The sequence below is a fragment of the Arvicola amphibius genome, chromosome 8 (assembly GCF_903992535.2).
Source record: "Arvicola amphibius chromosome 8, mArvAmp1.2, whole genome shotgun sequence".
NCBI lineage: Eukaryota > Metazoa > Chordata > Mammalia > Rodentia > Cricetidae > Arvicola > Arvicola amphibius.
Window position 1 is genome coordinate 104315570 of NC_052054.1, and position 143833 is coordinate 104459402.

The following is a 143833-nucleotide window of genomic DNA, read 5'->3' on the forward strand; positions in this document are numbered from 1 at the left end:
ATGCCATTGTGCAGAGCAGAGCAGAGGTTTTCCCAGAATGGGACCTTGGGGGGTAAATGTGAGGGCGAGACCAGATATTTGCATCATAAAGGGTCTCTCTGTTGGAGTAAAGGCTGCCGGTGAGCTAGCTGCCTCTTAGAAAGCTTCTGGCTCTTTCCAAAGCTAGGTCTCCATGGAAATTAGTTTGCTGAAAGGAGCTATTTTAAGGACAAGCAAAGACAGACCTGGTAGGCTGGGGTTAGGGAAGGTATCTGTGGGAGAGAGCTTTTCTCAGTGACTCACCCGTTTCCCTCTTGTCGCTGGTAAGAAAGCCACAGTAAAGCCACAGAAATGCCGCACAGAGGGATTTCTATACCACTAGAAGTGGCTGCCCATCTAGTCTCACAGGAGGCCTGGCAGAGCAGCGGCCACCCTCGGAATCCGGTGCATGTTGGTTAGAGGCGGATACATTCATGCCAGAGACCATTATTATGGTAACAGGAAATCTGGGCTTTGGCCAACTCCATATAGCCATGCGAAGAAGAGCAGATTTGCTTCTTGAAAGACAAACTGAGTATTGATCTACGATTTTAGGGGTGATGGGTCATCTTAGGGGTGGGGCAGTTTGTGAGCAAAGCTTGTTGACTTCTTATGGAGCTCAGTGAAGAAAACCGAGGAGACGGGGGGGGGGGGGAGGGATGGATACGATGACAACATCTGGCTTTCCATTCCTCTGCTATAGAAGGTAGAACCAAGCGAGCGTTGGAGGGTGGGGGTAGGGCAGAATTGCTAGCAAATGAAGCAGCTCCAGTGGGTTCTGGGAGACGGTGGTGGCCCAGAGCCCGTAGAAGGTGGACAGGGGTGTGCACAGGGTTGAGGAGGGCTGGGAGAACAAGAGTAAAAATTCAGTTGCTGTGTTTCCAGTTTTGAGCATCAGGGGGCCCCAACTGACCATCCACATGCAAAGCTAGGTTCTTAAGACAGCTGTGCTGGACAGTGGCGGAAGAGGAAGAGAGGGCTAGAGTCTGCACAGGTGACTAGAGCTCAGGGTGAAGGGACAGGAAGCAGATATAAATCCTACCTTGCTACTTCTCCTTGAGCCCGCAGAAATGATAGGGGAGGCCTGGACATCTACAGGAAGAAGCTATTTGCTACTGCATGGGTGGGCAGCTGCAGGCATCCCACATAGCAAGCCAAGCCCACTATAGTAACAGAAGGCGTCCCATGGGCCAAAGGCAATAGGGTCCTGGCCCTCAGCTCTGGGGTCACAAGGGAGTATGACCCAGGGTGGATTCCTAGGAAAAGTGAGCTGGGTGGAGCATGCCTGCACTTCCTGTGTCCTCCCTCTAGAATATCAAGGTATCTCCAGTCATGTCTCTTGGTCTACTGGGTCAGAATGCTGGGGTGAGGAGCTTGGTTTACTCATCTACTGGGTCCGAATGCTGGAACCTGGAGATGGGGGTAAAGTTCTTTGTGGGGACCAAGTATGAATCTGTAGCGAGACATTTATCTAAGTAGAGGTAAGGAGCTGTTCTGGAATATTCTCAGCCTTGGATCTACCAGTTCACCAGGACCATGAAAGCAGGCAATGAGTGGTTTGCTCAGTGCCTCCCAAGGATGCTGCTCCATGGAGCTCTATGGAGAGATGCTGAATATCTCAAGATGAAAGGAATGGTGACATGGGTCATGCCACCTTGCAAGTGGCACCAAGCAGTATCCATTCTGGTTCTCTGGCCAGAGGCTATTCCCTAATCTGTGAACCCACGTCCTAGGGATGGTTTGAATGGGCCTATTGTCCCTGAAATAATCAACACTGCTAACAGTTGGGAAGAACTTGTGAGCTGATGGTCAGCCAGTGTCAAAGGACACTTGTGGAAGTTGGGCGGCTGCAGCTATATGTATGAAAGCAGTTCTGATGTCTACCCTAGTTCATGTCCACGTCCAACTTCAGACTGTCTCCATGGTGAGGATACTATCTTTCCGGCCATCAGGAACCCTCAATTGCCTCCTCCTGCTCCAAAGTCTCTCTGCCGTAGTTACAGCACAGGCAAGAATTGTGGCCTTGGGTATCAGGAAGATGCCACACAGTCAAGAACCTAGTTAGAAAGGCACAATTTATTGGTCACGCAGACTGGGAAACATAGGGGACATACTTGCTTTTCTGCACACTCTGGATCTGGTTTCTTACATGAATCCTGATATATTAAAAAGCAAGACAAGAAAAGACATCACCGACCTATTCTCCTGATGTAACCAAGGAGAGTCACACAACTTGGGAAGAGGCTGAACGGTTAGGAGAGCCTGGGACCAAGGCTCACTTTCCCTGACAGCAGGCTGAAGAGCTCAGCCACTGGGCACAGTGGTAGAGATTCTTCCTCAGTACATCAGAAGTGCTGTGGGGTTATGGGGAGGGGTGTGCTTGGCTCAACCCAGGGTATGGCGGTAGCTGCCCACCTATAGTGGCAGAGGCGGGAATTGAGCCATAGACTCAGCAAGAGTCTGACATGGCTGTCTTAGGTTGAGGCCGGATCTCTTCATTGACGAGTTGGAGCCGACCTCCGACTCTGGCAGACTAAAAAACTAACAGAAACCAGGCAGATCTGGTCTGTGACTAACAGAACCCCAGCCTTAGCTAAAGCAGCTTGCATCTCTGAAGTTGGACAGGGCCGGGCTCCTTGTACCCTTAGTTAGCTATACAGACTCTTCAGGTCCCCACGGTGGAGTCTGGCTACTTCTAGGGGTTGTTGGCTTTCTTAATGCTTTGTTTAAACTTCTCAGGACCGACCATTTGGGTCTGGGCCCAGGGTTCAGGGTGACTGGAACCTCGGCTCTGGAGGTCAGCCTGACAAATGTCCGTAGAGCACTTAACATAGCACGTGGCACCTGACCATTATTATTATTAATATTATTATTATTTATATCTTCACCCAGACGAGGATCTCAGTTCCTTTCTTTAAAACAGCGACTGGAAGAAGGCCCTGGAGCCCAGGTTCTGAGACCCTGGTGCGGCTGACTGTCTGCTGTCCATATGGTTAAGTGTTTGCCATCCTGCTTCAGCATCTGTGCCCAGCGTGGCAGCCAGCACACTCTTGGGACCACAGAAAAGTGAGGCCCTTTCCTGAAAAATACACAGCCTTGGACTCGAAGCTGGGCAAGAGGAGCTAGCAGGAGGTCCTGGGAGAGGCATCCTGAGAGAGGCTTCGACCTGCTCTGTGCTGATCCTCCAGGCTCCCATCAGCAGCAGCTCGCCAAGACTTCACTGTAGGATGAGAACAGAAGAGCTATCAGGGCCTTGCTATCTCCAGGCCACATTTGACCCCTAGTGCTGTAAGCTAGATCAGGCTGACATGAAAGTATACTTAGGACAGTGTCCTCAGTGTCTGAGACGCTAATTCACATGCCATATGCATAGACTATATATGAAAGAGATACATGTTATATATAATACATGAAACATGAGTGATAACTATAAAGATGAAAACATAAAGTAACAGCGTATGGCATAATCTATTTCTTCCCCATAAATCTGTACAGTAGATACCATTAGTATCCCCTTTTGACAGATTAAGAAGGCATAGAGCTGGGCGGTGGTGGCGCACGCCTTTAATCCCAGCACTCGGGAGGCAGAGGCAGGCGGATCTCTGTGAGTTCGAGGCCAGCCTGGTCTACAAGAGCTAGGTCCAGGACAGGCTCTAAAAAAGCTGCAGAGAAACCCTGTCTTGAAAAACCAAAAAAAAAAAAAGAAGGCATAGAGCTGGGCAGTGGAGACTTAGGATTTAAAGTGGATACAGGGCTGCAGTACAGCATTTGTCTAATGGATAAGACCCTGAGCTTGGCCCTCAGTACTGCAATAAAATACAATAATAGGCCAGGTGTGTTGGTAAAAGCCATTAATACCGGCATTCAGGAGGCAAGGCGAGTGGATCTTGTTCAAGGCCAGCCAGGTCTACACAGAAAGTTCTAGGACAGGTAGGACCACACAGAGAAATCCTGTCTCAAACAACAACAAAAACAACAACAATTATTATTATTATTATTATTATTATTATTATTATTATTATACAATAACAGAACAGCCAGCAGTCTGGCTGTAGGGTCTGTTCCTTTCTCCTGTGGTACTGGGGATTCAGGTGAAAGCTTCAGGGAGGTTTCACGTGTATGCTGCTACTGAGCTACAACCTATGCTCCCAGACTGCTGCTGTGTGTTCTTCTTAAGATAGTGTCTTGCCATATAGCCCAGGCTGACCTTGGACACCCGATCCTCGTGCCTTAGACTTTCAGGGTGCTGGGATTATAGGGGTGTATGACCATGTCCAGTCTCAACTGTGTTTTTAATCACTTTTTAGTTTTGTTCTAGAATAAATACACTCTATTGGAAGGGGATAGCTATTTAAGTTTCTAAAATACCAGGAATGTTTTAAGTGCATATATTAAGGATGATAAAACTAAAAACAGAAATGACCCAGATTCCCTTACTTTACAGGGCTAGGGGTTTAGCCACAGCTCCTTCTCTGTCCCTCTCAAGGATTATTTGCAGGGAGGTGGTGGTGGTGGGATGTGCCTTTAATCCCAGTATTTGGGAGGCAGAGACAGGAGGATCTCTGTGAGTTCGAGGCCAGTCTGGTCTACAGAGCAAGTTCCAGGACAGGCTTCGGAGCTACAGAGAAACTGTCTCGGAAAACAAAAACAAAAAAAGAAAAAAAAAAAGAAAAAGAATTATTTAGGACCTATCAGGGACACCCACAGAGGTGCCAGGTTCAAACCCCAAGTTCAGCCCTTTTTCATAGAGCACTTCTCAGGACACACACACACACACACACGAATACATGCATGCACACATGTACATATGGCTCAACACACCTGCATGGCAGTCCTGCCAAGCAGCCCCTCCTCGTGGCGGTGCTTGCCATGGTGGGGGAGTTCCGTGTTGTCGCGGTAGTCTCGGCCTTTGGAATGCTGTAGCTGCAGGACCGCAGGGCTCTTGGCTGGCAGGGGTGGCCGTGGAGCTGGGATGGGAGTCGTCTGTTGGCTCATTTCAGACCTGGAAGGCTTGATAGGCCTCTTGGCTGGCACCGGGGCTTGGGTACTGGCTAAGGTCTTGGGCTTCCCTTGGTTCTTGTCCCCACTGGGCATTCTTCCCTCAGCAGAAGAGGAACAGGTAAAGGATCGCATCCGGGGTGTGGGGCCAAAGACAGGCACGGGGACCTGTTTGCTTGTCCCCTTGACACCCTCCACCTCTTGGACTTTGGGGAGCAGGATGCTGGGTGATGAAATTCCTGTGTCTGGACAGGGTGGGGGCTCCTTCCGCAGCATCTTGGGGGACTCCTGTTCTTTCCTGGGCACCACCTTAGGGAAGGAACTCACGGACCCGTACAGCGGGTTCTCAAACATCTCTGGCTTCGTCAGCTGGAGGTCTTCCTGTAACAGAGCCTCCACTTTCCCCAGGTCACCAGGTCTAGAACCATGGGGAAGAGAAGAGGAGAATGGGGCGGAAACACGATCAGTCAGGACCTGGGGAGTAGATGCTTCATGCCTCTGGGCTTTCATTTAGAGGATATAAACATGTTCTGGAACTAAATATAGTAGTTGTGGTATAATATGTACTATACCAAATGCAACCAAATTGTTCATTTTCCAGGGAATAATTTTACTTGAACTTAACCTTAATTAAAAAAAAAAAAAAAAACAGAAACCACAGAGTCTCATTATGTATCCCTGGCTGATACATAGTGATCTACCTGCTTCTTTATCTGCCAAACATTGAGATTGCAGACATGTAATACCGTGCTAGACTAAAAGTATAGTCCAGGGTAGCCTCATGGTCCTCCTGCCTCCACCCCTTCAGCATATTTTACCTGCATGTGTCACCACAACTGGTGACAACTTTTTAAAATTTGTACATAAACAAGAGATGGGTGGAGCTGGGTGTGGTGGTGGCACATGCCTCTAACCCCAGCACTTGGGAGGCAGAAACAGGTGGATCTCTGTGAGTTTGAGGCCAGCCTGGTCTACACGGTGAGTTCTAACACATCTAGAGCTACATAATAGAGAGACCCTATCAGAGAGAGAGAGAGAGAGAGAGAGAGAGAGAGAGAGAGAGAGAGAGAGAGAGAGAGAGAGAGAGAGAGAGAGGGAGGGAGGGAGGGAGGGAGGGAGGGAGGGAGGGAGGGAGAGAAGTGTGTGTGTTGGGGAGAATGGAACAGGGAGAGAGGACGGTACTATGGTATTTCAAGTTTTCCCATGTTCTCAGAGGCATCCTTAATTCCGTTTGAACCCCAGCATCCATGAACAAGTGGGATATCCCTGGAGATATTTTGAAGAAAGGGTGACATGTAAGAAGCCACCACACATGTGTGAGACACTGCTGTGACAAAGCAGAGCTGCCGCACCCCACAAAACAAACCCTGGGCCCAGGGAATAGTCATAGTATTCTTTCCAGGGGCATAAGCTTTCTCACTGAGAGGCTCTGGGAAGCCTGGTTTCTGTGACAATCTCAGTTGTCTAGAAGGACCTGGGGGACAGCCTCCAGGAGATTATCTTGATAATTATGGGGGGGGAAACTTGACCATTGTGGGCAGCACCATTCCACAGGTTGGAGTTCTAGACAGGAAACAAAAACAAAAAACAAAAAACAAAACAAAACAAAACAACAACAAACAAAAAGGAGAAAGCCAGGCACATGTGTGGTGGTCAGAGGACAGCGTATAGTGGACAACTCTCCTCTCCCACTCCATCCATCCCAGGGATTGAACTCAGGCTGTCAGGCTTGGTGGCAAGCACCTTACCCACTGAGCCAACTCAGCAGCCCACATTTTACTTTTTGGAAAAACTAGAAATCACTACATTACATACCCAGAAACGTTGAGACCTTGACAGAAGCCAAAAGCCATCCCTTGTCTCTAACCCACTTTTGAACCAGTCCGGACCCTTTAAGTAAGACCTCTACTATGGGTAGGTCTCAGAAGAGGTGGGAGAGGGGTAACTTGCTCACAGATGAAACAGAATGCTGGATACAAAGCGAGAACACAAGGCCAGGGGCTGGAGAGATGGTTCAGTGGTTAAGAACCCAGGTTCGAATCCTAGCCTCTACATAGTGGCTCACAACTGTATGTAACTGCAGTTTTCAGATATTCAGTGTCCTCTTCTGGCTTCTGAAGGCACTACATGTGGTAGAGAGAAGCAGGCAAAACACCTATACACAATGTGTGTGTGTGTGTGTGTGTGTGTGTGTGTGTGTGTATTAAGAAAAACCCCACAAGGTTTGGTACCTGATTATTCAGCTATAGACACTGAGGGGGCAGGAGAGGGGACAGAACCAATGAGGTGGAGCTTAAAACGTGTTCCCTCCAGCAGGGTGTTCAGGGTACTTCTGCCATCCTTAGGGAGAGGTTAGGAAGAATAGATTAGATTTAAGAGTTTTAGTCTCCTGAGTACAGGTAACAGAGAACCAGGGGACAGTCTGTTCTCATGCAGCAGACTCTGGATGTCGGCCAGGGTCCCAGCAGAGGCTTCTTTCTCATCACACAGCCTTGACCTTGGACAGCAGCCAGCCTCGCTTGCAAGGATTGAAGTGTTTCCCAGGAGATGGGACTTAAGTGCTAAAATTGGGGAAGCCTGTGTCTACCTGGGATGGGTGGCTATTGTCCCCTAGCCTTGCAGGAGTGGTGGGAGGACCCTGAAGTACTGGGATACCCCACTGCCTTTATTCAGGCTGAGCTGGGTACTTGGAGCAGCAGGTATGGGGCCTTCAAGGGTTTTTTGCTTTTAATTCTCTCCTTGGTGAGAGGTGAGCTTAGAACCTCATCCTATGGAGCCCTGAAGGATGCTGCCACCCAGGGTTGGAGGGAACATGTTCTCACCAAACTCAGTTCATGGTGTGAAGCATGGAGTGACCTCTACCTTGGGAGCCTCGGAGGATTACACCATGAACTTCTGTTTTCTTTGTGACTGTTTCTCTAGGGTGACTAAAGAGACTTCCTTTGTCAAACTGGGCATTTCAGTACCTACTGGATGGAGACCTTGGTCCTCATCCCCAGGGAGGGATACTGAGGCTCGCTTTAGAGTTGGCTAGGTTCAAGGACCTGCCCCCACCCCCCACCCCCAATCACTTTCAGCTAGTTCGAGGCAACAGCTAAGGCATGGGAGTATCAGTGCCTCTCCAGATACTATCCTGGGCAGGCCTGGCATGGGCATTTGACTTGGAGGGCTTGGAGGAGAACCACACTGTGAATGATGCCCCAGCATTGGCTCCTGATTACTGTCAGTGAGCTCCACTCAGGAACTGAAGTCCTGAGGAGGAAAGAAAAGAAAATAGCACCCAGGAAAGAGGCCGCACAAGGCAGCCTGTGTCATCACAAAGAGTTTAAGGCAGCTGTGAGGGGAGATGCGTCTACGTCACTGTTCCTGAGTTCGGATGACTCTTGGCTATCTGTTATCCTGTAGGAATGAGATACCCCACCTAGTGTTTCCCTCGGCTGCTAAATGACTTCATCCCTGGGCTGTGTGGTTCTTCCTCCTAAGCCAGTTTTGGCCAATCTCTTGGTAGGGTGACAGTTCTGCCTTCATTTTGGATTTCTAGTTCCAATTTATTTTTTTAAAAATTGCCATGGAAGCCGGGTAGTGGTGGTGTACGCCTTTAATCCCAGCACTTGGGAGGCAGAGGCAGGCAGATCTCTGTGAGTTTGAGGCCAGCCTGGTCTACAAGAGTTAGTCCCAGGATAGGCTCCAAAGCCACAGAGAAACCCTGTCTTGAAAAACCAAAAAAAAAAAAAAAAGGAAAGGAAACTATTAAAATTAAAAAAATGCCATCAATGGCAAAATCTAGAGACTTGTTTACGAAAACATGGATGCTCGTTTTTTTTGAAATTTTTTAATATTTATTTATTTATTTATTTATTTATTTATTATGTATACAAGGTTCTGTCTGTATGCCTGCAGGCCAGAAGAGGGCACCAGACCTCATTACAGATGGTTGTGAGCCACCATGTGGTTGTGGGAATTGAACTCAGGACCTTTGGAAGAGCAGGCAATGCTCTTAACCACTGAGCCATCTCTCCAGCCCTGGATGCTCGTTTTTAAGAAAAGAGAGAGATTTTGGGTAGGTGAAGGCTTCTACTCAGACCTCCCCACCTTTTCCCCCACAGAGACCTCCAGGGAGTGGAGGATGCCAGGGGATGTCATTGGTTTCAGAAATGTCTCCGGCAGTAAATGCAGGTCTTTGTTCGTTTTTTCAGACAGGGTTTCCCTGTGTAGCTTGGCTGTTCTAGAACTCACTATGTAGACCAGGCTAGCCCTGAACTCACAGAGATCTGCCTGCCTCTGCCTCTCGAGTGCTGGAATTAAAGGTGTGTGCCATCACCACTGCCCACCAATAGTAAATGCAGTTTTATAAGATGCTCTTCTTGGCACCCCACCCCTGGGTTTAAAATCAAGTTTCACCAATTGTCTAGACAAGCAGAAGCCATAGTAGGGGGCAGAACCTACTACATACAGTTCTGCCCTCTCTAGGCCGCTATCCTTGGGAGCCCCCAGCAGGCATTTGTGAGCAGGAAAACACAATTCAGAGGGCACTAACCTTGCCTCTTGCATCCTGGGGCAAAGGCCTCTGTTTGCTGTGGAGGATGAAAACTTCTTTGGGGACAGAGGTGGCTGGGAAGGAGGGGTGGGAGGACCCTCTCCCCTCCCGGGTCCCAGGGAGGAGTCCTTGGGTGGCTGGTCGTAACTCCAGGCTGTGAGTTGCTGGTCTGGGGATAGGCTTGATTTCCCATGCAGGGGCTGTCCAAAAGGCCCCACACCAATGTAGTTTGGATTGATGATCTCATTGAGACTGGAGACACCACATGCAGGGACCCTGTAAGAAGATGTGATGGTACATCTGAGGCCTCTTCCCTTCTAGGTTGGCACCAGCCTGAAGAAAATGTTCCCTGGCTTTTCAGCCTCTTGGTACCTTCACTTCTGGGGCACACTAACTCCTTCACTCATTTATGCATGCATGTGATGGAGTGAAGAGAATCGAGAGATCAGGGGGAGACGAGCAAGAAGGTTGAGACCCAGCAGGCAGAAGGTGGCTGGAGAGGAGCTACTCAGGGTTGCCTTTGAATTGAAATGAGGTGAAATGCAGAAGAAAGAAAAAGACGAACGCTTCGGGCAGTGGCAAAGCTCCAGGCTAAGACTCAGAGGTCAGGGAGAGAGAGATTGGCCTGTTGCAAGGTTCTCCGAAGACCAGTGAGCATGTGGGGAGAGGAGAATGAGAACGTGAGAGAGCTCTCTCTCTCTCTCTCTCTCTCTCTCTCTCTCTGTGTGTGTGTGTGTGTGTGTGTGTGTGTGTTCGGGGGAGGGGAGAGTCCACGTGGGACATGTGGGTTTGCACATCCTGTGTAAGGCACCAGAATGACAAGCTGAAAGCGCAGTTACGGAGGCCGAGGCTAGAGGAGTTAAGAAAGGCAGCGGTCAAAACTGGGTTTAAAATAGGTAGCCAGACCTAGCTGAGGCTACACCACACCATGCTCCCCGCCGGACTCCATCTCAGGGAGGACTAACAAGACCACATTAGGAAACAGAGGTGATTCTGGTTATTAGGAAATGCTGTCCTTTAATAATAGAGGCCGGAACGTCCAAGTTATTCTCAATTTAGTGTTTCCTGTTAGTCACCATGTTGGTAGGTTGTTTTGTTTTTGTTTTTTTTTCTCTGGAGACAGGTTTTCATAACCTAGCTCTGTCTATCCTGGAACTCACCGTGTAGAAAAGGTTAGCCTTGAACTCACAGAGATAGGCATTGCTTCTACCTCTGGAGGGCTGAAGAATTAAAGGCGGGTGTCACCGCAGCTCTCTGTGTTGGTTAGTTTTAGTGTCCTCTTGACACAATCCAGAATCCCGTGGGAGACGTCTGAATGAGGAACTATCTAGACCAGTTTGGTCTATGTCTATGGGGACTTGTTTTCATTGTTAATGTAGAACCCAGCCTACTGTGGACAGTGCCATTTTCTAGGCTGGGCTGGGAGCAAGCAAGGGTGCGCATATTTATTCTCTCTGCTCTTGACCGTCACTGTAATACTTTAAGTTCCTGCCTTGACTTCTCCACAACAATGGACTATAATGTGGGCTTGAAGGTCAAATAAACCCTTTGGTCCTCTTGCTGCTTTTTATCAGGGTATGTGTCACAGTGGCAGAAATGAAACTAGGAAGTCACAGATGGGGAATCTTTGACACTTGTGTTCCTGGCCCTCCCCGGGGCCAGGTTTTTGCCCTGGAATTATTTAGTCATCTATAATTCCTTCTTCCTGGACTCCACATCCTTCCACTGTCTGGTGGTGTACCTAGGTCATGGCCTATACTGTATTTACTTCTTTTTTGTTTTTTGTTTTTTTTTGGTTTTTTGAGACAGGGTTTCTCTGTAGCTTTGGAGCCTATCCTGGAACTAGCTCTTGTAGACCAGGCTGGTCTCAAACTCACAGAGATCTGCCCGCCTCTGCCTCCCGAGTGCTGGGATTAAAGGCATGCACCATCGCCCGACAAAGATTTATTTATTTTGTTTACAGTGTTCTGTCTGCGTGTATGCCTGCAGGCCAGAAGAGGCCACCGGATTTTATTATAGATGGTTGTGAGCCACCATTTGGTTGATGGGAATTGAACTCAGGACCTCTGGAAGAACAATCAGTGCTCTTAACCTCTGAGCCATCTCTCTAGCTACATTGATTTATTAAGGGACACTTGAACTGAACTGTTTCAACATGGAAGAGCCTCTACGCCTTTGCCATAGCCATGCTGATCTCCCCAAAGACAGGGACTTGAACTCAGGAACTGAAGTAAGCGAGCAGAGAGCGGCTGGACCGCAGCATCCCTTCTCCTCTGACCTTGGCTTTCCTGTGTCCCACTTCACCCTCTCCCGGACTCTGGTTCACATAAACCGCCAGGCTGTAGCGGGATTTGGCGAGTGTCATCTACCTGCCGGCAGGCTCCCACTGCTTCACGGGGTCATGGCTGGTGAGGTTCTTCAGGCACTTCATTCCACTGGCCTCATCCCGCTCTGTCTTCACAAAATCTGGAGGAGAAGGTTCAGGAAAGGAAAACATGTGAGTGCCAGGCCAGCACATGGGTTAGACATGGCAAAGTGGCATCCATTTGCAGACCAAATCTGCAAAGTAAATACAGGCAGAGGAATTTCAAGCAAGGTTTTTAGGCTTCAAAATCTTTATGCTTGGTGACTGGTTAATGACGTCTGCCATGCGTCCTGAAGGAGAACAGGTACTTATGACTCTTGTTACTTCATGGAATATTTCTAACTTGTCAGCTTAGCCAGGGATAAAGCAGACATTTCTTGTCAGATGAGAACAAAATGAACACTACTAGGTCACTCCGTAAGAGTACCTCACATGCAGCGCTAATCTGTTTAAGGGGCTTAAAGGGACCCCCGACTTTATTTCTGAATCTGGCATATGACTGCTAGGTGATGACCACCATCTCTTCAACCCACTGTCCTGCTAGAGGAAAGATCTCTCTCAGGGCACAGGGGAGTCACAAGGACAGAAGCAGTGGCCCTTGGTGCACTAGGGCCATCCCTGGCATGGGGAGCCTCGCTTTCCTGTGCTGTGAGTTCTATTCTCACTATTTCCATAACAGGCAAACAACCACTGTGCCTACCAACTCCTGCTTGGCCCTGGGTGAACCTTATCTTAGCCACTTCCTGAGTTCGTAACCTTCTGCCAGTCACCTAGCCTAACTATGCCTCAGTTTCCCTGTCTGCCAAGTCAAGGCGACCACACTTAGCTCCCAGGGCTGCTGTGAGAGATACATAAGAAGCCATTTTTGTTCTCGTCAAAGACATCATCTCACTCTGTCACCCAGGCTAGCCTTGAACTCACTATCCTCCTGCCTCAGCCTCCCAAGTGTCAGGATAACAAGTGTGTACCACCGCGCTACCCTCGAGGCTTTCCAACCATGTTCTATGCTGAGGGTGTGGATCACAGAACACTTGATAGCCTTGCTGAGAGAGAGCGCATGCCTGTCCCTAGTGCAGTAGCCCCTGGAAGGTTGGGAAGGGGCTGGCCTACCGTAGAGCTTCTCCCTCATCTTGCCCTGTGAGGTCTGCAGCTTAATCTCCCCCCTGAAGTGGCCAGTCATCTCCCCGTGGTGGGTGAGAGGGGTGTAGATGGGAAGCTGAGTCTCTGTGGTCTCCAGATGAAGGGCAATGCAGCCTTCACCTGGGGAGAGGACAGACAACATGAACATGAAAACCACGGCATGAGACAGACATGGAACATGCCTAGAGATGTAGCTGTAGCCCTGGGAGCCAATCCTTGAAGCAATCGACCAGGCAGGATTAACTGACAAACCCATTCCATCAATGCCTTAGCAACGAGGGGAAAGTGTCTCAAGCCTCATAGGAGAAAGAACTCTATACAGATCAATATGGAAAGAAAAATTAGATCCTAGAAAATCCATCTAAGAAACAGCATTAAATGCTAATCTGATTGCTGGAGGGAAAGCTTACTTCCCAAGGTTTGCAACAGCACAGGAAATAAAACTAGATGAGCGGGTAAGAGCATAGGTCAGTCTAAAGCATCTATACAAGGGAAAGTCTGAAATGAGAGGGAGACAGACTAGAGAGTCACCTTGGCAGCAGGGAGGGGCTGCTATTCTGTACCTAGGTCTGAGGAGATGGCTGGGGACACAAGAGAGGTGTGGTGGCCCAGGAAGACTCAGGTTCACGTCACAGCTTAGATGATGACTGACCGTGTGATCCGGACAAGTCACCTGACCTTTATGAGCCTCATACAGTAAACAGTTTACCTGTTTGCTCATTGGGGAATAGAACCTGCCTCTGAAGGTCTTGTCAAGATTAAATTATATAGTGCCTGCAGCTCATCCAGCAAGGCTAAAAGGGAGGTTGCTGGCTGTGAAGTCACAAGGAGCAGGGATGATAACCCATTCTGAAAATATCTTCCGGCAGCCAAGGGACAGAATAAGAGGCAGCATGGTGGTATGATGGGAAATGGCAGACGGGCTTTCTTGGAAGACTGAGTCACTATCACTAATAACTGAGTCACTTTAGAGGTTGAGGCTAACGGCCAGGGAAGGTCCCTGGCCTGGGATGCTTACCATAGGATTCATCGCTGTCAGAGGACTTAATGCTGATTAGGATGTGTTGGTCCAGTAGGTACTCAGGATCAGAGATAATAGGCTTTAGCTGCAGAGGAGGCACCAGATTAGAGTCCACAGGTGGGAACAGGTAGGGACAGGTGGATGTGGCCCACCAGTCTCGATGTTAGAATACACAAGAAGATGGAACTGAAGATGTTCTTTCAACCAAACTCAAGTCTTGACTTTCCCTGCCCGAGAGAGCAGGAGGAGCCCATTGCTCATGTAAGTGGGGAATAACTTTCTCCCCCACCCCCAACCGGGTTGAGCTTCCAGGCCCCTTGTCCACGGTCTCCATTCTTCCTGCCCTTCTTTGTTTATTCTAGGGGCCAAGGGAAGAAGCCTGCAGTTCCATCCTTCCTCTCCAGCCCCTCCAAGGTCTGCAGCTGCATATAAAGAGGTTACTACGGGACTGCTCCTCATCTGGAGAAATGTGTTTCCTTGCCAAAGACCTTCATTTGGGCTTAAAGTATCCTGTGGCTTGCTAATGGTGTGGCTTGGTAAGTGACAGACTCCTGAATGCCAGCATTGCCCCAACTTCCTGCGGCTAAAGATTGTTCAGAGATATCAGGGACATAGCACAATGGTTGAGTGTTTGCCTGGCACATGCTTAGATTCGATCTCAGGTACTACAAGCACCCAGTCAGTAGTAAGAACTGAAGGGGGAATGGGCGTACTAGGGGCTGAAAATCACTTAGGAATACTACAGTAGCTTATCCATGCTGAAAAGTATGCCTTAAATCACCTGAGAACAAAGTCTCTATGCTGGCCTCTTTGGCCTTGGTTTGGGATGACTACCATCTCGGCAGGCCTGCTGCTATGGCGGCATGCTGGCCTCCATTGCTGTGCCCCCACCCCCAAAGGCACCTTCTCTTCCGGTATTACCTTTGGAAGAGTCTCTCCAAACCGCACCACCAGCTCTCCTTCGCTTCCCTCTTCGTTTTCTCCTTCCTGACTCTTGACAAAACCTGTTGGAGGATCATAAGCTGGGTTTGCAGACCACAGAGCAAGGACCAGACAGACAAGACTCCAAGGGTCACCTTCCTTGGACCACAGAAGATTGTTTCTTTCTTTGGAAGTCTCTAGGGCTTCAGTACCATTTAGGAATCAGGTTCCTTGGGGATTCTGTTTTTGTTCAAGGGATGGTCATTTGCCAACAGTTGAATTCTATTTTTAGGAAAATCAGAGAGATTCCCCCTCCTTTCTGACTCTTCTTTGCAGCATATACCAGGCAACAAAGAAGTCATCACACCACAGGCAAGAAGATTGGGAAGCATGACAGCTCATCCCACGCCACTCAAGATAGCAGCCTTTTGAAATTCTAATTTAAGCTTCCTAATATGCTGTTTCCATAGAAATCTATGCAAATGTCTCGAGAGTTTATTTAAAACACCCGCACAAAACCCCTCATCCCTGTTGGAACTGTTTTGACCCTGCCTGCTGAACTGAGGCTTCAGGATGTTCTGGTGAAGGTGGCATTATCCCTGGGAAGGGCTGGGATGGATGGAAGCAGGAAGGCACAGAAAGGTATGAGGGGGCAGAATTCTGGCTGGCAGCCCCTGGGCTTTAGAAGTAAGGAGTCCATGCCTATTTACAGAATTGGTTCATACCCTTCCCCCACCACTCCTGAGACCACCCCAGGGAGAACTAGAAAGCGTGTCGTGTAGTTCTCTTGCACGGGAGTCTCAGGCAATATGCCTGGAGATGCTGTAGAGAAAGGATTCCTTGTAAGCACACCAGGTGCTCAACATGACCACCTGAAATGGAACCGTGCTACCTTGCTTCCGGCTACAGTGAGTCCCACAATGAAAGCGCCACGATATAGAAAGGGCGAGGGGGCCCAGGGTTACATCAGGAAGGCAGCAGCAACTGTTAAGACCCCATCTGATCTTCAGAGCTCTGGAGCTTTGCCCAGGACAAAACTGAGTAGAAGAGCCCAGCTTGGTGGAAATTCAAGTGGGTCTGCCTAGAGAATAGCGATAGAGAAGCCAGGGGACAGAGGGGTCAGTATACTAGTGGCTGCCCCATCTCCAGGGCTGGGGCAGTGAAGCATGGACCACAGGGGTGGAGAAGGGGCCTCACAGGTACCAGGTTGTCCCTTAGGTAACCCACCTGTAGCCTACTTCGCTGGACCCACTGAGGCCCATCTGTGAATCTTCATCAGAGAGAGAAGAAACTGAGTGGGGGAATCAATCATTAACGAAGAAGACACTTGTGTGAAAGAATCACCCCTCAGGGTGGTTTACAAGGCCACTTACTCTCTAGGCAGCTGGAGTGGAACTCCAGGTAGAACTTCGTCTGGGATTTGGTCTTCAGTGTGGCGTAGCACGCAAGGAACTCGATCTGCCCTTGGCTGTCCACAGTACCAGGACCTGGAGTAGGGAGACCAGGCATTTATCTGCACCCTGTTCCTGGAGATGGAGGTTCCTCCCAGCTTCTCTCCAGGGCTTCTTTTCTCTGTGTCCACCCACCATGCTGGGCTCCCTCTGAGGGCCCAAGGATGGGGAATGTCCAAGTGGAGGAGAGATTTTCCTTAAAGCTTCATGACTCACCATGCAAGCTCAGCATCCCTGGTGGCCACAGCCTCTCTAATCTGTCGCAGGCTGGCCATGAAGGATGTAGAGCAGAAGGAGTTAAGACAGCAAGAACCCAAATTTTAACGCCAGTTTTGCGAACAAATCCGTATAGCCTAAGGCAACCCCCTCAATCTCACCTACTAACTAATACTCTTTCTTTTCCTTCCTTCTTTCCTTCCTCCCTCCCTTTCTTTTGCTAGCTAGAACTCACTACGTAGCCAAGGCTGGCCTCAAACTTGTGATCCTCCTGCATCAAGTTCTCAATTGCTAGGGTTAAAGGTATGAGCCAGCACACCCAGATTTCCCCATTAGTTCTGACAGAGAGCTCATACAGCTATTTAAATAGCTATTTAACTGTTTAGGTTCAACATTCAAACCTGCTGTCTTGAGTCCACAGCTAGGGAGATCTACCCTCACCATTGGCATAGTTATACCCAGTCTTTTTACTCTGTGCTCTAGGACTTGTTGGTCTCAGCTAACATGCTCATCACTGCGTTAATTTACACACCTCCACTGGTTTCTATCACTGCTATTGTTTTGTAAGACAGAGTCTTATATGTACCCCAAACTGGTCTCAGACTAACCATGTAGCTAAGAATGACACTGAACTTCTGGGCCTGTTGCCTCTGGCTCCTAAGTGCTGGGACAAAAAGGTGTGTGCCACTACGCTTCATTTTGAACTGGTTTTAAGCAAATGTTCTGTCTTCCCATATAAATTTCTAGGCCACGTGAGAGTAACCGCCACCACACCTGTCAACCTTCCTTCTTTCCTTTCTTCTAAACCCCACAGCATCTTGGCCAGGTTCTGCTTAGGCAAATGTTCCGTGCAGGAACACTGGTGGATATTATCGATATTATCAAGCGTCTGCTATGTACTGAACCCCCAGCAGAAGCAAACCCAGCCCGAAAATGAAGATGCTTTACCCGGTGACAGAGGAGAGGCGACTACTCCACCAATACTGTAGAACTCAGAGAAAGGGGAGACGGGTGTGAGCGGGGAAGAGGTGGAGCCCACAGGCTAGCAAGGTGGTGGAACAAAGATGGCCAGATGTAGGAAGGAGATAGGACAGGGAGAAGACATGGGTGGCGAAGGTGGGTCACATCAGACCCACAGATGTTTGATCCAATGGTAGGGAGAAGGGTATCCTAGGAAGACAATGATTTCGCTTCGTCTATGTGTCTCAGCACAGAGGGAACAGAGGAACACAGTTGTTCTCTGCCTGTATTTGGTGCCTCACCCTCAGGATCCCAAATTCAGTTATCTGTCAAGAGTGGGCAGAGGGGATGACAACATGGCTTCCTGATGACCGAAGATCAGGGCTGGATGGACTTGTTAAGAGGCCACAGCCCCGCCTGGTACAAGGGTAGCCTGGCAACCAGGGCTGGGCTGGGCAGTTTGAAAACATAACTGCATCTCTAAGCATCAGTTTATTCTTCCAGTCTCCCGGGACTCATTCATCTGCATCCCACCTCCATACTTTTCACCATCTCCACCTACTATGCAGCCACACTAACGCTGGCTTAATATTTTCTTTAATTAGAGCCAGTGTTTAAACTTAGATGTAATTAAATAAAATATGCCACGATTGGAGGAAACTGACGTACTTGCTTATCCAGAAGAGACATATTTAAAACACACTAAAGTCTATATACCATGAATGACCATTCACCCATGTATCCCCGGCCCAGAACCTTCTTTGGGGTTAGGTAGCCCATACCTTGGTAGACACCGATTTACAACCACCCGCTTTTAACTACGCCAAAATGAGTTTCAAAAGTAGGTTTTCTGGAATGAGATTGTGACATGGCCTGCCTGGACATGAAGAGACCAGGCAGGCAGCCTGTGGTCCTGTGGAAAGGATGGACCTATTTCTAACATGGACAAGTGGTAGTCGCAACCGGAGAATAAATGCGCTAGGGCCCTTGTCTGTGAGGAAAACAAGAAAAGCCAATGCTGCCCACTGCTTACCATTCTTGGAGACAAACTGCGATGTGACTCCTGCTTCAAATGTGGCAAAGACAGGGCTGTGGTCGCTCGTCATGATGTCACTGGTGCTGCCTGCAAAGGAGGGATGGTATTTCTAAGCAGGGATGGGGACGGCCTTCTGACCAAGGCATGGATGGCAAGCCCACAGCAGGGACAGACCGGGACCTTGTCAGGAGTTATCACCATCACCCTTACTGACAGCCAGTCGACCCTCTAGTTCTGACTAACTACCTCAGTGTGGCCAGCTGACACCAAACAGCAGCAATGAGCTATCCAAGTTCAACCCAGCCCAGAGGATGGTGAGCAAAGGATTTGGTGTTTGGAGAACTGGGACTCAGTTATGCAGGAATAGATTGCTGGTACACCTAATTATGTTAGAGCTGCAAGAAAACCCGGGCTCCCAGTCCTCCCTTACATCCTAGACATAAATTTTCTTTTTTTTTTTTTTGGCCCCTTCTTGACCTCCTCCACCTCCAACTCCTTAAACCCTTCTACTGTGTCCTCTGGTACTCAACAGAATATTAGCAAAATATTATGTCTTCAGCCTCCCATGGAAGACAATACAGCCTTACATGTGAGCTGGTTTTCCTTTTTGCCCATCACACACTGGGTAATGTGTAGGATGTATGCTCTCCTCAACCCCAGCTGCCACTTCCAGACCCATCTCCTTCCCCTTTCCTAAAACCTGCACTATGGAGCAGGTCTGAAGGCTAAGGTTAGGGTCCAAAGAGACAGTGGTAATTCTATGAGCCTCCACCATCATTTGGACCTCTGCAGAGGCAGCAGACTGATGGAGATAGCTGACCGATCTTCTGAGACAGAAAGTGAGAGGACCCTTAGGGCTGCAGGATTTGGGGCGTAGGTATCCATGTGATTGACTCTGTGTTATAGGCAGTCAGTGTAGTAAGAGTTAACGTGTATAATGCAGAGCTCAGGTATGGGTGGGGGAGCGCAAACAGGAAATACTCAGGGAGTCTGGGTAAAGGATGAGAAATGGGTACTTTCTGTCTTTGTTTATTTTTTCCGCTGGTTTGGGCAGTAGTGGGGATTGAAGCCAGGGCCTCATGCAAGGCAGGAAAATACTCTACCCCTGAGCTATACATAGCTCCTGTCCCATTTTCAGGTTCTGAAGGCAGAATAGTGCCTTGGCTGAAGCTATGAGTATAGAAGTGTCAGAGAGGTAAGAGTGTAAGCTGAGTGTGTAAGAGACGCGGCTGTGCCACACATCTAAAGATGCTGCATGAAGTCTTCTGGGAGCCAGAGCTCAAGAGAAGGGGGTGGGGAGGGGGGCTGTAATGCATATGCTAAACTATCCCAGTGGGACAGTAGACACGAACAGATCAAGAGAACAGGAGCCAACTTCATTTGTGGGATCAGAGTTTAAGTCTCCAGGGAGGGTGGAACCAGACAGTGGCAAAACTCCCTCAACCTATTTCCTTACTCTGAAGATGGGTAGGTATGAGGGCTCAGCTGAACAAGTATGGGTCATGAACTGCCTATCAGGGGTCTCTGGCTTGTGGATTGCTCATTTGTGGTGCATTGTGGGATGAGGGTTGAGTGCCAGTGACTAGGAACTAGTGATGTCTTTTAAAGTGTGTGTATGTGTGTGTGTGTATGTGTGTGTGTGTGTGTGTGTGTGTGTGTACACAGATGCCTCTGGAGGCTAGAAGAGGGAATTGCATCTCTTGGAGCTGGAGTTATAGTTAGTTGTGAGCCATCTAGTAAGTATGCTGGGAACCAAACTCAGGTCCTCTGGAAGATCAGTAAGTGCTCTTAACCGCTGAGCCATATCTCTATCCCCATAGTGAAACAATCTTAGGCCCCCCAAATCCACATGAACACATTTAATGATATGTATTAGGCTGAACCATGAGACTCCCTGGTGGTTGCCTGCTTTATGCCTGCAAAAATATCACTTTTATATGGCTCAAACTCAGTATGGTTCTTTAAAAAAGAATAGTACCAGAAGCTCCTATCTATGCTATTAGGGGAGAAAAATATTCAGCAGTCTTAGCCATCTGTGAACCTTGTGAGTCACAGTGACAACTGGCTTGGAAAGATATACCCATTGGTGCAATAGTGGCATAAATGTCATGGGAGTAACCAACCACTTTCTGATTGAATTTGATGCCCCCAACCCCAGACAGAGCGCATGTCTGTTACTGTTAGCTGGGCCAAAAACCTGTGACTGGTTGGGCCACATGCTCTAAGGGAGAATCTGCTACTATTATTCTTATAAATTAACATAGTACTATATTGTTCTTTAAGTTATTCTCTTTATATCCCTAAATTAGTACATTTCTTAGCCCACATCAGAGAAGCCTCTTTTTGCAGTAGATGGCGATTAACACAGAGACCCACAAGTAGTCAATATGCAGAGCAAAAGACTACAGAGTGTTCAGTTCTAAGTGGGACATATCACACCTACTCCTTCCAAGGCTAAGGGATCATTGCCGACGAGGGGACGGAAAGATTGTAAGAGCCCAGGGGAGTGGACATAGGCAGTGAAACATTTGTTAAATATGAGAGCAAACCAAAACAGCTTTGGCTGCATGTACAAGACCCACACAAGATCAAGCCACCCGAAATCCCAGCATGGATGGGCGAGGGACTCATGAAGTCTCACCCTAGCTGAGGAGTCACTGGTAATTGATGGCTACTGAGGGAGAGACAGAATATTTTCTTCAGGAATTTGGTTCTCCAAAAGGCTACCCATGTTCCAGTAGGTTCTCCACCCACCCACAGACAGACAGCACTAAGTGGAATGAGTGGGTTTTAAAAAAGAGAGAAAGTCCATGAAATTGGGAGGGTAGAATGCTATGAGGGATTGGAAAGGAACTGGAGGGGAGGAGGTGGGGGTGGATTTGATCAGAACACACACAACTATATAAAATTCTCAATTGAAAGAAAGAAAGCTGCTGTTGAAAGCGCTTTAATGCCTCTCTGAGTAGGGCTACTTATTGCATTGCAGCCCAGGGAGGCCAAGGATGCACCAACTCCATCCGGATCCCTGATTAGGACTCCAAGCAAACTGAAGCCCTTTGGTTTGCCGCTGTCCTCAAGAGCCCAAACCCTAGTCTACATTCCCCCAGTGATCCACTCACCATAGGACTGACAAACCACATGAACCAGGGGGTAAGACTTCCAGAGGACTCGGTCGCACCAGGACGGCAGGTTGTACTTCATCTGCAAAGCAACATCACAGTTTTACAGCATGCACGCTACTTCCATTGTTATCAGTAAAGACAAAACACACACTATTAACTGGGGAGATCTGCCATCCTCGAGTTCATTGCTGCTGGCTCGTTAGGGAATTTCCCTGCAGGTAGCTTTAAACTATCTAAAATACACTCCATTTATTTTATGTGCGTGTTTTGTCTGCATATATGTATTGCACCACATGTGTGCAGTGCCCACAGAGGTCAGAAAAGGGTGTTGGATCCCCTGGCACTGGAGTTATAGTCAGTGGTGAACAGTCATGTAGGTGCTGGGAACTGAACCCGGGCTCTCTGCAAGATCATCCAGTACTCTAATGACCGAGCATCTCAGCCCTTTACACTATTTCTTGAGTGTTTCTTCTTAGGGTAGCATATATAACAATGGGTTTCATTGTGACATCTTCAAATATGCACCATCGTACTTTGCCCATTTTCATCCCTCAGTACCTCTCTTGTTCTTCCTCCCCATCTCTTCTGGTCCCCTTCTTTCCCTCACATAGCCCCCTTTCTGCTTTGATGGCATATATATTGCATGTATGTGTTATATGCAAATAATACAAAAGAATTTTTATGATTATAAGTAGAAATTAGTATATTTAAACCTAAATTCTGTAAAGGAGAGAAATCTGCACTTCTCAGTCTGTTATTTCACTTAAGTGTTAAGCTCTCCAACTCTTTCTTTTTTTAAATATTTATCTATTTATTTATTTATTATGTATACAATATTCTGTCTTGTGTGTCTGCCTGCAGGCCAGAAGAGGGCATCAGATCTCATTTAGATGGTTGTGAGCCACCATGTGGTTGCTGGAATTGAACTCAGGACCTTTGGAAGAGCAGACAATGCTCTTAACCGCTGAGCCATCTCTCCAGTCCTCTCCAACTCTTTCAACTCTTCTTTGGGCTCTACACTTTCGGATGTCCTGGTGTCCTGCTGTGAATGAGGTTAATTCGCCTTGCACCTGGACCCCTTCTTCCTTCCTGCTAGACCTCCCAGCAGTCCATCTCGCATTCCCCTTCCATTTTGCTGTCTTTGGCCCCCGGGACCAGGCAGTGTCAAGATCTCATCTACACAGGGTTCTGAGCCTTCCCTCTGCATCCTTAGCCGAAGCAACTCTCAGTGCCCGTCATCTCGTACTGCTTATTCCTGGACTTGTCTAGGTTGACAGCCTTGGGTTGGACCCCAGAAAAGGGACTGACATCCAGAACTTGTTGCTTGGCTGGGCTCTCTCTAGTGGCTCCTTGAACTTGAAATGTGTCATCTCCCTCCCTTCATACCTCCAGGTCCAAACTCCCGCTGCCCTTCCAGACACCTCAGATGGCATCTTTAAGAAGCCACCCCATCCTTCCTGACCAATGGTCGTCTCCTCCTCTGCCCGCTCCTCATGACATCATGTTCTATTGGGGTACTCAATGGCAAGCTTGTCTTCTCTCTCTCTTCCTATAAATAGCCTGGGGCCAATGTTCATTCGGTTCTGACCTCTCTTCACTTAGGAGAGTTCCTCACCCATCAGAAACTCTTTGAATACATGAGTATGTTATTGCATCTTTCCCCAAACGCTGTCCTTTCAATAGGAGTGGCCTTGTTAATATATTAGTAGTTATCCTGTGATCAGTTTAGTTTTACCTATGGAGAACTATAATGTTCAGAAGCTCTTATAGGCTCTGATTAGCCCTTTAGCAAAGAAACCAGTTTTGCTGGTGTTGTTTTGGAGTCTAGCGGTATAGTCCAAGCTGGCCTTGAACCCATAATTCTCCCACTTAAGCTTCTCAGGTATTGAGATTTCAAGCATGCGCCATCACACTAAGATGCGCTGGAACTTGTTCAACCCTGGCTAACAGATTTTGGGTGGAGGGCTTTGTTTGTTTTAGAATCAGCTTTACAGGGCTGCAGTCAATGCTCAGTGGTAAGAGCTCTGGTTGGTCTTGTGGAAGGCTCTGGGTTTGGTTCCCAGTGTCTTCATGGCATTTTACAACCATTCTTTAAGTCCCGTTCCAGGGGATCTGACACCACATTCTGGCTTCTGTGGGCCTTGCATTCATGTTGTTCACAGACATTCATGCAGGCAAAAACACCCACAATATAAAATAAAAATAATTAAATCTTTAAAATTAGCTTTTCGGTACAGTTAAGAACCGATGCTTTAAAATTCTCTCAGCATCCTAGACTGGGGCCATTATTAGTTTAGCTTTTTGCATGTGCAAGTTGGTGGCAGTTTTTACATGTGAAAATTTTGGTTTTGGAGACAGTCTCATGAAGTCCAGACTGGCCTCAAACTCACTGTGTAGTCAAGGATGACCTTGAACTCCTGAGGTGGGGTTAGAGATGCAGGGTCCCAGCCTGGCTTGAGGCTGGAGATGGAATCCAGGGCTTTGTGCACCTAGACAAGCACTCTCCCGACTGACTTACATCCCCAGCCCCTGCATGTGTATTCTAATTTTTGTTTTTGTTGTTGCCTTGTGATAGAGGATGCTTCCCACTTTCTAGGAACCGCCATGGAATGGTAGGGTGGGCAAAGGAAGTGGGACGGGGCAGGAGAGTGGCTTCTAGGAGGACTCACCCCTGTGGCTTTCTGTTTCGTGTAGGCATACTTGTCCCGGGTCAGTCTTTCGAATCGGTAGGTGGGGGCGAAGGTGATCTCCTCCTCCTCTGAAACAGACACAGGGCCCTCAGTTTGGCTTCCCTGATGCCTCCAACCCAGCTTCCCTCCTCTGCAGATGTAGCTCTTCCCTTGGTTAGGATATTCAGGCAGAGAGAAGATGGCGGGAAAGGGTATGACGGACAGACAGTGTGCTCTCACCAAAGTGCAGAAAGACCTTCTGTTCCTTCCTCTCCTGGAGCAGCTGGTCATGGGCCAGCAGATCTGAATACTGCTGCTGTTTAATCTTCTGGATGATGGTTTCTGCCTCCTAGAATGAGAATATGCCAGGTCAGATCCCATTCCTCACCAGACTTCTCCCTGACCATACCAAGGCCCGGGCCCCAGCCGTCTGGGTTGCTGCAAGGTTAAGGAAAGTCTGGAAGGGCTGTGACATCACCAGAACTAGCTCCAGGCTCACCCAAATCTGCATGTGGGATTTGTTGTTTTTGTGTACTGGCTTTTAAATACCACTGTTATTAATACTTCATGAGATAGGTAGCATATTTCCTTTGCTTTCTCTGGATCTTTCTGTGAGAACAAGGATATCCAGCTGAAAATCCACAAGTGGCCCAGGAGTTCCTGGCTCTGAGCATCACCCTCTTGGACACCCACCCAGGAAAAATTGGTGCCACCCTGGGGGGTAGGGGGTTGCTGGCTTTGGTGTCTAGCACCCTGGCGGTGGGAGTAGAGAGTGTGCTGGCCTTGATGTCTAGTACACTGGGGGTGGGGGTGTGTGTGCTAGCCTTGGTGTCTAGCACACTGGGGGTGGATGGGGGGTGTGCTAGCCTTGGTGTCTAGCACATTGGGGGTGGATGGGGGTGTGTGCTGGCCTTGGTGTCCTGCAGTCCTCCCTCCTGTCTACTTCTCTGTGACTTTGAACCAGGTTCCTGCCCAGGTGAGGGAGGAGATGTGGCAACTCTTCCCCAGGAGGGTCAGGACGTGAACTCTTCCCACGTTCCTACCTGCGTGTTCATTCCCAGGGAGGAATCACCTGGGGATCTCTAGTGAGGAAGGTATGCTGAGCTGGCTGCAGATGCTCACAGTCTACAGAGCTGTGATGGTGGCTGAAGGCCCAGAGATGGCTCAGAGACATGGGGTCACATGGAGAAATGCTTGGGATAAAGGGACACCAGAGGTTCAACCACAACTATAAATGATGTGCGCTCTGCTCTCAGCAGTCTTCCTAGCCTCTCTGTGTACTTGACTGTAAAACAGGGTTAGCTCCTGCTGTGTCCCCTTTGTCCCTCACAGGACTAGAAGTGTGGGGATGCATTCAAGTCCCTCAGTGGGAGGGAAACAGGCTGCTAACCCCGACTTCTAGACAGAAGTTCTGACACTCATTGTTCCACCCCACGCTGTCTCCTGCTTCAACTCTTATGAGCATGAAAAACAGCTGCGTGGGTTCTAGATTCATCCTGTGGTCACATCGATCGGTCCCCTTTCTGCAGGAAGGCAAACAATGCTTTAGATCCACTAATGATCCCCATAATTTGTTGAAATAAGTGAGCTGGCCCCCCAAGTTGCCTGTGCTTCCTGACCAAGCCCAGCTACCGCTGGCTGGCTGACAGGAATGACAGTGGCAGTGATGAGGGGTGGCCCCTGAAATCCGGGGGCAAAATAGACATAACCAGGAAGGAACTGTAAAGAAAGACAAAGGCTTCGAGACAGGAGCTGAATGGAGTCCCAGAGAGGAGCTGCTGCCTTAGCCTGTTTCTGAGTGTTCCTGTGTCTCTCTGCTCTTCTGTCTGGAGCAGACTCCTGGGCGGCTCCACAGTTCCTCCCAAGGCGGGTTCTCCTTACCCAGGTGGGCAGCTCCACACGGTAGTTGAGATCCCCAAGCCAGAAGAGGTGGGTGAACCGGTGAGTGATGTTAAACGGACTCAGCTTCTTGTCTCCCAGGGCCAGGAACCGCAGGATGTTCATATAGTTCTGATTTCGCCTAATGCAGGGAAACAAGGGCCATCTGGCACGTCTCGCATGGATCACTGTCCTCACTCTGCCATGACTGGAGGTCAGGGGTGGCAGGTGGGAAATGGAGACTTACACTCTAGTTCTGTCTTAGTGGGCTCCTGAGCGCACCTGGGAGACCCCACTGGGATCACAGAGTCTAGGTCCCAAGCAGGAAGCTACCCATCAGGAAACAGGATCAGTAAATGTACCAGATGGTTATGGTCATGACAGGGTTACTTGAAACAGAACAAACTTCAAGGTATAGGATGCTCCTGAGGGGTGTTTTCCTTTAGAAATGGACCAGGTTTAAGGGGCCTATTGGGTTAATGACATAAGTATCTTTTCTGTCCTCCAGATAAGAGTCACATATACCTAGATCTATACTAGGATACAGTTGTCTTTGTTTAAACAACAGAGGCCCAGAAGGTCTGAGGCTAAGGCTGAGCAAAACGTCTGGGTGTGCAGAGGGCTTGGGCCATTAGAGGGGACAAATGTCATTACCTGAGTTTTTTTTCACTTCCAGAAGTTAAGTGGCTGTTGACAAACCCCAAGGAGGTTCCATTGAACATGAAGGATACCCCCACAGCTCCCTTGTTTCCTGAGGAAGGGAAGAAAGAGAAGAAGCAGAATGTCAGCCAGGCAGACTGGTCAAGGGGTCAGAAGCTGAGGTAAAGGGCACAAACACTGTTAACAAAGAGTAAGGGAAGCAGGCTGAGGAAAGAGAGGAAAGAAGACAGGTCACAAGGGGCAGGATATGCCAGTGACAGGCAGATGGTACCAGCTTTGTGATTTTCTATATAGAATTGAGGAAGGAGGGAGGAGGTTGCTGTCATCCATTTCTGGGTATGGGGATGTTGGGGGTCACTTGTACTGAACAGATACAAGACAGGGAGGACCAAAGCAGCTTGGGATTTGGGGGTGCCCCCCAGGTGAGTAAACTGACTATCCACCAGGGTCTCGAGTGGGATCAAAAACCTTTACACACCCCCTCTAGCTCACACACACACACACACTTTGCTGCTGATGTTTTAATATTTTTTACATTAGTGATTCTTAAAGTATGTTCCTGAGGGCAGCACTATAGCCCCAGGGAGTCCACTGAAGACGCCTGAATCGGAGATTCTAGGGCTTAAAAATATATGCTTGGCAAACCCTAGAAGGCAAAGAGTTGGTAGACCGGGGCCCACCACCAACCAAAACAGCATATATATTTTGGCGGGTGGGAGATTACCTGTTTAATTTTCTTTTGGTGCTGGGGACCCAACCCAGAACCTTGCATATACTAAGCAAGCACTCTCTACCACTGGGTTCTGAAGGGAGTATCAGAATCTATGACCAATGGCACTTTGGAAACCACCTGAGACTTACTAAATCAAAATCCACATTTTAACCAGCTCTCTAGAGCTGGTAAAGACCCTGGATGAGTTTTTGCAGGGGAAACCATCTGGATTTGCTAAAAAAGACTAAGGGATCCCAGGGCAGGACTCTCAGGGTTTAATCTGGGGACACTGCCAAGAGAAGGAAGAGATTCAGCATTCACAGGAAAGGGACTCCCCTCTAGGCTCACCTAGGGTGTTGGCGATGCCTGTCTTCACATTGTCAGTGCAGATGTGGCTGATCCGATTCTCATGCTCTGGCTTGGCAAGCACCACTATGCGAATGTTCCAGAGTGTGTGGATAGCGACCTGGTGGTGGTGGTGGGAAATGATGCGTAGTGTTGGAACCCTGAGCGTTCCAAAGGGACTCACCCCAGCTCTCACCCTGGGAGTAAAACACTCCGTCTTGTAATCCCTAGCTTAAGAATGAGACACAGCGCCTTACAGATGAGACCTGGGGCTGAAGATACTTCCAGGAGGTAAATATTATCCTTTTACGCAGGAGTGGGGAAGGTGGAGGACTCAGGAGGACCCTATCAACTTCTAAGGATGGCCCCTGGATGCATATCTTTAGCTCTGAAAATGGGGGAACCACTGAGCTCCTTCCTATGCATCTTTGGTGCTTGGAAAAGCATGTTGTCTTCCCCTCCCCAGCCTGGGCCAGCTGCTCACTGTTTTAAATGTCATGCTGGTGACTTCTTGCAGGGAGTGCCTGAGTATCTCCAGCCACTCCTTCTCTCCAAGAGGGTCCTCCTGGGTGCCAATCACGTAGATATCATGGGGGATATAATCAGCAGAGTCATCCCGTGTCTTTCCCTGTCCCTTGGAGAGAAACCAGGACGTGATCTTCTTGGGAGGGGGTGCGTTACCTTCAACAGCAAAACCCAACACCAAGTGAGTTAAAGGCAGGTCAGGTCAAGGGCATCAGGGGGATTCAAAACGGGGAGGAAGATCATATCATTACAAAAATTACTGAGGCAAATGCCCTAGATGAAGAACGCCCACCTTACATATCAGCAATGGTCAAAGTTCAGTGAGATCTTGTTGCAAAGATAATATCACATTTCCAAGAATGGGAACACTGGGGGATCCTCTATGGAGCCCCGATCTAGCTGAACAGGTTGACAAACATGTCCTAGGCTCTAGGGCAGCAAAAACACATGAGATGTGGCTCTGTCACACAGGAGTTTAAAGTTCCAATCTGAGTGACATGTTCAGGATGGAGACTTCTATGCCACTGCCAGGAAACACCAAAGGCTTCCTGGGAGGAAGTGACATTCAGCTAAGAACTGAGACAAAGAGGTGCTCAACAGGGGAACAGGAAGAGCATGCCATGTTCCTCGGCTTCCATTTGGAAAAATGAGTGGGAGCAGCTCCTTCAAGGAATGATGGGAGATCTACTTCTGGAGACGCCCTAAGGATGAGTAGTTGTTCTTTCTCCCCACACTCCAAAGAGGTGTACGTCTCTTGGCCAGCAGAGAGACAGGAAGCCAGGACCCGAATAACAGTCACTGCCAAACTCTGCTCCCCAGGACTGTCAGTGACCACATAGGAAGACTTTCCCATCCTTATGTCACATGCATGATCCCCTGGGCGTGAGAGCCTAGGGGTTAATAGTAGACTAAGATACCTGTTAAATTTGAATTTCTGATAGATGGGTGATTTAGAATAAGTATTCCCTATGCAATAGTTGTCTGTCTGAGAGTCAGATTTAACTGGACATCTTCTGACTACTTATTTCTAGCTCAATATTTATACCAAAACATTATCCAGTATAATTGACAGTTAGTATAATGCATATATTTAGTATAATAATATATGGTTATATAACTATATATAAATATATAGTATATATATTTAAACACACACACACATACACATATTGTTCCTTAGCTTTTATTTCTAGCTGAGTACTTCTACTAAATAACTATTTATTTTACTTATATATTTATCATATGAAATATGTTACCATATATTTAGCACATATTATATATACACACACACACACACACACACACACACACACACACATATATATATATATATAATGCTTCTATCCATACACCTATGCTAAAAACATACATTATTTATATGGAATTTAAACTTAGGACCATTTATCCATCCATCCATCCATCCATCCATCCACCCACTGATCTCTCTCTCTCTCCCCTCACCTCCTCCCTACATAATACCTCATACCCTCCCAGGGTCAGACTTCTTTCTTCAAGACCTGTGGCCCTTTGTCAAGTTATAGAGTAATCTACTGTGACTGTTCTTGGGGTGCACGAGTCCTAAAGCCCGTTTTTCTTATTCACCATCATTGGACAGAGGTAGAACTCTTTAGAAAAGAGGTTGTACAGATGGGATAGAGACCAGGACTCTGAGTGAGAGATGGAGGTGCCCCCTTGTGCCATTTGCGGATGCTGAGGCAGGAAGGTGGATCCAAGCAAAACTGGTAGGAGGGCGGGGGGCAAAGGGACCCACCCATGTTCCAAGTGCCAATGAAGATGGTGATCATGTCGGGCTCTGGCTGCTCTGAATGCTTGTTCTTCATCTGTTGCAGTAGTTGGCAGAAGCCTTCTCTCTTCTGAAGGAGGAAGGGAAGACACACTGAGAAGGACCTCCACCTCCCTGCACAGTGGCCTCTACAACGGATGTGCCAGTTTAAACATACTGAGGGGTGTTTTATATAATACATATATATATATATATACATATATATATATATATCACATCACAGATGGAGATCTATATCACTATAAATGAGAAGAACAACCATCTGGAGAGCAGTGTTTGAAGCCATGAGCATGTGGCTTCTTGGACCCAGCCATTCCATTGCCATTCCTTGTGATTTGAAGCCAAAATGTAGGAGCTACACCAAGATCCAACCACATCAGGGCACTGCAGTGTGTCCATAGGTAGAGGACCCACAAGTAACTATGTTGTGCACCATCCCTAAGCTAGAACTCCATGGAGTTTTAAAATTATGGTACAGAAGTACTTGAGCCACAGAGACGTGGCCATGGTCTGAGTGCTACCACGACACTTCCATCTTAAAAAAAAAACATGTGGGGCATGGGAATTCGTGCCTTGAACCCCAATACACGGAAGGTTGAAGTTAGAAGACTGCCACAAGTTCAAGGTCAGCCTGTGCCACATAGTGAGTATCAGGCTAGACACGGCTACACTGCAAAATCCTGTCTCAAAAAAGCCCAAGCCAAACCAGAACATAAGAATAGAGGAAAAAAAAACCCTAAAGACACCTGGAAGGGGATATATCGTTCAGAGTTAACAGTGAGTGCTGTTTTTGCTTAAACTCTTGATTATTTGTATAAGCTATTCCTTTTTTTTAAACCAATGATATTGAATTGCTTATTCAATGATGGAAAATTTAAAGAAACTAGGGCCAATGCAATGGCTCAGTGGGTGAAGGCGTTTGCTGTGGAGCTGAGTTTAACCCTTGGGACTCACACGGTAGATAAACAGGACTGACTCCTGAGAGCTGTCCTCTGACCTCCCCACATGCGCTGTGGCATATGCAAGCCCCACCTCCAAATACGTAAACCCAATCTTCTTTAAAAAGAAAATTTAACGAAACTAAGCAAAGGCAAAAGAATGCATTGAGAAAGGAGCCTCCCTAATCTTTTACGCTTATTTTTCCCTGTGTTCACAGTGGGGCATGAAGCCAATTTGTCCTTCTTAGTCAAGAGGGCTGTTGGCAATAGGGCAGCAGGTTTTAGATGAAGGCACACGAAATTCCCAGTAGTGCAATATGAAAGGCCGGATTCCTGGTGCCCCTGGTTACAAAGCCAACAATTTTATATGATTCAGCCTCGTTGTTGTAAGGCTCACAACTGCCCACTCCAAAAACACCAGCTTATCAGGACTTACCAATGGCTTCTTTATTGAAACCTGCCTTTAGCTGGGGATGGCTTAAGAGTCGGTGTCTCAACCCTTTAAATGGGGCAGAAACAGGGTAGCAATAACTAGTTTTGGACCTGTGCTCCTGAAGCCCAGAACACTGCCCAGTCGTGTGACCTCATATTGCTTTTTCCATCAGTCTGGATTGGGTCACCGTTGTCCCTGTCAGCCCATGCCTGGAGCTATACCCTCATAATCACTCCCAGGACAGGTGAAAATAGACACCTAGGGGACTTGGCGGGGATTACCTCTGTCAGACTGAACTGGGAGCCCCCCCGATCCCCACCCCGCTCCATTAGCTTGTCTCCAGTATCTGACAGGCAGGGGCAGCCATACACGCCAGGATACACATCCTATATGCTCTGCCATGCATTTTTTACTGCCTCAAATAAATGGTACTGATGAGCATGGTCAGCAAGGCCTCTAGGTGGGACTCAGCCCATTTGAGGTGATTTCTGTGGTGAGCAATCAAGGGACAGGGAACCCACATCTGGCTGGGATGAGGCACATCCAGGGGTTTTCCTCGTGGCCCATAGTGCCTCTTCCTCTGTCAGCCAGTGATGGTGGAGGCATCTTACTTCCACAGGGTGGGGGCAGTTTTAAAACAGAAGTCATCACAAGGAAGCACTCATCTTTCAAACCAAAGCTGACCCAAAGGGGTCCTAAATCTAGCCAAGAGACACCGGTAATAGAAGCCTCCTGGCCAGCTCGGCACCAGGCATGAGGCAAGGGATGCCTTCTCTCCGCTGGGAGACAGCGCTCACAATCCTGGGGCAGAGGAACCAGAACTCGGCAAATCACAGCCAGCCCAGGTCCTGACCACCTAAGTTCAGCTTCCCAGGTGTGAAAAGGGTGTTTTACAACCCAGGGAGCTTATGACTGCAACCCCCTGACACATCCCAGCCCTCAAGACACATGTCCCTTCTTGTCCTACAGTAGATACTTATTGTCACTTACTTTAGAGTCAGCAAAAACATATTCCTTCCTCAGGATTTTCTCCTTCTCTGTCTCCACCAAAATCACCAGCTTGTTCAGAAACTTCTGGGACTTGATGAGCTGCAGGACTTCAGAAAGCCAGAAGTTTGTAGAGTTATCATCTGTTCTTTCAATCACTGTGCCCAAGGTCCACTGCATTCTAGGTGCCCAACCCTCAAGCTGACCCTTGCCTTCCTGGACTAAGCTCCAGGGGCTCACTCTTGAGAAGCGTGGAACCCAGGACCATCTAGAAGTGGCTTCAGTACACAGACCATGCAACTCACCCACCCATCCTGTGATCTCCCTCCTTCCAGGCCACTCTGCTTCCCCCCTCCCGTCTTGCTTAATTTGTGGAAAAACTCACATAAAACTTGTAGTTTCCAAAACCAAAACAGAACAGAACAAAACAAAACAAAGCTTAGTGGTGGTGGCACAGGCCTTTAATCCCAACACTAGGGAGGCAGAGGCAGGCGGATCTCTGTGAGTTCGAAGCCAGCCTGGTCTATGAGAGCTAGCTCCAGGATAGACTCCAAAGTTACAGAAAAACCCTGTCTTAAAAAACAAAACACAAAACAAAAACAACAAAACCCCCCAAATTTGTAGTTTCCTTTTTTTTTTTTTTTTTTTTTTTTTTTTTTTTTTTTTTTTTGAGACAGGGTTTCTCTGTGTAGCTTTGGAACCTGTCTTGGACTTCACGCTGTAGCTCAAACGCACAGAGACCTGTCTACCTCTGCCTCCTGAATGCGGGGATTAAATGCATGCACCACGACCACCCAGGTTAGTTTTCATTTTTATAAAAAGTTGAAAGGCTGCGTACCATGCTCAGCAGGTAAGAGCATGAACTGTTCTTTCAGAGGACCTGAGTTCAAATCCCAGCATCCACATCAGGCAATTTGCAACCACCTGTAAACTCCAGTTCCAGAGGGATGTGACTCCTCTGTCCTCTTGGGGACACCTGCACTCACATACACAGACACATACTCACAACTGAAAATAATAAAGATAAAACTAAAAATGAGCAGCAGGGTGGTGGTGGTGGTGCACGCCTTTAATCTCAGCATTTGGGAGGCAGAGACTGATGGATCTCTGAATTTGAGGCCAGCTCGGCCTATAGAGCGAGTTCCAGGATAGTCAAGGCTATACAGAGAAACCCTATCTCAAAAAACCAAAAAAAAAAAAAAAAAAAAAAAGAAAGAAAGAAACAAATCATCAAATCATTCCACAAGGCTTTTCCCCTTTAGTTAATAGGACCCTTCCCAATGAACTCTTTTGAAATTTATCCCATGTTTCTTGTTCCTTTTTTATTTTAATTTTTAAAAATTTATTCATTATGTATACAGTACTCTGTCTGCATGCCAGAAGAGAGAACCTGATCAAATTACAGATGGCTGTGAGCCACCATATGGTTGCTGGGAATTGAACTCAGGACCTCTGGAAGAGCAGCCAATGCTTTTAACCTCTGAGTCTTCTCTCCAGCCCCTATATTTTTTTATATTATGTGCATGGTTGTTTTGCCTACATGTGTCTGTGAACCACATACATGCAGTACCCTTGAAGGTCAGAAGGGGGCATTAGATTCCTCCAGGTTGACTGGAGCTACAGATAAAGGTTGTTAGCCACCATGTGGGTTATGGGAATAGAAACTAGGTCCTCTGCAAGCACAAGTACCCTTAACACCCGAGCCAACTCTCCATATGTTTCTAAAAACATATCTCATATGTTTCTAAAAAAGGCCAGGTGGGGTGGCGCACGCCTTTAATCCCAGCCCTGGGGAGGCGAAGGCAAGCAGATCTCTGTGAGTTCGAGGCCAGCCTGGTCTATAGGAGCAAGTTCCAGGACTGACTCCAAAAGCTACAGAGAAACCCTGTCAGGAAAAACAAAACAAACAAAATCCTCTGCTTGCTTCCAGTTTCCTGAGGTTTCATTTGAAAAATGTTTTCTGGGGTCAGGAGGCGGCTCAGTGAGTAAAATGTAATATCATTTGCCTCAGTGACCTGAATTCGAATCTCCAGAACTTTAATAAAAATCTAGATTCAGTTGCATGCTGTGTTCCTACAGGGGTGGAGACAGAATTACCTGGAAACTCCTGAGCCGGCCAGCCAGGAGAATGTACAAGTGGCAGAAAAGACCAGAAATGACGTAGAAAACAAGATTGACTCCCGGAAGTTGTCCTCTGAGCTCCACACAGCACACAGCCACAGCTCATGCCCACTCAGGCACAACACACGCACACGCACACACGCACACACACACACAACCTCCATACACACATACACAACACAGGAAAAAGTTCCTATTACACATTAGCTTTCTACCATAGAAGTGAAGGTTTAGGTTTTGTTGCTGTTGTTCACACATACAACCTTGTACCCCCCTGATTCCTTATCAAACATAATTTCGTTTTCCCCACCATCTTTCCAACATCCCATTTTTGCTGGATAAACACCCAATGTTATATCACCATGACGATGATGAGGCTCCTGACAGACTGGTACTTGTCTTTTTCTTTGCTCTTCTTTCCCTAAATAACAGGTTTTCCTGAGTTGGGGCTCAAGAACGGACCCTCAGCTGAGGGGCTACTGACAGCCAGCTGCTGGGGAAGAGAAATACAGCTTTCTTTAAGGTACGGCCACTGGTAGGTACCAAGATCCTGGGGATGGTCTCACTCCCACAAACATAGGGGCAGCACAAATTGGACTCAGAGTACACAAAGTTGGGGGGTGGATCTAAGAGGACTTAGGGGAGGAATGTGAGGGTGAAGATGATCAAAACACATTGTGAATGTGTATGAAATTCTCAAGGAATAAAAATATTAAATGTTTCCTGGGTTTCTGTAATTGTACAATTGCCCTGCTCTCTTCTGTTCCGCTGGTGCTGTGGGTCACCCTGCACTCTGAGCCTCTGCCCTAACTCTGTGCTATGGGCTTTCCTTGATGGGAACTCTTCCCCTGCCCCCCCCCCCCAGTTTGTAACACTCATTCTCACGTGACTAAGCACTTCCCTGTGGGCCGTGTCCAGTGATCAGCACTTTCCCAGAACCTCTAGGGCAGGTGGCCTTCCTTCTTCAACACCCTGAAATCGACTCCCCTGCCCCTCTCTCCGGACCTTCTTTCTCACCTCCCTTCCTCTTTCTTTGTTTACACCTTCAGTTTGGACACAGTAGTATCTCACTTAGTTTCTAAAACTCACCTGACCTTTAAATTGGCATAATTAACAGACCCATTTATTGTGCCGTCTTCCCTCACGCACGTGACGTGCCCGGATCAGTCCACAGTTACTCTGTGCTGCCCTCCTTCTCTCCCCCATCTTGGTCATCTTTTCCCAGCAGTCCTTCCTCTCGGTCTCTCTTTTGTCCTCCTTCCCTTTTTCTCGTCCCCAGTTCCACCCGTTTTCCTGTAAATGGTATCTCCTTGTCTAGTCCACTGCCTACAGGAACATTTTCTTCATTCGCCGATGGGCACTAAGGCCAATTCCCTAACTTGGCTATAATGGATGTGGCTATGATCAACATGGCTGTGCGGATAGCACCATGATATTAATCCCCTGCCAGATGAACGGCTGCCTATTTACCCTGTTAACTGTTTTCCCTTGCTGGTCAGAAGCTTTTTAGTGTTATAGACTCCTATTTGTCAAGCTCTGCTATAGTTCCTGAGTTCTATTAGAGTTCTTTTTCGGAGTCCTTATCTGCAGCTAAGCCTAGCGGCAGACACCATATGGGGTCCCATGCTGAGTCCTGGGAGTACTCAGCACCCACAGAAGCTGAGGAATGCCTAACATAGTCTGTATTCTGTCTCACTCCGGAAGTCTGGGGCCTTTCCACAGAACCCAGTGTAGTGGGCGTCCCCTCTGTCGGAGGTATCTGCTATTCTGAACACTGGGGACATTCTCAACCTGGACACACGTGCTATTCGGCGACATGCTTTTCTGGGTTCTTTTACTAACACTTGTTACGGGTATGAATTCCCTGGGCTAGTGCATCAGTTTAGAAAAGCATGCTCTGCACCATGGTGTGTGTCCGGAGACTGAGCGAGGAACACCACTATCGGGTCAAGTCTGAGGCTAGCCTGAACAATACAGTGAGTTGCAGGCTAGCCCAGGTCATTAGACTCTGCCTCAAAAGACAAAAACAAACCCTCCTCCTGAGGGCTTCCTTTGAATTTTTACCTATTAACTCTTTTGCTGTGTTTATTCTATTTTTGGCAGCACTGGGGGCCTCACACGATAGACAAGCACTTTGCAACTGAGAGCTACCTCCAGCTCTTTCAATTTCAATCTTAAAATTTTCAGTTTTAAAAATCGATTTATTTGTTTTTGGATTATTATTATTTGGTTTTTCAAGATAGGGCTCCTCTGTAGCTTTTGGAGCCTGTCCTGGAACTAGTTCTTGTAGACCAGGCTGGCCCTGAACTCAGAGATCTGCCTGTCTCTGCCTCCTGACTGCTGGGATCAAAGGTGTGCACTACTACCGCCTAACTTCTTTTTGGATTTTTGAAACAAGGTTCTGTATAGTCAAGGCTGGCTTGAATTCCTGATCCCCCTGCCTCTGTGCAGAGTAGTTTTTCCTTTTTCTTTCCTCTTCTGACAGTTCTTGAACTCTCTACATAGACTAGCCTGTCCTCAAACTCACAGAAATCCACCCGCCTCTGCCTCCCAAATGCTGGGATTAAAGGCATGTGCCACCACTCCTGGCTTTAATTAATATTATTTTTTTTTGTTTTTTGTTTTTTGTTTTGGTTTTTCGAGACAGGGTTTCCCTGTAGTTTCTAGAGCCTGTCCTGGAACTAGCTCTTGTAGATCAGGCTGGCCTCGAACTCAGAGATCCGCCTGCCTCTGCCTAATTAATATTATTTATTATTATTATTTTTAATTTTTGAGACAGGGTCTCTGTGGCCCTGGCTGTCCTCGAACTTGTTCTGTAGACCAGGCTGGCCCTGAACTCAGAGATCCACCTGCTTCTGGTTCCCAAGTGATTAAAGGCATGCACTACCACACCCAGCTATGGATGTTCTGCCTGCACGTATCTGTGCACCAAATGTATGTGCACCAAATGTATGTGCACCAAATGTGTATCTGTGCACCAAACGTATGCAGAACCCATGGAGGTTCGAAGAGGGCAGCTGGTTCCTCAGAACTGGGGACGCAGATGGTTGAGAGCTGTCGTGTCTGGGCTGGAGTAAAACCTGGGTCTCCAGAAAGAAGGGCCAGTGCTCTTAGTGCGGAGCCAGCTCTCCAGCCTATTTCGCAGTCTTATGTTCTTATCTCATAGTCCATCTTCTCTTTATCCACAGGACTCATTCCCCCGTGGGTTCTGTCTTTTCATTCATTGTTGCCATCTTGTCCCAATGCTCCCTTCATTGCTGCAAGCTCGGAAGAATAAAGACATAGAACTAAGCAAGACACCTAACCTTGAGCCATTTCCAATTAAAAATAGGTTTCAGTACGGACGCCACTATTACATCTTTGTAAGCTGAAGTGGGGACAACGGAGGCTTGCAGTTATGAGGTTGAATCATGAAATTTCTGGGTTTTGGTGGGGGTCTGAGATCGTCAGTGTTGGCCCTTTTGTATGATGCAGGATGAAATGTTTGTGCCCTCATTTAAAGTGCAGGCTGGAGAGGCTCAGTGGTTAAGAGAATATGTATCTCCTGCAGAGGACACGAGCTAGGCTGCCAGGACCCATGTCAAGCAGTTTACAACAGTCTGTGACTCCACTCTAGGGAATCCAAAGCCTCTTCTGGTCATCTGCGCTCATGCACACACACGCACATGTGCACACACGCATGCATGCACACATGCACAACACACACACACACACACACATGCGTGTGCACAAATTTATAAAAAGGAAAGGACAAAGTCCCCAAGTGCTGAGATTGTAGATGGGTACCGCAATGCACAGCTTGCACTATTGTTGCTAATTTTTTTTTTTTTTTTTTGAGACAGGGTCTCATTATGCAGCCCTGGCTGGCCCAAGGCTCACCGTGTAGATGACACTGGCATTGAATTCGTGAAGAGCTGCCTGTTCCGCCTTCTAAGTGCTGGAATTAAAAGGCCGCACCACCACACAGAGCCTAGCACTATTTGAAAAGCAAGCATCTGGGAGGGGAGGAAGTCCAAGGTCATCTGGCAACATAGGATTTTGCTTTAAACATCTGCTTATTTGTATTTTCTGCTTTCTTGAAACCAGTGAGAAATAGAATGGAATGCAATACAGAGCTGGTGTCAGGAGCACTGGGAATTCTAAACCTCAGCGACACAGTGAATTCAAAACTAGCTCAGAAAACAGCCTCTGTTTTAAAAAAAAAGAAAAGAGAAACAAAAAACTAACCAACCAAATAAAACAAAACATCCACAGAAAGGAATCCCCTCTCTCTCCCTCGTCTCTCTCAATATTTTCTTTTTATTTATTTATTTTGATTGATAGAGAAATCTACATGAAGGCACACATGAGGCTCTAGAACATGGGTACAGTGTGGAACAGGCGAATCTGTCTAAGCAGCATGGGCGGTAAATCACATAGCTGTCACAGTGACCACAGCACCCAGCACCGAAACTCAGTTCTTGACACTTCTCAGGAGCCCAGTGTGACCTCATTAGCTGTCACCAGTGACCCTGCTGCAATGGCTCTCTTGACCTACTCTCCCTGCGCAAGTGGTGTACACTTGTCTAAGCTAGCCGCTTCCGGCACAGGCTTCCTGCTCAAACCATCTGCCGCCCCCCAACTGGACGCAGTAAGGCGGAGCCCTGCCCTGATGCTGTGAGCCCGGAGGCTCTTTTTCCTAGTCCATCTCCCCACCCCACCCCACCCCCATTCCGTTCTGTCCTTACAGCAACATGGGAAGGGTAATTCTAACAGTGACACCGCTGACAGTGTCACCAAGTGTCATCAAGCAATCCTCTCCATGCCAGGCTGAACGTATTTTGGTATTCATCCTTTTAACCCTTGCAGCAGCTTTGCAAGATGCAACTGAGGACCAGAGAGAAGGCGCCAAACCAAGTCACGATGGCTGAGTTGGAACTCAGTTCTGGACTTCTAATACTCCTCGTGGTATTTATTGATGGGTTTGAGGACCCAGCACCCCAATACATAGCACCTTGGCAGAAGGGATGGGGAGGCAGAAAGGACTTTCTGGTTTGTCTTTAAGCTGGTGATGAAACCCTCACGTGACAGGTATGCTGTCAGTACTTGGAGGGAAGAATGCCCTACTGCCAAGGACAAAGGAGGCTGAGAGGAATCTGAGCTCCAGGCCTGGCTAAGCTCCTCCCACTGCCCAGTCTCAGTGCCCCGCCCCCCCCCAAACCTGGCTGTGAGACCCTGCTCAGCCATCCTCCCAATCCTAGTTTCCCTGTGGGGGCTTCCACGTCACATGAGACTGACATGTGATCAATCCATTCTCTTTCCTCTTGGCAATTTGTCCTGGCTTCTGCCAAGAACTCAAGATGCAAGAGGGGAAAGGAGATCTTTTTCTTCCCCATACTATCCTGACCCCTCCCTGGCTCTACTCTACCCCTGACAGGGCCAGTGCCCAGGAGGGACTCAGGAGTGCAAGTGCAGGTCAGCAGGCCCCACCCCATCCCTAGTCCCTGCCTGGACATTCTCCCACTCAACCCAGAGCTCTCATCGGCATGAATGCATGGCTTCTCATGCTGTCTCCACGTGATGTCTGTTGTCATCATTCCCATTTGACAGACAGAGACTGGAGGCCCAGAGAGGCTGGGTTACTAGGCTACTGTGACACACAGCAGGAGGCAGAGCCTGGATTTGAAGGTGGGCAGTCAAACCCCATTTTGGGATGATGACCTTGCACCATCAGAGCCACCCGTGGCACTAACTCCACAGCACCAAGGTCTAGCCTGAAACTTCTGGCTTGGGAGTCTTCCCAAAGTCCTCTTCATGAGATACTTACCTGGCCCAGGAGGTTAGGGCACCCAGCACCCCCCCTTGCCCTCCAGTTGTTTCTGCACCACCCCCAGGCCCATTTCTGTTCTTCTCCACCTATGGTGTTTGCCCTCCCTGAAGACTCTTCCCTCAAGCCCCTTCCCAACCTGAGGCCTCAGCTCACATGCTCATTGCTCTGTCTGCTCCCTAGACCATCCCTTCTTCCCAGAGGACCTCTCCCTATCCTGTTCTGTTTCCTCTAAGGCTTCCGAGTAGCTGAACTGATAGATTTACCTGAATATTCACCCTCAATGCACCAGAACGCAAAACTGCATGTGGGCAGGGACCATATGGGTTGCTAGCTGTCCTGGATGCTGTTCTGCCCACAGCAGCTTCTTCCCCAGCTGCCGTGGGAATCATTCCCACTGTGTACATAAATACTGGACAGTGTGACATACAGGGCTGCAGTGGCTCGGGGGTGCCCGTGAGAACAGCTGGTCTCAGGGAGGCTGGATGCTGAGCTGTATATATACATAATACATAATATACAGAATCCCGACAACCCCATGTGCTGCTTACTCAATCGTTCTCATCCCTGAGAACTAGAACCGGAGGCTCAGAGAAGTGGGTCACGGTCTCCAGCTTCTAAGTGACAGAGCTGGGCTGTGAATTTGGACCACTGAGACACAGAGCTCAGACACTTGAGTTCCAGGCGGTTAGTGCTTTGCTAAGGGTGCCAGCCCAGCAGCTCTCCTAGCCATACCATCAGGACAAGGCACACGCAGAGACATAAAATCCCTATGCATACATACGGGACTGCTATGGGGGCAGTTGTGACAAGAAATCCATTTACAATCTCATTTCCAAGGATATTGGCAGAGTATGCACTGAGATCCCTGAAGTGTGTCCTTGTAGCAGGAAAGGAACTCAATGGGCAGGGAGAAGCTCTGGGACCACTCAGGGACAGGGACCACCCTCAAGAATGGGGGAGGGGGACTGGCTTTTGCTGACAGTCACTGTGGTGCCCATAGGCTCATCTATTAGGCTCATCTATTTGAATGCCTGGTTCCCAGTTGGTGGAACTACTTAGGATGAATTAGGAGGAATGGCCTTGTTGGGAGAGGTGTGGCAGTGGAGGGGGCGGTTGGTTTCAAAAACCAGCATCCTTAATTAGCTCTCTCTCTCTCTGCTTTATGCCTGTGAATCAAGATGTAGGGAGGCTCTCAGCTGCTGATCCAGCGCCATGCTGGCCTGCCTGCTAGCATGCTCCCCCATCAGGATAGGCATGGATGTTAACCTTACTCTGGAGCTGTGAGCCCCACCTCAAACATTTTATTTTGTAAGTCGTGGTGGCCATGGTGCTCCGTCACAGCAATAGAAAAGTAACTGAGACCCTTGTTGGCCAGACGTTTAATCACGGGTCGGCTGTAAGAGTCCCCCACAGAAGCAGACCACGAAGTGCGTGTTGAAGGGTTAGGGTGGGCTGGGGAGCGGATGGCTTACTTTTTTTGTGGCTGTAGAACTTGTCCTCAGACCCATCCTTGGACTTCTTAATGATCAGTTTTCCAGACTCGACGTCCACTTTGAGATGCATTTTCTGAGGAATCCCCAGGGACTCCAACTTTACCTTCAGAGTATACGAGATGTAGTCAGAGGCTGGGCTCTGGGGCTACCGACTCTGATCCATTGGTCTACATGGTTGAGGAACCCTGGGTCAATGTCCTGTGTAGGGCTATCTGGCTATTATTTCCAGGCCTTCTCCACCCTGGCCCGACACGCACACATTCCACAACACCCCGCTAGCCCATACATAGCACGCCTGAAAATGGCTCGCACTGAAGCCGAGCCAGACTCGCCCATTGTGCAACCCAGCTGTTCCACCGACAGATTTGGTGAAGGAAACAGATGAAGTGTTGGGAAATGGTTTATTCACTGATTAGTTTGACAACAGTTATTAATCTGATGTGTCATCTACTTCTGGGAAGAGTCTTACTAATAGATTCACACTCTGGGGCCTTGTTACAACCACTAATTGAACATCTACTGGTAATGATTACGAAGAAGACTCTTGCCTGGGCATGTTCAGAAAATGAAAATCAAAGCTGAGCGTGGTGGCACATTTAGGTGGAGGCAAGAGGAAGCTGTGTGGGACTCTATCTCAAACAAACAAACAAACAAACAAACAAACAAACAGGAGTGATAGAGGGGTCAGGCAAGATGGTTTTGTGGGTTCCAAGCCTGGTGACTTGGAGAACTCATTCTTGCAAGCTGTCCTCTTACCTACTTACACACACACACACACACACACACACACACACTAAACAAATAAATGTAAATTAAAAAAAACAAGGTGGGAAAATAAAATGGAAGTCGGTCTTTTTGTGAGATTCCTTTTTAGGGATGAGGAAGGCTTTGGGGTGGATGGCGGGGTGTCTCATGAAGGTGGGACTAGGTTGGGCCTGAAGCACCAGAATAATGAGGGTCCTTAGAGGAAAACCACTTTTCTGTGTCTCAGTCTAAGCCAGTCATTTTTAAGGAAATCACAAGAATTGTTTGCTAGAACTGTCCCCTGCCCCAGACACTAGTTTTAAAGCAGGCTGTGGCCCTCAGTTTGATGTTACTCCTCCTTCCCATTTGAAGGAGGACAAAGTTTAAACCTTACCTTGGGACCCATTGGGAGCTCTTTCTTTACAGGCTCGCCATGAAGGGGGCTTTGCTGATGCAGTTACACACCATTTTGACGTTTATCTACTTTTCCAACGAGGTGGTTTCACAGACTACTAGTTCCTGCCACTGGGTTCCTTCTCCTTCTAAGCCCAAATCAAAAGCCCTCTCTCCAGAGGAACCATGGTGGCCCCCAAGGGTAGATCTGGAGGTCAGGCTCCACTCCTCCAGGGTCACTTACCTCAAATGTGACTGGAGGGATGAGGGAACGCCTGTTGGGAGATTCAGGACCCTCGTGCAGCAAGGCCTTGACCTGCGGACAGCAATGAAGAGTCAGAGAGTCATAGGAATGCAGAACCGGGGACTTAGACGTTCTTGCTGCAAAGAGGGGACTACAGACAAAAGCCAAGAGGCACTGGAGGAACCTGTGAGTACCTTATCTTCAATGGAAGACAGTAGACTTGTCAATTGGCTGAGCTTGGCCACCATGTTGATGGGGTTGGCTTCACTGGGCACCTGGGGAATCAAAATGAGCACAAATGAGGTTTGATGGACGGCGAGTTGCGGGGGATGGGCTCTGAACACGTCCCCTGCTGCTCCCCTTTCCATCTCCTATCCCCCAGTGCCATTATCATCTGTCTGAAGATGAGGACACTTTGGTATCTATAAGCACCCCCAATTCCTCCTGGCCAGAAAAACAGATCTTCACTGCTTCTCTTTCCTTCACCCACAGTGCTTCTCACCCCACCTACACAGTCCTTAAAACTCTGGGGCCATCTTTGAGCATCACCTTCCCACCCTCCTACGTTGCCTGTGCTGCTTTTCTTGCTCTACTTCCAAAATATACCCATCCCCACTGCTTAAAACCCTTACCGGCTCTTCCCATGGCGGGCAGAACCCCATGCAAGCTCCAGACCCCGACTCTAAAGGTGCTACAGGCTCACAAGTTCCACTCTGAACCACCCTTCTCCTTGCTTCTGGTCTACCTTTAGCTATGCTTGGTAAGAAATATCCAGGGGCTGGACCTCATCTGGGAAGGGCATCTTGCCATTGAGATCTCGGATCCATAAAAAGCTCCTCTCTGACTACCATAGCTCAAACCTGGCTGTCACCATCAAACTACCCTGATGTGGTCTGTTTCAGTCACCATGGGGTGAAGTCATTGCTTTCAACTGTGGTTTTTGTCTACGATTCCCTTGCTAGTATGTTGGCTCCACGCAGAGAGAGACCAAGAGCACAGTGTTCAGGGTTTCAACACTGATGCCTGGCTAATAAAGATGCTTAACAGACCTGGTTAATGAACAGTGGGGACCAGAAGCCTATAGTCACTTGTCCAAAGACGCACAGCCAATAAATGACAGACGGGGCCTGGTACCCATGTATGCTAGGCTTGACTCCAAGCATATATTTATAGAATAGACATTTGCAAGGCTGAGGCATGAATTGCATGAATAGGATTCAAGTTCAATTCTAAGCACTGAAAACAAAACAAAACAAAAGCAAAATTCTAAAATCTCTCTTTTACCTTGGAAATGCTGTCCTGCCGGAGAGACAGAGTTAACGAGGTACCGCCCCTGCCTCCGGAAGTAGGATGGACCAACTAGACCGGCATATGACTAACTGGAACACTAGCCCTTCCCCACAGCCTTGCTCAGGCTGTCTGCCAGTCATACACTGGCTTTTGACTTAGTTTGTTTCCTGTTTGCTTGAGTCAGGGTCTGGAGCTATAGATAGCCTGGGCCAGCCTTCGACTTTCAATCTTCCTTTCTTAGCATCCTATAAGCTGGGCTTATAGGCCTGTGCCATCAAACCTGGTTTTGGCTACAGGGTTTCCCTGTGTAGCCCTGGCTGTCCTGGAACTCACTCTGTAGACCAGGCTGGTGGTCTTGAACTCACAGAGATCTGTCTACCTCTGCCCCCTGAGTGCTGGGATTAAATGCATGCAACACCATGCTCAGCTTAACTACACTTTTGAAAGAGTTTGCAGGCCTCACTCAGGGCTCATGCCAGTCCCTTGGTCAGCAACTATTTTGACTGTCATATTTTTTCACCTCTGCCTCCCCAGGGAAATGGCTCTATGGTGGCAAGAGTCAGAGCCTTGTTAAGATGCCAGACACCTATCTGGGTGTATCTGCTCCTTTCCCCACTGCGCTGCGCAGGGTTGGGCATTACTACATGGACAAGGAATGAAGAGCCAATGGGGATAAGACTGAACTCAGGCACAGGGGCCAGTCTTCTTTCCCTACCCCTGTATTAGATCACTGCTCTGGACTATAAGGTCTGAGGGCCTATCAAGATCAATATTCTTGAGGCTGACAGGCGGTTGATGGTTACGAGCATTTTCCAGTCTTCCAGAGCACCTGAGTTCAGTTCCCAGCACCCACACTGGGCATCTTACAACTGCCTGGAACTCTAGGGGATCCAACACCTTCTGGCCTCTGTGGACACGTGCACACATCGCACACACACACCCCTGGCCTCTGTGGACACCTGCACACATCACACACACACACACACACACACACACACACCCCTGGCCTCTGTGGACACCTGCACTGATCACACACACCACACACACACACATCACACACACCCCTGGCCTCTATGGACACCTGCACACATCACACACACACACACACACACACACCCCTGGCCTCTGTGGACACCTGTACTGATCACACACACACACACACACACACACACACACACACACACCTGGTCTCTGTGGACACCTGCACTGATCACTCACACACACACACACACACCCCTGGCCTCTGTGGACACCTGCACACATCACACACACACACACACACACACACACACCAAAAACAGCTGAGTGTGATTGCATACCACACACCTTTAATCCCAGCACTGGGGAGGCAGAGGCAGGTGGATCTTTGAGTTAAAAAAAAAGATAAACATTTAAAACAAAAATAGATACTTCTCTGCTTTATGGGGGTTCAGGAGTGAGACCCGAATTCTACCCCATGTAGAGGGTGCCACCCTCTACTCTGTGACTACTGTGTCTTGCTTCTAATCGCAAGGACAGTCCTCCATGTTGCCCGCTGGTCTTAGCCTGGCCACTGAAGGCCCAGCTCTGGAGACCTAGTCTCTCTCCATATCTATTTCAAAGATTTTGGGTGTGCGCTCCCATTCAAACTATTTAAATGCCTGTGTCTGGTAGTGCCCACTTTGCCTAGACTTGCATTTACTTTCTTAGAAATTAACCCATCCTTCACTTCAAAGACAGCAAAGAACCAGTTTCCCCACTCTGATGAATATTTTTAGTTGTATAAATAGAACACAAATACATCTTCCCTGTAAAATCTTCGTGGGAGACCAAAATAGGCTACCTCAAAATATTTTTCTCTGGCATATTTCAAGATGGCTATTCAGAGCAACCGCAGACAGGAACAGGCCTGAAAAGCTGTCCTTTTGTAAAACAGATTATAGCTGGCTCTGTTAGTAAGGTCAAGGGTGTTGGTGAGGAGGATCTCTGCCCTCTCCACCTCTCCCTTGTCTGGCACTAGGGAAGCTCACATGCACAGGACATTTGGAGCAAGAAGACACTAGCATAACCCTCACCTATTCCGTTCCCCTCCCTTTTTTCTTATTGGAGTCTTGTTATGTTGTCCATACCGGTCTAGAACTTCTGGGCTCAAGTAATCCTCCTGCCTCAGTCTTCTGAACTAGGACTACAGCAGGTGCTACCTTGTACAGCTCATCTAGGATCAAGGCTGCTATGAAGACGACCTCTCTTTCCAGGAATTTCCTTCCTCAAGCTCCCAAGAGCTGCATGGTCACTAGATTCCAGCATGCTGGGCTCTAAGCCCCTACCTAGCTACTCTTTTTGTCTGAGGGTGGCCTAAAAGTTGCCACCACAGGGGCTGTCTCAGAGTCCCACATTTTTGTGACACCCCCACGTATGTGCATACTCCATTGTCAGCTTGCTCCGGAGTCTCAAAACATTAAAGCTTCAGAGTAATTTTAACACCCTACAAACTTTTTGGCAGGCCCATTTCTCTCCAGCCCTCCCGGTCACGCGGCGGTGACCAGCATCCTTTGGATTGAAATCCTCCTGGCTTGGCTCGTGCCTGCAGCCTTGCACCCTCATTCTCGTTCCTTCCCATACTGCTCTGTAATATGCTGTCTTCAAACAGCAAGGGAGAATGTCGGGAGCTCACGACACAGTGGCGCCTGCACCATGGATGCAATCCTCTTAATTTATTCGGCCACATTTCGCCTCCATCTGATTTCCTGTCTTCATTTTCAGAGACAAAGCGTCAGTTCCTGCCCTGGTCAGTGTCTCTCAGTGACCATGTGATTTCTAAACCAGCTTCCCACACAGAGGACCCCTTGAAGGATGCAGGCAGTCTTTTTTTTATTTAAATTTTTTTGTTTTTAATTCTTCTCTCATCTAATATATTCCCACTGCAGTTTCCTCTCCCTCCACTCCTCCATTCCCCTTCAGAAAAGAGCAGCCAACTTTTCTACACAGTTCATTTGTCCTTCAGAAAACCTGTCTCTACTCTTCCCCAGCAGAGGAGTGAGGCCCTATTATTATTATTATTATTATTATTATTATTATTATTATTATTATTATTATGTCATTATTATTCCCAAAGCCAAAATTACTGGCCTCAATCAACATTTCTATCTGATAAGCAAGAAAGGAGTAGAATAGCATTTCCTGGTTACCCATGGGAGCAGCTGAACATCTTTCCTCATACCTCCTGTCAGTGAGCAGCTCAGTTTATAGTCTTTCCCCCACTGAAGGCCTGGGTAAAGGGGTAGGGAGAAGGCTTAATTTTATAATGCGCCTGCCATGCAAATACGGAACTTGAGTTTGGGTCTCCGGCTTCCAGGAAAAAAGCCGAACCTGGCAGCAAGTCATCTGAACTCCAGCACTGGGGGTGGACGAGGGGTGGGGATGGAAGGAGGGTTTAATCCTTGAAGATTATTGGCTGGCCAGCCAAGGTGAATCTAGCCGAGCTCCAGGTTCTGAGAGAGAATGCTATCCCAAACAGAAGGTAGAGGGCCAGGACGAGGGCTTGTCAGGTAAAGGTGTGGCCAGGGTCTACCGACCGGAGTTTAATTCTGGAACTCAGAAGGTGGATGTCCACCTTCACACCTGTGCCCTGGTACATGCTCCCTGTGAGTGCCTATATGTGTGCACCCATACACTAGATAAATAAAATGTGATAAAAAGCCTCAGGTGGAGAATAGGTCAGGAAGGCACCTGACATTGACCTCCGGCCTTCACATGCAAGTACATGTACATGTGGGCACACATACATTCACACACATGTACCACACACACACACACTCACACACACATACACACACTCATCACTCCCCTTCTACACACACACACACACACACACACACACACACACACAATAGCCTTTAGCCAGGGGTGTTCGCATATGCCTATAATCCTAGCACTTCGGAGGCTAAGGCAGGAGATGGAAAGCTGGAGACCAATTTCCCCAAATCAACAATAAACACACACCATAGTGTGCTAGGTTTTGTGCAAGCCTATAGGAAGCCTGCCCTCTTCTGAATGGAGAGGGGCGAGGAGCGGATGGGGAGGAGAGAAGGTAGGCAGGGGGAGGAGATGGGAGGAGAGGAGGGAGGGGGAGCTAGTTGGTATGTAAAATAAATGAAAAAAAATGTTATTTGAATGAAATTTTTAAAAAATTTAATGTAAATGTATTTAAATAAATAACTTAAATTTTTAAGAAATAAAAAATACATCATTAGAATAGGGCTAATTTTTATCTATTTTATTTCATTTTCCCAGTATTTACAGTAAGTAATATTTGTGTTTTTGGATACTGCCCTCTCTGACCCTAGACTATGATGTGTTATTTCATGTTCTCACACCCCCACTTTCCCCCGCCCCCCAGGCAGAGTTTCTCTCTAATTGGCTTTCTGAGAACCACCACTTTGTAAACCAGGCTGGCCTTGAACTCAGAGAGATCCGCCTGCCTCTGCTTCCCGAGGGCTGGGATTAAAGGCAGGCGCCACCACTGCCCAGCTACACGTGTTCTCACTTTTAACAAGGCTATAATATTAGGATCTGGGTCCTGGCCCTTACTTGATTTTAAATTTACTGAAAGCACTAAAAATACAGATAACTAAAAATACCTGTGCTTAATTTGACCCTAGTCTCCTGCCCAGCCATGAGCAACTGCGGGGGAGGGGCACCACCATCTAGTAGTCTCTGGGGTTAAATGCACGAAGAACTTTGGGACCGCGTGGTTTCTTTTCCTTCCAGTCTCTGAGGAGAAATGATAGGAACGGCCTTGCTTGCCTCCTCACCCAACACCAGGTAGTTTGTTGGATGGGTGCACTGTCTGAAATCAGAGGCTGCCTTTCCAGGGCAGGGGTTCTACCCCACCCCCAACGCCAATGTTTACACCAGAAACGGTGGGTGGTGCTTCCGTCTGCCTTCAGAGTCCCCCCAGATGCTGGCTAACCCTTTCCTCTCCCTGGCGTAGCAATTTCATCTTTCCAAACTCAAAGCTCCCCGTACCTGAGGTCGCGGTCGGAGGCCTGGGGAGAGCTGCTGGTCAAACAGCCTCTGCAGGGACTCCAGGGATGGGAGGGTCCTGACGACTTCCCTGGAAGTGGAGAATCAAAGCTAAGCTCAAGAAATAGTAGGAACCAGAAGCACTCCAGGCAACACCGGCCTGAGCTATCGACAGGTCACACCCCAGTGGCAAATCCCAGAGCCCTCCCCAGTATGACATGCCCGGGCAAAGATCATTGGTCCAATCAGCCTGGCCCACCCTCCCATCCTTCCGATCTCCATCAGACTGGAGCAGAACCCACCCAGCAATAGGTAACCTGTAGAAAAGTCCAATCTGGAAACAGATACTACTTTAAAATCATTTAAGAACATGCTCCCCAACCTTTAGTGTCTGTAGGAAATGCATGCACGTGTGTGTGTGTGCGCACATACACACACACACACACACACACACACCCTTCATTAAAAATGCAAACACTTGGGTTTCACTATGATTTGGTCTGGAGAGCCAAATTTTTCTTTTATTTACGTGTGTGTGTGTGTGTGTGTGTGTGTGTGTGTGATGAGTATGTATGTATATGTGTGCACACGCATATGGAGGCTTGAGGTTAACTTTAGGTGTCTTCTCTATCACACTCCATTTTGTTAGGGGTAGGGTTTCTTGACGAGCCCAGAGTGGGCCAGTTCAGCTAGTCTGTCCAGCCAGCTTGCTTCAGGGACCCCATGTCTCCAGGGACTCTCTCTTTGCTTCCAGCATGCAAACCAGTGTGGTGTGAGCTACCACACCCATCCGGCCTTTGTATGGTAACTGAGGATCTGAACTCTGGTCCTTAGACTTGAGCAGCAAGAATTTTATCCATTGAGCCATCTTCCTAGCCTCCTGGAAAGTGCATTTTAAATATGTAACAACACTAAATGGGCTCAGCAGATAGCATTATGTATTTATATGTATATATGTAACAATAATAAAGATCGCGAGGTAGGAATTTAAGTGAGTGAAAGGGGACTTGGGAGGAGTCGGAGGGAGGAAGAGGGGAAATAATACAAATACAGTACTCACATATAAAATTCCTTTTAAAAATGATAAAGGAAGTTGGGAATGATGGCACATACCTTTAATCCCAGCATGTAGGAGGCAGAGGCATGTGGGTCTCTGAGTTCAAGACTAACCTGGTCTATTGTGGGTTTCAGGACAGAGACAAAAATGGATAAAGAAATATAAATAATTCAACTTTGGGGTGCTGGGTAGGGGTCCCTGTGTTCAGATGCAGATCTCCTGGCAGCTAAAGAGCATCAAGTCTGTTGATAGCCCCAGAACTAGGTTTGCTGGATTCTCTATTTCCATCTCTGTTATTGTTACACCTTTAAACCAGAGTGGGAAGTCTTAAGTTTGATTTTTTTACTTAGCATTTTATAAAAAAAAATAAAAATAAAAAAAACTGTTTATGACTCTACATGTTTAACATCCTAAAGTTTTTAAAATTAAGCTAACAAGAGATGTGCCCAAATCAATGTCTAGAAGTTGGGGGGTTAGTTTGAAATCTTTGTTACTATAAATACTGTTTTTTTGTGAGTTTTTTATTGGTTTGTTTGGTTTGGTTTTTCGAGACAGGGTTTCTCTGTAGCTTTGGAGCCTTGTAGACCAGGTTGGCCTCAAACTCACAGAGATCCGCCTGCCTCTGCCTCCCGAGTGCTGGGATTAAAGGCATGTGTAAATACTGTTTTGAACAGTGTTGTTCACATAACCTTTTTTTTAAAAAAAAAAAAAATTCTGATTACAAACTTAGAAGAACCAGGGTTGTGGCTTTATTTCAATGTTGGCAACTCTTGTGACAGCACAGGTGGCCAGGTTGCCAGTACTGTTCACTGGACGAGGTCTTGATTGTCTTCGGTACAGCTTTTACTGCCTTCTTCTCCATCTCCCTCCCCGCCCCCCTGCCCCTCCCCCTGCCCCTCCCCCTAGGCTGGCCTCAAATTTGCAGGTAGCTGAAGATGACCTTGAACTTCTGATCCTTTTGCCTCCGTGGTGCTGGGATTATAAATTTGTCCTGCCTCACAGTCTAAATGGCATTTGGGATTGAACGCAGGCTTTGTGTATGCTGTGCACAATTCTACAACTGAGTTTTCTCTCTCCCTTTTATGAAGTCCATAGTTATGTCATACGTTAGGACTGAGCATGCCCGGGGTCCTGAGTGGGCTTCTATATTAATTCTAATGCCTTTAAGCATTTTTCTGTGGTTGATTTCTACTCTGTTTCTCTTTAGATAAATTGACTACCTCTTTCACCAACTTTTTGTTGGGAATTACGCCATTTTCATACATTGCTATAAAGTTTACTTAGTGCTTTGGGCATTATCACATTATTTTCATTCTAGGTGAATTAGATGCTGTTACAAAGTGATTTATAACGTTTTATTCCCCTATTACTTTTCCTCTAGCAGCATAGTTTGAAACTTATCATTAAGCCGGGCGATGGTGGCGCACGCCTTTAATCCCAGCACTCGGGAGGCAGAGGCAGGTGGATCTCTGTGAGTTCGAGACCAGCCTGGTCTACAGAGCTAGTTCCAGGACAGGCTCCAAAGCCACAGAGAAACCCTGTCTCGAAAAACCAAAAAAAAAAAAAAAAAAAAAAAAAAAAAAAAGAAACTTATCATTAATATTTACTAGGGAGCAATTAAAATTTCCTTTGTATCTATATTGTTGAAACCCACAAGGTTGTACAGTAAATGTACAGCTGACAGATTCACAATGGCAGACCCACAAGGGAACAACTTATGGGGCAACCCGTTTTGCAGAGCTGCGGGAACACTTGTCTTTTGGAAAAGTAACTGTCATATCTGCGGAAACCTTGTGAAGCTGTGATTCTTCCTTTTGAAATGGGATTCATTCCCAGAACACCTCTGCAGTGTAACCTCTGCATGGGCAAGGCAGTGGTTTTGCTCCGTTCCCCCTACACCTGAGGCCTTGGAGCGAGGGCATTCACTCTTTGTTCTAGTGGTCAAATTTACATAGAGTCAGTCCCACAGAATTACCTGCTAACAGACCACATAGAAATTTCTATAGAAGACAGGCACTGAGCAGGAAGGCAGTATCCCCCATCTTTGCTAGCAAATAAATCTGGACATCCCCAAAGCTAGTTATCACCAAAGAGATTAGATGAGGAGAATGGGTGAATCCAGCATTCAGAGATTTTAGCAACTTTATCTGATGGTTTGGGGTGTCAGGTACTTCCCCTTGAATGCTGGCTCTTTCCTGGGTCGGGCCACCTGCTTTGGAGTACTGCTTTGCCAGGCTCTACCTGCCCTTTTTGTGATTTTGATATGCATATTATCATTGTCCTTGCCTATGGAATTTTCCCACTACATCTGTAAAACCAGAAACCTCATGGAGATCAGCCCTTACTCTCCTCTCTATCTACTTCTCTCCCTTACTCTCCTTTCTTCTCCTTATTCTTCCCCTTATTTTTCTTCTTTTCTGAGCCCTTATCACTTCACTTTTTCCCCTCACACGAAAAATAAAGGAGATGCAGAGGTAACATACTTGAGTTAATTTTTTACCCTCAGATCCTCACCTGCTATAGACATCCAATTCTGAGCCTTGAGGGGGTACTGAGGCTGGTAGTCAAGGCCCCTGATAATATGTGTGTGTGTTGTTCTTGTAGAATATTATTTTACTGCCGGGTGGTGGTGGCGCGCGCCTTTAATCCCAGCACTCGGGAGGCAGAGGCAGGCGGATCTCTGTGACTTTGAGGCCAGCCTGGTCTACAAGAGCTAGCTCCAGGACAGGCTCCAAAGCTACAGAGAAACCCTGTCTCAAAAAACCAAACCAAACCAAACCAAAAGAATATTATTTTGAAATGTGTTACTTTTGTTTATGCTTTGGAACATTAGTTTAACGATGCAAAGATGTGTTTGATTAAATAAAGTTCACCTGTGGTCAGGAGGTTGCATCAGCAACTAGCTGATGGGAAGTTGTAGGGAGGAGCCACGAGAGAAAGGAAGGAGGAGGACTTCAGGGGCCAGGCATCAAGCCACCCAGCCAGACACAGAGTAAGGAGGGAAGAAAAGACCCTAATCTAATCTACATGGGAAGTAGAAAAAGACAAGATCTCCTGAGTAAATCGGGAGCATGGGGATCATGGGAGAGGGTAGAAGAGGAAGGGAAGGAAGGAAGGGAAGCGGAGAAAAATATATAGCTCAATAAAAACAATAAAAAGAGGAAAGAAAGAAAAGGTATGCAGGAATAGAGAAAGATAAAAGCCCCGAGGCCAAAGATACATGGGATAATTTTAAGATAAGCTGGCTAGAAACAGCCAAGTTAAGGTCAGGCTCCCATAACTAAGAATAAGCTTCCGTGTGTGATTTATTTGGGAGCTGGGTGGTGCCCCCCCCCCCAAAATCAAAAGAGTAAAACATCTCACAACAGTGTATGTATGTGTGTGTATGCACACGTGAGCGTGCAGGTGCACCTGTGCCTGTGTAGAGGCCAGAGGGAGATGTCAAGTGTCCTGCTCTAGCCTATGCCTATCCCCTTGAGTCAGGGTTCTTCATCGAACTTGAAGCAAGGCTGTTGGCCAGCCAGCCCTAGTGATCCTCCCATTTGTCTACCTTAGTGTTAGGGTATGGGTGAGATTTTTGTTTGTTTGTTTGTTTGTTGTTTTTTTCCGAGACAGAATTTCTCTGTGTAGCCCTGGACTCACTCTGTAAACCAGGCTGACCTGGAACTCAGAGAGTCGCTTGCCTCTGCCTCCTGAGTTTTAGAATTAAAGATGTGCACCACCACCCACAGGTTGTGGGCATCAAAAAAAAAAATGTTCATTGGTGTTTTACCAGCATGTATGTCTGTGTGTGGGTGACAGGTCCCCTAGAACTGGAGTTATAGACAATTATGAGCACCTTGGGGGTGCTGGGAATTGAACCTGGGTCCTTCGGAAGAGCTGTCAGTGCTTTTAACTGCTGAGCTATCTCTCCAGCCTTGTGGGTGAGTTTCTAAGCAGGGTATCGTGGTGCATGCTTATAAATTCAGCCTGGGGACTAAGGCAAGAGGAGAGAGGGGTCAAGTCAAGATGAGCTACGTATTGAGACCCTGTCTCAAAAAGAAGGGAAAAAGGGCAAATTTTAAAAATTAGAGGAAGGAGCTGGGTGGTGGTGGCACATGCCTTTAATTTCAGCACTTGGGAGGCAGAGGCAGGTAGATCTCTGTGAGTTCGAGGTCAGCCTGGTCTACAAAAGCTAGTTCCAGGATAGGCTCCAAAGCCACAGAGAAACCCTGTCTCAAAAAACAAAACAAAACAAAAATAGAGGAAGGGAGGCTGGAGAGATGAATCAGCGGTTAAGAGCTGGTTGCTATTGCGCAGAACCAAGTTAGATTCTGAGTAGCCATGCAAAGTGGCTCACGATTTCTTATCATTCCAGTTCCAAGGAATCCTCTGCCCTCTTCTGGTCCCTATGGGTACATGCACAGACATGATATACATACACATAAGGGGACACACACACACACACACACACACACACACACAAATAAATTTAAACAAAAATATAATGTAGACATGAAAATTTGTCTATCTGAACATCTATGTAAATAATTCCTTTATTTTAAAAATATTTTGGGGGATTGGAGAGATGACTCAGAGGTTAAAAGCACTGGTTGCCCTTCCAGAGGTCCTGAGTTCAATTCCCAGTAACCATATAGTGGCTCACAACCATCTATAATGAGATTTGATGCCCTTTTCTGACCTGCACACATACATGCATACCGAACACTGTGAATACATAATAAAAAAAATCTTAAAAAAATTAAATTTACTTTCTGTACATGAGTTTATGTGCACTTTATGTATGACTTGTGTCTATAGCGGTCAGAAGAGGGCATCAGATTTCCTGGAACTAGAGTTACAAATGGTTGTGAGCCTCCCTATGGGTGCTGGGAACTGAATCAAGGTTCTCTGTAAAAGAAGCAAATGTCCTTAACCGCTGAGCCATTTCTCCAGCCCCCCCCCCATGCCTTTATTTGTTGAATCTGTTGCTAAATTGGAGTTTTCTGTGTGTTGACTCATCTTTATCTTAGTTCTCAGAACGGTGCTTGCTAGAGGGTTAGTGAACACACCTATCTAATCGAGCACTTCCAACACTGGCTTTACAGGGGATGCACCTTCAGGGATGTTGGAGGGTGGGGGTGGGGGGCGGGGGGAAAGGAAAGCAATTTGTTCTATCAATTCCATGCCTGGCCACCACCTGGTCTATAACAGTGAAGATGTGTGGGGGGAGGTTCAGAACATTCCAGTGCCGTGAATGACTTGAAGTGAATTATCCAATAAATAGAGACATTGAAGCTTTTTACACTGGAATAATGTACGAGAAGCGGGCATATCGGGGAAGCTGCCGTCACCATAGTGATGGGGTGAGGCAGGTGCTGGGGAACTCAGTGTTGTGGGGAGTCGTGGGAGGACTAGCAAGGACACAGCAAGGTCAGGACCAGTGTCCAGGCAGAAATAACAGCTTGTTATGAGCTGTCACAAAATATATATATATATATATATATATATATATATATATATATATATATATATTAAAGAAAAGGCCATTTGTGTATATTTTCCCCTAGTGATAAATGGTTTGTAACAACAAAACAAAATATATCACAGAGATGTATTAAAAATGACAGTCTGCACCACAGCATCAGCCGAGAAAGCCAGGTCACTGAAACTAATGGCTGGCAGGCCAGCCTGATGACTGCTTGGTTTGTCAAAGAAATTATTTTCCACGTTTACCAAATGAGACAAATGCCGGTGCCTTTAAGAACCTTTAAATAGAACAAGGAACTAGATTACTGGTGATGGAAGACTCTTTTCTGAACAGTAACCAGATGAAGATCAGTGCAGCAGCAGAGAACTGGAAACGGCTTCAAGTGTACCAAAGCATGGAACAGGGCAGGCCTGCCGCAAGCCCTCGCCCCATGAGATGCTCCCCTGCTCTTCCTAAGCCATTTGTTTGGGCTCCTGTGACTGTTTTCAGCTGCTTCCTGGTGTTACTTTCCCTTGCCCAGCTGTGAGCATTTGAAATACTCCCTGCTAATTCCTCACACTGCAGACCAGCCTGACTCTTTGGTCTCCTGACGGTGAAAGTGTAGTTATGGGGTTGTTTTGCTTTTTAAGGCAGGGTCTCTCTGTAGGCCTCGCTGTCCTAGAACTCATTTTAAAGACCGAGCTGGTCTCAAACCCACAGAGATCTGCCTGCCTCTACTTCCCAAATTCTGGGATTAAAGGCGTGCACCATTAGTGGCTCCAACCAAAGTGTGCTTATGTTTGAAGTTCAGTTTAAGGTTAATGACATTCAAAAATGTACAATCAAAAGAATTTTTTAAAACTCATAAATTTTACAGATTGGTCAGTCATTCCATAACTTCAGTGTTAGGGAACTGACGCTGTGGTGAATCGGCTCACTTTAAAAACTTCCGTCACCAGATTTGCGCTGTTACCGCCCACACACAAAATGACTTTCATTTCTTTCCTGCTGGTGCCATTATGTGTGCGTCAGATGTGGAGGCTGTGGCCAGGAGGAGAAGCGGTGACAAAAGTCGAAGGGACTTGATCAGGTGGCTGAGGTGGCTCAGTGGGTCAGAGCACATCTGCGAGTCTGACAGCCCAAGTTCAATCCTTGGGTCCCACATAAAGGCGGGCAGAGGGAAGCAACAACTCTGCAAAGCTGCCTTCTGTTCTACACGCACAGCACAGCACAGCACAGCACAGCACATGCGTGCCCCCTTCTGCCCCACGCCACACACACATATAAATAAAATATATATAATAAATTATATATAATATATATATATATATATATATATATATATATATATATATATATGGGCCAGGTCCAGAGCAAATGAGTTGGCAATGTTCTCCACTTTTCTTTACAGAGAAAACAAATGACAAATGACAGTAACAAAAACGAAACAGGTTCGGAACACTTACTTGCTTAGGATGCACAAGGCTCTGCATTCCCAGCATGCATACACGCATCCCCCCATGCATACACGCATCCCCCCATGCATACACACATCCCCCCCAAACAACAACAACAACAACAACAACAACAACAACAACAACAAAGAGCAAACAATTAAGCAACCTTTCACAGTTCAGTAAGAATTAAGATTCTATGAGAACAAGAGGTTCAAAGGAGCACGGGGCTTTCCAGACTCTGCCCACTGTCCAGTTACTGTGAATGCAGCAGAGACATTTGGACGGGGAGGAGAACATGAGGTCACTCTAATGATGTGCCTTCTCTCGCTGCGGCCATCCTCTGGGGGTGCCATGACCCACTGGAAGCTCCCCTCATCCCTCCCTCGGGGACCTTCATTACCCATGGAGTTCCTTGCAGAGCAGCGAAGTCAGCTTCTTCAGGTGAGGGAGGTTGCTGGAGCCTGTCTTCAAAAAGTCAGAGTCCAGGACGAGCTGAGTGCTCAAGTAATCCTGGATGGCTTTGAGATGTTCCTCTGCGAGCCTGAAAATCAAAAGGGAAGTGAAAATCCGCTTCGTCTGTTCCAGCCACAGAGACGGTGACACGGTGAGGATTTCCAGCCTCTGGTTGAGGCATCTTTGGGCTCTCAGTGTGTCTGTGTGAAGAAGGTCCCTCAGGTGGGACTGCAGAGGCAGAGGAATAGACCAAAGCCAGGTACAGGCCAGCAAGAATAACTCTTGGGATGAGCACTTTTGGATACTGTTGGAGGGAGATGACAGGAGGTGATAGGGCTGGGTGCGGGGGAATGGTTATTTATTTATTTTTATACAAAAAGCCTCCAAAACATACGGAGGGGGCCAGTTTTCCATCTCCTCAGCTCATATAGCTGGGATCCAAGTGTTAGAAGGACAATACAGTCTAGAGGAAACAGGCAGGTCTGACCCTCACACAGAATCCAAATTCACAGTCAAAGGTGACCCAGGGCACTACACTAATAGAGGGGGTGGGGTCTCCCTGGGCTTCTATGGGAAAGTCAATGTGTTATTAATTTGGTTTCCTTAGGGATTGGAGGTGCAGGGAGGTGTGATAGGGTCTGCCGATGCAGTCCAGGTTGGGTTTGAACTCTTGATCTTCCTGCCTCGGCCTCCTTAGTGCTTGCACGTCCAGTTGACTTCACAAGTGTTGGAATTACAGACACAGACCACCATGCCTGGCTTCTCTGTGAGGGCCAGGAACATGAGGCCAGGCAGTGGATGTTCAGGTGGCTTGACTGCCTACCCACCAACCCCTAGCCCCTATTTGGCCTGGCCTTTTCAGTTTAGGAAGTGATGGGGTCAAAGGGCAGGTGTTTGTGTCTGTGGGTTTCCAACTCTTGGACCCAAGTTGTCTCCTTTCGATCAGGAGGCACAACCCAATCTCCTCACGTCCACTGTCACATATACCAAGGAACCACGTGCTCCTGGACTCCAGCTCTCAAGAGCCAGCCTTTCCCCCAGCACTTGACATAGTTCTTCTATGAATAATGTCTGTGCCCTGCTGTGGAATAATCCTTTGGTACACTGTGAAGATGTGTTGCTCTCATCGTTAATAAAGAGTTGACTGGCCAATAGCTAGGCAGGAAAAGGCTAGGAGGGAGAGCCAAACTAAGAGGATGCTGGGAAGAAGGAGGGCAGAGTCACAAAGGGTGGCCAGGGGAAGCAGGAGAGGAACATGCCGTGGTGAAAAAAGGTACTGTCACATGGTGATTTAAGATGTAAGAATACAGGTTAATTTAAGATGTAAGGGCTAGTTAGTAACAAGTCTAAACTATTGACCGAGCACTTACAATTAATAAGTCTCTGTGTGTGGTTATTTGGGAGCCAGCTGGCAGGACAGAGCTGACTGGAGGGACAGTTCTCTATGAGTGAAGTCCTAAGTTCGTGGCGCCATTCTGAGGCCCCACAGGAGCTGTGTGAGGAGAACCTGTGGATAGTCAGTCACATTGGATTTCCTGGGGTTCAGAGCTACTGTTTCCGAGACTAGGGTGTGTCTGTGGGATGGAGCGTATCCCCCTGCAGCTGGCTGTGACAGGACGCAGTGCAGCAAGCAAGAGCAGCCTTGCAGAGAGATTTCCTGTGAGAAACAGTCTAGGAGCGTGGGTGGCCGTGGTGTGGAGGTGCCACCTGACCACAGAATGGTAGTGACCTTCTAAATGAAAAGCAATCTTGCACCTGCCAGGGCAGAAAGACCTAAAAGTTACAGATGTAAAAAACACTCCAAAACTTTTAAAAATGTAAGCGAAAAAAGGAGAAGAGACATTTTCCCTCACAAAGATGCGGATGAAGCGTTAGTGTGCGAGGAGATTGTAAAATCTCACAGGAAAAATACAAATATCCTGATCTTAAAGAAATGGGCTAAAGACAAAAATGACTTTTTTTTTGGAGGGAGACAGTCCTGACTAAACCTACAGAAGCTGTCTTTCAATTTTACTATTAATAAGAAGAATGAGAAGCCTGCTGCTCCCCACAGTCTGGGCCTGCATGCCGGCGTGCTCGATGCTGGGTACCAGGCACAGGCCAGCTTCCTGGGGGACCCTCCAGGTAGAAACTTACCCACTGGTGTCCATGCTCTGCAGTCGCTGAAACAGCGTCTCGGAGAGACTTGGCCGGGTGACCTCAGGGGCGCGGGGGTTCTCTAGTGGAAGAGGAGGGTCCTTGGCCTCGCAGGGCCCAGAAGACACAGGAATGTTTCTGGGAGGCAGCTCCGGCGGTGACATGACACTTTCTACCAGAACAGCAGAAACAATACCATCTGTGAGGACACCGTGTAGACGGGCCTGCTCTGCATCTCTACTACAGCCCATGTTCCAGGTCCCAGTCTGTCCGCTTGCTCCTCTTCCTCCTCCCTACATCCAAGCACACTCCCTGATAGAGAGCCTTCTGAAGCAGACCTGGTTTTATGACCCTTAGACTTGGAGCCTCTCTGGCTGTGGTCTGTTCTACCATGTTGCTCAGCAAAGATGTACTGGTATCTGTTGGCTCTGAGAAGCCCAGGGACACCTGCAGGATTGCTGGTCTTGCACAGATCAGTTGACAGATCAGCATAATAACTTGGTTCTCAGGGTTTATGGGCAGGAACTCAAGCCCATGCAACCACTCGCTATCTCAATTGCTTCCCCCCCCAAACTTCTGCCCTCCTTTTCTCTCTATTCCCTCCAGCCTCAGGCCTCCTTTCCCTCTTCTAGACCCTCAGAAACAAATTTATAAATACGGGGTCCTCCCGCTCAGAGACCCAACATATCAAACAAACAGCTTGACCTTGGGCTGAGAGATTGAGATCCTTGCCAGTTCCTTTCAAATATCTTTCATGTGCATGAAGGCCAAGGTCGCCAAGCATTTAGGTTCAGGACTTCGTGCCCAAGACCCTCCTGACCCCTAATGGCTACCCTGGCTCCCAGGATAGCATTTCCCGAATGATAGGAACAAGAGGACTTCTTTAGTGTTTGCGCACTCCCCTTTCTCCCTTTCTCAGCTGTGGAAGATAGTTCTGATTCTATTTTGGAACCAGGAACTGCAGGCCCTTGAGAAGACCCAAGTCAAATCAGAAACCTAGTCCAGGTGCTGGACATCCCTTAGCTCTGGGTCTTGTGTGTGACAGGAGACTCGTTTGGGGAAGTGAAGTCAAGGTCAGGAAAGTGGGTTTATCTCTAGAGCCGGAAGCATTGGGGTTTGCTTCCGATGGCATCCCAGAGGCAGGGAAAGCTGAAGGAAAGCTGGGTACATGGCCTGAGGGACGTGAGAATGTTGACGTGTGGAGGACATATCTATAGGACAAGATCAAGGCTGCCATGTGGCCTTCATGTGAGCTTTGGCCCCAGCTATACCACAGCTGCTGATCTCTAAAGGTTAGAGAGAGGGGACATGGTAGTCCCCATCAGCAAGCTCAGTACTGTGGTCATCTACGACACATGCTTCGCCTGGCCCTCCTCTACTGCTCCTGGCTGTCTTTTGGCAGGTAGTTTGAGCTGAACAGGCAGGAAATGGGCGTCTCCAAGGAGGCAGAAGGTTCGAGAAGGGTGCAGGTGATCTACAGCTAGCCCATAGTAGAAGAGGATGCCTCAAATGTGCCTGGCATATTCTCACCAGGGCAAGGCAAATGCCAGACCTGGGATGTCAGCATTGCTGGTCTAAAGCCTTCCTCAGGGACCTGCCAGGGACACTCTGCCTAGCTGAGGGGCTCAAGAGGTTACTTGTGGTCTTCTGTTAGGCAAGGAACCTTTGAGATGAAAAGGAGGGACATCCCTCTGCTGGAGGGATGTCTGTATAACCGTCGCTCCATGACTGGCTCCTTGTCTTTATGCTGCCCCTCACCCACGCTTGGGAACTTTTTTCCTCCCAACATATATTTTATTTTAGGAGCCTCTTTAGATATGATAGTGTCTCACTATGTAGCCCAGGCTAGCCCCAAACTCACGGTCTTCCTGCCTCAGCCTCCCAAATTTTGGAATTGCCAGTGGCATGATCCACCATGACCATTTTTTGATATTTTCAACAATGGTATATGAAGAAGGAAACACTTTGTCCATCTTCTTACTTAGGTGCAAGGATGGCTTTCATTTTTACTGGAATGACAAAACCGAAGAGAGCTTCATTTATGGAGTGTCTGCTGTGCACTGTGAATGACGGTCATCTGATCCTGTGACATGCTGAGGGACTGATACGTGTTACTGTCACCTAATCACTTTATTTATTTATTTATTTATTTATTTACTTACTTACTTACTTATTTATTCATTTATTTATTTATTTATTTATTTGGTTTTTTCAAGACAGGGTTTCTCTGTAGCTTTGGAGCCTGTCCTGGAACTAGCTCTTGTAGACCAGGCTGGTCTCGAACTCACAGAGATCCGCCTGCCTCTGCCTCCCGAGTGCTGGGATTAAAGGCGTGCACCACCACCACCTGGCATCACCTAATTGCTTTAAAGGGAAGCTTGCCGTTCAGAGAGTCGAAGTCACCCAACGCCAGCCACAAAGGCAAGAAGCCAGAGAGAGAAGTTCTGGTCCACACCTGACTTCAGAGCCCATGGTCCCCAGCCATCATTCCTGACCTATACTTCCCCTCTGATCTATGAGCAACCGTAAGACAAGACCGGCAGAGCCCGGCTGGCACCTCCCCACCCTTGCCATCCTCTCCTTCCCTTCCTACCAGTGTCCTCTTCAGCCTCATCGATGGTGTCCTCTTCCTCCAGGGGCACAGGGTACTGCAGGTGGGTCACCAGCCCCATGTTCTCCTTCTTGTAAAACTCAATGAGCTGGTCCAGTTTGGTGAAGAACCTCATGGGGACACCTTCAGATGCCTGAGGACGGAGCACATTTTAACTTGAATGTCACCCAACCACAAGGGCCACCTGCAGCAGACACCCAAGAGACAGGGAGTGACCATACTTCAGAAAAAGCTTCAGGCTCTCCACCCACACCACATATCCTGTAGCCAGTGGCTCCCAGCAGTCCTTTGCAAAGGGGCAAATAGGGGTATTTTTAAAACTGCTTTTCTTTTCATCTGTTAATTATTTTTTAAACTATTTTACTATACAAATATAGTATATTTTTATTATACCCAAATTAGGAAATTCAGATTTTTGAAAGAAATCAAAGGCCCAAGAGTTCTATTTTTAATAGCTTAGGTGTGTATGTGGTGAACAGAGCTATTTTTGCTCCCCTACCCCAGATCATTTCTAAAAATTATTTTTTATTTTTGGTGTTGAACTTGGGTCCTCACACATGCAAAGCACAGCCCAACCACTAAGGGACACTTCCAGGCCCGGGCTATTTGTGTATTAATTGCCCATTCTCACAGCAGTGGGGGTTGAACCCACGGCTTTACACACGCTAAGCGAGCACCCTACCACTGTGCTGCATCTCCTATCTCTGCCCAGAGTGCCGGGATTACAGGTATAGGGCTCACACGCAGTTGTTGCCTGCCCTCTTTAACTTTATTTTGCGGCAGAGTCTCTCTAAGTTATCCAGGTTGGAGCCTAAGCTCATCCTTCTCCTGGCTCAACCCCCAGAGTAACTGGGATTAAGGACACATGCCACCACCACACAGGGCTTGTTTGTTTACTTATTTAAGGTTTTGAACTGGGGTCTGGCTGTGTAACACAAGGTGGCCTCAAACTTGCAAACATCTTCCTGCCTCAGACTCTCAGGTGCTTAAAATTCAAGCTTGTGCCACCACAACTGACTATTATTTTTAACGACAGGAAAATTTGTTCTTGTAAGTTTTAAAATTTGTTTTAATTCTGTCTTTGTTTATTTGTTGAGATTGGGTCTCACGACACAGCCCTAGTTTGCCTGGAACTCACAGAGATTTGTCTGCTTCTGCCTCCTGAGTGCTGGGATTAAAGGTGTGCACTGCTATGCCAGACTTAGCTACCTTTTTTAAAGATAAAATCATTTTATGTGTATGATGTTTTACCTCCATATATGTATGTGCATCATATGGGGACAGTGCCCATGGTGGCCAGAAGAGGGCACCAGACCCTCAGACTGGAGTTAGAGATCCTTGTCAGCCCTCCCTGTGGGTGCTAGGAACTGAACCCTGGGCCCTCTACAAGAGTAGCCAATGCTTTTAACCACACGGCCATCTATCCAGCTCTTCATTGTATTTGTTTTAATCAAAAGTCAGAAGCTGATCCAAGCAACATAGGAATCTTCACCTTCACCACTTTGTGCCTCTGCTGTTGATGATGGAGGTCACTCTGCTCTACTCTTCCAACACTCTGGGACCAGGACCCTTGTGTGTGCTGGTGGAAGAGGGAACTCCAGCAGGAAGCTCAAGGTCTTCTCTGAACAGCTAGCCCAGTCCCTACCAAGATGTCCTTACCTCTATCTTCCATCCACTACTAAGACAATATCCCTGTAGGCAGTCAGACTGGAGCAAGAGACGAAGACCCTGAAGGTAAAGATGGGCACCACATACACCTTGTCTCTAATGGCGTTGAAAGGCTGGGGCTTTGTAGGGTCCCTGTTCCTCCACCTGAGCCTCCAAACACCAAGTGTCTGCCCATAGTCTGTCTTTTTATTTTAAGATAGTATCTTACATTGTAGCTCAGGCTGGCCTCAAACTCATGACAATCCTCTTGCCTCCGCTACCTGGGTGTTCGGATTACAGGCATGAACCACCATGTCCAGCTGTCCCTGTCATCTCAACAATGACTCTCACACCCATCTTCGGGTTTGGAAATCATAGGTTAAATATCTCTTAAGGGGCTGCTAGCTGCCTTCTTGCTGGAAGAGACGCACTGCTTGCAATTGAGGCCAATAAGAAAATGGGTTTGAGATGGAAGTCCTCACAGGAGGGCAAGCAGATGGTGGATTCAGTCACCTCTACATTAGATTCCTATTTGCTGACAGTTTGAAGGCTTTATTTAGGAGGCTTGCTAGGACATTGGCCTGGTAACATCAGGATCATAGGCGAATGTGACCAAATGAGGTATCTTGTCAACTTGATGAGATTAAGATTCACCGTGGGTACAAGTCTTTGGGCTTATGTAGGTTAGGGTTATTGAAGACCCTTCCTAACGTAGCATCTCATGGACTGAAGACCAGGATTGAACAGAAAGGAGAAAGCAAAACTGACACCAGCATTCACCACTCTCTGCCTCCTGAGTGTGGGCACAGTGTGACTAGCTGCCTCTGCTTCTCCTACTGTACCTTCCCTGTCACCCCATCGCGGGAGACTGTAAACCAAAGTAACCCCTTTCTTCCTCAAGTTGTTTTTTTTAGGCATGTTATCACAGCGATGAGACAATTGATATACAGCTAGGAATCCCAGCTCTCAGACTTTTCTCTGACCCCGGGCTCATGGGTCTTCCACACAGTAGTGAGGACACAAGGTCTCATGTGAGACTCAGGCCATACACATGGGCTCCCTGTCTCCCTTGGCTTCTTTCTTTCTCCAAGCATAATTGTGTCCTCATGTGCACTGCACATAAAAATCTGTGTATGTGTGTGTGTGTGTTTGTGTGTGTGTGTTGTATGGCTTAGACTGTTTAGTAAATCTGCAGAGAGCTTAGCAAAACCATTTGTTTATTCTTTTCATTTAATTCCCTTGTTTTCTCAAAGCCCCGTGCCTGCACAATCTCCAGGAAGCTCTGTTAACCACCTGAGTGGCAGCCCCTGCTGAGATTTCCAGAATATTCTTTCAATGATTCAAATGCAAATAAGAATGGAATAACAGAAATAATTTGATAAGATGTAAGACCTTTGAACTCAATTCAGTTAAAACAGTCGTAAGTATGTGTGGCCTTGTGTGTGTGTGTGGGGGGGGGGGGTTTACACCTAACAGATAGCATGCCACCAGGCATTTGGAAACAGTATGAAAATATTAAAGAAATTCGAGGTAGGCTGACCCATGTGGGAATCTGGGAAAGGAGTCTTAGCGGGGGGCGGGGTGTGGAGGGCCTGAGGAGCGCATGTGTGAAAGTGCATGCGATTTGGGGTTTTTGGAGGCACTCAAGCTGAGATGCAGAGCATTTTATGTAACAGAAGAGAGGGGGGGGGGACTGGAATTATACTGCACTGTTGAATTGTAGACATAGTCACCCCCCCAAAAAAAAAACAATGAAGGGTGAACAGGCTGAGAATTGATCAAGCAGAGAAACAGATGAGCTGATAGGAAACCCAGGAGGGTGGAGGCAGGAGCTGGAAGCAGCTATGGAGGCTCTGAGAGCTGTCAGTCAAGACCACCTCTCTGGCCTCTGCTTGAGAGTGCACCAGTCATAGGGGGCAGGGAGCAGAGCCTGGCAGCCCAGGGTGGCTGACTGCCCAGGTGGCACAGGCTTCCAGGAAGATGGTGACTGCAGAGTTGAGTTCAAACTTCAAGGATGGAGAAGCAGGTACCTCTGGGTGGATGCCTACGCCAGTTCATAGTGGCACTCCTGGGGTGGGAGGCTTTCCTCCACCTTCCGCAGGTTGCACTAAGGGTGGGACAGTTTGGATTGGCTTTCCCCAGTCCATAGGTTGGAAAGGTAATCCCTATATTTACATTTGGAGGTAAAGCCTTTGGGAGAGTGGGGCCCCATGATGGGATCAGCGGCTCTTTGAGCAGAGGAAAAGCAAACTCACACTTGCTGTCTGGCCATCTGATGCCCTGTGCCATGTTGTAGTACAGCTCGAAGGCCCTCACCAGATAGGGGCTATCACTTTGTCCCGAGGCATCCCACTTCCAGAACCGTGAGCCAAATTATCTGTAAGCTTTGATCTGCGTGTGCTTTGCTAGGACCTTGTTCATACTAGGCAGATCCTCTGCCACTAAGTTACATCCCCAGACCTTAAGCTTTATTCTTTATAAGTGACCCCATCTGTGGTATTCAGTTGTTTGTGTACGTGTGCCGTGAATACTCACACGTACAAGTACAACTGATAAGACAGACGGGGATGAAACAGGGAGGCAGAGATTCCAGGTGGACAGCCTGAGATCATTCAACAGAAAAAAAAATGTCCTTGAGGAGGGTCACATGTCTGCACTAAAAAGTGGATTTACTACTCAGCAGCCAGGGCCAGTTGAGAATGCTTCCGAGTTCTAGCACCCGAAAGAATACATGCCCTTCTAGGGGAAGCAGATCCCCGTTGGGCAAATTTTAATTGAAGGGGAGACCTGTTATAATATCACACGGGCCAGCAGGAAGCAGCCTGTCTCCACACGCAGGAGATGGGGGAGGTATGGGTGTCAAGTCTCAAGGGGCTCTTGGAGGCACCGTTCAAAATAACTGTCTTCGTTGGCATCTTTCGTATGTCTTGTCACTTGGTAATGTGACCTATGAGTTCACAAAGATTCTCCACGAGGAATTTAGATTCAAAGCACATTCTAGAGAAATGTGGTCTAAGGCAGGAGTTGTAGAAGGCGTGAGCCAGCTCACACAGGGGCAGACCTGGGAGTGGAGTCCACATAGGTGACTACAAGCCTCTGTCTATACAGCACAGAAAATAGTAGCCTACCCATCATTCTTCAGATGGGCTTAAAAGGCCCTGTGTCCAGGCAGGGTGGCCAGTGAGTGCCTGGCTCTGAGCAAAGGGTGCAGCTTAATAAATCCCACTAAGTCTAAACCAACACTTGGGAGGGGGCTTCCAGGTGCAGAGTACTGACTGTAGGCCAGGAAAAACCGTCATCTCTTTCTAATGAGACTAGAGGTCCCTTCCTATGTTAGATATCGCCCATATCTACCTGCCTGAGAGCCACCCCCACTCCAGGAGCCAGGTATGCATATTACATCTAGATCAACCATACTGGCTAGCTAAACTACTGGCAATTACAGACTCTGTAGGGTTCAGAACTACAGGCAAGAATTTGGAGCCTGGAAGAACAGTGGAGAGACCATGGTGGGTGGTCTTCATTGTGAACTGGACACAGTCTAAAATGACCTAGGAAGAGAGCCTCAACGAGGAATTGTCTAGATCAGGTCGGCCTGTGGTGTCTGGGGTGGGGAGGGGGCAGGCAGAAGAGGAGTACTCGCTAAACTTAAACTTAGTAGAGTGGGAAGACCCAGCCCACTGTGGGCAGCACCATTCTCTAGCTTTGGGTCCCGGATTGTGTAAGATTAAGTGGAAAACCTGAGCAGAATATATATATGTATACATTAATTTTTCTCTGCTCTGGACTGTGGGTGTGATTAGCTGTTTAAGTTCTTGTTGCTTTCTTTTCTTTTTTCTTTTTGGTTTTTTGAGAAAGGGTTTCTTAAACCCTGGGTAGCCTGGTTGTCCTGGAAATCACTCTGTAGACCAGACTGGCCTTGAACTCAGAGATCTGCTTACCTCTGCCTCCTGAATGCTGGGATTAAAAGCGTGTGCGCCACCATTGCCTGGCAAACGTTTTCAATATTTTAAAACATAAAACGTTGTCAAGAAAGTGGTCATAGGCCTTAGTCAGAGTCCTAGGAGAGTTTGGTAGGTAGGTAGGGATGTGGAGTCCCAGAACTGCAGAGGGGAGCAGTTTACCCCCATCCTCAGAAGCTCCCAGGGAAAGGATAGTGTTAGAACCTGGAGAGAGCACCCAGCAGGAATAGAGGCCTCTGTGGAGGGGCCCACAGGACCTCACAGGGAGGGATCCAGGCCACAGGTCCTCCATCCTCACGCCAATTCTTCCTTATCTTCCTCTCACCCTCTTGCCACCCGGTTGGGGCTCCTACTGGCTTAACGCCATGGGAAGCAAGGGCAGTGAACAGACATGAGTCAAACAGTAGATTCTCCGCATGTCAGCTCACAGCGGGAGGGCAGCACCTGTGTATTGCCTGGGAAAGGCTCCCAGATCAAGAAGGCCCTAATCATGGCTGCCCCCGCCAGAGGAGGGGTGTGGCCCTGGATTCTTAAGGGCCAGGCTGCCCCGCTGTTCCTCATTCTGCAGCTACGGCCTTCCTTAAATGACACATGAAGTCATTTTGAAACAGAGAAGGAACTCCAAAGGTCTCGTGTTAGCTGTATGTGCCCAACATTTCTGAGCTGTTTATTGATCGATGTTCCCTCGCTCATGCTGCCCCTCAGGAAGGTGATACCTGTGAGATTCCTGCTCCATATTGACTCTCCCCTTCTCCTTGCCAGGGACGAATCCCTTTCCTCTCTAACAGATCAACTAGACCATGTGGCAGGCAGCTTGCTTTAGAAAAACACGAAGACGGGATGTCTGATAAAAAAAAGTATTTTGTCATGGTGTTGGGCAGGCACATACTGGGTGGTACCCTTCCACTGGGTTCCATCTTCAGCCCCAAGCTTTTTCCACTTTAAAGAGCCCGTACCTGGGATATTCCAGGCTTGAAGAAGACCTCTCTCTGGGATTTGCTTAATCAACCGACTGAGCATGAATGTATGTTCAGAATCAAAAGTCACACACAAATAAGGTAAGGATTAGTTCTATTTGCAAACCAAAACGTAGTATATTCCCTTGCCTCCAGTTAATTAATGTGTCTATAAAGAGTATCCAGGAATAACATTTCTTTTTTAAAAAAATATTTTTATGGTCTATTTAACTTTATTTTATATGCATTGGTGTGAAGGTGTCAGATCCCCTGCAACTGGATCTTCAGACAGTTTTGAGCTGCCATGTGGGTGCTGGGAATTGAACCCAGGTCCTTTAGAAAAGCAATCAGTGCTCTTAACTACTGAGCCATCTCTTCAGCCCCCCAGGAACAGCATTTCTATACGGTCTTTGTAGACAGCAACCCAAGGAGCCCAGTTCACTCTGTCTCGGATACAGTTTCAGTGCCTGCTTCCCACACAAGCCGGCGAGAGCCTTGAGAAACCCAGCATTATAGCCCAAGTCTTTCTACAGGGGAAACTGGTTAGACACATAAGAACCCACCACTATTCTGAGATGCATCTACCCCATAAAAAAACAGACCTCACCATTGAAAGAGGTGGAGGGAAGCCGAGGAACTTGGACTGCCCATGGGACCTTGCAGGGAGAGATCTTGCTCCCACCTCTTGGCATCTGCATCTACCCGACAGAGATACTGTTAAAGTCAGGCACGGAGGTCTACCCCTCGGACTAGGGTGTCAGCAAGAGGAGGGTGCTAACGTCTTAAGGGCAGCTGAAGGCCAGCTGGTGTTCAGGCTGCACAGGCCTTGCACAGGCCTTTCCATATTCAAACCTGGGGATGACTAAGAACACCCTCGAGGGAGGGGGAGGGCGGCCAGCAGCCAGCCAAGGGAGGTCAAAGCCCTAGACAAGATGAAACTTCCCAGGGGATAATTTTAATGTCAGCACTGTCTGCCATCTCTAAATGCAGAACTGAAATCAGATTGGGCACAGGGAGGAAGTCTGCCAGCCCCGAAGCAGGAAGTGTGGTGCTTCGGGTGGTCACTCCTGAAGGTTTGGGCAGCTTTTATTTTAGATGGAAAAGCCTACCCAGAGCTGAGCTGCAGGCCTGCCTGCCGTGTCAGCACTAAGTGGAGGGAGGATCAGGAATTCAAGGCCATTGTCCACTACACAGCCAGTTTGAGGCCAGCCTTTCCAGTTACCATGGAGACTTTACAGATGATGGGATGTGTGAAGTGGAGAACCCAAACCAAACAAAAAGCTCTCTGCACGATTTCACGACCTCCGAGTGCTGCTTGTTTCAGGCCCAAGGAGAAAGTCAGGAGAAAGGGCTTAGGAAGGGGGCGAGCATAAGTTTGTCTGCTGGGCAGAGGGTGCTGCCTGTTGCTCTTATTATTTCTGCCCCTCAGGAAGGACCCTGGGTCTGCGGAAGTTGGGAAGACGGTGAAGTAGGGACAGGCATGGGCTAGATTCAGTCCAGGCCTAGGAGTACTTCAGGACTAGAACTCAGCAGAGCTGAGAGCAATGCAGGGGTGGGAAGCTTAGAGCTCAGCTGGCCTGGCCAGGCCTTTGTGTTCTGTTCTGAGCCGCTCAGCACATCAAGACACCAAGACCTGCCATTTTCCTATGTGGTTAGCACTGTGGCTAGGTCCCGCCTTTTCCTGGGCCTTTCTCTTATCTCTGCAGCCATCAGGTGATTTCCTCTCCCTCCCCTCTGCCTTCAGAATTCTTCTTTCTCAATGTCTAGTCACCTCCTCTGCTTCAACTAAATGTCTTCCTGAGAATGACAGACCCAATAATGGCTGAAGAGAGGGGGAAAAGGGCATGCTTCTTTGCGTCTCTGGGGCTTTGGTAGCACTTGAACTTTTTTTAAAAAAAAAAGCGATTCGAAATTTCTGGGAGTGTTCAGGAGCTGGAGTGTATATACAAGCAGTATAAGTGGATTGATGTTTTCATTTTTATTTTTTGATACAAGGTCTCATATTATAGCCCAGACTTGACTTAAACTCATCCCCCAGCCTCAGCCTCCTGAGTGTGGAGGTGACAGGTGTTAACTGCCACAGCTGACCCAGTTGACATCATGCGGCAAGAGGGGATGCTGTACTTAATTAAATTAGGGAGGTATGGTGGGGAAAAAAGGAGAAAGGGGCAGGGATGGGGAGCTGGTCTAGCTAGAACCCTAATATACCCAGGAAGCATGGCCAGCTAGAGAGACTCGGGAGCCTGGGAAAAGAGGAGGTTGGGCTGAGAATAGTTTTGGAGGCTGCTTTGGACTCAGAAATCTTTCTTCAACTATAAGGCTTAGAATGGTACCTCTACAGGATATCCCCATTAGAAGACAGCTAACCCCCCTCCACACACACACACGCACACACACACACCGCTACCACTGAGGATTTCACTCTGGAGCACAGGCTAGACTGGCACTCACTACATAGCTTAGGCTGGTCCAGAGCTTGAGATCCTCCTGCCTCACTCTCCTAAGTACTGGGATTACAGGCATCACCCAGTGTGCCCAACTCTTCTTTCTATGAACACATTTTCAATGTTTCATTGCCTGTGGAGTAGCTAGGGTCAACTTCTGAGCCGAGGTCATGGAGATGGTCAAGATGCAGGATACAGAAAGAGTTGGACTGAAGACACAGTGGAGGTTGGGATAAGGAAGCATCCCGAGCCTGAGAAGCCACTGGAGATGGTCAGGCCAACGAGACAGCAGGGCAGGGGACTGGGTTCCACACCTGCTAGGAAACAAGCAGAAGAACACAAGGCAGGCTAGGGAAGGAGCTGCAGAGCAACTCTGTCGTTTTGGATTGGAATGGGATCAAACAGTGTGGATTCAGTGTGTGTGTGTGCGTGTGTGTGTGTGTGTGTGTGTGTGAAAGGAGGGTGTCAGGTGACCTCTTTTATCACTTTCTACTTACCCCCTCCCCCTTTATTTTGACACAGAGACTCTCCCTGAACCTGGGGATCTTTTTTTTTTTTTTCTCAGCTCTTCTGGAAGCCAGCAAGTCCATGAAACCCTGTCTCTATCTACCTCAGAGCCAGGGGAACATGTGTGTGCAGGGATGTATGGCTTGTTGCCTGGGGGCTGTGATTGGAACGTTTGTGCTCATGATTGCACAGAAAGTGCCCTTAACTGCTGAGCCATCTTTCTAACCCCTCAAACTCATTGTCTTTAATGTATAGATGTTTCTAGGAGAAAAATATGAATGTGTATGTACACACACACACACACACACACCATTTCTTGGTTCTGTCTGCTGAGAGGGCCTAGAAGTTATGACACACTAACCGCAATGAGCATACTCACTGCTCAAATCTTGGATGCCGAACACCTTTCCCCATAGAAAGACCCAGAGATCCTTTTAGTCAGCTACCAGCCGACAATCCGGGGCCGGGATGGGTACAGCAGAATCCATGATATCTACGGCTCTAGAACAGCGGTTCTCAACCAGTGGGCCACAGCCCCTTTGGCAAACCTTTATCTCCAAAAATTATTTACAACAGCATATATTTTATATACAGTAGCAAAATTACAGCTATGGAGTAGTAATAAAAATAATCTTATGATTAGGTGTCAATACAACATGAGGAACTGTATTGAGGGGTTGCAGCATTAGGAAGGTTGAGAACTGCTGCTCTAAGAGAGAGGGAAACCATGCTTTGCACATGAAAACAATTGATCAAAAAGAGCCAGGAGCCAACTGGAAGGACGGTGGGAGTGAGCAGCAAGCACAATCTGAACATCAGAATAAATAACAAAATAGTTATAATCCACTGAGTACAATGAGAATTCATGAGTCTATTCTTATATAAATAAACCAGAGGGGAAAGCTCTTCCCACGGTAGAATGCCAATTAATAACTGTTGAACCAATGACAGGAAGAGGCAGTTAGCATTTGGCAGCTGTCATTGTAATAATTGATTCAGGCAAGCTTTACCAGGAGATGCTAAAGCTAGGGACGAGATATTTAGATAGATTCAGACTATTGCCACAAAACAGTTCTGTGTATGTGTTGACTTTTCTAATTTTATTTTATTTACTCTTCACGTATTGAATTCAGAGCGTTGGGTGTGCTAGGCAAGCAATCTACCCTGAATCATACCCATAGCTTAGTTATCAGATTTTTGTTTATCTTGAGACAGGGTCTTATTATTTAGCCCAAGAGCCACTCAAGTTCATGATCCTCTTGCCTCAACTTCTGAGTGTTGGGATTACAAATTGTGTTGCTATACCTGACTTCAGTTATTTATTTCATTTTATTGTTTTAGACAGGCACTCATAATCTAAGCTGGCCTCGAGTTTACCATGAAGCCTAAGATGACCTTGAATTCCTGGAATTGGGGATATAGCTCAGTGGCAGAATGATTAACATGTGTGAGACTCTGTTTCAATTCCAAGCAGACACACACACACACAGGAGAGAGAGAGAGAGAGAGAGAGAGAGAGAGAGAGAGAGAGAGAGAGAGAGAGAGAGAGAGAACAAAAATTTCAAATATCTATAGTAATTTTGCAAAGCAATGCCATCTGCAAAATCTGCAAAAGCAGATGCCATCGAAGCCCCATACTCAAAGTTTACTCCAACAACAGGGCAGAGCAACCTGTGTCTTTCCTTGAGAGGGAGTATTGATCTCAGTACCACTCTTGAGAAGTCCTGATGGAAAGACAGGACCCAGTCGTGGGGGAAAGCCCTGAAGTACTCAAATCAAGAGGCAGCCTACAAAATTACTAGCTAACTAGTTCATTCTCCAAAACAAACAAAAAAGGTCAATGTCACAAAAGAAGGGACAAGACTCCAGATTGAACATTGGTCCAGGAGGAAAATTATTTTATGTATGTAAGCTATGGTTTATATGAATATACAAATAGATTTTTTTATATTGCTGCTAAGATTGTTGGAGAGATTTGAATGGAGTTTTGGGATTGGATGGTAGATTGGTATCAATATCCTGATTTTGAGGACTGAATGGGGCTACGTAGAAGAGAGAGCTAAGAAGGCATTGCCGGGCTCCTACTCTCCAAGGACTCAGAAAAACAACAGTGAACTTCGAGAGACAACGATCAGCATATTGTATGTTAAAATGTTCAATGGGGGAAATGAGAGAGAAAAATGTAATTCTTTGTACTGTTCTTAAAATTTTTCTAAGTCAAATTACTTTCAAAATAAGTTATCTTTTTTTAAAAAAAGACAACCAGGCTAGGAATGGTCTATATCTTAGTTGGTTACATGCAAACACTTTTTTGAGCTCCACATGGTTATAAAAAGCATTCTTAGAATCAGTTTATGTAACCTAGACCGTTTCTTTAGCATGTGCACGTACAGGCATGTGCCCACACACGGGTATACACAGGATAGAGTTTTCAAAGAGATCTTGTCTAAAACTGTCACATTTTAAAAGTTCATATAAAACCATTCCAGACTTACATACTTTCGGAGGTTTCTGTATAAAATCTCCAACTATCTTAGAACATCTACCGCGCTCAGACAATTGTAATAATTCAGATACAGGAAAAACATAAAAATGATCGTGGAAAGTCTGGTAGTTCTGTGTGAGAGGTGAGGGGGGTGGTGACATCCCAGGCAAGCTTCCCCTCAGTACTGGTTGTTGTCTCACCTACGGTGCTACCAGGCTTGCCTGGGGAGGGATAGTGCCCCCTTTATTGGCACAGCTCTTGAGCTGGGGCTAGAGAACTCAAGGTGGTGTGGGCAATTGGTATGGCAGATCTGGGCTCCTGCCAAAGTGTCAACATCCAGGAGCAAGTTAGATATTATGAGTGGGACAGGACACCGGCTGACCGGGAGAGAGGAGACAGAATGGAAATCAATGTGGATCCTTCTCTCCTCTCCCGGGACCTGGAGGTTTGTCACACGAATGACAGCTGAAGACAAGCTTGTTGGGCTCAGAGGATGGTTTGGGTGGGGTTTGGGAAAACCCTGTATGGGGGATCCCTGTTCTTCCTTCCCCATGGAGATGAAGGTAGGGGCAGCGGGCTGGTACTCATTTCTCTGGGCACAGTCCTTATTTCTGCTGGCTTGGCCCAAGTCAGGACTCTGAAACCGAGGACCTGAGAACCAAAGCGCAGAGAAACGAGCAGAAGGGACTGTCACACAGCTCTCGGAAGAACACCTGCAGGGTAAGTAATGCAAGTGGACACAATGCCAACCCTGCCCCAGTTCATGCCATCCGTGAGCCTTGGGAGTCACAATGAAATCATTTTCCCTGACCCAGATATGCAGGGAGCACCAGGCTGTCTCTCGGGGGCAGGTTCCTCCTTGCACTCAGCCAGTACCTTGAGGTCATCCCTGTTCTAACCTCCCCCCAGTTTCATCCAGATTTTTGCTCTTATGCCTTTGAGAAGTCTCTGTAGGATGACTAAGTATAGGCTCTGCCCTCAGCCCCAGCCAGCAGTATCTGCCCCAGGCAGCCTCCTCCTGGGGAAGCTCAGGATGCCAAGACACCGCCTATGCCAACAACTACTTGGGCTCCTTTGGCTTTTATCTCCCACGGGCTGTGATCCCTGCTGAGAGGCTGGGGTCACCAGGCCCAAATCCCTGCCCCCCAGTCTCCTGAATCTACATTGTGAATAAGTCCCAGCTCTCCTCAAGGATTTGAGCAGCTTATGAAGCACTCTGAACATCTTATATCAAAGGAGTGTTAGGACTAGGAGACAGCTGATTCTGAATGACAGCTCTATGTGCTTCCTCTGAGCTCTCTGGTATTGCAACGGTGATAAAAGAGGGGAATGATGGCAATGCCATCTGTCAGAATATGGACTTAGGTGTTTGGACAGAAGAATCCTCACCTGGTACCTCAGGACTACAATGAAAGTCTGGGACAAGATGGGGTCTTTTGTCATTGGAGTCAGAGCAGACAATTAGACATTGTGTCTCACACCAGCATCTCAGTGAGGTCATCCGTTACCTATGGAAACCATTGCTGCACTTTCTCCACAGCTAGACTTGCCCTGATGGAGGAGTGTCTATGTGTTACTTTCATTGATTAATAAAAAAACTGCCTTGGCCCTTTAATAGGACAGAAAATTAGGTAGGCGGAGTAGACAGAACAGAATTGTGGGAGAAAGGAAGCAGAGTTGGGGAGACGCTTCAGGGCAGTTGCCATATGCAGTCGCCATGCTTCTCCTCTCTGAGATGGACGCAGGTTAAGATCTCTCCTGGTAAGCGACCACCTCGTGGTACTACACAGATTACTAAATATGGGTTAATATTTAGTAATTTATATTACTAATATTTAGTAATTTACTACTTACTATTTAATATTTAGTAAGATATGAGAATTAACCAATAAGAGGCTGAAACTAATGGGCCAGGCAGTGTTTAAAAGAATACAATTTCCGTGTAATTATTTTGGGTAAAGCTAGCCGGGTGGCGGGACACAGCCCGCTGCTCCATCTACATTGCCCTACGGTGGAAACACGAATCCATATCCCCATCTCAGTGCTTTGCAATATCTTATACTAGAATGTGAGAGACCTATTTCTTTGTCCTATCAGTGTGGCTCGGCCATGTGACTTGCCTTAGCCAACTTAATGTGGGCAAATGTATCACTTCTGAGCAGAGAGCGCTATGGATCTCTCTTTGACACCCCTGGGACCTATGGCCTTCTAGAAGGAGAAATGCCCATCATCCTTGAACAAGAACATATAAAAAGCAGACCCAGATCTGACCTGGGGTCCAACTTGACCCAGCAGAGCCCATCTAGATCAGCCAGTGACGACTAGACTGTAAAAGCCAGGAAAGGAAAATCAATGTTTACTGCAAGCATGAAGGCTTTTTGAATGGGAGGACATAAACCGGTTTTAATTCTAGCATTAAAGTTACAGTGGGCCCTCTAGTGGGTTGCCCACACGACAGTAGGCAGCATGCAGAGTCTTGAGAAGGTCATGCAAAAACAGACAGTGAGAGAATGAGCATTTCCCAAGGACCTTCCTTTTCCTGAACTTTAGGATGTCATCATCTTCACTGGTCTGAGGAAGCTGAAGCTGTAAGAGATTGAGAATCTGGTCCAATGTTACTCAGTTCCTTTTATCACCATGACTGTCACCGGGGCTAAATCTCAAACTTACACACATTCATCCCAGCTCCACAGGGCTCACTGTCCTTCTATCTCGTTCTTTGTGGGGGCCTTCAGTCCCCTCTGGCTCCTCTCTTGTGGATCCCAGAACCTCTTCTTGGTGCCCTCCACTTTCCCAAGCTTCCACCTTTGCATCCTTGCCCATGGAAGCTACCATGCAGGATACACCACACTCTTTAACACCAGAGTAGACTAGTGATGGCTGCCCAGCAAAATAGCAAATGGTAATTGGACTCTGATCAGTATCCAGCTGGGTTTGACCCTGGGCATCAAAGGATACCAAAAGTCAATTTAAAAAAATGGTCAGGGGCAAAAGCTTTGGGAAGTCTAATGCTATCAGAGGGATGTTATAGTTTACATTTACTATGTTCCCACCTGATTCATCACGAGTGCTTACTTCCAGGCCCAAAGCATGATTTTTTTAGTTTTGTTGTTGTTTTTGTTTTGAAACAGAGTTTCTCTGTCCTGAGACTTGTTCTGAAGACAAGACTGGCCTCATTCTTAAAAGATCTGCCTGACTCTGTCTCCCAAGTGCTGGGATTAAAGGCATGTGCTACCACTTGATGTGGGAAGGCTTCTGTATATGTGTTGCTTTTATTGGTTAATGAATAAAGAAGCTGCTTTGGCCTGTGATAGGACAGAATAGAGCTAGGCAGGGCGGGGGGGGGGGGACTAAACTGAATGCTGGGAGAAAGGAAGTGGAGTCAAAGAGAAGCCATGTAGCCCCACTGGAAACGGACACCGGACAGAACTTTACCCAGTAAGCCACTGCCACATGGCGATATACAGATTAATGGAGATGGGTAGTTTAGAATATGAGTTAGCCAGATATGCTTAAGCTATTGGCCAAACAATATTGCAAATAATATAGTTTCTGAGTGATTATTTCATGGTTGGTCTGGGTAGCCAGGAACAAACAAGCGGTCTCCAACAACAACCAATGCCCAGAAAACATGGTTTTTAGAAAGTTGTAGAGATTTATAAGGTAGGGACCTGCTTGCAGAAAGAAATCTCTGAAGGCTGGATCTGCCCTAGTTCTGGTTCCTGAGATCGTACACTATACAGTGTGGTCCATTCTTTCATTTTACTGTCTGTGTCTGGTACCTATTCTGAACTCCATCCATAGGGCATTATTTCCTACTAGATAATAATATAGAAAATTCCCTCCTTCAGTCCATGCCTATGTTGTATAAGGAGTTACTGGAATTTACAGCTGTCGAGAGAAAGTAAAAGTCCAAGTTTTCAGATGAAGTCTCACATTCTTTTTAATGTGCACAACTGATTTTTTTAAAGCATCCTATCTGCCACTCAATAAAGAAAAGGAAAGAGAAGGTTGGCTGAGCACCAACATTCCTCTCTTTTGGCTTCTTGACCGCAGAAAGAAGAAAGCCAGCCAGTCACCTTATGGGCCCACTACCATGCCTCCCCATCACCACAGACCATATCCCCTCAAACTGTGAGCCCCAGTAACCCTCACTTCTTCCTTCAGTTGCTTCTTATGAGACAGTTTGTCATTGCAGTGTGGAGTGTTGTACTTAACTCTCAGGCTACCCCAGTCTCGTTGTCCATGAACGAGGATTATAAGACCTGTTTGGCCAAGAGTTTAAGTTCGCTGTTACTGTAAGCCCAGGCGTGAGTCATCACCCTCAGGGAGCATCTGCTAAGTGTGTCACCTCCCACTTTCCAGACTAATAAAACTTGGGAGGGGGCAAGCCAGTAAGCAGTGCCCCTCCATGGCTTCTGCATCAGCTCCTGCCTCTAGGTTCTCCTGTTTGAGTTCCTGTCCTGATTTCCTCCCATGATGAACAGTGGTGTAGAAGTATAAGCCAGATAAACCTTCTCTTCCCCAACTTGCTTTTGGTCACGGTGTTTCACCGCAACAATAGAAACCCTGATTAGGACAAGGAGGCTCTGATAAGGATGCCCAAAGTCCAGAGCAGGCTGACCTTGCCATCTCCGCCAATCTGAGTTTATATGGCGCTGTCCGGGGTTGTTACCAATGGCTCCCACTGACTTAAACCCCAGTTCTTCAGAAACCTTAAGAGCTGGTTGGTCAAAGCAGCCATTCCAGTGGGCACCATAGTGGGTGTATTGACACCACAGACATTGGCAGATGGTGGGGCATTGTTTTCCTTCTTGGAGAATGACTGTCAAATGTCTGCCACTTCGTGTGTCATGGGGAGCGACCTCAGCCACGTTGCCGACATCAGCTCTCCAATTCCTAGGGGCTGGGCCTCCGGTCCACACATGGTTTCCCTTCTGCATGACCCCAGCATTAGAAGGCAACATTGAATCAGGAGGGAAGCACAGCGGCCACCGAAAGGTTAATGGCTGTTGAGGCAATGCATAGGGAAAGCGGTATTCATCAAGGACAAAGGTTTTCCTACTTAAAGATGGCAAAGGCCCAGATCAAAACAGGAAGCTTCCAGCCTGCTTTGGTGGGTGGTGGGATTGTCTGAGGCTGAGAGGCCGGAAAGGGACAAGAACAAAGTGTTCTCTGCTTGGCAAGCTGACATGACAGCCATGGGCCCTCCAGCTCCCTGGCTCTGGGACCAGAAGCTCAGTTAGGTAGACAGTGACTTCAATAAACACTGGCCCTCAGAGGAACCGAAAGTTCCCTCTGCAGCCTCCTGCCGCCCAGAGGAACTGAGCAAGGCACGGTCCAACCTGAGACCAGAGGCCAAGGCAGGCAAGGGGCGGCAGCTACACTTGCTGCTGTCACACACAAGCCCCATCCCAGGGAAGGAAGCAAGAGAGTTGAACTGGGGGTGGGGGGTGGGGGTGGGGAGGGAGATCTAAGGGGAAGGGCAGATGCGGAAGCTGTGACTTTCACAATGGGTGAGATGGCTTACTCTGCAGTTCACACTTCAGTGGGTTTAGGTGCATCCTGGGTAAGGTTTTAGGTCAGTTTGCCAAAGCAGGGTCTATGAGAAAATGCAAAGCGTGTTGTGGTCTAGGAACCAGGGGGTATGCACTAGGAACCGATCAAGTCAGCAAAAACTGTTTTGCACATTTTGTGTAGAAGGCCGGTATATGTTTGCTTGCTTCGCAGGAAGGTTATTTATTGAATCTTTTAGATTTGTATACATTAATTAAACATAATAGGTCTCATTGTGATGTTCATATATATTATATATATAATATATATAATGTATTTTGTTCACATTCACCCCTATTACCCTCTGTTGCCCCACATACACTCCTGCTGATCTCTTTCAGTTTCTAATCCCCCCGCTTTATGTCTCATTTAGTGTGTGTGTGAGTGCATGCGTGTGTGTGTATGTGTGTGTGTGTGTGTGTATATATGTGTATTTGTGTACCAATGAGTTTAATTAGGGTTGTTTATGACAGCATAGATTAAGGAGCATGGGCAACTTACTAGTGGCTACACCACTGAAGAAACTGTCTCCCCCCCACCATGGTTAATTGCCTATAAATCTTCAGAGTGGTGGGGCCTCACAAATCATTCACCCTTCCATAGCAGGAAGATCTTCTTTTGTTTCTAGGGTAGAACAGGTTTGGGGGGAGATATCAAATGAGAAGGGAACTATGGCGTTGAAAGGGAGAAGATTCCACCCATGGCCAGCACTTCATCATGGGGTAATGGAAATTTGAGTTCACCAGAACGTCACAGCTCTTCAAAAGAAGCTAAGAACGTCAGATAATTGTGCGGAAAAATCTCTGAATTTTAAGAAACGTTTTTCATTGGTCTGTAACTAAAGAAAGACACGTGTCAAAAAAAAAAAACAATAGTGCCAAACCTTCCTTAACACAGCAGCCGCCTGCTTCTGACTATAAATCTCATCCATGTAGATTTGGGCAAAGCATCTTGTGAAATTCATTCAGGAGTTGTTGAAGACCACACGGAAAAGTACAGGCACAGTGAGACCCCACTCCAGTAAGCATGGACATAGATCTCTGCTCCATCAGCTTCTCAGATTGCTAGAGGGGAGCTTACTCACAGAAGGTTGCCACCCAGCTAGGGGACCAAACCGGAAGGAGGCCGACCTGGATGCTCTGAAGTGATACGCTGGACCTGGCAATGTGAAGTTTAGAACACTATGCTAGAGTTCTGAGTGGGAGCAGAAAGACGTACACACAAGAAAGACAGGAGACTGACAGTTAATACTGCATGGCATAGCCTCCTCGAAGGTAGGGCTGGTCAAGCTGAGCTCCCTGAGAGTGCCAAATAGGAGAGGAAGCGAACCCTGCAGCACCGGGTTCTAAAGACCCCCTGGGAAGGAGATATCAGGCAGAGTACATTGGGAGTGAGGAGAGGGGTGGACACGTGGAATGGTGGACAGAAGTCAGAGTTCAGCCTGAAGGCCATACAGAATGGTGGGCAGAACTCACAGAGTTTATCCAGGGACAGTGGCTTGCTCTCCAAATAGCTGAGGGCTTTGCATCTCATGAGGGGTAGAAGCAGCCATGGGAAGGGATGGCCCTAGCAGGAAGGTTTCCTCCCCCTTTAAGGACACATTGTGGGATACACGGGTTATCATCTGAGTTTCTGGTGCCGGGTGCTGACTACTCAGGCGTCCACAGTGGCCTGTGGCAGAACCTTCTTGCAGGACCTGTGCTGACTGACCCTCATCCTATTTACCCGCATCTTGTCCTCCCCTTCGCTGCCCTGCTGTGGCACTGCCGGGTCGAGGCCTTTCTCCAGGCATGCCTTCTTATTCCTTATTATTATTATTATTATGATTTTAGCCTTCTTCTGGAGCAGGAATCAGAAGCAGGCCACAGGGACTGCCACCACTATCAATGTGAAGCGCTGTGTTGTTGTAAGACGAGATTAATCAATCAGTGTGACAGAAGGAGGCATCTGCATCCAGACCAAGATGAAGTGGGAAATCGGCGTACGAGCTGATGAATCGTGAGTCAGCAGCCAAGGGTGGACTGTTTACATCCGAGGCTGCTGAGTCACAGCCCCATTTTATAACAAATGTCAAAATAAAGAACTTGACATAAAAACATGATAACAGTGCTAGAAAATTTAAAAAAAAAAATACCATTTTCTCCCGATAATTGAGATTGGTGAGTCACAAGACCCAGAATCTACATGAAAACTAAATGATTTTTATTTTTGGAGACAGAATCTCATGTTGCCCAGGCTGGCTGCAAGCTCCCTGTTTAGCTGAAGATGGCCTTGATCTTCTGTTTGTCCCACCTATGCCACCCAGGTGCTGAGATCATAGGTGTGTGCCACCATGCCCTTTTTTTTTGTTTGTTTAGTTTTTTGTTTTGGTTTGGTTTGGTTTTTTGAGACAGGGTTTCTCTGAGTAACAGCCCTAGCCTCTGCCTTCTGAGCGCTGGGATTAAAGGCGTACACCACCAGTGCCTGGCCCCACCATGCCCAGTTCTGTCTGGTGCTGATGGCCCATCACAGGGTTCCGTGTGTGCTAGACAAGCACTGGGTTCACCAAGTGAACTCTATCCCGTCCTCTGTTTAAAAATTTCACTCACAGGACATGATAGACGCTAAATAATCTTACCCCCCCCCCAAAAAAAAGGGGTAAGGACTGGTGAGATAATTTAGTCTATAAATTCTTGCTGTACATGTGCAAAGACCTGAGTTCAGGCTCCCAGAACTCACACAGAGAGCAGGGTGTGCTGGGGTGTACACGTAACCCCAGTTGTGTGGTGGGGGCTAGAGACAGGTGGATCCCTGCAGCTCACTGGTCTTACAACCTAGAGGAATTCATGATCTAAAGGTTCAAGGAGAAATACTGTTTCAAAAGATAAAGCAAGAGAGTGATCAAGGACAGGCACTAGACAATGACCTCCAGCTGTAATGTGCTTGTAGGTAAAATGCCACGATGCCACACACATATACAACACACATATACAAACACCCACACATACATATACATACCACATACATACAAACACATACGCACACATACACACGCCATACACATATGCAAACACACATACATATACACATCACATACACACAAACATACACACACCACACACATATATAGCACACACACCACACACATATATAACACACACACCATATACACATACCACACATACACACACCGCACACATGTACAACACACACACATACCATGTGCACATACCACACATATATACAATACACACACATGTAAGTAAAAGCTTTTAAAAGAAAAAGTAAACTAACCACATAAAAATTAATTGACCAAATATATGGGAAGAGCATATTTTAAATCAAAAAGATTTTTTGACATTTATTTTTATTTTGCGTGTAAGAACGTTTTACCTGCATACATGTATGTGTACCACATGTGTGCTTGTTGGAGTCCCTGAAATTGGGGTCACAGATGATGATAAACCACCATGTGGGCATTGGGGATCAAACCCATATCCTCGAAAAGAGCACCAAGTGCAGAAGCAAAAGAATGGGGTCTTTAAGGCAACCTCAGTTACACAGAGCTGTGCTGCCAGCCTGGGACATGAGACCAGTCCTGTCTCAAACAAAGAAAGCAGGAAAATATTGACAAAAAGTGAATGTGCAAACTACAAGAAAAGACATGCAAATGATGAGTACATACGTGAAAAAAAAAGGCTTATTGTCGCTTCTAATATGGAAAATGCAAACCATCATTACCAAGAATTCACCCGTTGTTTGAGGAACCTCGCAGGCCCTGACAATGTCCAGGACTGAGGCGGAGGGGACTTGGTAGGTGCTAAGATTTATTGGGGAGAGGCTCACTTGACAAGGTTTTGGGCAAAGTGACTTGGCCAAATCTACAATAAAACTGAGGGTTCCTTTAATGTAGGTCTCTTTCTTACTAAAGAAAGCTTGTGTGTGGTGTGTGCGGTGTCCGTGTGCACGTGTGTGTATGCCTGTGCATGCATGTGTCTGTACAGGCCTGTGCAGACCTCACTAACTACAGTACTTGTTCTCTACAACAACAGCACCACCAGCAAGGAAGGGGCTATATGCCCGCCCACCTGCCACCGCTCATCAAAGCACAGGGTGCATGATGAGACCGCGCAGATCTCAATGAAGGGACGGTGAGGGGAGAAAGAAAAGTAAAGGATAAAAGGTATGGGATCATTTCATCGCTGAAATGAGGCCTGAAGGAGTCTGGTAGCCAGCCCTGTTCAAAGGATGGAGAGGGCAGGCTGTTTTGGAGCTCCCGGCTTGGAACCCAGGGCCTTCTCTGTGCCGGTGCCCTACCATTGAGATACCAGTCCAGTGTGGCTTTGCTAACTCCTCTTTGAAATGATTGTAAAAAGGTTTCGTCTTTTGGTTTGGTTTTCGTTTTTTTGTTTTTGTTTTTGTTTGTTTGGTTTTTTTTTTTTTTTGAGACAGGGTTTCTCTATGTAGCCATGGCTGTCCTGGAACTCTCTTGTAGACCAGGCTGGCCTCAAATTCACAGAGATTCGCCTGCCTCTGCCCCCCCGAGTGCTGGGATTAAAGGCATGTGTCACCAAAGCTTGTCCCAGATTGTAAAAGGTTTGCTATTGTTATTGCTGTGTGTATGTGGGGTGAGGGCCATAGTATGTACACCTTCCCCCGCCCCCCCCCCACGCACACACACGGGTTTGGCGTGGTTCACTCCTTTGACCTTTATGTGCGTTCTGGAGATGAAAACTCGGGTGGTCAGGTTTGTGTGAATGGTGCCTTTATTCCTGAGTCATCCAGCCAGACCTTGCCAGAATGATTTTTTAAAAGCTTTTTGTGTTTCTCTTAGGCGGAAGAAAGAACAAAAGCCAAGACAAGAAAACACAAAAGAAAGGATGTCCATGTGTGAGGCAGGCTGGCTCTCTCTCCCACAGTGCCCAGTAGCTGCCAGCCTGGACTTGACCCAGGGGAGTTCCAGCCTAAGGAGGAGTCTTCTCTCCCAGGAGGCCAGCAGCTAGTGTAGCTTCAATCAACTAATTCATAAAATTCTAAGAATCAAAAGATTACCCTGCCAGCCAGTTTCTGCCTTGGAGGTTTTAAGTATAAGACATGCACACTTTTCTGAGGACTCAAGGGATGGATGCCATTGTCACATTAATTATTACAGAGGAACTGTAATAATTATTACATTAATGAATAATTAATTAGTAATGATGGATAATAATTAATTATTGCATTGAATAAGAATGGTCCTCATGGGTTTATACATTTGAATGCTTAATCATTAGGGAGTGGCAATATTTGAAAAGAATTAGAAGGGTTAGGAGGTATGGCCTTGTTGGGGGAAGTGTGTCACTGGGGGTGGGTTTTGAGGTTTCAAAAGTCCACGCCAGGCCCAGTCTCTCTCTCTCTCTCTCTCTCTCTCTCTCTCTCTCTCTCTCTCTCTCTCTCTCTCTCTCTCTCTCTCTCTCTTTCTCTCTCTCTGCCGGCATACCAAGATGTAGAACTCTCAGCTCCTTTTCCAGCACCATGTCTGCCTGTGTGCCACCACGCTCCCCGCCATGACACCAGATTGACCTCTGAAACAGTAAGCAAGGCCCTAGTTAAATGCTTTATTTTGTAAGAGTTGCCTTGGTCATGGTGTCTCTTCACAGCAATGGAACAGCGACTACGGCAGGGAGTACCTCTAATCCAGAAACCCCAAATCCGAAATGCTTCAAAATTCAAAACCTTTTGAGTAAACTGACAGATGTCACAAGTGGGGAACTCCACCCCTGACATCACATGACAGGTCTCAGTCAAAACATAGGGATGCTAATGTACTATAGAAAGCGACCTTCAGGCTAGCTGTATAAGGCCTGCATGAAACAAGAGGATTTTGTGTTTTCACTTGGATCTTGGTCCTGCCTTGGCCTCTGGCTTCAGGTTGTATGTAGAAATATTCCAACATCCAGGGGAAAGAAGCCATAAATTCAAACCACTTCTCCTCCCAGACTGATTCCTGGTTGACAAGGATCACTCAACCTGTATGTAGTGCCCGTTCCTACGCAACAACCCCCCAAACCGCCAAAATCCCAGTGCACTTCAAACCAGGCACAACTGTTTTGCTGAGCAGACATCACATAATTATTCCCAAGTTAAAACAATGTTAAATTATGCATTCCTTTGTTTGTATGTGGTGTTATAGGGAAGCCAGGAGATGCTGTTGGGAGGTCAACAATTTCTCTATTTATATAGGTGTATATGTGCACATATGCGTATGTGGTTTTGTACATGTGTACGTGCACATCCCTGTGGAAACTAGAGGTTCCCTCAGGTGTCCTCCTCAGGATCCTTTGAAGTAGGATCCCTCATTGGCCTGGAACTCATCAATTACGCTAGGCTGGATAAGACGGGGATCTTCTCAAGACGGGGATCTTCTCTCTCACGCAGTGCTGAGAGTGAGATCATTCTCACTCCACCCTGAGCTGTGTTGTGGCTTCTGGGGATCCCCTCAGGTCCTTGACCTTGCAATGCAGGTGCGTTCCAGACTAAGCCACCACCCCAGCTCCTGTCAAGCTTTTGTAGCTCGTCCCGCCACACACCTTTAAAGAATGCCTCTGCGAGCCCTCGTCATGCTTCAACGAGATTTTTACGGTGCCAAATGCATTGCAAATTCTACAGCTGCATCTGAGAGACACGCATTCACACTGATACTTTTCCAGGAAGGGAAACTGGTCTCGGGGTGAGGGGCTTTCACTTGTGTTTCATATTTTCGATCTGAACGCCCTCATTCCTGCTTCCTACCTTCCTTAAAGAAGAAGCAGAAACAGCACATATTAGATCGCAGCAACCCTCAGATGCAACCACTAGGATTGGAGCGCACAGTGCTCCCAGGTGTTGTAAATGTGTGTGTAGCTCCCTCGGGTTGGAAGGGTGCCTACTGCTTCTTCCATTTCTCTCAGGCTATGATAGTTCCCCCTTGTTCTTCCTGTGTGCTCATTTTCCTCTTGAGGTCAAGATTATTCCACCCACTCGTCCTTTATCTTAAGGGGATCTACTGAGCCCTGGGTGGATGGTACGGAGGAGGTGTCCCCGAGGACTGGAGATAGCGAAGGCGGGGCTCATTGGCCAGGCTGTGTTTCTAGGCAGAAGACTAGGTGAAAACTTGGGGACAGGAGACGTTCCTGTCAGTTTCCTCCTCCCATGCTTGACATCAGACTTTAAGAAGCCTTTCCCTACTGCACACAACCAGGGAAGGGCATCTATTCACTATTCCCAAGTTCTTTCCCCACCTCACACAAGCAAAATCTGTCTCTAGTGGCATGCTGCGGGGTTAGGGGTGTAGCTCAGTGCCACTTGCCTAGGGTCTGCAAGGCCTTGGGTTGAATTCTTTTTTTTTTTTTTTTTTTTTTTTTAGTTTTTAAGACAGAATTTTTCTGTGTAGCCCTGGCTGTCCTGGAACTCATTCTGCAGACCAGGATGACCTTGAACTCACAAAGATCCACCTGCCTCTGCCTCCCAAGTGTGTACACCACCACCACCTGGCTTGGGTTGAATTCTTAGCATCACGAGAAAAAGAAAAGAGACAGACACTTACATAACTTTTAAATTGTCCCCTGTTAAGAATTTAGACACAGCATTTGGGACCACTCGGATATAGACACCGCAGTTCTGGGAACACGAGCAATTTCCTGGTTCTCCACTTCCAGGTTGCCAGAGCCCAGGACGTGGCGTATTTTTATCCTTAATGATATCCCCAAGTGGCTTTTCCTCCCAGCTTCTGTCTTCACTTTCTGTAAAACTCTCAAGGTACTCTGGGAGACAGGAGTGACAGCTGGCAGACAGGTGGGCGTGCTTGGCCCGGAAGCCAGCCCAGAGAAGAGCCGCCTCAAGGAGCAACTCGGGAGAGCTGTCTGAGTAGCTGTGTGATTGGCCCCAGATGCTCCATGCCCTGGTGTCACCTCAGGTGCACTGGGCTGCAGGGAGGCCCTGAAGGTACCAACTGGGGGACCTTGGTGACGCCACAAGGGAAAGGCCTGGAGGACACAATGGCTCATCTCCTCTCCTTAGAGGTTTTCTGTGTGCTGAATCACTCAGCCAATCTTTATTTGTGTTTAAGTGTATGTGCACATTTGTGGGGGAGTGTATGTGTGTGCATGCATGTGCGTGTGTATTCGTATATAGCATGTGTGAGCACACGTGTGGAGGCCAGAGGACAACCTTGGGTGTCACACATCCCAGGAAGTGTTCACCCTGCTTCGGAGTCAATGTTTCTTATTGGCTTGGCCTCGCTGATAACTAGGCTGACTGGACAGTAAGTCCCAGGGATTCTCCCGTCTTCACTTCCTCAGCACAAGCTGGTGAGCCGGCACCACCGAGCCTGCATTGAGCCAGTATTTATGGAGTCCCTAATGGCGCCTGCATTTAGCCAATGTTTATTGAGTACCTAACGGGTATAGGTGGATTTCTAGCACTTCAGCACAAGGTAGACAAGGTCTCAGCTCAGTCGGATACATCTTCTGTTCTCAGAATGGAGACAGATAAGATAGCTGAGTGGATAGATCAGGTACACAGCTGCTGTGTAAGGCAAAATAATAATGGCTTCCCCACTTGGTTCTACAGAGGTCCGCGTCTCCACCTCAGAACCTGTGAATAAGCTGTCATAGAGCAAGCGTGAACTAAAGTTGCCCACGTCTGATCTGAGATAGGAAAGGACACCAATTCATCAGAATAATCACAGGGCTGGGCCACTGGCATCATGAGACAGTGATGGCCGCCATTACTGCCTTGAAGGACAGAGGAGGGGACTGCCAGTCAGGGATTCCAGGGAACCCTAGATACAGAAAAAGACAAGAAAGGGGATTTTGTTTTCTCCTGAAGCCTTCAGAAGTGGCACGGTTCTGCTCATACCTTGATCTCGGCACAGCCAGTGAAGGCCGTTTTCGGACCTATGGTCTCCGAAAATACGGGCTGAGGAGTGTGTGTAATTGCACACTACTGAGCTGTATCACTATTGGCAAACAAACACAGCTGAGACAGAGGTAAGGGGTGCTAAGAAAATGGAACAGGAGAGCAGTGGGGAGGGACTTAGATGGGGAGGTCTGAGGAGAAAGGCTCTGAGGCGAGATATTGGGGTGATCAGCCACAGGCAGACCTGGAGAGTCATCTCGCTGCCTTGTCTCCCTAAATGTAAAGTTAGAATGATATTCCTCTTGCCAGGGTTAAGTGAAATAGTGTGTCCTGGGGGCCTGGCTCCTGCTGAGGCTCACTGAATGGACTCCATGGCAACAAGGGATGAGATGATGGACCCCGAGTGAAGTGAATGGGCTCACTCTGACCCTCCGCAGTGGGACTCCGGGTACCAGCCTTGGCCCCATCCCTGCCTTCTGTCTTCCTGGTTCTTCCAAGCAGAGGGATTCTTCCCCGGGTGAGCAGGTGTCGGCAGTCTTTCCGAGACACGGGATCTAGGGTCCCCTACTCTGTCCATGGCCACTCAGCCTTGGTTCCAGTTTCCCTGTGGACACTCCAACCGCCTTTCCCAGACTCCGGAGATCTCAAGTCTTCCATGTCTCACCGCTGTCTCTCTTTTCTGTGTCTGGTGTTCTCCGATCTGAGCAAGCCTAGGTGGTTGCCAGGGTCACCCTGTGCTGGTGTGGCAGCTAATCGGCCTCTGGACTTTGGGTTTATCTGCTCCATCATGTAAAACCAATCATTGTGGTATACCGGATTCTGTACTTTATGTGACCGTCTCTTTCAGTTCTTAAATCTCCATGGGAGAGCAGTGCCACAGTGGCCCATTGCTTCTGGGAACGAGAGAGGTTCAGGAGCATGGGCGGCATCACCAAGGGAACCAGTACACAGCGTCACCTAAAACCTGGCCAAGAGCCTTCTCTGAAAATGGGGCTGCAGGAGCGACTACCTGGGCAGCACACAGCAGCTATGAGGCCGCAGAGACCCAGGAGTGAGAACCCACAGGAAGGAAAGGTGAAAGAGCAGCTGGCATCAGGGTCAGTAAAGAAAGCGACTAGACAGTGAGGCAAGCTTGTCACAGTCAGTATCTCAATACTGAAATGCAGGTCTCCTGGGAGGTAGTTACGGCAAGAGTGAGTCACTGGGGAGAGAAGCCTTCCCAGGGTTCAAAAGAACTTGACCACAGGAAGAAAGGCATGTGTCACTGGGTGATGATTTCAGAGAGGGTCATGGAGGCTTAAGAACAATTGCAGCAGGGCAAAACAAGTCTTGCTGTCCAGGGGGGCCTGCAGCTGCTTCTGTCTTCTCAAGGGGGCCAGCAGTGGCTACTGGATGCTCACTGTGGACTGGGAGGAGCTTTAGGAACCCCAAATAAGTAGAACAATGACATCAAGTTGAATAGTCACCTGGAAGGTAGAGGGTGAGAAAGTCTGTCTTTTTTATGTTTGTGTTGTGTGCATGTGCGTGTGGGGGAATGTGTGTGTGTGTGTGTGTGTGTGTATGTACATCCATGTGTATGTGCGTGTGTGGAGGCCAGAGGCAAATGTTAGGTGTCTTCCTCAGTTATTCTCCATCTTTAAAAAAAATTTTAAATGTAAATTTTGTGTGTATGGGTGTTTTGCTTCATGTATGCCTGAGTACTACTTATGAGCTTGGAGCTTACAAAGGCACAAGTGGCTGTGAGCCATCATGTGAGTGCTGGGAATCAAACTCAAGTGCTCTCACCTCTCCAGCCCCTCCATCTTAGTTTTCGAGACTGAACTAAGAGCTGACCAATTAGGCTAGACTAGCTGGCCAATGAGCTCCCAGGATCCACCTTATCCTGCCCCTCCCATTCCTCTGCTGGGATTACAGGCACATAGAGCTGTGCCCTTCTTTGCCATAGACACACGTCCTCATGTTTCCGTGGCCAGCACTTTACTGAGTGAGCTACCTCCCCAGCCCAAGGTGGCTGTGTTCATGAGTGATCTAGTATTGCTTTTTCTGGAGGAGATGGTATTTCCCGGGAGAAAAGATTCACATCTGTTCAATACAGCTCTGAGTGGCCCCTGATCTCAAAGGGCAAGCTGAGACGGGAAACTAAATCACCCCACAGAGAGCCAGAAATTGAGATGCCTTCCCCGGGCACAGAGGTTGCTGAATGGTGATTGATTTTTGTACCTTTTCTGATTTAAGTTTACTGAGCGCATAGACAAATCATTAGGAATGTCTGATGGGGGACAGAACTAATCATGTCAGCATAGAGCTGACCGGGACAAAGGAGGGAGGTGTATCACAAAAGAGGCTGCCAACCGTGGCTTAGGGCCTTGTGGTGCAGTGAAACTTGGTGCTCAATTTAAAATGTACACTTTCTGTTTTGAGATTCCTCTAGAGTGGACCTAACCTTGTATGTTAGGACAGTTTCACCTGCAGGTAACAGACCCCTTCAAGAACTTAAACCCAAAGGAAACATCTCACTAACAGGAAACCCAGGGACCGGCCAGTTTCTAGGTTTGTTAGATTTTTCCAGAGAATCCAATGGCACCTTTCAGGCTGGGGTTCATTTTGTGTTTCTGCTCTGCCATCTGCACGATGACCGCACTTTCTGGCCTCCTTCTCTTATGGTCACCAAACAGCGGCAGTGACTCCAGTCATCATCTCCTAGTTGGTGGGGAGGGAGCCAGTTTTTCTCCTGTCTGTTTCTAAGAAAGACTTTGATTAGATGCCCCACAGAGAGCCCTTCCTGTCCCACCTCATTGACTGCAATTGCATATTGTTCCCTGGTCTGAGCCCATCAACTGCAAGACATGGCTAGTGTCAGCTCTGTGCTATGTGGGACAAGAAAGGGTGCTGTTTCCAGCAAAAAACAAAGCAGACCCTAAGGTTCTGGGCCATGAAGAGGTAGCAACAAGATAGCCTGGGGATGTGCAGAGATGGGGGAGAAAAGGCTAGTCGTTTCGAGGTAGAGATGGCAGATAGAATGAATACGTTTGCCCAATCACCTAGGAATGAATTAGATTTCCTCCAGGCACACGGAAGAAGGGGGTGGTGTTTTGTTTGCTCCTGAGAGTAAAGATGCTCCAGACAGCTGACAAATGAGGGAGAGACTTGACTTTCTCAGGAGAATCTGAGAAAACAAAACAGATGAGCTGGAACAAAGAGAAAAAAAAAGGCGAAACAAGAAAAACATTTGAGTCGAAGAAAGACCTGAGTTTGCAAAGCGACCAGGTTTTAAATAATCTAGACATTAGCCACGGTGGGGGGAGAGGGGAGGGAATGACGTGGAGAGAGAAGACAGCAGGACCCATCCTACCACTAGAACCAGCATGAACTTGGACTTGAGTTGGTGTCTGGGACTCAGTTGCACTGTGTCTCCAAAGCTACAGAAGAACACCTCTGGGGAATGTCGAAAGGAAACTTGGTCCTAAGCATTTCCCTTTCAGATATGAACCCAGCTGCAAGATGTTTTGAGATAGTCAAAGGCTTAGAAAAAGTAGATCTGTCTATATTTACAGCAGACAGAAATTAAAATGCAGGACCCCCGAATATAGCTGCCATGACACAAAGGGGCCCCCCCGTGTCCTCACATGGCCATGTTAGCCCCTGAACCTGTTCTGAGTCCCTCCTTGTGCAACGTCAGGAAGTGTGTGTTTGAGCCACATCCTTTGCCCAGAGGTTCAGACGGAATCTTTATTTCACTCGGTGACCACTCAGAACAATAACAGCTGCCACCAGCTTCCTGAACTTCATAACAACGACTCAACCGTTTGCCCTCCCAGACACTTGTGACGGGTCAGCTCTTAAGAGCGTGGTTTTGTTCTTTCTCCAGATGCCATACTGTCCAGAGCAATGTGACAGACACCACCGGGGACCAGGAACTTGACTCACACGTCTGACCTATACAGGTCACGGCAGGCTCTGGCCTCTGGGATTTCCTTCTGTCTGAAAGAGTAGCCTCGGCGTCTGTGGGAAACATCATCTGAGTCCGTCTTCCTCAGAACATGAATCAAGAGCCTCAGTACCCCCGTCTCCACAGTCCTTATCCCTGACATGCTGCCAGCTCAGCAGAAATAGGAAGTTCTCAGAGATATCCGTGTGATGGAATTATGAGTGGGGCTATTTTTCTTCTTATTCACAGGAATAAGTGTCAGGCAGAAGTGAAGTCTAGAGACCCCTATTCGCTTCAGTGGTGGACCTGGTTAGGGGTACCCTGTCTAAAGGCTGCTCAGAGCCCTACAGCCTCTCTCAGCTACAGTGTAGTTGTCTGTTAGGTCTCTTTGTCCTGCCTCAGACCCTCCCTTGTTTCCCAGAGAGCAGAGCTACTCCAAACGGCAGCACTGGGCAAACAGCTCATTCTGAAGTCAGAGGCACAAGATGGGTGCCACTTCCCCGAGGGGAGAGTCACTTCCTTTGTAGTTTCAGGAAGGACCCAGGATTCATAAGAACCCCATCTCTGGGTGTAGGAACCTGGGACCAGATGGGCTGAGCATCCTGCCTGTCTCTGGCCTCACACAGTACCCAGAGGAAGTTAACATGAACCTTAGGTGCAGAAGATTCTCTGGGTCTGAGAACCTGCCTTAAACAGCTTCACAGACCCCTGCCATTACTGCAGATCCTTGCTGACAGCACACTGACAGAGCCTGGGGTAGACAGCCGCCATAGACACCTTCCCACGCCCCGAGAGAACATTTCCATAGCCACCCCTCTGTCACCATCAGCTCTGCTGCTTCTTGTCCGGCACCCACCTCTTTTCCTTTGCAGAAACTGCTCCCGTCTCACCCAAAGGCTTCCTCTTCCTAGACTTTTCCTTCCCTCATTATCCTTCCCTTTCTTTTTTACTGTGCCCCCTCCTTGTGCCTTCTCTTGCTCTTTGTCCTTCTCCCTCTCCACCTGGTTCCCTCTCATTTTCTTCCGTGTTTCCGTCCCTTTCTCACCTTGCAGACTAAGGAAGTAGTCGCAGCTGTCTCCCTTCTTACCAAGATCTGGACATGGCTGCATCCCTACTAAGCAGCAAAGGGAGGGATGGCCTCCATGCAGACCACTCCCTCCCTCCATTCACAGAACTGTGACCACAGCAGGGAAAATGTGACATTCTACTTTCCTGTTTGGTTTCCTAGCAGTCGCTGAGCAAAGCCGGGTGGCTGCAAAGTCCTGAACGCACAGAACCCATGGCCGAGTGCTATTCATGATCAAACAGCAGCCAAGCAGATTTGCCCTGCCTCTCCCATCCACAAAACCATCTTGGTGTTGCACAGTGTCTCAGCCTAGCTCCCACTTCTGCTGACATTGAACGGGTTCAGGTAGTAGGAATGAGTTATAAAGAAACTGTGGCTAAGCTCAGGAAAGAATGTAGGTTTTCGTTTCAATGTAAAAAGGGGAACTAGAGTTAAAATAAGCTGTGACCAGTAGCAGGGCTTCCTGAAGGACAGCTCTGACTTGGCTTCACTGGGTGTGAGCTTTGATTTGCTCCTCGGTAGTCATATGCTATTGGTTATTTTAGTGTGCGTGCATGCGTGTGTGAGTGCATATGTGTGTGTGTGTGTGTGTGTGTGTGCGTGTGTGGTGTGTTTGAGGCAGGGTCTCATGTAGTCTGGGCTGATCTCAAACTCACTATGTAGCTGAGGATGACTTAGAACTTTTGATCGCCTTAGCCCTAGTCCCCAAAGTGCTAAAATTACAGGTATATGCTACTATGCCAGACATTATACAGTAGCATGGAATCGAACTGTGGGCTGCATATGCTAGGCAGGCTCTCTACCAATTGAGCTACATGCCCCGCCACTAGCATTTGTTTTTGTTGTTGTTTTGTTTGTTTTCCTTCTGGTTTTTTTTTTTTTTTTATAAGAAAGGACATCCTTACAGATGGGGAATTCCCTAGACCATCTAGGTCCATGGCTTCCTGCCTCTTGGTTAGCTGGTATTGGTTGATCAAGATGGTCTTAGGTCAAGTGCAAGATTGGAAACAATTATGTCTGGCGATGCCATATCTCTTCCTTGAAAACTGCCTGCCCACTGCCTTGCTGAGGTGGCCATAGCAGGCTATGCTCAGTCCCCATCTGTCAGGGGTGGGCAGGCACCTGCTTCTTAACCTCCAAGTAACACGGAGTTCAGTAGCCTGTGAGTGGTCCAGGCAGAGAAAGCTGTTGGTGTCTGAGCCAATCAGATTCCCATTGGGGGCTGGGCCATGAGAAGGGCACTGCTCTCAGCAGGGGAGGGGCAAACCCACAGAAGAGCTGACTCACTGAGGTAGAACCCAGCCAGGGCCCCAGAGCCTCTGGGCTCAAGCCCTGGGCTTTCCTAGTGTCCTTCTGGCCACCAGGGACAGCAGCTCCTTGCATAAATCAGCCAGAGCGACCCCCTAAACCCACCGAAGCTCTCAGTTAAGGTCTGTGGTCATTTATGAGGTCACAGGAAGCCACCAAAGCAAGAGAGTGAAGACAACGTGGGCACAGACTCCAGACAGATGAAGTTACGGGTTTACAAGCTGTGGGCACAAACCCTCGACAAGAAGCCACAAAGTCACGTCTTTTCCAGTCACACTCAAAGTTTTCGTCACTTTGAAGGAATAGAAGAAACCACAAAGGGGGAGAAAGATCAAAGACACCGACTAACTTTTAACTTAAGAGAGTTGACTCCTACCAGGAAGCCACCTGAGAAGGACCCCAGGCCACCAGGCAAAGTTCACACAGACCTAGGCTTGGATAAAAGAGCAGAGACCACAGAGGCCTACCACTTAACTAAGCCACCTACCCTAGGCCAGCCACGTCCTCAGAAGCTGTGGCATCCACATCTGAGAAAATATTCAGTGACGAACATCAGCTGAAACCTTGAACAGAGCGTTTTCTTAAGTGGACCCAAATCCGTCCTGGTGATTCCACTAAACACTGGGCTGGCACAGGTACTTTCTGACCCCTAGACCAGCCTGAGACCTTCCAGCCGACCCTCCTTCCATCCTGGTGCTCACACACACATGAGAGCGGGGTAGAAGCATGAACTGCCTGGCCGCCATGCCATGCCGCGGGGCAGTTACTCGAGCCCACAGTGGCCCATGCAGGCCTCTCACAGGAAGCTTGGTGTGAACAGATCTGTCCCCTAAGGGCAGCTCTGCCACATCTGGATGGAGCCAGTCCCCTTCCAGCCTCGAACTCTCGGAAGCAAGCAGCTGGTGGAAGTGATCGAAGTGATTTTTTTTTTTTTTAAATTTCATCATTAGTCACCCCGCGAGGCCTTCCTTTAGTCATGGCTGCTCTCTTCCACGTTTCCAGGGGTTTTTTCAGGCACTCATCACCTTTGGTCAAGGCAGCTGCGAGTCTACCTCTTTGGCCTAAGTAATCAATCATGCCCTTCAAGTTTTGGAAGCCACCAATGTCCCTTCCTGTTTCTACTTTCTTTTCAGCTAAACCCTGAAAACATTGTTCCTTGCCACTCTGGTGACATGGGACCTAAATGCTCGTCTACTCTTACTGCACTGCTCAGATGTGAGCCACACGCCGCTGTGGCTCTTCCTGTGGTCCCCGTGAACTTAGTGACACGCAACCCTCCCTCTACCGAGGACCCCGAGACTGTCACCTCCTTTCTGCACACTCCCGTGTTCTCTTAACGAAGCTCAGCAAAAAACAACTTCCCCGCCTTCCACATCACCCAGCTGCTTCCACACACTGTGGTCAGACAAAGCCCTCATGTTTCCCCCACAGCTCCACCGCGGTGGTCTTCTCGGACTGACTGGCACTCTTAATTTTTTTTTCCTTTTAAAGTTCACCTGTGGCTGGTGAGATGACTCAGTGGGTAAAGGCTCTTGCTGCCAAGGCTTAGGATTTGAGTTCAATCCCCAGAACCCGCATGGCAGAAAGAAAGAAGTAGCTCCTGAAAATTGTCCTCTGACCACTACGAGCACATCAGGTAGATAGATAGATAGATAGATAGATAGATAGATAGATAGATAGATAGATAGATAGATAGATAGATAGATAGATAGAGTTTCTTTATAGCTTTGTATATTTTGCCTTTGTATCATGAATTCAGATGCCACGGCTATCAGCTATCAGAATTGGGCAGAAGGGGGCTATGGGAAATTAAAGGCACCGTCTCACGTCATCTTGTTCCCTTGCAAGTTCACCCCCCTCTGCTGCTTCCTGGGCCCCTTACATTTGCTCCTTGGTGGTAGTCAAAGAAAACAGTGGATCGAGACACAGCCCCTGGCTTGGTTCCCTTCACTATCATGTCCCTTTCTCAGCCACGGCCACCAACAGTCCCTGACATGCGTGACTATCATCTTACGACTCGTCATCTGTGAAGAGTCACTGTTATTTACTCAGCCCAAAATGTGTGCTTTGGGGACAAAGCTAAGCTCTGCCAGGTCCTCACACTTAGGCTCCTCGGGCCACCTGCTCTTCCTTCTCTTTTTCACTTTCTCCCAGAGCAGGCACCAGCTGGTTTGGGACTTACCTGAACAGTGAATTTATCATCCTCGTTGGGCAGAATCCTGTAAGTGTAAACACAGTTCCGGAACCTGAAATAGATCAAAGATGACATTAGAAACCATGCAGGAAAACAAAGTTTGCTCGGACCAAGAAGAACAAGGCTGTTTGACACAGCTTGGGGAGTCTGCACAAAGTCTCCAAGGGTCAGCGTTGATGGTGTTCTGAGGCAAAGTTGAACCAATGTCTCACAGTCCTGCATACAACACTGTTTCCCCACTGCCTCAGCACACCAAGAGTGGCCATGGAGGTGCCATTTATGTCACCGCTAGATAGCCACGGGGGTCTGATCTAAATGTGCCCATCATCCAGAGGGGCTTCCTCAAATGCTTAGCTCCCATGTCATCTAAGAGAGTGGAGCAAGAGACGTGTTTGAAGAACTGAAACTCTCAGGGGCTCAGCAAGATGGTGTGGTAACCGGGTGTAGAGTACAGCTGCAGAGGGAACACATTGGCCAAGGTGTGGCTCCCAGTACCTACCTTCCGCTGGGACCTCATTCTCCCTACTGGGCTCCTTCCCTGTGGACTCCTTGCTTTATGGCTTCCTTTTTCCTGAAGTGAGCCCTACCCCTTCAGACACTCAGATTTGCAGAGGGTTGGAGGGCTTTGGCTATTTCTGTAGAGGAAGTGCCCAGTACCTAAGATCTCCTTCTCTTCCTAGAAGCTCTATCTTCTTTGGCTCAAGGATACCAGGCACTTCTGACCTTCCTAGAATCTCTGAAAGCAAGGGCTTGTTTAATCTGAGGACCCTATGGTAAGGGGCCATTGGTGAGCTGTCTCCAGCTGGCTGGTATCTGATAGCATGGTGGCCATGGGAGTCTCTTGGTGGCCAAGGCTGGAAGGCTGGAAGAAGTTTTGGGGAACACCATCACTACTGGCTCTTCCTTAGGTCTGCTACAATAACCTCTCCCCCACCTTCCTCTGTTTGGGGTTTACGTAAACAGTGAAAACTAGGTATCATTATTGCCCCAAGGGGCTAAGCTCTGTCAACAACACAATGCTTCTGAGAGTTAGGGAGGCTGGCGAGAAGTCTCAGTAGATAAGAGCACTTGCTACTCTTCCAGAGGACCCGGGCTCAATTCCCAGCACCCACATGGAGACCAGCAACTAACTGTAATTCAAATTCCAAGGGATCCAGCATTGTTTTCTGGCCTCCGCAGATACTGTATACACACAGTATACACACACACACACACACACACACACACACACACATAGGCAAAACACATACAACTATATCTTACAAAAAGTTACTTAACTCCTTCCACGTGCCAGACTCAGTACCACGATTTCACATGTGTTATTAGTTAACTCAGTTTAAAGTTTTTATATTGAGGGTTGGGTTTTTAGCTCAGTTGGTAGTGCTTGCCTAGCACTTATGAAGCCCTGAGTTCAATTCCCATCATAAAGCAGGCATGATGACACACATCTCTAATGCCAGTGCTCAGGAGGTGGAAACGAAAGGATCAGAAGTTCAAAGACATCCTCAGCTGCACACGGAGTTGGAGGCCAGTCTGAATTACAGGAGACTGTGTCTCCAAAACCAGAAACTAACAAACAAACATATCCAAAAATGATTGTATATTGAAAAAAATGACACACACAAAAAATTATAAAATGAAAAATGTTTCCTCCATCCTATGAGTTTCTTAGACTTATTTGTTAAATATTTTAAAAATATACACACAAGATTATGTATGTATACATATCTTTAAATGTATATAAAATTAAACCGTTTACATTGTATTAAAGTTTGCCTTCTTCATAAAGTATCACGGAGGTATTGTGCTGGTTTGAATGAGAATGTTCCCCATAGGCTCCTATGTTTGAATACTTGGTCCCGAGTTGGTGGAACTGTATGGGAAAGAGTAGGAGGTGTGGCCTTGTTGGAGTAAGTGTGTCATTGGGGTGGACACTGAGGTTTTAAAAGGATCAGGTTATAAGTTCTCAGCTACCTGCCTGTTGCCATGTCTTCTGTCAGGATGATCATAGGCTCCAAACCTGTTGGAATCCTAGTAAACTCTTTCTTTCATAGGTTGCCTTGTACATGGTGTCTCTTTATAGGAACAGGGATGTAACCAAGATGCATGAGCTGAGAGAGAAGCCTTGCTGACAGTCTCAGCATTCTACCACATAGATACCCCATTGTGCCCTTCACCAGGGCCTGGTAGTAATGGTAATTTGAATATTTTGCCTTTATTAAATAACGCTGCAGTGAACAAGCAGCTCTGCTCCTACATCTGTGCACACAATGGATGAACACTTTGTTTTCGTGTCCTCATAAGACGAAGAGAATAGCAATGCCACATCTGCTTGCTGCTGGGAAGACTAACCACATTCATGTACTGAAAGCCTTATGAGCCGTGCCTGGCTCACACTGGACACTCCGAGTGTCAGTGTTTGTTAGTTATCATGTATAAATAAAACTAGACAGAGTCAGCTAGACAAAAAAAACATAGGCATTTTACACACATGCACACTTTTATGTAGCTCAGACCTGCTTCAAACTTGTGATAATCCTCCTGTCTCAGCCTCCCAGGCTCTGGGATTGCAGGTGTGAGCCACTATGTCTTGCTGGCAGTCTGTATTTTGGTAGAGACTACCATCTGCCATCCAGCAAGACTTGTCATTTTTTTTTCTTCCTCCTAACGGATATGAGAGTGTCTATTTCCTCATACCCTGCTGACTGGTTTATCAGATTTCTTAATCTTTGCAAATCTGAGAGAAGAAGAACAATGACAGCTTGCCTTAATTTGCCTCTCCCTGTGAGAAAGGTTCAGCCTGTTCTTGTTCTTCACTGTTTCTGTTTCTTTTTCTTTGAATTCCTTTTGATGTTCTTTGTCTCTCTTTTTCTTTGTGTCATCTTGTGCTTATTTACAGAACTCTGATCTGTGCTGCTACTTTTTTCAATGATGTTTGCTGGTTATCTTTTGTAGCTGGATAATTTTACGTTTTTATAAGCTTTTTTTATGGCGTGACATTCATATATACTTTAAGAAAATCTGGGGCAATGCTTTGGGAGATTTCATGACTTTGTTACTTCATTCCCCATGGGAAAACTTCTCAGGAGAGCTCATCTGGCTTTAGCCCCAACTTTCTGTCCCTGTTCCCCAACCCCCAAACTTGTCTCCACAGCCCAAGTTGATACCACCACTATCTGGCCTGACGTCATCTCAGGTCTCAGAGATCTCTTGGGAACACAGAGAATCCTCACAACACTCCCTTAACCATCCCCCACAGTTCCTAACCTCAACCCTGAGCAGAGCCAGGGGACTGTAGAGCCTGCTCTGCCCTGTTCAGGGCTTATCTCTCAGGAGCCCTGACATTTCCTCCTACAGATAACCAAAGGCTCAGGAGGGTGAAAATGGCTCTCTCTGGCTGAGGACACCTACTTATGGAAGAGCTGCAAGGAGCCGGCAAAACACATGGGCTCACAGACAGACAGAAAAGACAGAGAGGCAAAGAGGGGCTACTCCAAACAGGAAAGCCCCCTTAGTTTAGTTAAGTGTGGGGGGAAAAAAACCTGCCTGGCCTTTTCAAAGATGTTCTAGAAACTGAAACAAAGAAACAGTCTCACGGGACTAAGGCCGAAATCAGAAATGAACACACCAGAACCATCTCAGATGACCCTGCCTGAGAACTGTCCTTACCCAGACATCATCATAGCCATCACCCTTATGAAAACACCAGTCCAAAATTAGATTTCAAAGAGTTCTGGGGCCTCCACAGGGAGGCTAGCCCCCACCCCACCCCCGTTCATCAGCAGCTGCCCTTCTCCTCGGTCTTATGTGGAATATGTGCCACCTACTTATGTGTGCACAGGCCAACTCATGTGCATGACACATATGCCCACATGTGCATTCACATAACACATGCACATATGGATGCACAGCATACTTCTAACACACGTACAAGATATTACAGCCATGTTGAGAACAGGCTGTGTGTGACTCCGTGGTAGAGCACTTGCCTAGCACGTGAGCAGCCCTAAATTGGTTCCTTGACTCCATGGGAGAAAATCAATATGTTGCATGCAACAATCCTGCAGGTAAATTCTTTTTTTTTTTTTTTTTTTTTTTTTTTGGTTTTTCGAGACAGGGTTTCCCTGTAGTTTCTAGAGCCTGTCCTGGAACTAGCTCTTGTAGACCAGGCTGGCCTCGAACTCAGAGATCCGCCTGCCTCTGCCTCCCAAGTGCTGGGATTAAAGGCGTGCGCCACCACTGCCCGGCTCATGCAGGTAAATTCTGTTTGACAAGTGCATCTCCAGATGCTGTGATCATTGCTCGCTGGGGATGACGGCTCTTGACTAGTCTTTGTCAGCTCTTCTCAGTGATTTGGTACCAATGTGGGGTTGCTAACACTAGCCCTCAGCTGTGTGACTCTACCTTGCCACTAGGCCCCATGGGATCCAGATCAGGACAAACCTTCCTTCTGCTACCAAAGGACATCTTCTGTCCTCAAGGGAAGGCGGTCTAAGAGCAGAATTGTCACTTAACTTGCTCCATTGGTGACAAGTGACAGAAGTCTGTCCTGAACTAATCCTGGAGGAGGAGCAGAAGTGGGAAGTTGCCTTTGCTGGGGTAGGAGGTGGGTGAAGAGTCGGGGGACAATCCTGTAATGAATAGCATGAGAAAATCGTGTTTCAGCACGAGAGGAGAGGACAGTCACATGTGAGTAGGAGACTGGTCAAGTCTGATGATACCTAGCCAATGACATTAGCAATGCCTAGAATTACCTTCCACACCGTGAGTCCCACAGAGAGGCAGCGAAATCGAACTTGAAAACCAGACACCAGGGCTAGTCTCACTCCACGACCTGCTCCTGGAAGTGCCTGTAAATCCCACGCTGACTCTTGCTAAGCTTGTGAATCCCACACTGACTCTTGCTAAGCGCCGCTTCTAATTTCTAGAAAACACTTCTTGCTTGTGTTTTCTCTTTTCAAGGTTTAATATCGCACACTTCTGGGCAAGCTGGGATAGAAGACAGGCAAAATGGGAAGTCTGCATTCAGGAAGCCATGTGGAGTTGGGCCTGGTCCTGCACTTGGGAAGCTGAGGCAGGAGGATAGAGAATTCAAAGCTAACAACATGGGCTACATAGTGACCCTGTCCCCATGCCCCAGTAAAAAGAGGAGTCAAGTCATTTTGGCTTACACAGAATAAGAGAGAATGGACATAGCCCCAGAAAGCAAGAGTGTTTAACACCTACTGCCCAAACCTAGAGAACTCCAGAGTCACAGGGCTAAGATAGATTGACAGAGGCCATCTGTGGCCCACATGGGTCCCTCCAGAAGAGAGAAAAGAGGAGGAGGGTCGAGTGGCCAGCAGGTGAGAAGCTGAGAAAAGGCAGGCCCAGCACTGTTCTCAGTCATAGGAACCCAAGTGATCACTCTTGACCTAAAGCTTTAGGAAGCAAAGGCATGGGAGCAAGGCCCCTAGAAGACAGCCTTCTATCTGTCTGTCAAGGGTTTACCCCTTGGCCCAGTACCACCAGGTCTTATTGGTTTGTGAGGGAGTTCTTATCTTCTTCCTTCTTACTTTTTTGTTTATTTGCTTGATAAGATAATTTCTGCAGAAATGAACTTTTGGTTATTAAAGAAGTTGTACACACACACACACACACACACACACACACACACATACTCACAGAGTTGTCAGGAAAAGAATTACTGGGTCTGTGAAATATACCACCACTCAAAAGAGTCCTCCACCCACCCCACTAGGACATAAAGGAGTAATCTCTGTCTTAAGTAAACCCATTGTTTCAAAACAGCATGGTGAGGCCCAGGGAGGTAAATCTGCCTTCCAAGAACCCATACGTCCAAGTTCTACCCTGACCAAAGGCAAAGAAAAGACTTATTTAGCAGGGTATAAGAGATTCTCCTTGAGGGAGACATTTTCTTTTTCGATCCTGCTCCACTATATGACTTTAGAAATACTGACCAATGTCATGAGCAAGCATTTGGAAGGAAAAGACTATAATCCTGATTTGTAGATGGTATGAAGACCTGTTCAGAAGAGTTAGGGCTGGGGAGGAGGCTTGGTGGGCAAGCATGCAGACCAGAGTTCAGATCCCCAGAACCCATGTGAAAGAGCAGGGTGTATCACCGGTGTGACGGTGCACGCCATGAGTCCCAGAGCATGAGAGGTAGGCACATCTCTGTGAATTCTAAACCAGCCAGGGTTACATAGTGAGAAGCTGTATCAAAATTAAATTAAAAGAAAAAAATCCAGGTGTGATCACACACATCTATTAATTCCAGGGCTGGGAGGGGATGGGCGGCAGAGACAGGAGGCTTGCTGGGTCTGGTCAGTCAGCCTAGTCCAAAACAGCAAGCTCTGTGTTCAGTGAGACACTGTCTCCAGGGAACGATGCAGGGAGTGAGAGATCAGGATATCCGATGTCCTCCTCTGGCCTCCGCTCACACACATAGGTGTCTTAGGCAGCGTTTCTATTGTTGTGACAAAACATTACGGCCAAAACTCAAGCTGGGGATGAAAGGGCTTATTTGACTTAAACTTCTACAGTGCTGTTCATCACCAAATGAAGTCAGGACAGGACTCAAGCAGGGAAGAAATCTGGAGGCAGGAGCTAAGGAAGAGGCTGTGGAGGGGTGCTGATTATTAGTTGCTGCCCCTGGCTTGCTCAGCCTGATTTCTTAGAAAACCCAGGACCACCATCCCAGGAATAGCAGCATCCACCATGGGCTGGGTCTTCCCCCATTGATGATTAATTGAGAAAATGCCAGCTCTCATGGAGGCATTTCTCAACTTTCTCCCTGATGACTCTAGCTTGTGTCAAGTTGACACACACAAACCAGCCAGTACAGCAGGCCTACACAAACATGTGCACACACATCTGTGCACACGCGTGGTGTCACACACACACCACAGATGCTAACATTTCTTTAAAAGGCAAAGATAAAAGAAGCAGCTGAAAGATTAATGAGGAAATTGTCAAAGAAAGTGACAGAGCAAACGATGAAAGCATAAAATTCTATGCAGGCAATTTGTTATCGTGAGCCAGTAACAACGGGGAGAATGTAACATTTACAACAGTAATAAAAATATAAAGCCATCAGCAGAAACCCTAACAAGAAATATTCTGGGTCTGTATGAAAAAAAATATTACACCATCAAAGAGATAACATAATAAGACTGAATGCCACTAAAATGTCAAGCTCACAGATTACGTTATAATTCTTGCCATCCCAGTGAAAGTTACAATACAAAGTTTTGTCCAATTTGAAAAATATTATCTGTTTTACCTGGAAAAAAACACTTGAATATAAGATAATATAAGAAAAATCCCAAAACATTTTTGCAAAATGATGCTATTGTCTTTGTAAGAAGAATGGTGTAGGGGGCATACTTGGACAGATAAATGACCAAGAAGGACCTTAGTAAGACAGTAATTAGCAGACAAAGGAATCATGGAGGGGAAAGGATGCATCATTTAATAAGAGCTCGGGGAAAGATGGCTATTTGAGAAAAATAAGCACAATTTTCATCATTTGTCACCCATTAAGTCCAACAATATTTAAGTTTTCAATGTGAATAACAGCCTAGGCCACTGCTATATTTGTTTGTATAGTCAGGATGCTAAACACACAATACACATTATTCAGTGAGCACATGCAATAATTCTACCACATAGACCCTCTTATTCTTGGTTTTCAGATGAGGAGGCTAGGGCCCAGGGTAATTAGATAAATGGATGGAGGTTCCTTTGACGTGGGAAGTCCTTCTGTATACGTGTTGCTTTTATTGGTTAATGAATAAAGAAGCTGTTTTGGCCAATGGCTTAGAAGACTAGAGCTAGGCAGGGAAAACTAAACTGAATGCTGGGAGAAAGAAGGCAGGGTCAGTGAGACGCAATGTAGCCGCCAGAGGGGAAAGATGCAAGTTGTTAGTTGGAACCTTGCCGGGGTAGGCCACGAAATTTGTGGTAAGATATAAAGTAATGGAAATGGGTTAATTCTAGATGTAAGAGCTAGCTAGCAATACACTCAAGCTATTAGCCAAACAGTATTGCAAATAATATAGTTTCTGAGTGATTATTTTGTGGTCTTGGCAGCTGGGAACGAACAAGCAGCCTCCCCCAACATTTCTTCTGTAACCTGAGTTGATTAGCTACAAAGACCCAGTCCTAACCCTCATAAGTAGATTTCTATATGCAGAAGGAGTCTCTGTGTTGGAAATCCAAGGAAGAAGTCAAAAAGGAAAACAAAGAAAAAAAAGAAAGTGATAGATTTTGCAAACATTTATGATCCTTCTGTCAGAGAACATAAAGCTTAAAGACAAACCATCATGAAAATGTATTTGCAAAAATCATGACCCAATAACTCACATAGGCAGATAACGAATAGCTTGCAGGAGCCCCCAGGACCTCATGAATACTAGACAAGCACTTAACTACTGGATTACATCCCCAGCCCCCTCCACTTTCTATTGAGACAGGACCTTGTTATATAGTCCATGGTGACCTGGGATGTATAACGGTCCTTCCTCCCAAGCTGCATACACTTTTAATTGAAGGAAAGAGGCTAAGAGAATAAAGAGGACCATCTGCAAAAGAGGACGGCCAGCAAGCCTCTCAAACCAGATCAGCGATCAAAAGTAAATCAAAATGAGCAAGGATGACCTTGCACCTTAGACTCTAATTTTCTTAAAAATAACCATATTTAGAATAGGATATTGGAAGGAGGTGGGTGTTCTCTCATGCCGCTTGCCAGACGCATAAATTAAGTCAAAATCTCTGTTAAGCAATTTGCCATTTTGTATCCACAGCCTTTGAAGGCTCCAGCTCTGTGATCTAATAGTCCCCTGGGGATTTGCAACCAGTAACGTGTAACAATTCTGCTGGATGAGTGCCGATAATATAAATGTCAGATAATCAAAGAATCATTCCACAAGGCATGAAACATCCTGGAAGAGAAGTCTGTGCTTCCAGCAAGGGTGATGTTTAGGAAGAAATTCTAACTAGGCAGGAAAACCCCAGGTTGCTAACTAGGTTGCTGGAAACCTCAGACCACAAATGAAAGGTGGTGCTCTCTCTCTCTCTCTCTCTCTCTCTCTCTCTCTCTCTCTCTCTCTCTCTCTCTCTCTCTGTGTGTGTGTGTGTGTGTGTGTGTGAGAGAGAGAGAGAGAGAGAGAGAGACAGAGACAGAGAGAGACAGAGAGACGGAGAGAGAGTGACAATAGAGCTTGCATATATATGGAGAGAGAATGAGAATGCATAAACAAATCAGCAAGGCTTATTCTAGTCTCCCAGTGACTGGGTGATGGGTATACTTGTTTTATGCTTTTCACTTTATGCTTAACTTTTTGTGGAGGTTGAGACAGGGTCTCACTAAGGCTGACCTGGAACTCATGGCAACCTTCCTGCCTCAGCTTTTTGAGTGTTTACATGTGTGTTCCTCCACACAGAGCGAATACCACCTCGGTTACTCGAAAGAAGACTTCCCTGTTTATCTCCAGCTCTGTCCACTCCTGCGCTGCTCACTCCAGCTGCAGGGCCAGGTGAGCACTCCCTTTCTGCAGAGGTTCCTTTGGCCAGCCCTGCACGGTATTATTTCAATTGCAAACTAAACCCAAACTGATGGGTTCTGAAGCCTGTTAACAGCATGTCCACTCCCGTGTATGTGTTTAGGGGCGCATGTGTACATACATAAATGTAGGAGTAGAGGCCAGAGGACATCTTGAGTGTCTTCCTCCCTCAGATGCCATCTTTCTTCCTTCCTTCCTTCCTTTCTTTCTTTCTTTCTTTCTTTCTTTCTTTCTTTCTTTCTTTCTTCCTTTCTTTTTTGAGGTAGGGTCTCTCAATGGCCTGAGGCTCATTGATTCAGTTAGGCTGGCTGGTCAGTTAACCCCAGGGATCCTCTCTGCTCTGCCTCCCTAGCACTGGGAATATAGGCATTCATCATCCCGCTCCCGCTTGGCTTTTTTTATGTGAGTTGTGGGGATGGAACTCAGGTTCTTGCTCTTGCAAGACAAGCGCATTGCCAACTGAGCTGTCTCCCTAGCCCAGTAAGATGGTTTTTTTAAGTAATGGAGACAAAAAGAACATGCACGCTACGTTGAGGCAACTTTACAAGATGGGCAAATTTGTAGTTTGTTTTAAAAAATAAAAGAAAAAAGAAATCTGACCCCACATGTTTTTTATGCTCTTTCTCCCCACCTCTTCCACCTCTCTCCCAGAGGGCAAGAACCCACCACAGCTACCAATGCGGGGCTCCCTCTCATAGAATATTCCGAGTCCTGTCTAGCTTTTCCACAGCTGTGGGACTTCAACACTTTGGCACCTCCTTACTAAGATGGAGCTAGAATTAGAAGGTTATAGGGGCCTGCCTCTCTTCTAGACTTCACCTGCATTCTCTGGTCCCCTATCCGTTTTTTCTGCATCCGTGCCCTGGCCCCTCCCTCTCTCAGGCTCCCGGGCGGTCAACCCTGGTGGCGCAGCAGCCACCAGACACTCTTGCGTCAGTGAAGTCCTCTTCCTGCCTCAATCGCTTTGAGCACTTCCTCTGTGGAGGCCCCACATGACAGCTCGTGTCTCCTAGAGGCCTCCAGGAAGTCCCGGAAGTGACAGTGTCACAGCTCTCCCGTCATGGAACTTTCTTCACAGATGGGTCCCCTGCTTCTCTGCTTCTGAGACATCACTGGTTGCTCTCAGCTCATAAAACCAATGGCCAGATGCATTTTTACATATGCAAAGCACCTGGCACGTGTACTCTGGCCTGTCCAGGGCTAGGCCTGGGGATATCCATCTTATTCCCGTCTTTCTAGCTTATCCTCTCGATGATGTAGCCACTCGAATGTGCAAAGACTGTATAGACAGTTCTCCAGATAAGGCATACAGACGGCCCATTAGCAGTAGTAACAGGAGGGATACAACTTACAATCACAGTTAGACGTTGCCTCACAGCCTCTAAGTTGGGGAGAACAGAAAAGACACGCACATTTAGGAAGTAGAGGCAGTAAGATCAGGAGTTCAATTTTGACTATAATAGGGAATATGGAGCTGGCCTAGGCTACATGAGACCACGGCTCACAAACGTGCAAACAAGCAAGGGGATGGGGAGATAGGTGCTAGTAAAGTGTTTCCCTTGAAAGCATAATAACCCTAGTTGGATGCCCAGAATGTACATTAAAAATCAACCAATTAACCATAGCAACAAACTGCATTTAGTGGGTCTCTCCCTGGCCAGCCTAATGTACATGACAAGTTCTGGGGCATTGAGAACCTTTGTCGTTAAAAAAAAAATATTAAAAAGGGGGGGCTGGTGAGATGGCTTAGGGGGTAAGGGTGCTTGCCACCAAGCCTGACTACTTGAGTTCCGTCCCTAGGACCCACCTGGTGGAAGGAGAGGATCAATCCCTGAGACTGTCCTCTGGCTCACACACACACACACACACACACACACACACACACACACACACACACACCAGATAACAAACCAGGGAAAAAACTGGACCCCCTCCACCCCACATGGCTGGCGAGAGGGTGCCACGGCTGAGCACAAGAGTTCAGCAGTTCCTCAAAATGCTAAATACCAAATCACCACATGACCCAGCCCCGCCTCTCAGGGCCATACCCAAGACTACTGCAAACAGAATCCACACAAAGGCTAGTTCACGACTCTTCAAAGAAGCATTGCTCATAGCAATCAAAAGGTAAAACACAGTGCAAAAGCCATTGAGCAGGTGCCCATGGTGTGTCCATACAATGGACTAATAAACTAATAAACTGTCCAAAAGATGAACACCTGCTGCAGTTCAGATGAACTTGAAGCATTATGCCAAGTGAACAAATCTATAGTTCCCCAAACTGGGAATTCACTTGTCAGGTAAGTCCTTAGAGACAGAAAGTAGATTGGCTATTTCCCGAGGTCAGGGGAAGGAGCAGCAGCAAGCAGCTGCTCATAGTATGGTGGAGGGGTCTTTTGGGGACAATGAGAATGCTCAGAAATTAGACAGTGGTGTTGGCTGCACAACGATGTGGCTGTACTAAGGAGCACTGAACCACAAACCAGCCTGCGGACGGGTGACTTCACAGTGTGTGCACTAACCTCAGAAGAAGCACTGTAAGCCAGGGAACTGGCCTGGCCGGCCTCACTTTGGAACTGGGTTCTAGGGATCCTGCTAATATAACAAAGCAACTCTAAGCATATCCTAAGCAAGTCTTGCTCCTCAGGACTATGTGGCCTGGCATGAGCCGGGGAGCAATAGCAGAGTTCTTGTTCCATCTGCAAGGCAGGGAGGCAGGAGCCTTGTGTCCCAGAGAGATGGGGTTGTTGTTAAAGTGTGCTGATGTCCTTGTACAGGTGAGCGTAACCCTACGCGGCGTGCAGAGCTGCAAAGTGTACCTAAGTCAGTGCCTACCCTGTACCTGGGAAGACAGATCCATGGGCATAAACATAGTCCTTCTGTGTCACTTCATGTAAACGCTATAATTAATAGGCCTTGCTGGGTTCAGCCCTCCCTCCTGGTCTTGGACACAGGAGTAATCTTCAAGAGCACCATCCTCAGACAGAGGCTCTTTCTCATGTCAAGAGGATGTCGGGAGCCCCCGGACCTCCAGCTCTGGCTTCTGCCGATGCTGGCATTTCCTCATTTGCCTTCAGGGCCAGATATGGAAAACAGCTCCACATTGCGTTTGCACAAAAGGCGTTAGCAAGCTGTGGGAACCTCATAGAAACTTTAAACGGAGATTGGAGGGAGACTGACCGTGTACCCTCTCACAGCGCAGTCCATGCCCTGACCCCTCTGCTGGGCATTTCCACCCTTAAAAGCCTTTCTCTGCACTCTTCTCTTTCCACCAAAACCAGGTGTGACAGGGTCCTCACCCCACTCTCAAGAGTCCTGAAAACTGTGCCTTTTTTTTTTTTTTTTTTTTTTAATCACCTCTGGCAGGCTTGGGGCCTGCTCTCCCTCCAGGGGCTGGCTAGTCACCGCTTTCTTTCAAATGACTAGAATGCTGCCCCTGAGGGCATTTTTGATGGTAAAAACGCCCCATGCACTTTTTCCCCCTTTCTTTCTGCACTGCCAGGACTAACAAGCCCAGAACTATCTGGTATTCGATCCTCACTCCATCATCAGGCCTGGTCGCACTATGGAAGGCTGCTTGCTGAGGGAATCCCTCACACATCTGGCTGGACCAAAGACAGCCAGCCACATTCTCCCAGCAAGAGAGGAAGCCAGATGGCTCCAGAGTGGTTGAGGGGGAATGCCACTCATGCGGAAGGTAGCTAACTTGATCTAGTTGAATTTGGGTACTGTCTAGGCCTGGCCAGCTCTTTCAGGAAGAGCAGTTGCACACAAATTCTTTCTGTGTAGCTGAAGCAGAAAAGAAGCTACCTGGCTGACCCACAGACCCTGAATTTGCTGACCTACCCTCCAAAGCAGTATCTTCTCTGTAGCATACAGTACCAGGCCCAGTGCTGTCCCTGCTCACGAGCCTCATAGCCTCTTGAATAGCTCCCATCCACCTGGCCAATATCCCACCCAGGGCCCACAGGCCCCCAGGAGCATAGCTGATGCACCATGGGGGAACTGAGTAGAAATGAGCGGCAATGTCGCGGGCCCCACTTAGAAGCGCTCACACTCCCTTTCAAGGAAGGCAGAACAGGACTCTAATCATACCAGCAAGATCCCCCCAAGACAGTGCTCTGGGCCCCCAGTGTAACTCCAGGCTCCCCTAAACCAAGGCTCTCTGAGTGACTGAGAAGAGACAAAAGCCTTCTTGCTTGGCGGTAGAGGATAGGGCTGCTCTTTCTCAAGGCAGTGAGGGTCAGGGTGTGGGGGGAATGCGTGTCCTACGTCACACAGGTGCTGCTGAACTGCACCCTTGTCTTTAAGCATTTACCCTGACTGTGTCTAGTCAACACTCCTAGCCCGAAGGCCCTCCTGACAAGACTGTGCTCTCCCCAGAGTGCCAGGCACACCTAAGCTACAGACATGGGGCCTCTGCTGCTGTCCTCTCAGTCACAAGAAGGGACCTGGATGAAGCTCCAGCTTCAGGGTCACTAAGTTCCTGATGCACAGATGCATGACCCAGAGTCCACACAGAATGGCTGGTGTCCAGGAAGACAGCTCACTTGCCAAATCTATTACTTCTGAGACCAAAAAAAAATTCTACTGCTCTGTACCCCACCTCCACCCTGTACCCCACCTCCACCCTGTACCCCATCTCCTCTTTGCAGCCTCATATCTTCCCTTTACCCTGCCGTTGCCCTGAGACCGTTGCCTTGATCTCCTCTGGCAGGAGCTGGGATTCTGGCCAGGGTAGAAGGTGGGGGCCTGGGAAAGGTGGGGGCAGAGGGATGGGGGATGAGATGAGGGGTGGGGATGAGGTGGACAGGCTCCATTATTCACAGGGAAGTTGGGAGGAAGTAAGGTGTGAAGTTTGTTTTTTAGGAAGCTAAGTCTCTTGGCATTAAAGGGCTGGCTTCTAACAAGTTTGTAAATTTTTGGGGGGCATGAAATATACTTTATTCCATATGCTGCGGTTGTAGAAGTTGTCCAATTAGTTTGAAATCTCCAAATTACCTTGTCTTTCCATGAGCCTAAGGCAGCTGAGGTAGGGGAGAAAGGGAAGAAAAAAAGGTCAGGGACTGTCTGCCTAAAGGACCTGCAAGACTCTGTGGGCTCAGCTCAGCTGTTCCTCCTTTGACTTCAGCCTTCTGGATGCTTAGAGTAAGAGAACCCGTGCCATGACATAGGTCTGTAACCCAAGCACACGGCGGTCTCTCAGCCCATAGCCAACTCCCAACAGAATTGCCCTTGGCCCAAATCCCACTGGGGCAGAAAAGAACTGTAGCTGGGCCAGTGGAGTCAGGCTGAGCCTGTGGGATGGTAAAAAGTACCTTCCTTCCCTCTTTAGGGCCCCTCGCTGGTAGATCCCCAAGGGATGGGGCTTTGGGGAGGTTCTGGCCACCTGCAGCGCTTCTCCTGAGACTCACTGGTGGGTGTACAGGAAGCTTGCTGCTACCTCCAGCACCACAAGAAGGTCAGCCAGCCGTGAGCCTGAGCTGGTTTCTAGTGCCCCCCCCACCTCTAGCTCCGTGAACTCCCTCGTTCCCCTTGCTTCCACCCGAGTCCACTGCCATGCCCAGCTTGTTGGTGGCAGAAAGAGGTGGGCAGCACGAGCTAGTGGTCTCTGGAAGCAAATGGCCTTAGCCTTGGCTGTTATCAGTTCCTAACCTACCCAAGCCTCACACTCATCATCTCTGGTCTAGGTGTTCAGAGGACCTCACTCCTGGTTGCCTTGAAGATGAAACCAGTCTATAACTGCCTAGCACAGCAGATCCCAACATGAGTCAGGCTCAGAACGGCCTGTGCTCAGTCACCCACTTCCCTCCTGCATGAAGATATGAGGGCCTTGGCGGCTCTTGAAAGCTCTCTCTGTCAGCTCAGGGACACTCTGTCAGATGCTACCTGAGCTGTTCAAGTGGGCACACCCTTCCTGACTGTGTTCCTGCCCTGCTCCAACCTGAAGCCGGGACTTGGTTAGACCACAGGGCTGTAGGGGTAAGGGCCTTCCTCAAACACTAGACAGATGGAGTGTTAAAAAGGAACCTTCAGCAAGTGGCTGTTTCCTCTGTTGTTAGGATAATCAACGCATTCAGCAACATCTCCACGCTGGGCTGCTGGGCTGTAGGGGGAACCAATGGGGGCAGAGACCCAGCAGGGTGGGGGTGTGGGGAGGGATGGAGACCTGTTCCAAGAGCAGCGCTGTGACTTCCTCTGTATAAGCTTACCACCTGGAATAAAACTTCTAGGTGAGGAGTCCCTTCCAGAATAAATGCACCCCAGCCTCAGCTCCCCAAATAGAACTAGCTCCAAGACTGTGCCTGGGTGGAGGAAGGGATCCCTCTTGCCACTGCTGCCCTTCACTGGGTCCCTGACTGACACTTAAGTTGACCGAGATGCTTTTCAACACACCCTCCACCAGAGAGACCCGAGTTTCTTCCTGGATCAAAATGAGGACCCGTTCTCCTGCCTCCGGAGCCCAGGGAGACCCCTGGCACAACAGGTTGGGAAGGGCTGCACTGTGGACCAGGCCCAGAGTAACTCAGAGAGCCCTAGCACCGCATAGCCTGTTGGGATACAGGCTCCCAGAACTCCAAAGCCAAGGTTCAAATTGGGCCTCAGAAGCTGCCCACCTCTACCCTCCCCATAGGGAGCCGGTCATGTTCCACCTGTGACATGAAACTAACTCAAGCCATTACAGGGGTTCCTCTTTTGATCCACCCCTCAGGGGTCCCTGGATCTGATGGTTGGGAAGAGAAGAGGGTACTCACAGCACACATAGCGCGTAGGCCCTGGGGATGGACTCGCTGGCACGCACAAGGAAACTGCCGTCCTTGCCGGCCCTGGAAAGCAGCTCCTCTGCTTTGGAGCGGGTGATGTTGCCATGGTTCCATCCAGGGACCATAGCAGGCATGGGTCTCCTGGGCTGGGTCAGCAGCCACTCCCAGGACGGACACACCAGCAGGGCACTTAAGGGTCCTACGCTGAGACCTGCCGCCTGTTGTCTCTCAGAAGTTGCCTCTGCTGCTACTACCAGCTTAACTGACTGACTTCCTGTTTCTGGCGCTCAGCGAGGGAGAGGAAACTAAGCTGCAGAGAACTTCCTCATTATAGAAACCAAGTTGAGGGGGGGCATCATCTACCTTCCCACCCAGCCCAGTCGCTGGCTGCCTGCCCCACCCTCTTACTCGCTGGTTCTCAATATCTCCTGAATGGGCCTCAACTTCCAGAAGCTTCCATTATCAACCAGAGTTCTGCATGGGTGGGGGGGGGGAGATGAGAAGGGCTCTTATTTGGCATCAGGTTTCATGACTGGCTTCTGAAGTGTGGCCTAATATTTGTGAAGGGGCCAAAGGAATGGCTACTGACAAATCTGTGCAGGTATTCACAAGGGCAGTCCTAATACTTTTCCTTTTTGCACCCCCCAATCTACTTGTGATGGTTGGCTTTGATCACTAAATTGATACAACCTAGAATTACCTGGGAAGAGAGAGCCTCGGTGAGGAAATGTTTACATGGGGTCGGCCTGTGGGTGTGTGTGTGGCAGGGGGTTGTCTTAATCAAGTTCATTGATGTCAGAAGATCCAGCCTACTGTGGGCAGCTCTAATCCCTAGGCAGTGAGTGCTGGACTAGACAAGGGTGGAGAAATGGTGCTAACCCAAGCAATCAAGTGGCAAGCACACAGTTATTTCTCTCTGCTCTGGACTGTGGATGGGATAGACTAGCTACGTTAAGTGCTCCATAGTGGCTTCTCCGCAATGGTAGTCTAGAACCTGGAACTGTCGCAAAAGCAACCCCTTTCTTCCCTAAAGGTTCCTTTTTGTCAGGGTGCTTCATCCCAGTAGGAAGAATGGATCTAGAACATACCCAAGGAGCAGAGCTTCTCAAGGCCTGTGCCCATACCAGAGCAAAATGGAGGGATCATAGATTTCCCATCTCTCCTCACTGGAGCCTCACAGGGTTCCAGACACATACCATCCCTGTCCAGGGCCAATCTTGACAGTCACCCTCCTGAGGATTCCAAGTGTCTGGGGACAGCTTTGTGACTGGATTTCACTCACTCCGTGGTCAACCATTTTCCACGGGCAACACTCTGTTCCTGTATCTGGGGCATTGACCCTCTGTACTTCTGCTGGGGGTGGGGATGCTCATGGAGGGACTTACATGTCCCCATGGGGCAAGCTGGCCCCTTCGATGACATTTGTTACTGATTTCTGCATGGCAGCAGTCCAAAAGGTCAGCCAGCCTACTCCCTCTGTGGCTGGACATGGTTACATTTGCTCACCTCTCAAATTTCCCTTTCAGTACCAGCTGAGTTCTACAAGCTAAGGTAACCACTGTCCCTTAGACCCCAGGGCTGGGTGACCTCATTCCTCAGGCCAGGCCCATCGGTGGGAATGTGGAAAGCGTTGGCCTATGGCAGAAATAGTGATCCTTTACTCCTTCACTTGAACCCTGTCTCATAAGATGTGGCAACAGACCTAAGCCAGGCAGCATCCCCCCAACACACACTCCCACGTGCATACCTTTGGAGCTCGGTTGAGTTTCTTGTCGCTCTCAGCTTCCGCTTCCTCTTCTTTAGCCTGCAGAGTGTGATTCTGGAAGGAGCTCCAGTGTGTGGAGTGCCTGGGAGCTGTGCGGATATCATCCCCAACAGGAGCCCTGGGGCCTGCCCGGCACAGCTGGTAAGAAATTTGTGAGCAAGTAGAGAAACTCTCTTGGTCGAAGTTCCCTCCAGCCAAGTCCTGAGCCAAAAGGAGGGGACACGGATCTTACTTCCACATTCTGACTTTGCCCAGCCACCTGGGTGCTGAGGGTGCTAACTCTACAATGGACCCACCATGGAGGCCTCTTGTGTTCACAGAACCTCATCCATCCATCCATCCATCCATCCATCCATCCATCCATCCATCCATCCAGTTCTTAGGAAATCTCTGTCCATCACATGCACTACACAGCTATATGCATCCTTGAACCCTCCTTTTCTTTCTTAAAAACCTCTGCCAGATGTTCCATTCTCCTTATCCCCAGAGCCTCCAGAGTCCATCACAATCTTAGTTCCCCTGTGCCTTGCTCAGCTCAGCTCTTCTGATTCCTCAGCATTGGAGACTGACTCGCTGATGAATAAGTCCCCTCTGCCCCTCTCAGCATCCCTCCTGACTGTCAACGTCACGAGACTAAGAAGCACACCTCTGGGAGTGTCTGCCAGGGCATTTCCAGAGATAATCAGGCCACAAGGACTCTTGCCTAGTAATAGATTGGTCCCTTAATGAATGCATGTTATTGTGTTATTGAGAGAAGGTAAAAGGTGAGACCTAGCTAGAGGAAGTAGGTTACTGGGGGGTGTGCCCTTTAGGGTTCTCTCTTGTCCCGATCCCTCCATGTATCCCTTTTCTGTTTTCTTCATTACCATTTTTTGGGGGGTTATTGGTTTGTTTGTTTGTTTTTGCTGTGGTGGTTGTTGTTGTTTTGAGATTGGGTCTTACTATACAGCCCTTGCTGGCTTGGAGCTTGCTAGGCAGCTCAGGCTGGGCTCAAACTCACAAAGATGCCCCTGTTTCTGTCTCCTGGGATTAAGGTGGAATTAAAGTATGTATTGCCACACCTGGCTACCTCTGACCTCAATAACATTGACTACTACAAGCCTGGGGTGGTGTACACCTTTACTCCCAGCACTTGTGAGGCAGAGGCAGGCGGATCTCTGTGAGTTTGAGCCCAGCCTGGTCTACAAAGCAAGTTCCAGGACAGCCAGGGCTACATAGAGAAACTCTGTCTCAAAAAAACATAAAAAGATTACCTACTACATATGTAACACACACGGTACATTCATGCTTCCCTGCTTTTCAAGGCCCATCCCTTCTTCACTTCCTTCCCTACACACATGCCTGAGGCATGAGCACAGCTTCCTTGTCCTCTCAGCTTTGAGAAAATACCAACATAGGATCAGCGTTGTCCTGGTGGTGGGTAGAGCCTGGGTAGAGGCCTTTTTTTTTTTTGTAGGCTTTTGTCTACATCAATAATTCAATTAAATATGTCAAAAAGTCCACGGAACCCCCTGGATGAAGTGAGGAGCCAAAGGATACTAGGAATAATGGCTAGAAAGGAAAGGAATAACAAACATTCAGAGTCTAGTGTGCACTTCATGCTTCTCTGTTTCACCGCCCCAGACAGGGCCAAGAACCAGTCCTGGTGTCTTATAATGATAAGACCTTGTGTGATACACTGTCCTGGCTGATTCTGCGCTTCCACTGAACACTGAGGGTAAGAAGCTGTTTTATTCACAGTGCCACAGCTCTGCAGAACCTGGAACCACACAGCTTCTGAATTTCCCTAGCACCATGCCTTTCTGCTCGTTAGAGAACATGGCTGGTTTGTTCGCACAGGCCGCCCTGGAATATGGCTTCCAACGACTCCTGCTGACATTGTTTGTTCTTTGCTTTGTTCATGACCACAATGTGCCCTTGCCCAAATGACCTGGACTGTGAAAGAAAATGATAAATTGTTTACTTTTTTACAAGATGGAGGCTTGTTGTGTTCCAAGGTGATGTTGAGTTCTTATCCTCCTGCCTCTGCTTCCCTGGCACGGGGATTTTGTTTTCTTGTTATGTTGAATGTACTGCTCTGAATTTTATAACATGAGTGGAGGACAACATATCACCGGGCCATGTTCTCTTGACATCTCAGGTTATATCTGCCCCACTACTATAGGGTGATCTTTTTCAGAGGTGACTACAGCCCAGTCTCCCATGTGGAAGAGCGGCCCCACTTGCCAGAAGTGTTCACTGCACACCCGGCATGACTTCGCATCAACCCAGGGTGTGTGGCAGGCAATGCAGCAGGGATGGGAGGCAGGAGAGATGCTGATTGGAGGCACTTGTGGGCATTGTGCATTCAAATTCCCAGCTGCTATTGGAGAAGAAAGCTGCCTGAGCCCTGGTTGGGGGCCTCCAGAGGGAAGGAGTGGCTGTCTGGCTCAGATTGGCAGGGACACAGAGATTAAAGGCATCTGACACCCACTGTAGCTGTTTGTTCTTACTCTGCTTTTTGGGGACCCACCACCCAGCTCCTGAATAAATACATGGAAGCTTATTATTTCTTATGAATGCCCGGCCTTAGCTTAGCTTATTCCTAGCCAGTTTTTCTTACCTTAAATTATCCCATCTACCTTTTGCCTCTGGGCTTTTCCCTTTCTCTATTTCTGTATACCTTTTTTCACTTCTTACTCTGTGGCTGGCTGTGTAGCTGGCTGGCCCCTTGTGTCCCTCCTTTCATCTGTTTCTCATTGCTTGATCCCTCCTCCCCAGATTTCTCCTCCTATTTATTCTCTCTGCCTGCCAGCCCCACCTATCCTTTCTCCCTCCTTGGTATTGGCCGCTCAGCTCTTTAGTAGACCAAACAGGTGTTTTAGACAAGCAAAGAATCACAGCTTCACAGAGTTAAACAAATGCAACATAAAAGAATGCAACGCAGCTTTGCATCATTAAACACATGTTCCACGGCATAAACAAATATAACACGTCTTAAAATAATAATCACAACACGCCACCTCTGCCCCACTTGCACTTAGGGTCCCACAGCAATGGCCTGTCCCCCAGGCTGTTTCTGGAAGCCACGTATGACTTGGTATGAAGCTTTATGTTCTTTGGGGCAGTCTGTTAACCTCTCATATGGGGCAGAGGTTTGGATAATATCTGAGGGAGAGAAGTCGCAAGTCCAGCTAGGGTACCCCTGCCAGCTAAGTCCAGTATCTGGGCACTGGAGGAGGCTTGGAAATTTGCTGGGAAGTCAAGTTGGTGACAGCAACAGGGTGGTCTGGCAGGCCTCTACCTTGGGCACTGGGCCATCTCTAGAGCTCTTGAAGGAACAGAAAGAGCTGTGTTGGAAGAGCCAGCTCCCAGCGCTGTGCCAGGCCTCACAAATCCTGTGTCTGAAGGGCAGAGTACAAGAGCAGGCTACACATCTTGGTTGGAAAAAGCTAGAGGAGAGGTACAATGGAGACTATCAACCTACCTGCCCAGGGGTCCTTCCACTGGGATAGAGTGGACTCTGGGGACTGAGAAGGGCCTACTGCTGCTAAGCAATGCATTACTGCATCAATGCGTAGTATGTATGGATTTCATTGTTTTATTCCGCTCTGAGAATTGAACTTTGGGCTTCACACATGCTAGGCAAGCACTACTGTCATTGAGCTACATTCTCACTTGAATATGAATCTACATAGATAGATAGATAGATAGATAGATAGATAGATAGATAGATAGATAGGTAGGTAGGTAGGTAGGTAGGTAGGTAGGTAGGTAGATAGATAGATAGATAGATAGATAGATAGATAGATAGATAGATAGGTTGATAGATAGATAGGTTGATAGATAGATAGGTTGATAGATGGAGAAGCAGAAGAATCATCAAGTCTCAGTTGTATGGATGGGACTTGACAGAGAGCAAGAACTGAGCCTGGGGAGGCCATGGCACGCATGGCCAGATCTCCTTTCCTCTCCTGTGCCCACCAAACCCCTTTACTGTTCTGGACTTCCTGGCTACTCCAGCCTGGAAGACAAGTGCACGTCACCTACTGCCTGGCACTACTACTGGTCAGGAAGCACGGACACTACCTACATTACTAGATGCAAAGAAGGTCATCATGATAATTTTATCAGTCAGATTGACTAGCAGAGGTGCCCAGAGATTTAGTCAAATGTCACTCGGATATCCCTGTGAAGGCACTTTTTTTTGTTTTGTTTTGTTTTGTTTTGTTTTGGAAAAGGGTTTCTCTGGGTAACCGTCCTAGCCACAGCTGTCCTGGAACTAACTCTTGTAGACCAGGCTGGCCTTGAACTCACAGAGATCCGCCTGCCTCGGCCTCCCAAGTGCTAGGATTAAAGGTGTGCGCCACCACCGCCACCACCTTCACCACCAGGTCTGTGAAGACACTTTCAAAGAAGAGATTAGCATTGAAATCAGTAGATTAGTAAAGCAGATTATCCTCCCTGTGGTGGGCTGGCCTCACCCAAAGGCTTGAAGGCTTTAAGAGAGAAAGACTGGCCCCCTCTAAAGAGGGTGCTTGCCAGCAGGTTACCTGCTCATTCTAACTGCAGCTTCCACTCTTGCCTGAAAGACTTGGAATTGCTTGAGTCTTGAGTTACTGGAAAACCAGTATCTGTCTGCCTGTCTATCCTTCAATCACCTATCCATCTAATACAGTGGTTCTCAACCTTCCTAATGCTACTGCAATCCTCTAATACAGTTCTTCATGTTGTGGTGGCCCCCAGCCATAAAATGACTTCATTGCTACTTCATAACTGTAATTTTGCTACTGCTGTGAATTGTAATGTAAATATCTAATATGCAGGATATCTGATCAGCGACCCCTGTGAAAGGGTCACAATCCACAGATTGAGAACCCCTGATCTATGAGATATGTATGTGTCCCAAAGTCCAATTACCAGCACTTGAAAAAACCAATTAGATCCATAGACAGTACATGCTGTCACAGTAATGCATTGCTTAATAACAATACAGTCTAAGAAAGATCTTGTCGGGCCAGCGTGACCATCATGAAGTGTCCTTAGACAAGCCTAGATGGAGTAGCTTGCGACACCTCTGGGCTGTCACCCTGTGTGTTCTGTCTCAAGGTTTGAGGGCATAGTCCATCCTGGCAGGGAAGGTATGATGGTTAATGTCCATCACCAACTTGACGTGATGGTGTCAAAATTTAGGGAACAAACTCTGGGAGTGTCTGTGACGGGGAGAGCCTGGGGAAAGCAAACTGAAGGGGTCTTAGTTGTCGTTCTTCTGCCGTGATGAAACCTCACGACCAAGGCACCTTGTAAAAGGAAGCATTTAATTGGGAGCTTGCTTACATCTGCATACGGTTAGTCCATGATGGTTATGGCGAGGAGCGAGGCAGCAGCATACACAGAGAGATTGGGCCTGATGGACGCTTTTGAAACCTCTAAACTTACCCCCAGTGACACATTTCCTTCAACAAGGCCACACCTCTTAATCCTTCCCAAACAGCTCCACTAATTCCAGTCCAAGCTCTCTAACACATGAGTCTATGGGCACTATCCTCATTTAAACTACCACAAGAGGGAAGACTCTGTGTGTCGGCAGCACCGTTCCATGGTCTGTGGTCCAGGGCAGCATGAAAAGGAGAAACAAGTGGAGCCTGGCAGTCATCCCTGTTTCCTGTGGACACAGCTGGCCCGAGGTTTTATAGTCGTGCTGACACAGCTAGAGCTGCACTTTCTGCCCCGCCTCCCTTGCCCTGATGGCCTGTATCCCCTCATACGTGAGCTGAAATAAGCCCGCCCTTCTGTCTGTCTTTAAGTTGCTTTTGCCAGGTATTTGTCACAGCAAAGAGATAGCTGCTACAGAAGGTATGGCAGCAGGAGCAGGAGAAGGCTGGTCACGTGGCATGGCAGCAGAAGCAGGAGATGGCTGGTCATGTCGCATGGCAGCAGGAGATGCTGGTCACGTCACATGGCAGCAGGAGCAGGAGATGGCTGGTCACGTTGCATTTGTAGTCAGGAAGCAGAGAGAAGCAAACACTCCCCTGGCTTCCTCCCTTTTACCGTTCTATTTGGATCAGGACCGCACTCTATAGGATGGTGTCACATATTCGGGGTCAGTCTTCCATTCTCATCTCGGCCTCTTGGGAAACCCTCTCACAGACACGCTCAGGGCTGTGTCCCAGGTGATTCCAAATCCAACCAAGCTGACAGTGGAAATGAACCTCCAGACGCTGTAATCTGGAGAGCTTCACCAATATGAGCTCCTCGTCTCAGATCCCATTGGCACAGCTGCCATCTCTGCTACCTACACTTTGGCGCACTTAGACAATATCAATGGTTTCTTCCACTAGATCATAGGTACAACCTCTCTTGTTGTATGTGTATGCTGGCCATTGGAAGTCACTTACAACAACCCTGTCCTCATGGCTTGGACTTTGGCCCCTTCTTTTGAATTACCTTACTGGATGGGGCTCAGCGATCTTTAAGACCAGTAGGCTCTGGTGATGGGTGCCTATCACCTCTGTATTTCCTGGTTCCACTGCTGGCTTCTTCCTTTCCCTTCTCATGTTTGACTGGAGCAGCCCCCACACTCTTCTAGCAGGAGACCACGAAGCTGACTCGTGTGAAGCCCAAGGAGTGCATTTGAGTGGGCAGCTGCCATCTCCCACCTCCCTTTCCCTGGAACATCCACTAATCTTTCGGGGGCTATTCCCTAGAGGTCTCCCATGCTCTCACAAGAGACTTAGAAGCTTCCTGTCTGCCCTACATATGGTTCAGCCCTCCCCCTTTCAGGGTTTCTATAAGACCCTTCTCAGTTGGACCTGACTGGGAAGCCAGACGGTGGGACGGCCTTCTGTGTATCGAAGGGGGAATAGGCAGAGATGCGTATGTGATTCCTCAGACATGCAAAGCAAGAGTCCAAGCTTCTGAAAGGGTCCTGACGGTTTCGAGCGCCCAGAGGAAAGTTCTAGTATGTGATGATCTAGCACATGACGGTTTCTTGTGTTTTGGTTTGATTTTTCGAGACAGGGTTTCTCTATGTAGCCTTGGCTGTCCTGAAACTTGCTCTGTAGACCAGGCTGGCCTCAAACTCACAGAAATCGCCTGCCTCTGCCTCCCGAGTGCTGGGATTAAAAGCGTGCAGTACCACAGCCCAGCAATATGTGTGTTTTTAAGTAGAGCACATGTGCAGCTGAACTTTCTATTTTTGGGGTCTCCCTGGGATTTTGGAAGGGAGGCAGGCATAGCTCAGGTCTGGAGAACTTCAATGTCCTTGAGCAGGAACTGAATGGCTTTTTTTATTTTAGTGGAGCGAGAGTTGGTGAAGCCCCCGCCCGTCATCATGTTTTGTTTGCTTGTTTATTAAGACAGGGTCTCTATACGTAGTCAGAATGGTCTAGAACTCACTACATGCCCAGGCTGACCTTGAACTCACGGAGTCTTCCTGTGTCCGTCTCCCAAAGCTGAGATTACAGATGCACAACACCATCCCCAGCTATTGTTTAGAAAAATATGTGAGGTAGATGTGACAGTCTTAGGAATGGGGGTAGGGACACGCTTTTATTTGTTTGTTTGTTTGTTTGGTTGGTTGGTTTTGGGAAACAAAGTCGCATTGAATAGCCCAGGGTGGCTGTACACTCTGGCTATCCTCCAGCCTCAGCTTCCTGAATGCTGGCTGGGATTCCAGGCTTGAGCCACCACAGTCAGAGAGACTCCACTCTAAAATCAGGTCTTCTCTTTTACTGCCTTCTACCCAACGAGGCACTCTTTTGCTTTTTATTATTAACATTATAGAATGTATGTCTAAAGGGGATTGTAAAACCTTTTTGATTTTGTAATAACACCATTTAAAACACATTGTATGAAAACAAAAAACGACCTTTGTCCTTATTATGGAAGTTATGTTTTTTGCTTAATTTTTTTTTCAAGAAAATCAGCCATCAATGAACACATTCGCTTAGGACGCTATAGGGTGAGAATAATCAATATTGCTGTTATCAACCTCCACATTCTGTTCCCATGTCAGTTCTTCAGGGCAGGAACAGCCTGGGACTGCCACCTCAATGACAAGGTCTGCACCCTCCAGAGGATCTGTGAGCAGGGCCACTCTCTCCAGAAACACGTTCATGGGGCTTGCCTGCATTTTCTGCCCTTGTGGCAGATTTGCTTGCTGGCAGATAGGGCGCCATGGACATTCCTGTCCGTGAATCAAACTTACCACTGCTGGGTTCTGGAGAATTCTGCTAAGCCTTCGCTGTGGGTTCCTTATGGCTCTTTTCTTTTTGTTTTTTGAGACAGGGTTTCTCTGTGTAGCTCTGGCTGCCCTGAAATTTTCTCTGTAGACCAGGCTGACCTCAAACTCACTGAGATCTTCCTGCCTCTGCCAGCCTCTCAAGTGCTGGGATTAAAGTTGTGTGCCACCTCTGCCTGGCTCTTTTTTTTTTTTTTTAATAGCTCCTTCTTTTCTGTCTCCTCTTCTTTGGCTGTGGAGCAGGGTCCTTCCTTGGTTGTCTGGTCAGAAGTACCTGCAGGAGCTCCTCAGAGTCAAACTTGTCCACATCCTGCTGCAAGTGTCCACCGCCCTGCTGAGTTGTGCAACTTTTTTATCTTGATAAACGCCTTTGAAGTCATGGATGATGCTCTCAAGTGAACTCTAGATGCCATTCATACAGTCCTTGGTGACATCACCTCTAACCCGGGCAAGGTACTTGATGTGATCATAGATGTTGAAAGCCTAGAATTGCGTCAGGGCCTTGCCAGCATCGTCCTCAATTGTAGCAATAGGCCTGAGTTCTCCTGCTCAAAGAGTAGGACTTCAAAGCTGGCCCAGGGCTGGATCAAAGAAGTTCATCTCACCATTGTGACAGAGTGCCTGACAGGAGCACTTGAAGGATGGGGGTTCATTTAGAAGGGTTTAGTTAGTTAGTTAGTTAGTTAGTTAGAAAGGGTACATATGTCATGGTGGGGGAAGGCAGGGGTGAGGGTATTTAATGTTTGTTATATCTTGGTGAATGAAGAAGCAGAGAGTTTGGCAAGAAAAAAGGCTGATTTGTGACTCATTGGCCCCTCAGTCCTTTCCAATGCCAATTTCTGCAACCTGTCAAAACAGCGCCACCAATAGGGGACCAAGTGAACTTGCGAAGTACATTTCCTATTCCAACCACGACCCAGGGCAGACCACCACATTGATAATGGGTTCAGAGTCCCCAGTAAAAGGAGGATTGTTGACCAATAATAAACAACCCCTGAAAGGTGTGGCGTTTACCAGCCAGTACTTCTCCGTCTCTCCAGCTTGCCAAGCCGAGAGGCATCTTGGCAGAGAAGCTGAATCACTTGGGACCCCTTCCAGTCCTGGAGGACACTGGCAGTGTGTGCATATTAATAGACTGGAAGGATCTGAGACACTCATCTGGCCAGAGCTCAGAGGATTCAATGTGTAGCTTGCCACATTGGCCCTAAGCATTCATCTGCCCTGTCTGTAAGAACCTCTAGACTTGGCATTGACTTGGCCCCGTAGGGATGAAAAACCCTTTCATGTCTCTGTCCCAGAGCAGGGAAACTTCAGCCACACTCAACCTTTGCTCAAGTGAGGAGTTCTCCTCCACAAGCAGCTGATGCTGAACTCTCCCCAATTCTCCAGCTGCTCAAATACCCTCATGTGGTGTACGACTCTATACACGTGACAATGTCACCAGTGACGCCCTGCCAGGGATCTCCTAACACGGACATGAAGCTGAAGAGTTCTTATTGCTAGTTATGTCATGGGCGTCTGATGGCCCAGGCTGCTGCATTACTCAAAGCCACTGCGCAGCAGGTTGGATAAAAACAGAGTAATGTAGTCATGTACAGAATGACATATTTGCTTAGTTATTTGACTTTTTATTTGAGACAAAATCTTGCTATGTAGCCCAGGCTGGCCTCAAGCATAAGGCCCTTAAGTGCTAGAATTACAATCGTGTAACCGACATTTCATAGCAGTGAGAATGTTTTGTGATGATAACAGACAGCTGCGTTGCTGGCTTAGTCTTCACCACGCTATATACTTTTTACCATTATTTTATGTTGCACTCCTCATTTTCTGTCTTTTTTTTTTTTCTCAAGACAGGGTTTCTCTGTGTAACAGTCCTGACTTTCCTGAAACTCGTTCTGTAGACCAGGCTAGACTTGAACTCATTTATATCCACTTGCCCATGCCTCCCAAGTGCTGAGATTAAAGGCATGCGCCACCACCGCCCGGCTGCATTCCTACTTTTGAAAAGGTTTTCCCATAGTACAGAGCATCAGGCATCTTCTTCTCCTGGACCTGACTTGATCTTGTATTGTTCTGCCCATTGTGATCTTCAGAGCACCAGGGTAGGTCACACAGCTGACACATGCAGCGGCCATGCCTTCTAGGTCCACGGAGCTTCGCTTGCAACATGCAACTGCATTAGCCTCTTCCAAGCCAAAGACCAAGGACACTCATCAGGAGCTCGACACCCTGATTGTGAGCCCGGAAGGCCCCATTCCCATCTAGCCCCTCTCTCTTGCCTGTCTATCCACTTCCTTTACACAGCTTTCTCTCCATCCAGTCTTCTTTCTGTCCCTCAGAACCACTGCATCCCCTCTAAGTTGCCTCCGTCAGAGCACCACGCTCTGCTAACCTCTCTCCCTTCCCAGTCCCATTTCCATTTCTGCTCTGGGATCGCATCCTCGGGGTGGTCTTTGCGAGTCGCAGGCTTCAGCAGACACAGATGTCCTAATGGTTTGCAGAGTTCATTCCATCTGGTCTTAGAACACTTGGCTGGCTTCTTGGTATTGGTTTGCCTTGAGGCTGGGATGATGGGGTCTCAGTTTATCCTCTATCCCTTCTGTACTTCCGAAAACTCCATTGCAATAATACAAGTCAAACCCTCCAAAAAACTCTATTGCAACAGTACAAGGTAGACCCAGAAGTATACACAGGAGCGGGGCCAAAGTCTGAAGCCCATCCATATGTCACATTGTATCTCAGTAAAATGGGGAAGACATCTGTACTGAAGGGTGAGAGGCTGTGAAGAATGACTGGCCAGGGGATCCTTCAGTGCCTGGAGGGCAGGGCCCTGGTGAGCACAGGTTCAGGTGGGCTCTGGAGGGCAGCCAGCACCACTAAGCATCAGCACTGGCTAACAACTGCTTTGAAAGAGGACTGGGACCCACAAATTCACACTTGACTCTCAGCTCCTAAACCCCTAGGTTAAAGTCTGAGCCTTGCAGTTCTTACCACCAGGGGGCGCCTTGAACTCTGGCCGCCATGCCTGAATGCGTGCTCAGGTGTCTTTCTAGACCAGCGGGTCACTTTTCAATTGAAGCCACCAACAGGAGCAGAGGCAGTTTCCCAAGAGGGTCAAAGGACCATATTGTCCACAACATGCTTGGGAACGAAGAGCCTGGCTGTGAGCAGAAAACCAGACAGCGACATGGAGATCTGGGTGGGACCAACTCTGGGAAGAACTGAGTAAGAACGTGCTGCATCCACAACAGACACTTGAGTTCATGTCAGGAGTCTTAGGGACAGGGGATTATATTAGTAACACAGTAGTAAATGAAAAGAGACCAGGAGGCAGATTTGGCTGCTCTGAAGAGGCTTACTCTACTGGCAGATCCCTAAGATCCTTTCTCCCTCCCCAGGACTTCATTCTGAGTCGAGCCCCAGACCAGATGGGCTCAGCATGACCCTGTTGCCAGGCTACTACTGTCCCACTTGCTCGTGCCAGGTCTGCACCTCCTCCAACCCTTGTTCCGGCCTGCAGCACTTCCCAAGCGTGATTCACGACAGCCTCCCTTGGCAGGGTCTGTTGCGGCTCTTCCTAAATGCCTTTTCTGCCAACAGCTACCCGCTTTCCGTGGTGATTACATGTCAGCTGCTTCCAGCTTCAGACTTTTTACCTCTTCCTCTTAGCTTCCTCAGCCAGCAGCTCTCTTAACTGATCTGCCAAAAAGTCCTCACTGTGCCTTCCAGCATCTTCTCCCCAGGCTGTCTTCCTCCCATGCCACCCGCCCCACCCTCAGCAGACTTTGAGTTTCTGGGGTTACACCCTGGCTAGTTGACTAGCAACCCCAAACCTCTCAAAAACATGTCTGAAATGGCTCTCCACTCTGGTTGGGCCTGCCGCTGCCTCATCCTGGGCAGTAAGCCTTTTCAGGCACCTGCCGAATGCTGTCCATCTTCTTTGTCCCACACTCGAGCCCCCACAATGTCCCACACCTTTAGAGCGCCTCTCGTGCCACATGCCCTCCTCATCCCCTCACCGCCACACTGACACGTCGTGGGCAGTTGTCTTTGTCAGCTCAGGTTCCATGAGAAAATACCACGGGTGGTGACTTCAACAACAGGTGAGGGCTGCCTTCACTCTGTCCTCACAAGGCTTCCGTCATTTTCTTTCAACCTATCAGGTTAGGACCCCACCTTTACGACTTCACTTGACTTCAGATGCCACCTAGATGCCTCACCGCCACAGAGAGTCACTTTGGGAGTCACCACAATTCACCCCAAAACAATACCTGGGTTGTAGCAATAGCTCGCTCTAGGCGTAGACACTGCACTAAAGTTTGAGTCTGAGTTACCTCATCCAGGCCACCGTAGACACTCCTCAAGGCGGATATAACCTGCATCCTCTTGCTCCAGAAAGTGAGAACCAGAGAGATTCAATAACCAAATAAGCAAATTAGCAGCAGCCTGGAGCTCCCGGCTCACATCTGGTGATCAAACAGGATTGCACGGCGGGCTGTACACCTTGAATTAGAAAAGCAGGACCTTGGTGCTTCCTCAGCTGGAAGCCTCTATTCTCCCAGAATCCTCTCCCATTTAGAAGCTCCTCAAGCTCCTCACAGCTCAGACTACTATATCCTGTGACTTTAAAGACTTCGGAAGCCACTACTGTCTCTCTTCCTTATTCCCTTCCCTTCCAGGGACCAGGTAGGAGTCCCCTTTGCCCTCTGTCTGAGTCCTGAATCTTCTGCCAGTTCTGCCCATGGTAGCCGTAATCCTGGGGACGCAGACAAGCAAAATCATGGCCTCCAAATCTTGCTCCACTTCTCTGGCCAGCACTCAGTCTCCAATCTCTGCTTCTACCTCACCTTCTCCCGGTTCTCACGTTTACGCGCTCAGTCTTGCCCACATTAGGTGTCCACAACCCCACCTGTGACCCAGGTCCTGGACTGTCTCACAGTCCCTTTCTGCCATCTCTGTCCCGAAATACTCTAGCCAGGCTTGCCAAACTCACTACCGAGAAACACACAATCTGGCAGCCCGGTCCTAGAATAACCCACGTGTCCGAGCAACACAGTTGGCAGAGACTTCTAGACCTCTGCTGAGCCCTATCCACGACTAGACCTCTGCTAAGCACCAAAGGCCCCTTCCCTACCTCATGTCTTCATGCTCTTCTGGCCGGAAAATACCTTCTCTGCCTGTAGCCCTAAAATCTGTGTTCCTGGCGAGACCTCATCCGAGGCTCCCACCCACACACCTCTGGATAATCCCAGAGGCATTTACACCCTACTCCCGTGAAGCCTCCCTTCTTCACACGAAAACCTGCTCTTCCACAAGCGTCACCTACCCAGATTGTTGCCACCAAGCTGGCGTCTTCCAAGCCGAAGGGTGACATCCTCATTCCCACCTCTTCCCACCACCCACGTCCGATGAGCTCCACCATGCCTCGGGATTCACTTCCTTCAGGCCTTGGTGCCATCTGTCCTCGCAACGCTGTCTCTGGGCTATTTCAGGAGGACCTTTCCTGGGCCATCTTCCCCCACTGCCACCTCTTCACATGTCTGCAGGGGCTGTCTTTCTGACACACAGATCCTCCAGATTCAATCCTTGTCTGCTTTGTCTCTATCCCGGGGTAAAAATGCCAGCTTCCTGTCTATCGCCCCAAGCTCCCCCTTGCCCTCTTTCCTGACCCTGCTCTTCTGTGCTCCCTCTACCACACCTCTCTATGTCCCAGGACTAAATTAGGATCTGGTGGGACTCCTCGTACGTGTCTTCAGCAGATATGTTGGACAGCCTGTACCAGACACCTCAGGGAACAAACTCCGTGCCTCCTAGAGCATGCTGGGGTTTCTTGCGGCCTTCCTGCTGTGCACCATGATACTTTCCTAAGGGCTAGCCTTCCCCAGGTGTTGTGCTGTTGCTCTGTGGCCAGGTGAGAAAGAGACAGACTCAGGAGTCTGTCCTAGCTCCTCCTCAGCCTGTGAGGTCATGAGCGAGAGATGGCATCCTCCTTTATCTTGGTCTCTTTTTTGGTAACATGAGGGTGATGACAGCGGCCCCCGGCAGTCAGAAGAATCAGATCACAGACCGCCAAGGGCTTCAAAATCTGGTACATGGCAATCCTTAATAGACTCTCCCTTCAGGACAGTGCAAAGCATGTAAGTCTGCAGTATGTGTCTGACTCCACTCAAAGAGGAAAAGGCCTGAGCAGCCTGTACATCAGAATCCAGTCAAAACCACATTCAGAACATGGCTGAAAGATCTAGAAGAAAGGAAGAAGCTTTTCATAAGGAAGCAACATGGCACAGGAGACTACCTCTGCCAGGGCATCTGACTGGAGCTTGGGTAAAGGCCCTGACTGCCCCACCCATAACCTTCCTGTTTGAAGGAAGGGAGAAGATGAGGCAATGGCTGGTGTTTGAGGTCCTTAAGCTTCTGGGCTAGGGTGGGGTTAGCAAGTCACCCAGCCTCCCAGGCAACTGTCCCCACCCCGGGCCAAATGACCAAAGTCAGGCTGGGTTACTAATATCAGGGCCCTTAGAACTCCGGAGCCTACATTTGTTCGCTTTGGGTATTTTACCTAGATCGTCCCCACCAGGAAGGAAACAGGGACCCCAAATGAATGACAGAGTCAATATTTCTGGGAACTTGAGTATTTGAAGGTTTAGAAAGCCACCACATGACATTTTAGTTCAAAATGGGGAGCTATGTTTCCTTGTGAAAGCGTTTCGAGAGCGTTAGATGTTTATCCTGACTCAATAATACCTTTTAGAAGGGTTGATTTACAAAAACAATCCCCAATAAAGAGCAAGGTGTGTCCTGAAGATGTTTTCTCCAGTGTTGTTTGTAACCAAAAGGAAGGGTGGCCTCAGTGTCTAGCCCAAAGGGGAGTGGTTAAGGCGCCCAGGCTATGTCTGTTGGTGTCTTACCTTCTGCAGGAGAGCTGCGGAGGACAGGCTCTCTCTCTCTCTCTCTCTCTCTCTCTCTCTCTCTCTCTCTCTCTCTCTCTCTCTCACACACACACACACACACACACACACGAAGCAGGAAGAGAGGGAAATCCCAATTCTAGCTCAGTTTTGAAATGCAGTCTAATTTGAAAGAAAGACACTATCAGGTTAAAGATCAGAAGAAAATGTGGTCAGTAGGCTATTTTTCTCCCTTTTCTCTTTTTATCTCCAAACATTTGGTGCCTATTGCTTTAAAACGGGCTCTAAAAAGCAGTCCAAACCCCGGCGTTTTGGCAAAGCAGCAGCCTCGCCAAAAGTGCAGCCAGAGCTCTCACCTTTCCTTGAGCAGCACATCGAATGCTGGTTTCCCCCCTCATTCTCTCTGCTGGCTGGGGAGACGCCAGGCAGGCGGGTAACAGTAACCCCCGCCCCCCAGATCTGCTTGGCTCTGAGGGTGTCACCACCATCTCAGGCTGTCAGTGAGAGAAGGTGAATCTGTATCTCAGCTCCTTGTGTTCTTGGGTCCAGGCATCTGGGCTGCTGAGTTTGCAGCCTGGAACTAACAGCAGCAGCAGCAGCAGCAGCAGCAGTTGCTAAGGCCCCCTTCCTCAGGTGGGGAGATGAGGGAAGGGCAGGGGCAGAGCTCAGTGCCCATGGGCTCCAGAGGGAGGCAGATAGGACCCTATACCTCAGAACCTGGAGAACCTTTGTACTTTGCGGATGTTCAGACAGATGTAGGAGTGTTGTGCTAAGGCTGGCAAACCCAAATGCTTTCCTGGCCCTGCCTCTCTCTAACTACATGATTAGGAGGAAGTCATCAGCCCCCATCTGTCTTAGTGAGTGTTCTATTGCTGTGAAGAGACACCGTGACCAAGGCAGGTCTTATAAAGAAAACATTTAATTGGGGGATTGCTTGCAGGAATAGCTGAGCACTTTGTATCCTAATCTGGAGAAAGAGAGAGAGAGAGAGAGAGAGAGAGAGAGAGAGAGAGAGAGAGAGAGAGAGAGAGAGAGAGAGAGAGAGAGAGAGAAGCAGGGCCTGCTGTGGACTTTTGAGATCTCACTGCCCATCTCCAGTGATGCACCTCCTCCAACAAGGCCACACCTCCTAATCCTTCCAAGAAGTTTACCAGCTGGGGGCCAAGCGTGCAAATCTGTGAGCCAATGGGAGCCATTCTCATTCAAACCACTCTGCCCTCTCACCCACCTGAGGACTGAGTAAGAGAGGTGCACCAGGCCTCAAGGTCATGTCCCTCTCTAGAGAACTAGCATTTCTTGCCTTGTTGCTGTGACCTTAGCGCTCAGAATCCCTGTTTGTGATTGCTGTGTTGATGTGAGCCCTGCTCACAGAGGGGAGGCAGATTTTTCTTACCGACATTGAGAACAATAACCTATATCCCTTCTTGCAGGGCCAGGCTGGGCAATGCACCGGGGTTTTTCTTTTGGGCCACCAACCAGCTCCCAAATCATGACATGGAGACTTTTTATTAGTTATGAATGCTAGGCCTAGCTTAGGCTCATTTCTGGCTAGCTTTTTTTTTTTTTTTTTTAACGTGCATTAAGTTTCTTTTTATCTACGTTTTGCCTCAAGGCTTTTTACCTTTCTTCCTTCTGTATATCTTTTACAGCTTCGTGTGTCTGGCTGACTAGTGGCTGCCTGGCTTTTAAAATGACCCGGGCATCCTCTCTCTCTCTCTCTCTCTCTCTCTCTCTCTCTCTCTCTCTCTCTCTCTCTCTCTCTCTGTTGTTCTCTCCTTTCCCTGAGCCTAGATTTTTTCCTTCTATTTATTCTCTCTGCCTGCCAGTTCCACCTACCCTTTCTCTTGCCTAGCTGTTGTCTGTTCAGTTTCTTATTAGACCTATCAGGTGCCTTATGCAGACCAGGTGAAACAAATGCAACACATGGTTACATAATTAAACACACATCTTTACATGTTAAACAAATGCAACACACCTTTACACAGTTAAAGTAATATTCCACAGCAGAAACAAATGCAACACACCTTTACATAGTTAAAGTAATATTCCACAGCAAGGCAACTTCAAGGTGACCTCCCTGGAGATGTTCCCATTGGCTCCTCTCCCATGCTCTTTACTGGAGCTTCTTGACTTCGGGCTCTTTGAATGTTTCCAGTACAGAGAAAGGTCTCCACCAGGAAGGGGCCTGGTACAAGTGTCCAAGCAGAAGAACTGTCTAGGAGGCACGGCCTTTCATGGAATAAGCTGACACGAGAAGAAGCTGACGTCTATGGGAGGACGGTTCCGGAGCAGAAATTCTTTTAATTATTATGCACACATATCTGCATGCATGTATGCATTGTATTTGCATGTGTGACTGCATGTGTGTAACTTATTGTGCATATTTATATGTCTATATGCCTTATATTTTTATACCTTTGTCTGCATGTATACATCTGTGTACCTGTGTGCATGTTATATGTGTGTTTCTGTGTGCACACCTGTGCATACATGTGTCTGTGTGTGCATTTGTGTACGTGTGTAGCTATATGTGAGTGTGTGTTACACATATGCATATACATGTGGCAGTATGTGTGTGACTTTGGAATAAATAAAACTTTTAGGCAAGAAGGCAGAATCTGACATGGCTAAAACACATCTCACCAAAATATGACTGGTAAGCTTTTCGTTTCCTGTCTTAACCAGTTCCACTGAGTTTCCAGTCAAGGCTTCAAGTCAGCTCAGGTAGCATGGCCTTCACACCCCTGGTAACCTGTAAAGTAGCAAAATTTTTCCCTCACAGTTCTGAAGGACAAAAGTCCAAAGCCAGCTCTCTGGGCTGGTTAGTGTCCCGGTGTGTGCAGAGCCAGACTCCCCCGAGGCTTGGGCAGAGTCCTCCCTGCCCAGAGCTACACTCCCTCATTTCCTTAGCTCTGGCCAGTCCCTCCAGTCTCAAAGGTATGTTATCTTACTTTGGGGATCATCCTGCTTTCTCCTCCACAGAATGCCCCCTGCTCCCTCTCACAAGGACATTTGCAGTTCTGTGTGTGTTCTACCTGGCTAATCTAAGACGGCTTCCCCCTACCCAGATTAACTGACTTATGTCTGCCAAGCCCTTGGAAGGCAATGTTGACCACTTCTAAGGGCTAGAAGCGGACAGCAGGCAGTCTGAGAGCCTCATCAGCACCTACCTCCCCTCCAGGGGGCAGATGCTCCAGCTGACCGATCCCCTCCCCAGCTCAGAAAGCCTTTCTCAGTGACTCCACCCCACCTGGATGCCACATCATAGGGTAATATTGAAGAGGGCATCTAAGGGAGAGGCTTCTCAGATGCAGCTGCTCAGAATCAAGGTGTCAAGAGCTAGGGCCATGGAGCCCCGAGCCAGAGCTCTAGTTCTCGTTGGGCTGTGGTAATCTGTGGGTTCCTATTGCGCCTGCAATCTGGCTGTCAGGTTACCAGACAGGTGTTGAACAGTTCTGCGCTGCCAGCCCCAAGCTTGGACCAGGGGATGAGCATGTGCTAGTTACTCATGTGTGTGCACATGTTACACACACACACACACACACACACACACACACACACAGCAGGAGGTAGCACTGTATTCGAGATTGGCCAGCATTCCCCCAACAATGTGGCATAAACTAGACACAAATTTGTTATGGTAAAAACCCTGTCTCTAAATGCGCTGACCACATCCTAATTTGGAAGCTAGACTAGGAAAGAATAATGTCCAGGGGAAAACCGGTGAAATCGGAATGAAGTCCAGAGTCTTGTTACAAGTCTCACGCCAGTGCGAATGTCTCAGTTTGACAAATATACTGCTGTTACATAAGACTTCTGAGTGTGTGCTTTCTGCCTTTGTGATTTTTCTGTAAATATAAAATTCTTCCAAAATTAAAAAGTTCCATCCCAGGGTTTTAAAAATCCAGTATAGTATGTCACTGTTGAAGTTAAATTGCTCGCTTCAACTTCCTTCTCTTTAGGACAGAACTTATGTGCAATCAGCTACGCAAACTGGATGTGCACAGATCACAGGACTCAGCTGTGGATGGAATTGACCACCTAGCCAATTACATGTGAAGCAGCAGTACTTCGGACCCCACAATCCTCCCTCTTCCTCTCTTCCAGGAGACAGCTCCCTCATCAGAAGTAGCCGGTATCCTAATTGACGTATTATAGATTTTTTGTGGTTGTTGTTGTTGGGTTTTTTTGTTTTGTTTTGTTTTGTTTTTGCCTGTCCCCTTCATTAGAAAAGTCTGCGCTCTTGTCAAGGATGAGCCATGCTGGCTTCCTTCCCTCAGCACACGATAAGCATTACCACGCCACAGTGTGACGCAGCAGCTCATCCCTTGATGCCTGAGTAGTACACCAGTTATCCATCCAGGCCAACTGTTTCTCTGCGACTGCTGTGGACAAACTTCCCGTCTTTGGTGGATCCAGGCCCTCAATTTCTCTGAGTCTGGTTTCAGAGTTGGGATTACTGCACCACAGATTGGCATTTTACAATATTTTAAAAAAAATATTTATTTATTTATTTATTTATTTATTTATTTATTATGTATACAATGTTCTGTCTGAGTGTATTCCCACAGGCCAGAAGAGGGCACCAGACCTCATTACAGATGGTTGTGAGCCACCATGTGGTTGCTGGGAATTGAACTCAAGACCTTTGGAAGAGCAGGCAAAGCTCTTAACCGCTGAGCCATCTCTCCAGCCCCAACTTTTAAAATCTTGATAATTCTAATGGATAAGTTTTAATCCGCATTACCCCAAGGACTAATGTTGTGATGAGCATTTCCCCATGTGTTTGGCAACCTTTAGAATATCCTCTCTGGGAAGGGTCTTGTTTGGGGCATTTGCCCATTTTTATTGGGCTTGTTGATTTTCCTATTAATTTCTGTATTATAGAACAGGGATCCTTTGTCAGATATGTGTATCCTAAATATCTCCTCCCTATCGGCAGCTTTTGTTTTCACCCTTAACAGCCTCTTTTGGTAATGGATCAGTTCAGCTTTAACCAAACAGATTTCCTTTCAAACTAGAGAACTTTGGCATTTGTATTTAAAACTAGAAGGAATTCTAGGAATATATATGCCCATGGTTTTCAATCCTCGTGTTCATTAGAATAATATGAGATTATGATGAAATACCACACCCTGGGCCCCAGTGCTACAGATTCTGCATCGGCTGGACCGGATGAGACCCTGGCATCAGAGCTGTTGGGAGACTCCCCAGGGAGGTCTAACGGGCAAGTGGTGCCCAGAAAACGCCTTTGAGACTCGTGTGTGGCTCCCCTAACTCTCGCAGCTCTCCGAGGATAGTCCTGGGTAAGAGCTATTGACTGGTGTAATAATTGTTAGGACCCCTTGCACTCTCAGAGTATCTGGATTTGGATACATATTTCAGGGTCTTCTGCCTTCACCTCCAGAGTCACTGCCTGGCTGCATTCCAAGCCCTCCACCTTCTGCGCTCAGCCCAGGACCTACCCTAGCTACTCCGAATGCTTTTCTAGACACAAGATGGGAATCCCCCAAACAGAAGAACTAGCTTTTCTTCTAGCTGGCTGGATTAAGACCTGACAAGGAGAGGCAGCATAGCATTCTAATAGGGCTACCCTCCTCCAATGACACACATGGCTCTGGCTTCCACACTCGCCGAGACTCAGTTACACCTGTGACTAGTGCCACTGGGATGATGACAGAGGGTCTGGCAAGCCTTTCACAGGACGTGAGGCTCTTAACACAAAGGGCACAGAGGCCTCTAGCAGTCCCAGGGGACCAGAGAGATGTCAGTCTCTTCCTTTGGTCACCCCTTGAGACAGCCCAGGAGAGCCTTCGCTCTGCTGTTTCTTTGTGAGAAGAGCTACACATGCCTAGCATCCCTGATTCCTTCCTTCGCCGCCGTCTGGCTGCCTCAGCACCACAGACCTGAGTATCCCAACCCAGCCCTATACCTCTAATACTCATCCTCCTTCCCCAATCCCACAACCCCATCCCCACCCCTAATTCTTCCAAACTTATTGCTCCATCAGAACCCTCCTTCCTACCTTCATCTACATCATGCGCATGGAAAAGCCATGTTTAGGGTACCTGCAGTGGGTGGCGTAAGGGCCCCCAAGACACAACTAACGCCCAGCCTCTGTGACTGTAGCTGGATGTAGGAAAGTGTCTTGGCCGACGTGATGAGGGATGTTGGGAATGAGCCCATTCTGGATCATCTGGTGGACTCTAAACCAACCAGGATTTGTCTTGAGTGACAGAGGGGAGAACTTGGAGGAGGCTCTTATGTGGAGACAGAGGCCAAGGAGGTAGTGAGGCAGCCATAAGCTGTGAAGAATGGGCAGGAATTGCTGGAAGCCACCAGAATGTGGAGGAGGAAAGAAGAGGCACTCAGAGAACATGGCTTGCAAGCTTGAGCTTGGGGGTTGCAAAATTGCTGCTTTCTACCTCCGAGCCAGGGGTAATTTGTTAGAACATTCCTTGGAGATTAATACAATGACTTAACAGGTTTAAAAAAAAGTGTTCTGATTCTGTCTACTCTAAAGCATTGGCAAGGATGGACACACACACACACACACACACACACACACACATACACACAGGCCTTTGTTAATTCATAATTTTGGCTTAACCTTTCCCCAAGGACTATGTGAACATTTTTCCAGGAAGAAATAGGCTGGGTTGGATAATTTATTAAGAACTCACCGAAAAACTAGGAGTGGGGAAACAGGCAGGCTAAGCCAGCATAGTGACAGCTGACACACAGGATAACAGCCTCTTCCCCCACCTTCCCTGTCAAAAGCCTGGGGAAAGCCAGGCTCCTTTGATTTCTGGGCTGGAAATAGAATCCACTGTGGCAGCCGGAACAACAAAACCTATGAAGAGCCAAGAGACCAAGCTCTCTGCATACTCCAGAGGAAGAGCCCAAGAGCTGGCCTCCAATCTAGAGGATGCTGGAAGGGAGGAAAGATGGATGTTCTGAAGCACAAGGAAAGACTTTGGGTCACAAACAACGAAAATCACTGGGCACCAAATACCGCTGGGAAAGCTTGCTTCAGGGTGAACATGAGAAAAGTGATCTCTTCATAGTTATCTGACTCATACAGACACCCAAACTGTGGGGAGCCATCAGGGCCACCTCCCATGTTCTGCAAGTCTGAGTAGGCACAGGTGCCTGTGGCCAGCAGGGTGGGCTCTGACCAGGCCGCGGGGTCCAGCGGTTTCTGGTTGAGGTACACACCCAGGTTGGTCCTCTTCTGGGAGTCTGTAGGGTGGGTATAGAGCAGCCACACGTCTAAGGCATCTGCCGCTGAGGTGGGGTTGAGAAAGGCAGTCACGCTTCCGTGGCAGCCTTTGGGAGGCTCTACAAGTTTGCTCACTACCTGATTGTCCTGGAAATCCAGGCCACCGTTAGGACTTTGTGCCTGGACCCTCGCTCCCAGGTGGCTCCTAGCATTGAGATAGACCACCCTCTGAGCTCCAGTGCCAACCTCAGCCACCTGGCACTCCAGTGTGTTCTGGGACACAAAGTGGCCCAGCTCCCAAGTGTTCCCATGGTCGTGGCTGAGGAAGCAGAAGGCAAAGGGGGCAGGTGTCTGGCTAGGATGTAGTTTCCGGTAGGCATAAGCGGGCACCAGCAGGCTCCCCGCTGAGTTTCGTAGCTGCAGACAGTGCCCAGGCCCCACACCGAACGTGGCCCAGTCCTGGTGAGTGTTGCCAATGGTGGTATCTGTGAGATCTCGGACAGGGCTCCAGGTCCTCCCATGGTCAGTACTGGTGATGTGGCATAGCCGTGTGACATTAACCCTGGTCTGGATCTGGTGGTGTTCTGACACATGCCCAGGGATGGCGATGAAGAACAGAAAGAGGGTCCTTGTCTGCTTGTCATACAAGGGACACGGGTTCATGGAGCGGTGGCCCTCCAGCCGGGCTTGGGTCACCACCTCCTCAGCTTGCCACTGAGTGTGAGGGGAGGGGAAGAAGGGAGACACAAACTTGAAATTACTTGTGACAATGACAGCAGCTATTCTGGGGGGTCCATGGGGCAGGTGTCTCTTAGAGAAGGAATCAAAGGCCACGAAGGGACTGCTTCACCTACCGGTTACCACCCAGAGCAGTCAAGGCCAGGCTCCTCTTCCTCCCTCCCTCCCTCCTCCCTCCCTCCCTCCCTCTCTCCCTCTCTCCCTCCCTCCCTTCCTCCCTCCCTCCCTCCCTCCCTCCCTACCTCCCTCTCTCCCTCCCTCCCCACTTTCCTTTCTGAAGGCTCTGTTACTTTCCTTTCCACCAACATATATTTGCAGGGCACCCGTGATGTGCCAGACCCCCAGGACACAAAAGTGACTTAGGAGCCAGCAGGTGGTTCAGCAAGTTAAGGTATGCGGCACCAAACCTCATGACGAGCTCAATCTCCAGCACCAACGTGATGGGACGAGAGAACTGACTTATTCCAGGGCATGCACATACAGACAAACGAGCCAGTAAATGTGATTTTTAAAAATTGTAAGTAGTAATGGTAGGAACCACTACTAACTCCATCCTTCCTCTTCCTGGTTGGTCAGCATTCTTAAAGGCAAAGGCTTAGTATGGACCACATCAGGCTGGTTGATCCAAGACAGAAGATGAGGGTCACCCTTGCATCACCTGCTTATGATACCCCACCAGTGAACTCAGAGAGAGTGAAGATCCACACTGAGCCTCCCTGTTGCCAATGCCACGTGATGCATGCTACAGCCACTGTCTCTCCCTATTCTGCACCAGCTGCCCCAGTACAGTACCCCACGCACAGACATTGTCTAAAGACGGATGGCCACCGTGTTGCCTGATTCCCCAATGCTGAAGGAGAAGTGTAGCTAGCTCCATTAGCTCCATTTCATAGTTTGAGAACGAGAGGCCTAAATCGGGTAGCCAAGTTGCCTAAGACCGTCCCTTGGATAAGGAACGGACCCAGGCCTTGAACTCAGCCCCATCTGCTTCAAGTGCCATGACTGTGTATAACAATTAGGCGCCAATCGAAAGAAACTTTGTTGCTATACTCTGAACAGCTACCACGGAGTTGTGGGAAGAGTAATGTTACCAGTGCACACACAATCATCCAACCCCCGGCCCCCAAGTTAATTGCCCTCAGAGGGTACCATTCCTGTTAAATGACAACGAACCGCTCCTCCCTTGGGCTTTCAAGGATGCTGGGACACTCAGCCAGTCATGCGATGAAGCATGTGGTCAGCCAACAAATCTTGCTCCTTGAGCCCCAGTGAGGGTTGGGCACTGGAGCCCCTTGGCCATCCTGTCCCTGGATGGGTTTCCAGGCCCCTCCCAGGCTTCCTAGACCCCATCTGCATCCTAGTCACCAAGGGATGGACTTGCCCCTGTATTCTTTGAGATCTATGACTGGTTCCAGAGCGCCCAGCACCCACACAGGTGTGCGTTGAGACACCCCAGCTGGAGTCACTGCAGCTGGGTCCTGCCTTACCTGGACTTGATGGGTGGCTGTCTTGTAGTTTCCTCTTCGAAGGACGATTGAATCTGCATGCTCATCCGTCTTGGTCAGGCGCTTTTCCGCAAAGGCCAGCAGGGTCTTCTGCTTCGACAGGTAGAGCAGAGCCGGGATTCTGTAAGCATAGACTCCTGTCTGGAACAGTGTCTCCTTCTGCAGGACAGGGCAGGTCGCCATGGGCCTGAGATCTGGGCAGGGAGAGAAGATTCATTGTTTGCTGTCATACCTGTGCCAAACAGGTGACACCCATCTGACCAGCAAGCCAGGTCCTGTCTGGTGGCCTGTCCTTTCTCATCTCCCAAGGCCCCATTTGCCGGTTGTGCAGTAGCCCTGGCAGGACTCCATCTAGGAACAGAAAAGTGTGTTTTGTATTAGACTCCTGCCATAAGTCACCCGTTCCCCTCACAACAGATTTGCCGCAACCTTCTGCTGCTGAGCCTGGTAGAGTAGAAGAGCCTGCTGAGTGGCACTCTGCAGCTGTCCGGATGCCAGGGAATGACACACGGGAGCCTTTTATAACTCCAGAGCCCTAGAAAGCTGTTCCAGAGAAAAAGAAAACGCCTCCATTCCCCAGGCTCCGCTCCCACAGCTGCCTGCGGCTGATACACCAGCTGCCCCCGCTGTGTGGGTGCCACCCTGAGGCAGGCAGGGGATGGCTGTGGATCTGGAGAGAGAGGCTTTACCTATTAATGGGGCTGGGTGGAGCCCTAGAGGCATAAGAAAATGAACGACAATAATGATACACATTTGCTGAAAAGAATTGAGAAGTCAGGGGATAACTTGGTGACTATGGTGGACGAAGCGTTGACAGCTAACTTTTTAGCTGGAATAACCACCATTGGCTGAGAGAACCAGAAGCCAAGATTATCCCCAACAAGAGCTGTATTTGATGACCTACCTACCTATCTACCGAGAACATAACAGATGTTAAGATAAGATATAGCCTGGCGGCAGTGGCATATGCCTTAGTCCCAGCACTCAGGAGGCAGAGGCAAGAAGATCTCTGTGAGTTCAAGGCCAGCCTGGTCTACAAGAGCTAGTTCCAGGACAGGCTCCAAAGCTACAGCAAAATCCTGTCTCGAAAAACAAAACAAACAAACAAAACAAAACAAAAAAGCTAAGATAAAAAGCCAAGTGGTGGTAACACACACCTTTACTCCCAGCACACACACGGGAGGTAAAGACAGGAGGCTCTCTGTGAGTTCGAGGCCAGCCTGGTCTGCAGACAGTACAGCAAAGGCTAAGACATAAAACATAAGAATGTAAGAAACACAAAAACTTCCTTTCCTCCCTGCTAAGCGTAATTGTAGTGCGATATTTGAGCAAACTGTAAAGACATTGCTGTTTTGCCTTGCCTGCCTAAGGCACCTGATCGCTTTAATAAAGAGCTGAACAGGAGAGGTTAGGTGGGACTTCCAGGCAGAGAGAGGAACTCAGGATGAATCTAGGCTTGGAGAGGGACTCCAGGAAGACACAAAGGGAGGTGGACACACAGAATGGAGGAAAAGTCAAAAGCCACGTGACAGAAAATAGATTAACAGAAACATGTTAATTTAAGTTATAAGAGCTAGTTGGGAATAAGCTTAACCTAAAGGCCAAGCTCTCATAATTAACAATAAGTCTCTATGTCATTATTTGGGGTGGGGGGGATGAAGACCCAAAAGAAAATCCAACAAGAAAGCTTGTTACAGGTTCAGAAACCTCAGTCAAATTGCTGCCAAGGGAGCCACCAGCTTCCTATGAAGTCTTACCCATGCCTTAACCTCTGGGGAGGGGAAATGAAAGCCTGGGGTCAGCGAGCAGGAGGCAGGGCTTTCCGACATTTTTCTACCGTGTAATACATTATTCAATAAAACTTGTCTTTAACCTCTTTTGAGAGTTTCTCGAGCCACAGTGAATGTTACTGGAACATGGCGACAGAATGTCTAGAAGGGCAGATGCTAGCTAAGGAAAAATGTTCAATGGGTGGAGACAGATCTTTGCTTTGAAGTGGAGATGAAGATAAGTTGGGTGGCTTATGCCCACATGAGAAGCTGAGGCAGGAAGAGTGTTTGGAATTCAAGTCCAGTCTGGGCTAGACCAAGACGGTTAAAAAAAAAAAAAAGAAAAGAAAACAAAAAACTAAACAAAATGAAATCTAGGCCTGCCAACTGCCATCTCGCTCCATGGATATAACTGTCATAAAACTTAATAGGGGAGAGCTGGATACAAATAAAAGAAAAAACTGAGAAGAAAAATGATGTTTCGGTGTCTTAGGAACTCGATCAAGGGCTGAAAAGCTGGTCCTGAAGAAAATTCTTCAGCAGCCATATAATCAGATTTAAATGTTGGTTTTAGATGTATCCAGGGCCAAAGCTTTCTCCATTTCCATGAGTGGCCTTCGGTATATAATGTGGGAGGGGAGCCAAGGACATCCACAAAGAAGCTTGAGACAGGAAAGTCAGAGGGGTTGCCATGAGGAACTAGAAAAGGAGATTGAGTCAGCCCTTGGGTCCGAAGAGGGGAATGTGATTTCGGAGCAACAGCAGGGGTTGAGAGCAACCCAGAGGAGGGACCACAGGGCTCGGCACAGTGAGGTGACAAGAGCCCATGGTTTAGAGAGAGAAGATGGGGTCTGGGAGAGGGCTGGAGGCCTCTGGCTAGAAGTAGGGACTGCGTATCCTGGACGGTCCATCCTGCAGAGAAGGGCCACTCTCCATTTCCAAAAGGGATGCTTAATATCGTAGAATACACAATTCAGCTTCTCAAAGGACCACCCTAAGGCTGCGCAGACATTGCCACTTTCCAATTCCAGGTGTTTTCATTGCCCACCAGCAAATCCTGCAACTGCGGGCAGTCATTCTGCTCTATCCCAGCCCAAGCCTCAGGACCCATCAATCTACTCCCTATCTCTGGCTTTGCCTGTTATATGTATACATTGTATACAAGTACAGTCGCCTAGTACATGGTCTTTGTACCTTGCTTCTTTCTCTTAGCATGTTGTTTCTAAGGTTCATTCATGTTACAGCTTGCATCAGTACTTCATTATTTATTTATTTATTTATTTATTCATTGTTTTTAAATATGTTGCCCAGACTGGCCTGGAACTCAATATGGAGTCAAAGGTGACTTTAAACTCCTGATCCTCCTGCCTCCACCGCCCAAGGACTAGGATTGCAGACATGTTCAGCTACATCTTGAAGAGTCCAGGAATAGAATATAGAAATGAAGGGTCTGGTACAGGACTACATAA

The 143833-nt window shown here is 47.9% G+C and overlaps 2 protein-coding genes across 8 annotated transcripts in view; both read right to left on the reverse strand.

Annotated features, from left to right (window-relative positions):
- Nucleotides 1-2195: 2195 nt before the first annotated feature.
- Nucleotides 2196-114487, reverse strand: Inpp5d (inositol polyphosphate-5-phosphatase D). The gene is made up of 27 exons (XM_038339125.1): nt 114228-114487; nt 97895-97958; nt 62980-63130; nt 60387-60558; nt 58198-58338; nt 49838-49925; nt 43735-43815; nt 43541-43612; nt 42139-42262; nt 32740-32846; nt 30346-30448; nt 28534-28730; nt 28053-28170; nt 26987-27083; nt 26336-26474; nt 24695-24803; nt 24455-24543; nt 21783-21864; nt 18661-18750; nt 16374-16487; nt 15001-15083; nt 14077-14164; nt 13029-13178; nt 11923-12019; nt 9554-9829; nt 4840-5434; nt 2196-3238 (listed from the first exon to the last, which is right to left on the reverse strand). Exons 1-27 carry the CDS (start codon nt 114368-114370, stop codon nt 3236-3238), a joined length of 3573 nt encoding a protein of 1190 aa, XP_038195053.1. The 5' UTR covers nt 114371-114487; the 3' UTR covers nt 2196-3235.
- A 23293-nt stretch (nt 114488-137780) lies between these two features.
- Neu2 (neuraminidase 2) overlaps nt 137781-143833 on the reverse strand; it is a 26253-nt gene continuing 20200 nt past the window's right edge. For all 7 annotated transcript variants that reach the window (XM_038340092.1, XM_038340094.1, XM_038340091.1 and 4 more), the window contains 2 exons: nt 140578-140789; nt 137781-139066 (listed from right to left, as the gene is read on the reverse strand). In XM_038340092.1, coding sequence (XP_038196020.1) covers nt 138128-139066; nt 140578-140778 — 1140 coding nt within the window. In that variant the 5' untranslated portion in view covers nt 140779-140789 and the 3' untranslated portion in view covers nt 137781-138127. The remainder of the gene's footprint in view (nt 139067-140577; nt 140790-143833) is intronic.

What these genes read in the sequence shown, in the direction of transcription:
- Inpp5d (XM_038339125.1), bottom strand. Translation starts at nt 114,370, where the DNA reads ATGCCTGCTATGGTCCCTGGATGGAACCATGGCAACATCACCCGCTCC. An exon ending in GTTCTACAGCCACAAAAAAA is followed by an intron (nt 32,847 to 42,138) that starts GTAAGCCATCCG and finishes GGCTTTCTGAAG; the next exon opens with TCCTGCAGCTCATCAAGTCC. An exon ending in GCAGTTTGTCTCCAAGAATG is followed by an intron (nt 16,488 to 18,660) that starts GTAAGCAGTGGG and finishes TCCCTACTCCAG; the next exon opens with GTCCTGGTACTGTGGACAGC.